The sequence below is a fragment of the Neovison vison genome, chromosome 1 (genome assembly GCF_020171115.1).
Source record: "Neovison vison isolate M4711 chromosome 1, ASM_NN_V1, whole genome shotgun sequence".
Lineage (NCBI taxonomy): Eukaryota > Metazoa > Chordata > Mammalia > Carnivora > Mustelidae > Neogale > Neogale vison.
Window position 1 is genome coordinate 15,719,729 of NC_058091.1, and position 144,179 is coordinate 15,863,907.

Here is a 144,179-nt window from a genome sequence, read left to right on the forward strand (position 1 = left end):
GATCTAACTTAGTCACCTAGCAAGAAAACACATACTATCCCAGACACTAAATTCAGTGTTTTAAAAGTAATCCAAAGACACAGAAAATATGCTGTCTCTGAAACATTGTGTATCGTCATTAACGCTGAACCATTATCTGCCTGGCTCATAAGACAAGACAGAGTTACAACACAATGTAGTCTGGAGAAATCTTGACATTCCTAGAACAAACACACTAATTCACACTGTAATTGACTTTGTACTTTACAAACTTTATTAAATAATGAGCATTACTAATTTTCATTATCTTATATACAATATTTAAACTATCTTTTCCTAGATGCATTTTTTTTTGCACAAAGAGTAGGTGAAAAGTGAACTTAAAAAAAAAAATTGAACCTTCAGTACAGAGCCCTAATAAGAACTTGTCATACTTTTAAGTACATATAACTCCCCCCCCCAATTATATACAATCTTACCCCACCTCCAAATGAAACTATCTGAAACAGAAGCATTTAACTGGTAACTCTGAGGAAAAACACAAACATGATTATACATATACACACAGCTCTCAAAATCTGCATCCTGGTTGACAGAAGTGGTCTATGAAGCTAAAGACTTGTCCTAGAACATAAAGACAACCACCCAGACATTTTATAAAGCAAGATATCCACCTTCCTGCAGCAGAGAATACTCCTGTAGGTAACATCGAAGCCGTGTAATGAGATACTGGTATGATGAATTAATAATGTCTGAGAGTAAGACACCACCGTAATATATGGATAATATAGAATTGGGGCTCATACAAACTAAAAGGCAAAAATAGGAAACTCCACTCTTAGGACAAGAAAAATCAGGTAACTTTGTTTTGCAAACCCACCTGTGACGACCTCTTGCAAGTCTGAGAACATACTTTCCCTATGGGGCTTGTCTTTTCTGATACTCTTATTCTTGGAAACTTGTATTGAGTTTAAAGAAAGGCAGGGAAAGCAGGAATGTTTCTAGAACCATGCCATTCAACACAGACTTGGTTTTATAAGCTGCTAGAAGAAGGAAGTGTATAAAGAAGCAAGAAACTGGGGTTATTTTTGTTATTTAAAAGGAAAAAAACGAGTGCCAGAAGTACCTGTTTATAAAATAAGGATGGTCACATCTGACGTTTCATGGTTAAGAAACAGAGGTGCAGGACTTTAAGAAGAGGAAAAGAATTATGGTTAGAGGGCATCGATTGAAATCAGTATCAGAGATTCCCTTTAAATAGAAAGCCCAGATCCCCTTGATATCAATGAAAATTGAACCCACTGGGGAAGAGGTTCTAGAATGTAGAATTGCTTGAAAGGAGAATATAACATTCTTGTTTGAGAAAACATCCTTGTTGGATTGACTGGAGTCTTCCATAAAACAGAACATTTTTATGAAATAGCAACAGATCGGCCTTCACTTTTCCTTTTTGCTTCTTTGATTTTTGCTTTTTACTCCTAAGGCCTTGCTTTTAATTTTCTGTTCCCTCCCATAGATCCTTAGATTGGTCCCTGATTATCACAAGGGACTGTTGTTTGAAGACCGTAATGACAACATCAAAGAATATTAGTCAGAGCTTAGTAGCCAAAGATCCAATTCTTTTATGTGCCTCAAAACAATGAGAAAAGGCCCCCATGTTATGTTGAGTTTAGCAAATAAATTTCATCGCAGCCAACGAAATCCTCAAGACTGGGGATCAGGTCATTGGTCTGAGGTACCGAACTCAGGAAAGCACACATGAAAAACTGCTCTACAAAGGGTGGCCCTAAAGCGTTTTAGTTTAGCTCACAGTTTACTTTGTGTTGATTAGAGATACACACAAAAATATTGCACGGAGAGCTCCTACTTCCACCCCTGCCTTCCGCATTCACAGGAGGACATGAGCAAGCTGTCCCCATGCTTTCTAACAGTTAAGTCCATTTGCATTTTCTTGGTCCTAGTTTCCTTTGAGCACTGGAGGAGATCGTTCCTTTGACTCCAGCCATCAAAACTAAACCCAACAAGCAGTACATTCTCTGGAATGTGTCCAGGAGTACAGGTAAGGATCTTTGGTTCTAGAGAATCGGTCTTGCTCCCCCTAACGTCCCATAGCTATACCCGATTTCTACGATCCAGTGAACAGATGTAGGAGCAACCCACGCAGAGTGAGACGGGCAAGGTGCACGCACGCTCCCACGAGAGATCTCTAGCTTACGTGATTCTAGGGTCTTGTCCCGAATGGAACCAAAATGGCAGGTGTGCTGGGCATCATCCGTTGAGCAGCTTTAGTTTGTTTCCCTTCCTCTTTCAAACAATGTGGAAAGGCCTCCTGGCTGCCTTTGGGTCTTAGAATCCAACTACTCGTGGCTTCTGGAGAGGAGAGGACTGCTGCCTTTCTTAGACTCGGGGCACTCTTGCCAGGACACAGGAGAAACTATCATGGCCACCAGGTTTAAAAAAAAAAAAAAAAAGAAAAACCTAAAACATTTTCAAGTAAGATTGACTTACATGAAACATGAAGACAGTCAGCGTCAGGAAGACACCCCGGGAGAGGCTGACACTGGTCGGACAGTACAACCCCGGCTGCCCTGGCAGCCGTTTCTAAAAGTTGTGCCATGGAAGAAAGCATGGTTGACACTCCTGGGATATTACAAAATTGTTTTAATCTGGGACATAGAAAACACCTCCCGGGATCTGTCCTTCATGAGCCCACCCCCCTCCCCCGCCGTGACATGGACTTGGGTGACTTCTCCAAAGAGCCTCAGGCAAAGCTGCTTGAACTGAGACACTGAAATTTTTCCCTCAGCGACTGGACGATGTTTTGCTGGTTGGGAGACGGCCCCCTCCAGAGATAGTCACTCAGTTTGTCCGGGTCGCTATAGGATGCCAGATAGGGGGACATCCCCAGCTTGTCGCTTACTGGCTTTTTTGGAGAGCATGGACTGTTCAAGGAGTAAGAGGTGTCGTTGCTGCAGGCGCCCTCCGAAAAGCCAGCCTCCGCAACCCGTGGGTCCGACGTCTTCCTCCGGCCCTGGGCGAGCTCTGCCTCCGACTCGTCTTCTTCTGACTTGATTTCCACGTAGTCGTCTTCGTCTCCTCCAGTCTCTTTGAAATTGGAGAAATAGTTCTGTGTCGCTCTTTGGGCATTTAAGGGTAAACTTTTATTTACTACCAGAACCTTCTGGGAGTCTCGGAGCGTGAGATCAGAGCGTTTTTCAGTGCCCTGCTGGCAGGAGTCGGCCAGGCCGGGCCGCACGTCCTGGTGGCTCTCACACCTCGGACTTTTGTGCAAAGACAGCAGCTGTTTCCTTGCCCCCTCCCCGGGGTAGTTGATGGAGTCCACTGACTTGTTTATCAGGATAGAGGAAGAGGACTGGGACCGGCTGTAAGGCTGACATCTACCACTGAGGCCTGTCCGACCCAAGGAGCTGTACAGGTAGGCCTGGAGAGAGAGCTCCTGGCTGGGCTGACGGACTATCACGCTGTGTCTCTGCACGGAGCCCAGCAGAGGGTCGGAGGACGGAAGGGAAGGCACAGAGCAAGCCGTGGACAGCTGTCTCGGGATGCTTTTTGTACTAGTCTCCGGAGTGGGATGTGTCGACTTCAAGTCGGGCTCCGGCCGGGGACAGAAATCCGCTAATTCTCCATTACTGTAGGTGGAATGCAAAAGCCAGTCCTCGCTGCTCTGTTGGGCCTGGGAAGGTGATGGGGACCTGGGGCTGCGAGTTTCTGGAGGGCTGGCCCAGACGTCCTTCTGAGGCTTGGAGGGAGTCTCTCTGAATACGATCTGGTCGTACAGTTGGGAATACTCAGCAATCCTGGCCCCTGGAAGGCAAATACGGAAACAATAAACATACAGAGGAATAGTTCCACATGCAAAGATTAAAAAAAAAAAATCGAACATTCTAATGGACCGATTTTAAAAATATAAATAGACAGGACCTTTACGTTTGAGGATGAGTCATCACTGACTACTACATCACTGACTAGTAAGCAATGCGAACTCAATAAAATAATCCATAGTTTAATAAAACATAAAAATGTAAAAAAAAAAAAGGTCCCCTACAAATTCATTTAATCTGATTGAATTCTGGATTATTTTTATTTTAGGTCTGTAAATGTTCGCTGTTTGTAATGAAAATTCCTAGTGTTCTTTATAAGCATGAAACTGTGTCAATGCTAAAAAAAAAAAAAAACAAGCATCATAAAAACAAGAAGGTCAGTACTTAAACCCTGGCCAATGACAAATAACTCAAGTACTCAGAAAAAGAAAGATGACACAATCCACCAAGCAGTAGCTGCCCCTGACTTCTCACTAGTCTTGAATGCTCTCAGACAAGGACTCCCAGAAGAGTCTGCTCCTGGTGGCTTTTCCTGTATTTTCATCCAATGCCACTGTCTGGGAAACCAGCGTCTACAGGAGGCCCTCCCTTCCAGGAGTTCAGAACCATGTCTGTTGACTGGGCCACGTCTATTTTCCTACCCCCAAGAAGCCAGGCACTGAGATCTAGGCCCCCAAGGTATTGAGAATGAATCATCTGTGCGTATAATTGAGAGTGTAATGCTCTCTAGTATTTGTCCAGAACAGGATTTGACTGTTATGTCCGTGAAAGCTACTGCTACTTCAGATTCAGCTATGAGGTCAGTCTCCCTTCCGCTCTACTTTGGAGGACACAGACAGTGGATTACACAGACATTTTTTTTTTTAAGATTTTTTATTTATTTATTTGACAGAGAGAGATGACAAGCAGGCAGAGAGGCAGGCAGAGAGAGAGGAGGAAGCGGGCTCCCTGCCGAGCAGAGAGCCCGATGCGGGGCTCGATCCCAGGACCCCGGGATCATGACCTGACCCGAAGGCAGCGGCTTAACCCACTGAGCCACCCAGGCGCCCCTACACAGACATTTTTTAAGACATTTACAGAACCATGCTATGGATAGACTATTCTCTTGGGCCTGGAATGATTTAAGAGACAGAGCCCAGAGATGTCTATTTCAAGAGCTGTCCCCTCCCTGCCGCCACCACCGTCACCCCAATCCAGGTATCCACACGACTGCCCTAGAACCTAAGAATTCCATGCATCCTATAAATTGCCCAGACCACGTCTACACAGTCTCCACAAAGGGGATCTCTCCCATATATGATGACCAGCAAGTGATATGCACTTTCTTCTTAAGCTATTTATATTTTTAATGACCTACTGTTAGTAAATTATTCCTTGAATTTAAAAAAAATATTTAGTTGGGTTTCTGCCACTTCTTTCGACTCTTTTCTTCTATGAGGACAGATGACAAGTGCTGTTATTCTGTGTGCATTTAATTGCAAACTTCTCAGACTGTTTGCCTCCCAAATCCCCCAAATCAGGATTAAGTCATCTGTTTAACTTCTCATAGAGCCTACATTCAGATCCTTCAGGCTTTCAAGTCCAAATTCCTTGGAAGCACAGAGAAGATTAGTTTAGAATTTCTAGTAACAAGAACTTGAGCTATTGTTCCTTGACTGGCATAGTAAAAACTGTCAATACCAATTAAGTTTGGCACTTACGAGACTGAAAGTCTACATGAGCACCAAAGTGTCTGTGTTAGCCATTCTGAAGCCTGCACTGTTCCATGAAGTACGAAGCCCAGACAAAGGCAGCTGGACCTTGAGACAGAGTCATGGGTAGCAGTTGCACCTGAACATCAGCTAGCCCTGCCCAGACCATTCTCATCTATATGATGGCCCCATGCGCGATCCCACAACTAAGTCAGGAAGGCCCTGAATTTTCATAAGGTTCCAATAAGATGGTAATTTGTGGGAAAGCCATGAGAGCTGATTGAAACATTTGGTTCAACTCTTTCAGTACCAAAGTTTAACCACAGAGTCATGTATGAACAATCAGCTTTTGACTTCAGACGATAGCCCAGATGATCTAAAACCATGCATGACTCAAAATAGCCACAATATTTGCCATGCCTCTTTCTTCCTAATCACATTCTTCTTCTTCTTCCTTTGCTTCATCAAATCCTATTAGCCGCTCAAGACCCTCTCTAAGCCCTTCCCTTTCCATGAATCATTTTCTAATCCAGTTCTCTGAAGTCTTCTGTACTTAGTGTGGACACCAACATTGAGCTCTTGGCTGCACATGCGATCACAGACACGCACGCGAACACGCACACAATCTCGTATTGCTCGTTCGGTGACACGGACTAGTTTATCACTCCTGCTAGTCCACGTTTACTCTTGGGAGACCAATCCATACGGAGCACCAAATAGAATTCTAGATATGAATTGGTCTCGAGAACTACTTATTGAGATAATTTTTGGACTTCCTTCTTTTAAGCATAGTCTTAAAAATGGATGTGCTTTCTGTAAGACTAGACAGCAGAGAGTGACAGGCGGCCTAGAGAATCAGGGGCATAGCAGAAAAGAAGAGGAAGCAGGAAAGCAGCCTTTGATTAAAATGCTTCCCATAGATAATGCATAATGGGCGCAGTTTATCTCTGGATAATAAAAAGTTGGCCACTTATTAATTTGGAATAAAAAGTATCTCGCAGGTAGAGTGTCTATCTAAGTTTTAGAGATTTTTTTGGTCTCAGCTTGGCATAACTTGTTTGATGGCAACGTGAATAAGAGAATGGTTCCAAAGCAACAGCTGTCATTAGCTTTCTTTAACCAGACAGGTGGGAATTAGGCAGCCCAAGAGGACATCTCTGGTCTAAAAACCTTAGTATTAGGTGGATCAAAGTTCCCCATCATCCCAGTTCTGGCATTCATACCCTTTATAGTCTATGTACATTCTCAATTCAGGACAACCTCAGGGCTATCTCTGGTTTACTTCTCTTTTGGAAGTTTAAAAGTGTGGCGTTCTTAGGAGTCCAGATAAAAACTGAAAGTGATCCTTGCTGAGAAAAGTATGAGACAGACTGTTTTCAAGACAGAGGATTAAAATCAAAGTTTCCGATGCTGCTTGAAATGTAGACCATAGCATAAAATGTGATTTTGCCTTTACTACACAAAAAGGAAAATCTCTCAAGCCTGTATGGAGTTTCCCCCCATATAAAACATCACCCAAAAAGGGAACCCAAAGGCCTCGTTGGCCTCAAAGACTATGAGAAGGGAGGTCTGACTGAACAAGAATGTTCTTGTTCTACTACAGCAGGCTCTGGACGGTGAGAGTAACTAGACCTGGACAGGTGGTTTAGAGGCAGAAATCTGGCCCGGGGCCTGTAAACCCCTGCCAGAGAGTTCAATAAAGGTGCTCGAGAGTTTCAGCAGGTGAATAGGGCGTTCCTCCTTCCGGACAACACCGAGAGCAAGCTCCTGGCAAAGTGGCAAGGCCCATACGAAGAAGTCTGGAGAATCGGTCCGTTCGATTACGACGTCCTGTGCCCAGATAAACAAGAGAGAGAAAAGGAGTCATCACGTCAACTGATTGAAAGCCTAATGGGCACAGGAAGCGGTCTCGATCCACCCAGATGGAAGATTCCTCAGGTCCGAGAGATGGCAGGCCCTAGGGACGTGCTTCTGCCAGAGAGCGGGGGAGACCCCACTCTCAGAAGATGACTTTGGAGAGATCTCCTCCTCTTGGTTGGGGAGAACGTCGGTAGTAGCCTACCATGTCAAGAGAGGATACAGACGCAGAGCTGAGAAAAGATCCCATGGGATCCCAAGAAGACATCAGTAGGCAACACCAAAAGGAGAACAAACGAAAGGTAAAAAGAAGCAAAAGAAAACCCCAAAGGGACGCCTATGTATACTTAAAAGGTGGGTAAAAAAGAAGACTATTCAAGGTAGTTATAAGCCCTACTGATTTAGCATGGAGGTTTGAGTTCTGCATTTTAATGGATGGTCCAAATTCAAAACAACCGGGCTTAGGTGATTACCACCCTTGAAACAACAGTCTGCTGGCATAATCCATCATCATCAGAAACCCTGTTCTATTCTCTCTCAGCCCAGGTTCTGTGAGCGGAGGCATGGGTCACATACCACTGCTTCCGATGCCATCTATGCTCCCAAATACTCCTTTACAGGTGGAACTCAGTCACTTTTTCCATGGGTCATAACATGAATTAATTCTGGAAATTTTTGCAAGGAGAAAAATATATGCCATCTGGTCTCTTACATTCATACAAAATTCACTTTTCACCTTTATTTAAAAAGAAGAACTCGAGAGAGAGAGTAAAATCCTTCAGGTAGCCAATTCCGGTGCCTTCCCTATTTGATCGGAAATTTTACTCTACGTGTAGCTCTAGAAAAAGAGTAAAGCTTTATACAATTCTTAAATACTTCCAAACTTAAGAAAATTCCCTCTAGATTCTTGACATGTAACTTTTAATGTGTGGCTTCATTTAGGATTTGGATATCCCCTTCTTATTCTCTGTTTTTTTGCAGAGATCAAGACATCCGTCTCAAAGGAAGGGGGTGAGTGGCATTAATCTGGCCCAATGAGCCATGTCACCGTCCTGCTACGTGTCTCAGTGTGCCTTGATATCGATCATCTGGGTTTTACTTTTAACTGGAGAAAGCTCTCCTCTCATCTGATATCAAGTTGGTCCTCTGTCGGAAAATCTAGGCCAGGGATTCTTAAAATAGGGTCAAAAGGCCACATTGTTTTAAATTGCAGATTCTGGGGCCTAACCCCAGAAATTTCTCTGGGCCTAGAAGTGAAAAGCTCCTGAGGGGAGAGCCAGGGCCCTGGGGTTTCTTCTCCCCATGACAATCCTGTCTTACTTGCACCCATGTTCTTTGACTGAGATTGGGGTCTTGGTGTCAAGTTTTGTCTCTGCACTTCTTTATAACAGAGAAAGAGGTCAAATCTTTAGCCGTCATCATATCAGTATAATACCTGAGAGATCCCAGTTTTCTGCCCCACAAAGGTGGCTTGACCAAAAGAATTACACTTTTTGGAAGCTCCCCGAGAAGACCGAGGCTGTTGGACCAAGCCTGTGCCTGACACCGGCTATTTTAGGACAACTATTAAACAAAAAGTCAACTGGTAAGAGAAATATGTGAGGAAACGCCTAAGGTTAGAGCATGACCAGCTTTTAGAAAGTGGGAAAAGACTCCTTTTCATCTGTTAGGATGGGTTGGGGCATGTTGGCTGGGATTCTGGAGCAACCCTATTCCATGTGCTTCCAAATCTTCAAAGCTGACACAAGCCACGACTCCTCCCAACACAGCAACACACACATGGAAAAGCTCTACCTGCCACGGGTTCAATGGATCGCGATTTTTCACACTTCAGATTAGAGAAAACTCCTTAAACCATCACGTCTGGTAATGACAATGTTACACAAACAACAAAACCCTGCAAGACCGAATCTTGCTCCAACCTGAGTGACTCTGTGGGCTAAGGTAGGAAAAGAATTAGGAACGGCCTCGTCGGTGCTTGTTAGTGAGGCTGTGGTCTCAGTCGGAGAGCGTGAGCGTCTGGGTGGCAACGTTCTCACCATCTCAAGGACTTTTAGAACCTGAAAGCTTTCCTCACATGCTACTTTCAAGAAGGAGGGAGAGCAGTGTGAAGGAACGTACCGATGGCGGGACCCCCTTGCTTCTTTTCTTCCAAGATGGCCGCCAGGTCTTTGTCCGAGGATTTAGGCTGCTGGCTGGCCAGTGGCTGCTCCAGCTCTGGGTTTCTCACTTTTAAAAGCTGATTTGCTTTCTTGATCTTCTGACTATATTGCCTGGCCATCAGAAAAACCCTGCTTCTCGTCTTATCTGTGGCATCCATCCCAGGGGCAGGGTTTTCCAAGTCTGTTTGGGAGAGACTGCTGTTGGCCAAGTCGTAAGGGTTTTCCAGGGTGGGTGTTTCACTGGCCAGAGACAGCCGGTTAAGGCTCATCAAGGAGCCTTCTTTAGCAATCAGGTCCTCTTCAAACGGGCAGTTGGTCCGGCCAGCTCTGCCAGGCTTGTCTCTCAGTGGTGTGAGGAAAGCGTGGCCCTCAGGAAGCGAGAGGGTAGACGCGGAGCACGCGGCCTCTCTCCCCAGCTCGGGGGTGCTCTCAGAGTGCAGCCTGTCCGGCACGTCCTCTTGGCTGACGGGAAAGGCTGCCAGGAGCCGGTCTCTAGCTTTGACTTCGTTTTTCTTGATGTAATTTTCCAGGTCGTTCCAGATTTCGTCCACTTCCTCAGACAGTTTGTCCGAGATAGATTTATCACCGAGAGACAGGTTGCAGCTGAAGGAGTTATAGAGCAAACTCAAGTAGTCGTTATTGGAGGGTCTCTGGGGGTAAGGGGTTTCGTCCTCACTGAACTGGAGGCTGTCCTGGGAAACAAAGGGCCTCAGACTGTCACAGCACGCGAAGTCGGCTTCCAGACCTAGGAAGGTGCTCCTCTTGGGGCGCGTCAGGCTGCTGCATTTGAAGCTCAGGGAGGGCGGATCTGGGAGCCCTATGGTGTCGTAGATGTTCTCCTCGACCATCTGGAGTTCATGTGTGCTTTGGTTCGGGGCCCGGTGACCTGTTAAAGCTCCGTCCCTCTCCGCATGCCGAGAGCTCTTCTCGGAGCCCGGCTGCGTCTTCGAGAAGGCGAGCTCTGGCGTGCTCTTGGGGCGAACGGGGTCCCTGGCTGTTGTCGGGGGCATGGCCTCAGCTTCTTCCCGTTTAGCAACCATTAGTTTTAAGTCCTCGTAACTTATGTTGTCATAGACGTGGTCTATATCATCGAGGGTCAGCTCTATAGATGACCCAAAGGGAGTCATTCCGTCCTGTCCTTCTGTTTTCGGGTCACCCTGCTGCTCCCGTCGGGGGCTGTACTGAGAGCCGCCGCTGTCCCTAATTCTTATTTCAGGAGCGCATGTGTTGCTCTCGCCGGCGCTGCTGGCCCGCCTGACCACCCGGTGGCCAGAGCTGGCGGGCTCTGCGGGCTCCATCTGTCCCATGTGCCAACTGCAGGGGCGACTGGAAGTGCTGTCTTCACACAGTCTGGCGGAGTTCAGGTCTGAGGAGGAGAAGGATGGCACGAACATCTGGTAATCATCTTCGTCATCCTCGTTCTCCTGAGGGGACCGACGACTCGGGAACAGGGCTTGTCTGATCTGGTGGTCCGTCCAGATGTTCCTGATGGCTCCTCCCCCGCGAAGCACGCTGATAACGGCAGAACTGCTTGGCTGGCTGTTCCTCTGGGCAGGAGATGGCCCCGTGGAGGTCCGCTGGGGACACCCTTCCTCTCTGGAAACCTGAGGTGGGTAGAAACATGTTGATTGAACTTTAGTGACGTGGACACACACCATATGACACTCCTCTGGTTTTACACATTATCTCTCTCACTGGACTATAATCGTCTTAAAGCAAATGATCAGTAAATAGTGTTGATTTTAACGGAGTTGAAACATACTTCGGATTTTTTGCAAAAGGGGCAAGGAGGACAGGAACTGATATTTACTTAGAAATAGGCTGTGCAGACATTCTCCACACTTAGCGTTCGTAATCGCTCTGTGATGTAGACATGATTGTATTAATTTCACAGTAAGGAAATCCAGGCTCTCTGCCATGGTTAGAAAGGTTAGGGCACAAACCAAGTCTGACTCCAAATCCCTTACCCCAATGCAGGGAATCAGCAAAATTCAGAAAACTCTTAAATACTTCAAATAATTCAGATGTGCCTTTGGTAAATAACATTTTATAAATGAACATATATAGGTATCAAGGGCCATTGTATCTGGTTTCTATCTGAGGCTTGACTGCAAGGAGTTTTATTGTAGTTTCTGGTATACCAGAAGCCTCTGTCAGTAATCCGACTGCGCACCTTAAGGGTTTCCCTGTGACCCGCGGACCTGCCATGCTCCTGATTGGCATTGCCTTGGTTTAGGGATTCTAGGCCAAGAGGCTTTGTTGCAGACATGTAACTTAACCCACTAATGAGCTAATGAACGTTTTACTTTCTTTCAAAATACATTTAATTAAGTAGTATTTAGATCCCTGTTAGGAAATAAAATATGAGTGATGTTAATTTCTAATCAGAAAACCAAACCACACACACGCGCACACACACACATACACATGCGTGGCCTTGGAATATGTATTCTGGGAGAAATGTGAAGCTGTTATTAAGAGTTTATTCCTGTTATAAACTCTTTGACGATTAGTACATCTCTTCTTCCTGCATTCGGTATTGTTCACTAGCGTGACAAGAGATGGGATTTGACCACTAAGAAACAAGTACATTTCTGTACTTCTTTCTTATCTTCTAATTTTATGAGGTTTAGTTAATCCCCATATGGAGACCTGGCTTGATCACTAGTGTCAAAAGTTTCATCAAGCTCTTGAGATTCCATCTTTAGGGCTAGTGGAGTGATCCCCCAACATGGTACCAAGCAGGGCTTAGCTCTGTGCTCCTGGTTTGGCTGCCTTGAAGAGCCAGGTGCCTCCTGCAGTGTTTGTTAATGGAAACAACATAGATTAAAAAAAAAATCAAAATCTCATGCTCTATTTCAGGACAATAACCAACTAATAAATTTCAAAAGCTTCCAAACAAAAATATGTATTCCTGAAAGAAATTCACATGCTCTAATTTTAAGAAAATTACTTTGAGGTAAGAGTGCTGATTTTTAGACATTTTACTGGATATACTGGAGATACAAAGTTTATTAGCGGGGTTACTTGGGCCCTGTGCTAAGAAGTGGCACAGGAGAATTGTGGGGAGAGAGTTTCATAACCCCGTCCTAACAGATATAGGACATTAAACGAGAAACCATAATCAGTTCTCTAAGAGTTGTTAACATAGATAATTGGTCAGTGGACAGTTGGACATGGTTTACTCTGGTTGGGATATAATATTGACTCTTCAGCGGTAATACATTTGGGTATAACTCTTCAATTGAGTGTACCATTTTTATACCCCCTCTCCTAGCTTTTATTGGACAAAGAAAAGTCCAAACTTCATAGAGTGAAGTTTCATTATAGGACATGGGCTCCTACTTCTCCTACAAGCAGCAGGACCATATTCTTAAAAGGGGATCTCTGTGACCGAAGGCTAATGCTTTGAAAAGGGGGCAACCTTTGGGAGGTAGGAGCATTGGTCTTGTGGCAAAGTGGGGTGCATGTGTTACTTCCTAGATAACCTTACAGCTTTTGAGGTAAGAGCTGGGGGAAAAGGGAGATGAAAATATGGTTGCCTTAGTTCTGAGAAATGAAGCTGGGGCAGGGAGGAGGTTATAAGGCTGAGTCTTTACTTAAGTCCATCTCAAAATGTGAAATAATTGTTTACATGTGGAATATAGGCTGGGGATGGGATATAGAAGGGTACCTAGAAGGGCTGCCTAAGTAAGCATTTCAAAATAAGAAATGTGATTATGCTTACCTTTTGGATGTCTTGTGCTGTTTCTGAAAAATACAAGGGTTTTAAAAGAATTTTTGAGGATTAAAAATAGTTCTCATACATAGGTAAGCACCCCTATTTTATAGGATCTTAACACTTGTTAGTAACTGAAGCCTGAGAGGTTTCTGGGTCTTTTAGACCTAATTCTCAGAAAATACCTCACAGTTCTCCTCGTTATATATCCTGCAGTGTACATTAAAAAACAAAACAAAACAAAATAAAACAAAAAACCCCCCAAACCCCCCAAACCTTATGTACATCTGAGGGTCAAGTTCTTTTCTTAATCCCTGACAGCAACAGATTAATGTATGTTAATAAGTTTCAAAGTTTTCCCCCCAAAGATGTATTACCTGAAATATATGCCCTAAGCCATGAGAATCACTTAAACACAAGACCATGCTTCTGTTAATTTTTAAATAATTTATTGGTCTTCCCTGAATGATACAGACAGCATTTATCACTGGGGGTCGCCCTGGCGCTGTACTAAGGAGCAGTACAGGTGGGTTTCTGGGAGACCTGAATATCGCCACATCCTTGCAGATACCTCGATGATGTGTGGCTCACCTTTAAACAGGGTTCAGTTACGGAAGCATATAAAGTAAACCGTGATCGAATCCTCTCCGTAGATCCTACCCGGTGGAAATTACCATACTTGGCAGTTTGATGGTCCTCTTCCCAGCTCCCATGCCCACGGACCCCAGCCCACCACAATGCACGGTTTTGTTTGTAAAATAAAGGTGCAATACAGCATTACATTTCCTGCTAAGTGTGCATGGACATGCTTGTCAGTAGGGAAGGAGGCACTCCGTTCTTTCTGACAATTCCAGAATGCTCCATGCAGCAATCCAAGATATACTACCATTTATTTAACTCTTTCCCGCTACATGGGCATTTTACGGGCTGTCCTCTTACAAATGCTGCAAGGAACACACACATCCAGCCACACCTGGGCGAGCCCTTCTATACAGGAAGTGTATACTGTGAAATTCACAAAAGTGAAAAAAGTGAAATTGTTGAGTCAAGGGCAGATGTGGATTTTAAATTTAAATGCTCCAAACTTTGCTTCAAAAGGTTGCAGAAATGTAGACAGCATTCGTTTTGGAGGGCCTGTTTTTCTAGATCTTTTGGTGGAGCTTACAGCTTCCTCTGTTTATCTCCTTCAAATGTATAGCTTTTCTGATTACTAACATGGATGGCCGTTTATATATTTTATTGACGGTTTGTGTTTTTTTCTTGGGAACTGCCCAATTATATTATCTGCCTTTTATTTTTATTATGCTTTGTAAAAGATTTTCTTTATTTATTTGAGAGAGAAAGAGAATCTGAAGCAGACCCCGCCCTGAGCATGGGGCCTGATGCACGGCTCAATCCCGTGACCAAGAGACCGTGACCTAAGCAGAAACCATGAGCAGGACGCTAAGGGCCTCAGCCACCAGGCACCTCTCTGCCTTTTAAAAGAGTCCTTTGTCTCTTCTCTTTGACATATGGATTTCTTTACATAATAGGGATATTAATCTTTTTCTGCAGACATTTATTAATCTATACTGCAGACATTTTATATCATTTGGCTTTATATTATATAATGGGGTATTTTTTAAAAAAAGATTTTATTTACTTATTTGACAGAGAGAGAGAGATCACAAGTAGGTAAAGAGGCAGGCAGAGAGAGAGGGGGAAGCAGGCTCCCTGCTGAGCAGAGAGCCCGATGCGGGGCTTGATTATAATGGGTTACTACTATAGATGTTAATAAAATCTGTCAATCTGTAATTTATCTGGTGTTTATGTTTTTGTAGGGTTTGACTTAGTGGAAAGCAGTAACAATGAAAAAAGAAAAGATATGTTAGGACTTACCACTGGTCTTCAAAACTTTATGTGACCTTGAGGAAGGTTCTAGGAGAAAAAAATAAGGCCGCCATCATTTCCAAGACCAAATCAAGGTTTTTTTCTTTATAAATGAATTATTAGTTTACAGGCAAATAATTTGAGCTCTAGAAATTTTTTTTTTAAATCAAATATACCTAAATCCCCATCACTTAGAGACACTTAACAGCAAGACCTCCACTCTGACAAAGCTGTAGGTTAAGATTTAAGCTGCTCCATCAGGGGGTCACAAAACAGAAAACTACCCTCCCCAAAGCTAGTAGAGCCATTTCCTTAGCTTTAACCACCACTTATAAGGTGACAGTGTTCAATTTCATGTCCTTCAGGCACTCCTCTCCCAAGCCTCGGACCTCTAATGCTAGCTGTCCATCTGATGATTCCCCAATGTGCCCACAGACCAAGAAACCCAACATGCTTCAAACTCATCAGTCTCCTCCCATCACTGTTCTTTAACCAACTTCTCAACCCAGTCGTCACTGACATTACCTACTCAAGTAGCTGTCGGAACATCATTCTAAATTTCTCCTGTTTTGATCCATCATAGTTCTGTGGGATCCCAATAATGGCCCGCCTCCCCCCACTGTCTTAATTCAGGCCTTTATCATCTCTCTCCAAACTAGATGGACAGCGTCCCTCAGTTTCCACATCAAGGCAGAATTCCCTTTTTATTTTTTTAAAAGATTTTATATTTATTTGACAGACAGAGATCACAAGTAGGCAGAGAAGCAGGCAGAGAGAGAGGGAGGAAGCAGGCTCCCTGCTGAGCAGACAGCCCAGTGTGGGGCTTGATCCCAGGACCGTGGGATCATGATCTGAACTGAAGGCAGAGGCTTTAACCCACTGAGCCACCCAGGCACCCCAGAATTCCCTTTTTAAAAGGCAAACATTCATTGCTGAAAATTCTTCTGTAGCATTGCAGGGTCAAGCTTCAGCCACTTCTCCTGGTTTGCCTTGCTTGCCTCTACCTCCATCCCGTGTTTCAGCCAGGCTGCACAACTGCCACTGGAGGTCTGATCTAACGTATGCTGGCCCAAGTCTCAGGACCTTTGCACATGCTAGTCCTGTCCCGCTGACTCCTTGGCCCCCAGACTCCATCCCAGGTCTTCTGCTCTGAGAAGCCTTCTCTCTCCTTCCTACACAGTTAGCCCCCCTCTCTCTCCTTTGTCTTTCCACACTTCTGCTCACTTAGCCTCTACCACAGTCTATTATGGGCTGGTACCTATTCACCCTTTTTGATTCTCCCAGCAGACTATAACCTCTTCAGAAGCAGGAATCATGTGTATTATTTCCTCTTGCATCCCTGGTCCTTAGGACAGTGCAAGGGGTTAGGTAGGGACTCACTAAATACTGATTCAAGTCAAAGAAAGATCTGAGGGCTGAGAGAATGCTATAGAGTCTGGTTCAGCAAACACATGTTACAAATTTAGGCTTGAAAAGTCTTTTGTATGTGTCATCGACAGGATGTTGCCCCAGTGGTAGGCAACAAGTTTTAAGTAACTGCATGCTAGTGGTAAGATGCTATGCAAAGCAAAATTAGTTGATTGGTAAGTTTTATATTCTGCAGAAAATAGAGAGTTTAGAATGAAACTTTTCGTTCTAAACTTTTTATTTAGAATGAAAGCCTGACAGTCAGACTGAAAGGACCTTTCATTAGTTGTCCCCCTAGATTATTAAATTTTGATCACAACCCCCTATTTACCTGACTTTCTTCTCAGCCGATATGGAGCAGAACCGTTTTTAGAACCACACAATGCTTTTGTCTCCCCGTCAGGACTGTAACAGAACCCAGGATAATCTGAAAAGATAACCACACACACCGGTAAGAAGGAGGGGTTCCGTGACTTCCCAGATGGGTACAACTTGTTTCGGCTCTCTCTGGATTTCTTCTTTTTCATCAGACATGGTACAGTCTCTCCTTCCCATAACTGGTGTTGAGTAGGTATCACGGGACTTTTGGGTTACATTGGGACTTCCAGGAATCTGTCAGCAAGGTAAGCTGCCTTTCTTGCACGTGCGTGTGCTCTATGGCTCTCTCTTACCCCCCCACACACGCACACACGCATGCTCTTTCTGTGTACTCTTTTTTTGCCCTCACTAGCTTCTAGAAAGAGCCATAGCCATCGTCTTTACCCTTTGTAGGACGTTAGTTAAAACGTGTCGGGTGTCATTAACCTCCGACTGCCACCCAGGATCATTTGCCACTTGATGAGCCACAGAGGTCAGAAAATTCTATTAAAATAAATGTCACTGGAGCCGAACTTGTCACAAGACACTGGACAGGCTGTGGTGACCGGCCACAGCAAAGGCTCTCAGGGAGGGCAGAGCCATCTGGAGAATTCCATGCCAGTCCAGTTTCGCCAGGCATCTGTGCCCCACCTGCTGGCGCGGGATGTCGAGCTATTCTTCCCTGATGGAAGCTGTCCTCCAGCACGGTGACTCTTACTATTTTTCTAGACATTGTTCTTTTGAACATTTGATGAATGCTTTAAGTTCTCTGACCAGGAAAGGGATTTTCTTTTCTTTTCTTGAGATAGAAAGCAAGAGTGAGTGAGTGAGAGAGAGAGAGAGAAAGGGAGAGAGACAGAGGAAGAGGGAGAAACAGGCTCCCCACTGAGCAAGGAGCACAATGCGGGTCTAGATCCCAGGACCCTGGGATCATGACCTGAGCCTAACACAGATGCTTAACCAACTGAGCCACCCAGGCACCCAGGATTTTCATTTAATTTCACAGATTATGTCTTTCTATCTATCTAAGGGGTACACAAAGTTCAGATTAAGAAAATTGGGTCTAGGGTGCTTGGTTGTCTCAGCTGGTTAAGCATCAGACTCTTGATCTCAGCTCAGGTCTTGATCTCAGGGTTGTGGCCTCAAGACACTTGTTGAGCTCCATGTCGGGCATGAAGCCTACTTTAAAAAAAAAAAAAAAAAAGAAAGAAAGAAAGAAAAGAAAGGAAAGAAAAAGAAAAAAATTGGGTCTAATCCTAAAGTTCTCTAGCCCTTTCCCTGATCATATGAAGTCTGAGGGTAAACAATTTTGGGATGTGGCTGTAATAGGGTTAAGGTTTTAAGAGTGTCCAAAATTCTAGAGAGTTCTGAGGATTGTAAAGACTACACATGTTGGTCCAATGTCGGTGGCAAAGTTACCTAAATGAGGTCATTTGGCCCAGTGGACTGGCCTGCTTTGCTCATACCCAGCCAAGTCCAAAGTCAAGGTAGGGCAAAGGAGGCAAAGGAGGGGATTTTCCCAGGCTGGGTTGCTCTGGCCTAGTCTTGGGCCTGGGAGAAAGGGACATTGTACCAATTAGTGGCTCAAAATTGTCCTATGAACTCACAGAACCTTACTGGTGTCCACGAACCCACCCCAGGCTGGGAACGAGGACTTGGTGCAGATGGCTTCAGACCGCCGTCTTCCTCCGTCTTTTCTCCTAAATCGAACATGGTCATCCATGACCTTGCCTTCTCTTTAGAATATTTTTATTAAAAAAAAAACAAAAAACAAAAAAAACTTAAGGTGCTTTCCCCGAATAAAATGGGAGCTTTTCAAGAAGTCAGGGCAGCGGGTTCCAGCCTAGCCCTCTTTTAGGGGTCACCTCTCAGGAGCTGTGGGGCATGACATGGGGGCGGGGTGCTCAGCCACGGGGTGGGGGTGTTCATCTTTCGACCTCACGAACACTTCTTGTTTCCCCTGCAGAACTAACCGCCAGCTGCGTGGAGGGGACACGAATCAGTGTTCGTACCTGGGGCAAGAGTCCTCAAAAATTACTTCAAACACCGTAGGTGAGAGTTTTTGTCAGACCCAGTTGTAAGTCTAAAGCCATCGATTCTCTTCTTACTCTGTTTCGTGTGGGAGAGAACAAGGATGTGATAAATGCTGTTGAATGAGGTTTTGATTTTGTAGGACAGACCTCACCTCTATTTATTTCCTGCGTGTTTTCTAAGCCTAGAAATACAATCACACTTGTGCAGCTGCTGTAATTTCGAAACCTGCATCAGGGAAACCGTTAACGATCTTGTTGGCGTGATTTGTGCAGGTAAACAACATAGATTTCCCTCCGAGGGGCTGTGGCGGGAAGTGTGTGGAACCCTGATTTCTGGTGGCGGTGGAAGGGAGGGTGAGCCTTGACCCTGGCAGCAGGTCTCACATTCTTAGTTGATACAGAGATCTGGACACGTGGCCAGCCTCACGGCTGACTCACAGATAAACCAGGTTAAATCAACATACAAGCAAGCCAACGTGTGAGGAGGGATCACGCCGTCTGCCGGCTCTGTTCTTTACCACAGTGAACAGAGAGCTGCTCCTTTCTTACAACTGACAATTTTTATAAATTCTAAGCTAGAAAATATGATACATGCAAGGAGACAAAATTTCAAATTGTATTAAGAGAATGAAACTTACGAATGGCATCCATTTCAAGTATTGCTTGCTTGGCCTGAAAGAAAGAAAGAATCGCTTTAATTGCAATTACTTTTGGCTTATTCTTTAAATTACCTGTCGTCATACAGAAGACCTATATGACCTCTACATCCTACCTGAAGAAGGGATTCATGAAAAGCTTTAAACTCATTATTTCTTTGAGGCACTAACGCATAGTTCAAGGGCTTCAAGCAGACGAGCGCCCTCCGGTGGACAGTGGACGCTATGCATTGGAGACACCAGTACTAAGCTCACAGCCCGCATCTGGGAAGAAGGCCTAAAGGGCAAGATAGGACCCAACTTTCAGGGGTGCTGGTAGACGCACATGATAGACACTCAACCCAATGGAATTACCACCTGCCCACCAAGGGACTGGGCCAGATAATCCTCTACTCTGGCTTTCTTCTTCCCCCCACCCCAAAATTCGCAGCTTTAAAGCTTGAAGACTTCTTTTCATTGTTATTGCTGCCAACAATATTAATGTTTAGGGAATTATAAAAAGATAGTTAACTATCCTAACATGAATCCTGTGGCCTGAGGATGCAGAGAGGGGGAAAAAAATTACTTTAAGTAGCCTATCTTGCCCCCTGTGTCATTTTCATAGTTCAAGGGTCCTGTAACTTAATCTATAAACATTGGGTGAAAAATCACCTTAAAAATAATTTGGTTGTATTTTGCCACACTGCACTGATAGTGCAATAAAAAGGTTTAGGGTAACTGGTAATATTTCATTAAAAAAAAAAAAAAAGGACAGGAGGGAACTTAAAAAAGCAAAAACAAAAAACAAAAAACCCGGGATGCAACCACCATAAGTTTGAGAAAACAAATGGTTAGATTTTTTTTTTCAATTTATTTATTTTCAGAAAAAATGGTTAGATTTTGATGACATTGATGTTTTTATCATAGAGTCAGTTTGAGGTTACTAGTTGGAACTAATTTCAAACACAGATAGGAGCTCAATTTCTGTGAAGTGCATTTCTAGAACCAGGTGGATATATAAAATGCAGAAGGTGGGGTGCTTGGGTGGCTCAGTGGGTTAAAGCCTCTGCCTTCGACTCAGGTCATGATCCCAGGGTCCTGGGATCGAGCCCCACATCGGGCTCTCTGCTCAGCAGGGAGCCTGCTTCCCCCTCTCTCTCTCTGCCTGACTCTCTGCCTACTTGTGATCTCTCTCTGTCAAATAAATAAGTAAAATCTTAAAAAAATAAAATGCAGAAGGCTCTACTTTTATCTTTATTCTCAATCTAGAGCAGAGTGAGTGTGAATATCATGTATTTGAATAAAGAAAATGCTTATTTCCAAGAAGTTTCCTGGTATCTATAGACTTAGACTTTAAGGACTTAGTATTTCCCCCACACCCCATCTTGACATTTAATTTCAGAAAAGTACTATTCCCACATTTTCCTCTAGGGGTCAGCCAGAGACCATCACTGAATCATAACACCGGAAGGAGGTTGGAAGTCACAGGAACGAATTTCCAACAGCTCACCGTAACCTTGTTAGGCGGTAAGGCTTTTTTGATGTTTACAAAAATTGCCCATTAGGCATTTCTTTTGTTTACTAGGAATAAACAGATTTTGAAAGCTTTGGAGGAAAAGATCTAAGAAGAAGTCTTGAAGAAAGAAGTGAAAAGTTCAACTTAGTAATATACCTGCTTAAATAAAATAGAAAATTATTATTACATCACCGTGGATCAAGTATATTAAATAAATGCATTTTCATTGCCCCTGGGAGCACTGTGGAATGTGGTTCACGCTTGCGCTGTGCACTCAGACAGACCTGGGTCTGACTCAGGTTCAGTCACGTATGAGCTCTATAAATGTGGGCAGAGAACTCACACGCCGCTGAGTTTCTGTTCTGACGTTTCTAGAATGGGGAGAGTAAGACCTTCCTCAGAAGGTGTTTTGCTGAGGGCGAAATACAAAGTGGTCAGCCCACTCCAGGTGTGTTCAAGACGTCGTCGCGGAAAACATGACGTTTACATTCTAAAAGTCAGAAATTTGGGTAAAGGAGTGCAGTTGTGTTGTGAGTGTTCGAAGCACGTTAGCGTGTCAAGGGAGAACGGCCTGGAACACACAGGTCGTGTGTGGGAGAAAGAGGACAGGGACGCAAGCCGGTCTGGTTTCGTAATGGCCTTTGGGAGTCCTTTGGCAGCTCTGATTTTCCCAGGAGACAGGTGAACCGTGGGCGGGGCCTATCAAAGCCACTCTGTCATTGCTCAGGGCGGTCCGGGGCACAGGGCCAGCAGCCGGGTAACTAACCAGGAGGAAAACACAGTCACTTCTCTGCCTGACTTACCTCACCCCTCACAACGCCCTGATGAGATGCAACTCACGCTTCGCCCCAGCACACACCTATGCACACTCATTTCCTGGGCGCCAAATCAAGGCAGACAGCCCCGGAGAACGAGCTTCAGACACACAGAGCAAAACAGACGCTTGTTGCTCAGGAATGTCCCTGGCCCTAATCCTGCAACCCCGCCACCCCTATTCCGATTCTCGTGACCACCAGCCCACCTTCTGCTCCACTTCCCTCCTCCCCCAGCTCAGCAAGGGCCGCTTCACCATCCACAGGATGATCCATTCTCGACCCGCACCTTAGCTCCTAGCTGCTTTATCTCTGATCGCCCCTTCCTTCCACTCCAGAACAGCAACACACAATCAGAGCGGCCCCCAGGACCCTAGCAGCACCCAGAGCTCTCCAAGTCCACTTTTCGACCACAGACGTCTGTATTTCCATCTCCCCACCTTTCAACTCCTGCTGAGCCAGTGTTTGGAATGTGCCGGCCAACGATCCTTCAAGCCCTGCCTGTTCTCTCTGTCGGCTTCATGCTCCACTCAGCTTGGAGCTCGTGCCCAATGCCTGTGCCGATTGGCACCCACACTTCCCTTCTGCTAAGCTTCCCCTTTCATGGCTCTGCTGGGCCTCACCCCCTGTATCCTGGTTCCTTGACACTAGTTTCCAAGCCACTGAGCGGATTTCCCAATGACCTCAGCACACCGATCCGTGGTGACCCCCTCTGTCGGGTCTTGGATGAACAAATTATTGTAGTCATCCTCACAGACTGGTCCATTTCCTTTAGCAAGTGTTCTGAGGCTCGTTACTTTCCCTCAGGCGCCCACACCTACCTGGGATCCCCCCACCCGGGCTCCCCCAACCCGACACACGACATCATCACTAACTCCAGGGAAATCAGATTCTTTTCTTCACGCGAGTCCATCTCAAAGGTGCTCAGCCCTGAATCATCTTTCTTCTCCCCCGGCTCTGGGAGGGAGGTTCCCACCTTCCCAGACGACTCTCTCAGCCAGCGCTCCGGATCCCACCCTCCCCGCTTCCCGGGGTGCGTTCCAAAGAGCACCCCTCGGCTTATCGATTCACTCTCCTTCCCGCCGCCCACTGTCACGTCCACGGTGTTCGCCTTCGCCAATGCCTCGCTCTCATCTTGCCCCTCCTCAAGCCACCACCTTGCATCTTTCCTGCATTTGTTCAAGTCTGCATTCAGTCTGCTGCTTCTTCTTTCTGCATTTCTCTCTAACGCCCTGCAAGCTCTCCCTGATCTCTTCGTTGCCAAACCAAATCTCGACGCTCCTGTTGGAATCGGCTGTGCCGACCCGTCTGTGGCATTTGAGACTCTAGCGACCCTCTTCTTCTTTGAGATCCTTTCCTTCCTTTGTCCCCACGCCTTTCTCCTTCGGTTTTCTTACTCCCTCCCTGCTCATTCTCCCCACCGGCTTGCGGATCACTGAGATGTGATTCCCAGGGGATCTTTCCTTTGCACACTTTCCCGGGCCGTCCTATCGAAGCTCAGGGCTTCAGTGACTGTCTGTGTCAAGAGAGCCTCCAGATCCGCAGCTTCCAAGACCTGAATTTCCACCTGGGCTGACTCGCCTCCACACACGCTACCGTGAGAGCTCCTTGCTTCCACCCAACCGGTTCCTTCCCTTGGCAGCTTGTCTCAGAACTCAGCACTGTCTCCTGGGCCCAACCCCTGACTCATCCTTGACTCCTATTTCTCTCTCTGTCCTCATGCACCTCATGGGCAACTTACGTTCCCGCTGCCTCTGTGAGAGCTTTTGCATCTGCTCCCCCTCTGTTGCTGGGGCTCCCCGAAGTACCCCTCGCCTGTTTTCTAGACCACCGCGGTGGCTGGCTGATGCTTCTCCTCCCGCCAGCGTCACTCCTTCGGCTCATTTATGACCCTGTCCCTGCAGGGGCTCAAAACACAGGGGAGATCATGCCAACCCCCTCCTCCACAGCCTTCAGTACTTTCCTACCGCCCATACAGTCAGACTCCATGGTGTGTGCCTTTAGACACCTTTGCAGCCCAGCGGACTGCCTTCCACTTCTCCAGCCTCACTGCCTGCTCCGTCTCCTGAGGGCCCAGCCCTTCCACCGAGGCACCATCTGTGGGCTGGGAACAGGGGGCACCCATTCATATCTCCTTGTTTTTGTTTATGCTGTTCCCTCAGCTTGGGTTTCCTCTTCCTCCACTTGATTAAAACATTCCTCATCCTTCAAGACTGAGGTAGGTAAGAGGCATTTCCTTCCTTTCCCCATTCAACTGTAATTGAACACTTTGTCCTTCCAGAATACTTCGCTTATACCTCTATTAATTCATCCTCTATAGCAAACAGTTTCTTATTTATATGGCTGGCTCTCTCATCGACAAATTCCTTCATAACTGAGTCTCTATCTTCTTTCCCTAACATTCCCACAGAACCTAAGCTTGCTCTGATCACGATGGGTGCTTAGTGGAGCTTTGAACACTTCTCACAAATGTATTCTACTAGTTCTCCCAAGATTTTCTTGTAGTCTTTTCCTTAATTTTAATTTGCTCAAGCCCCCAAACAAAATATAACAACAACAACAACAACAACAACAAAAACCTTTGGGGCAACTGGGTGGCTCAGTCGGCTCAGCGTCTGGTTCTTGGTTTTGGCTCAAGTCATGATCTCAGGGTCCTGGAATCAAGCCCCGTGTCAGGCTCCAAGCTCAGCAGGGAGTCCCCTGGAGGACTCTCTCCCTCTCCCCCTGCCCCTACTTGTGCTCTCTCTCTCTAAAGTAAGTTAACAAATATTAAAAAAATAAAAAAACAACCTTTGGCAATTTCCCTCCATGTGAATCTTCTTAATGTACTTGACGGGTTGAGTAGATCCCATCTGTATCCTCTCTATTTTCCTTATCTGGAAGGTGAACATGTATTCCTGGCAGGCTGCCTTCTGGGACTTGAATTCCTTCACATTTCCCTGTTTGTTGACCTCATCGTCTTACCTTTGCCGGAATCTTGGCTGCGTGGTTCTCCAGGATCAGCCTCTTCAGGTGCAGAACCCACAGGCGCTTGTCCTGCTGGGACTTCGCCTACCAGAAGGCAACGTGGACAGTCAGACGACTCGTGCCTCCCCAACACACAAGATTAGACCCTTTGATCACCCTCTGACAAAGTGGGAAACACGCCGTGCGGCCAGAAGGCTCTGGAAAGGCCGGCCAACACACGGTGCTCCTCCTTTCCAAGAGCGAGCCCCGCGGGGCCGGGAGGGCCCGGCTGTTACCTGAACTGTGTGCTGCAGCTTCGGGTTCTTATAGTGGAAGACGCTGAAGCTGAGCGGCTCCTTCGGAATCACTTCCACGAGCATGAGGTTGCTGCACTGTGCAGGACAGCAGAGGGAGGATGAGGCACGCTCGGAAGAGAACGGAGCACCACCCACCCCCCACCCCCTGCCCCAGTGCTCAGACCTACCAGGATGTGGGCTTTGTATGTGAACGTGTCGTCTCTTTTCTTTGTGATGAGCAGCAGCTTGTCAAAGAGGAAGAGCGTCCGCTCGTTCTTGGCGCGCTGGATGCGAAAGGTGCCTTCCAACACCAGCTCCCCATAGCTGGTCAGGTCTGGCCCCTTCCAGTTAGTGAGCAGACTCTGTATCTCCTGAAAAAGTGACCATTCCGGGTGACTAAGCAAGGAGGTGGGAAGACATGGCTGCAAGGACATGGTGGCCCATATGCAGACTCTCAAGAATGGGGCCTGACCATCTCTGATGGGCTCTAATGGTGTCGAATGATCCATGACCTAAACCCACATATACAGGTGCTGCCACTTAAGGGTTAACAGAAATGAATCAAGTTGTTAATTGCTGAGTTGCCAATTACTTATTTCCATTCCTTGATAATCCTTTCCTAGGGCTGCTGACAATGCTTAGGACTTTCAAAAGCTGGGTAAAGAGGACACAGGTATGTGACCTTCTCCGAAAGGCGTCTTTCTCTTGACATTCTCACCCATATTCTCTGCACAAAAACCTTCAGAGCTACTGACATGCAAACCTTCTTCCAGAAACTGAAATCCATACTACATATAAGTAACTCAGAACTAAGGGCGGTGAGAAGACACGGAAGATGCTTCTTAGAAATTTCCTGGTATTAATTCCATTTGTTAGGGGAAAGGAAATGAAGTTCGTCACTACCACATTTTTAATGGCACTTGATAAACATCAACTGAGAACAGGACTTTGAAATGTCTTTGGGATGTGCTGTACATCCACGCCAAGTGTTTTTTAAGGAAGCAGATATTTTACTGTTTTGAAAAATGAAAATATTCACAAACAGCATTTAATTAAGCAGCCCAGAGGACAGCCCCAAGTTTCACTGGTTGAAAGTAGAAATGGATAGGAATGGAGATAAAAGTCTGGGCCAGAGCCTGGTTTAGCAGTGTCTTCAGAATGCCAAACAGATTTCTAAGACGTGAAAAACCAGTCATTTAGCCATTTCTGAATATGCGATGGATGTTAATGTCTGCAGAACATGCGGCTGATGACACAAGAAAGCTTTTCTGACTATTCTAAAAACCAGACATGGCCTGGAAGACTAGAATGTTACCTTTGCTCGATTTCTGAGCATCAATTACTTCATACCACACTCTGGCTGCCTATAGATGAATCCTAGAGTTTTGTTTTGATTTTTGAGCTCAATAATGTATCTTTTTTCTTGAGTTGGGCATAGGGGCTCCGCACAGCATGGAATCACTCTGGGCTTTCATGTCTCACTGCAGGGACACAGAGGAGCATGTGACCAGCTTCTAGGCCCACATGACCTTTTGTTTTTAATTTTTTAGCTTAAAAAATATATTTATTTAAATGAAAATTTAAAATTTTTGCACAATCAGGGGTGGGGGAGGGGCAGAGGGAGAAGCAGATTCCCAGATAAGCAGGAGCCTGACACGGGGCTTGGTCTCAGGACCCTGAGATCATGACCTTAGTTGAAGGTAGATGCTTCACTGACCGAACCACCCAGGTGCCCCAACCTTTTGTTTTTATTTTTATTTATTTAAGATTTTATTTATTTATTTGACACAGAGAGAGAGAGAGCATGCACAGCAGAGGGAGCGAGAGAAGCAGACTCCTAGCTGAGCAGGGAGCCAGATGTGGGACTTGATCCTAGGACCCTGGGATCATGACCTGAACCAAAGGCAGATGCTCAGCAGACTACACCACCCAGGTGCTCCGACCTTTTGTTTTTAAATAGTGAACCTGGGACATGATCATTGGGTTAGTATTTATCAAATGTCTCTGAGGATTTAGGGTCTAAAACACTGGTGCTAGAAAGAGGCTTAGCAAATCTCTCGTCTGTCTTATTTTAGAAATGAGGACTCTAACATGTACTGGTGAGCCTCATCCCAAATGGAGGGGGAGAGAACCTGCTTCCAGACTTAGCTCTCCTTTCTCTGAGTCCCTGTCCCACACCACACATGTACCAACCCACAGTTCTGCATTCACTAGGGAGACAGGAAGTAAGACTCAAAAACCCTTCCAACAGCTTAGAGAAAGTTGCTTCCAAGAAGAAGGATGTATTTGTAATTAACACAAGCTAAGGGTTCTGGAGACTCCAACTTCTAACCTGGGTAACTGAAGGGGCTATCAACAAACTATTTGTTTAAAGTTATAATGTAATTTCTCTTAAATACCACTTTAAACAGTGATCAAATGAGCCACGTTCTCATCTTCCTTAAAGGAGACCGCCAATGAAGATGGTGGAGGAAATGGAATACTTGAGCAGCCTTAGAATCTGATTTGGAAAATGGTAGGGGCACCCGGGGGGCTCAGTGGGTTGAGTGTCTGTCTTCGGCTCGGGTCATGATCCCAGGGTCCTGCCCTCCCAGGCCGCTCTCCCCTGCCCCTGCTCATGCTCTCTTTCTCAAATAAATGAATAAAATCTTTTTTAAAAAAAGAAAGAAAATGGTAACGAGTCCATGCCCTGCAGCACCGCCAGACGCCGCCGTCTCAAGTTCACCTGCAACCGGACCGCGTGCTCATGCTTCCTCTTCATGTCGTTGATGTGCCAGGCCACTCGCTGCATCGTGTCGATCGCATCAAGCACCACGTCGTAGCCTTCGGTGTCCTTGTCAAGGTGATTTTCTATTTCCTTTAAAAAAAAAAAAAAAAAAAGACAACTATTTTCCCTTTTTTCTCATATAGCCTGTGACACACACGAGGGGTTCCCCGTATTTCACGTTTGCCTGTACTTACACGCTACCATCATGCCTTAAGGATCCGAGATAGTTTACCAGAACAGGCTTGCAACAAAATGGTAAGATGGGAATGAAAACGGGGGGAGGAAAAATAGGACTGGATTAGAATTTCATGACAAGGAAGAGAAAAGAAAACACTATATGTCCATTAAGTCTCGTAAGGATGCAACAGTTACAAGAGATACAAGAGTTGCTATGACGTTTAAAGACTTTGGAGTTTCCTGGTGGCCAATGGTAATAGAGTTCTCACCCTTACAGGATAGAAAACATACTTTCCTTTTCCTCCCAGAGGAAATATAATATGTAACACAGGACTATGTAACAGACTGAACCACAGAGTGGATGCTATCTTTATTTTTTATTTTATTTTTTTAAAGATTTTATTTACTTATTTGACAGACAGACAGAGATCACAAGGAGGCAGAGAGGCAGATAGAGAGAGAGGGGGAAGCAGGCTCCCTGTTGAGCAGACAGCCTGACGTGGGACTCGATCCCAGGACCCTGAGATCATGACCTGAGCCAAAGGCAGAGGCTTAACCCACTGACCACCCAGGTGCCCTGGACACTTCTTTAAAAGTATGTCTATAGCAAGTAACTTGCTATACTCAAGGCTTTAAAGCCCCAAATGAAGTTCATGAAATACAAGCCTTCAGAGTATTGAGAATGATCTCAGGGTTCACGTATTCTCCGGCGATCAGCGCTCAGGTCAGCTCTGGAGTTCCACAACCCCAGGGACATGACAGGGACATGAGCTCTGCTCTAATCCTTTCTAGCACAGAAGACACATGTCCCTAGACCCCTCAAGAACCTATGGAGAGGGACTGTTGTATCATTTATTTTTATTTCATTCTTTATCTACTCAATAGTAACGACCAGAGAGCTGGGGGTCAATAAGTGCTTATTAAGTTGGCGCTCTATCTTCTTAAAACAGTAACAGTAACCTATACAAATATGTAAAACAATAAGAAGATATTATAGTCAATTAGATCATTTCTGGGACATCAATGAGGTACATAATCATTAAGCCAAAGGATGGACGTTGAATCTTATGGTAACTTATGAAGGTTAGTTCCATTATTTTATAATCCTACTTCGTAAATCTCTGTTTGCTTTTACTACATACTCAAGTTTTCCATCTAGCTAGAAACTGGGAAGGAATTCGCATTTTCTTCCCACACTCAGACCCAGCTGTTAGAAAGGCTCTATGAAACTATACCACTAAAACGACAGCTCCCAGGTAAGCTCCAAATCTATAGCAGATTAGAAAAAATACTAATTTCTTCTTCTGGTCTGAGATGCAGTCCTGTCCAACAACAAACAGACTCCCGAGTACAGAGTGTTTTCCTATGCAAACCTTCATGGATGGCTACACAGCTTTGAAGTGATGTAAACGACACAGAAGGAACCCTCTAAATCACCCTTCAAAGCAAAAATACTTCAAAGGCAACCAGAAGTTAGTTTTTGATTAATCTAACCACCGTTCTTCACTTCCAGTCGTTATGCACGGAATGCCGGTGTCCCCCCCACCCTGCCAAAGCCACATGTTGAAATCCTAACCCCCCATTGTGCTCGTCTTAGGACGTGGGGCCTTTGGGAGGTAGTCAGGTCATGAGGATGGAGCCCTCCCGGAGGGGATTAGTGCTCTCATAGATCCCTCTTGCCTCTTTCCACCTCATAAGGAAGTGAGAAGGCAACCGAGGCAGCAAAATCATCAGAACTTGACCAGACTGGTGCCTTGATCTTGGCCTTCCTATGTCTAAACTGTGAGAGATAACTGTTTGCTGTTGAAGCCACCCAGGCTATGGGATTTTCTTATCGCAGCCTAAACCAGGACACCAGCTCTTAATTTAGAGGGTAAGAGCTATGCTTCCTTATCAGTTGTCTTTTTGTAAGAATCTTGACTTGCTATGTCTCCCGTGCTTAAGTGACTGTCATCTTAGACTTTGCTTTTGATTGACGGCTGCCTAACTATCTAGAAGGCTATGTTTAGAGATCACTGAGACACACTAGTCTTAAACACCATATTAGTACTGTCCAGGAGAGCTCTTTCCCGGGTCAGGTATGATGTCAGCATTACCTGGACACTGGCTTAGCAAATTAATTCCACTAATCTAAGAGGTCATGGGTATTAATTTAACAATTAAAATGATATCCCTGGTGTGGCTTCACAGGACACAAGATTCTCCAAACATGAGCCACCTGGCCATACAGCCAAAGCTGAGAAATTTCTAGCAAAGTTGGACCATGAGCATTGTTAAAATTGTTGATGTGTGTGAACAGAGCAAAACTGGAATGATTATCCAAGTTGGAAACCTGGAATCATTTAAAAAGAGATACATACAAATTACAGGCTTGGTGATACCGATAAGCGCTCTGGATTAAAGTCATAAGATTTTAATGAAGTATAATCCAATAATAAAACAAAGCAATAGCTCACTTTTATGGACGGCCTGTGAGCTACAGTGAACACGGACAATTTACAGGATTTGAACCCAGAGCCTGGCCCCTAGCCACCATGCTGGGTCCTCCTTGTGTTATAAGGGCAGTCCAGTCCTATTAACCCAACAGGAACGACTTGCGGGAAAACTTTTCACCAATTTTATCAACTTCCTTAGAGGGAAGACAAGAGAATGTGAGAGCTACGCCTACCCTTGTTTCTAAAGCCTCCTTGCATTGTATACAAATCACAGAAATGCAATCAATACGATGGCGGTGCTAAGCCCGCTTAAAGATCATTCCTCACGCCACTCCTCGGTCTTCTCTTTTGGCTCCTTCTCTTTGCTTGTACAAAAGCCAGTCTATGACAGATGGTGCCCCTGCCCAACTGCCTACGGAGTCTAGGCTCGTGGAGATAAAACACACAGAAATCTGCTTCTCATTAAGGTGAGACTCTCTGCCTGAAACCATCCGCTGCCCGGAATGAGTCACTCCTAAGCCCTATCAGAATCAGAGCTAAAATGAATCTTTTCACTTGGCTGGTGTCAATGAGGCTGCAGGCCCAGAATATAAATATCTCTAATTCCTCAAAGCAGATCAGTCCGTTGTCAAGTACGAGTGTGGAAAACGTTTCCATATGTCCAGAAAAAGCCTTTTCTGAGCGTTTTTCCCCCTCAGTGTAATAGATCTGTGCACCGGATCGCCATCCCCTGGAACGCAGTCAAGGGCAGGCAGAAACTTACGTGCAAGAGGAGATGATATTTGAGAATCCGCTGAACCGGCTTCAAGAGATAGGACCCCAGAGGCAGCGAGTGTTTCAGAGTTTCCTGACGCTCCCGGAAGAACTTGGCCACCATCTTGTTGCGCATGCACTCCGTCAGCACGGCCACGGACCTGTGAGAACGATCCACGTTTTTATCTGAACTGTAGTCATAAGATGGCTATGCAAGTTTTACATGCCCTCAAGCACGTAAGGGAGAAACAGAGCTATATTTTGACTAAAATGCCCCTGGACAAATTAGGAAAAGGTGTCTCTTTGGGTGGATGGATTAGAAGAGAGCACTGGACAGAGCTGGTTGCACGTGGACATATGGCTTCTAAGCAGCAAGCTCCTCCTCCCTTCTAGGGAAGCAATTCCCAGCCACGACACATGCTTGGCCAAAAGGGGATCTGAGTCGGGTGATAGCCCCTGGTTGCATCCCATGTGGGTAATGGTGCAGTGCTCGAACCGCACATCTGTATTCGGTCTCCACAGGTCAGACTGCAAGGAGGGGGCACCTTTGTACCAGGAAAAAGGAGCTCCTTCTTGAGGAGAGCGAGTCCCCTGCTGGACCTCTGTCACCACTTTTGCTGGTTGCCTTTGTAGAAATCGCAAACTGCCGGACACTCTGTGCAGATCTTTGGAGAATGTGGCTCATAGGTTAACTCCCCTTGGAGAATCTTTGAACAGATCCCTCTAAAGACAGTTTCTGAAACAGCGAGAGAAGCTTACTTCTTAGGGAGTGTGCCTCAGTGGACTAGGAAAGTGAGTCAGAGCTCTTTCTGCATCCCAGCTCCCCCGAAGGTGGTAAGTATAGCCCCAAGAGCCCAGGGGAATAATCGAGACGGTGTTCGTATCTTGTACATGAAAGCCAGTGAGCTCGTGGAGTCTCATACACACATGTAAATTAAAATCATATGGTCTCATAACTTAGAAGAAAGCAGGTGGAAGTGATTTCGGCCCCTTTCTCCCCAAGTCAGTTATATGTTTTCAGGATTAATTTAGAAAATTAGAGCCAAACAACAAAATAAGAGTGCTTGGAAGGAAGTGAGATGGAGGTCTCCTAATGAACCTATTAGAATTGCTTTTGTGCCCATGTGCTTTGAGAATTATCTGTCCAAACGGGTTTAGTTCCTCTAGAAGCTGATATTTCAGAACGACTCCTTATCAGGTAGCCGAGGGTCTTTTTGAAGGTTCTTCCAGAGCCAGAACTGGCTGCCCAGTTGTCCTTTGGCCAGCTGATGGCTTCAGCTCCTGCCCAAGGACAGGACACCTGCAACAGATTGGGAGGCGCTCACTGAACTCTGGGCTCAGGGCCCAGGGAGACAGCTGAGGACAATGACCTGACAGGGCCTGGGCCCCTCCTTGGGGAAAGGAGGAAGGGCTTGTGTCTCTTCCCAGGGAAACTGCTGGGGTGTGCCTGGTATGAAGAAGGTGGACATCTGTCAAGGTGTGCCGGCGACATTCAGTATCTCTAGCCTGGATCCAAGGGGAGAAGAAATGTTGTCAGATGGGCTGTGATGGCCGGCACTCTTAGCTTGGTAAGACTGTGGGGGGGAGGGTAGCAGACCGGGGCTTCAGAAAGCAAACTGGAGACAGGGCCCAAGAGCAAAATATTTTCCTGTGAATATGAAAATCACAACACCAGGCAAGAACCAGGCACAGCTGCTTCCCTGAGTGTGATTTGCAAGCATCTCTCGGCTAACCTGTTTCTTTCCTTCCTCAAAGTTGAAGATCCACAATAAAAAAGAAAAGAAAACATGAAAATACTGTAAAACCCAAAATAGAAAGCACTTCCTCTCCAGGAGACTGGTCTTAACTCTCCTCCCTGGGACTTCCTACTCTCTTCTTTTTCTTTTCTTTCTTTCTTTCTTCTTCTTCTTCTTCTTTTTTAAAAGATTTTATTTATTTATTTGAGAGAGTGAGAGAGAGCACAAGAGGGGGGAAGGTCAGTGGGAGAAGCAAACTTGCCGCTGAGCAGGGAGCCTGAGGTGGGACCCGATCCCAGGACTCCAGGATCATGACCTGAGCCTAAGGCAGTCGCTTAACAAACTGGGCCACCCAGACGCTCCTTCCTACCCCTTTCTCTCATGTATCTTTAGTTTCTAGGACACACAATTAAGTCCATACTACATTAATTTGTCTTTGTTGATTTGGTCTTTCCTAATACCCTATCCACAACTGCATTTAGTTGAGTCTGATGCTCAAAAAACCCCTAAAAGTTGCTAGAAGGCTAGGATATTAGTTCCCATTTCCTGCCAACGCAAAGTGGGCTTGGGACCAGACTCCATGGTGCTCTCGCATGAACCATTCTGCCTGTCCTTTGACCCTGCAACAGCCTCATAGAGAAAAATCTACCTTTGTTTTGGACCCTCCTTTCTTATAAGTCCGAAAACTCTTCATATAAAACTTCCCAAATTGTAAATTCAGAAGTCGTTTCTTCAGATGATTTGTGTATCATGAAACTTCTGCTGACAATCTCCCCCAGACAAGCCCTTCCAGTGTCTCCCACACTGATAATGGGGTCCAGAAATGGGTTGATTCTTCAGAGTTTGAATGTTTCTGTTTTTGTTCTGTTTTTCTTTCCCTTTGGAGAGGAGTGGAGATGTTGAGGGCCGAGTCTGTGGTTTCTCGGGATCAGGACGTGGTGCCATGTTGGATTTTAGCTTCCAGTTCACAGGATTTGGTTGGGGGCATCTGACAGTTTTTTTGCTGCCTTCAGCACCACTACTGTAGGAGAGATCATTGCTTAAGTGAAGCTGTGTAAACTCTGGGTGTGTCTACTGATAAGGATATGCTGATAGCTGTACCAATTGGCATGTGAGTTTTTATGGTTTTTCTTTGGGAAACCTGGGAAAAGCACTGTTGGCCACTAACCAAATACATCCCCACAGCACAACATCCTGACCAGTGTTTAGAGAGGAAGACTACAGTCTTCAGTGGAAAGTATTTGTACATAAGTCTCGGCCTCTGGCTTCATGCCTTTGGGTCCAAATTGGCTTTCTGGGGCCACTTCGAGCAGGCATTCCATTTGTTGTTCCCTGCTGTGGTAGTTGTGGGGGTGGGGAGGGCAGCCTGCGGGTGGATCCTGCCACCCCCTTTAGTCTTACAGACATGTTTCCACCAAGACAGACAACAGAGTAGGTCCCTCTTGTCTTCCTGGCTGGTCCCCTAAGAGAATGAGTCAAGTTCTGCTGAGAAACTTAACAAGGATGTATGAGGTCCAAGGTTGGAGAAATCTCCATTCAAATCCCAGTTGGGCCACTCATGACCTGCGTGGCCCTTATAAAATCAGCACACTGTGGGAGTCTCAGTTCCTTCGTGCATACGCTGGGTTGGGACAGGGTGATGATGAGGAAGCAATCGTTGAGAACCTATCCTCGCGTGCCCCCACTGGGACGCATGCTTCGGTTTTCTGGAATCCCTTGACATCTCTGGACTATTGTGCAAGTTATATTCAACAACATTTTTCACTGGTAGCATTTAACACAGTGATTAGGACTCAAGAAACGCTCAATAAAAGTGTTCTGCTGAAAAAAAGAAACGACGACATTGACCTTCGGCCCGGCTCCGTTACTGAAATGGTCCTGATATTGTCCATATGACATTCCCTCAACTGCCCTCCTGTGTGGCTCCCCAGATCAGCAAAACTGAAGCCACAATCCAGGGGAGATGAGAAGTCCTTTTTACATAGTTCTCAGAGCTTCTATAGTAAAAATATTAGATAATTTATCCCCAGCTAGATTATATAAACTCATTCTATGTGCCTCTCAAATTCTTCAAAGCGTGCCATGCGACAAGGGGGGGAACAGACAAGAATTCGAACTGAACACAACCGGTTCGCTTAGTTTTCCCCTGAAGGATGCCTCCTGATCTTTTTATTCTCTTGCACAACATCCTTCCCACTGGCTCTGCTGGGAGTCCCTCAGCTGAATGGATCCCCACCTGTGTACCCCGTCACCCATAATCAGCATGCCATGTGATCTCCCCATGGCATTCAGTACCATGCCGGGTGCAGACCACCTGCCACCAGCACTGGTGCTGGACCCCTCGACCTGACTCTGGATGCAAATGCCTGGAGGCACTACTGCTTATGGCCAATGTGTACCTTGGGTAGTTGGTGCAGTACTGCGTGTAGATGTGGAACTCTTCACTCTGCAAGGACACAAAAGAGACTTTCAGAGGCAAAAAAGCACAGGCATCAATAGGCATTTAAAAATAATAAAAAAGAAATATTGTTCCTAACCATAAACTGGGCTCTCTCATCACACAGGCCCATCTGAGCCCCTGTGGCAATTACCTATGCCTTTTTGTCTACCTTGGTTCGTACTAGAATCCCCCTACACTTGAACTCACTGGAGTTCAACAGACACTTCCTGAGTACTTGCTGCGTTAGGTGAATCTGAAGGTGAAAAGGAAGAGGAGGAAAGTAAGGTTTCTGCCCCAGGTATGTATAGTCCTCCAGTGGATTTACAAAGGGAAACAGAAATAGAGGCAGATAATTTAATTATGGTGGTAGGAGCATGGCGGAAGTATGTGCAGGGCATAACACAAGAAAATCGCTGTATACTTTCAAACCTTCGTAGATACAATTACCTCTGCCCACTGTCTTTCCTACCTTTTGCACTGGATAGCTGCTGTGCGTCCTTTGACATTGAACTGAGACTTTGTTTCCTCCAAGGAGCCTCCCTAGAGCTTGGGCAGAGCCAACTGCTCCTACTCTAGGCTTCCACAACACCCAGATCCCTGGCAGCATTTACCAAAGGACAGTGACCTTTTCTCTGCACCTGTGTCTCCCGCTCTAGGTGGTGAGTTCCTGCAAGGTAGGGGCCGTGCTGTGTTCATCTGGCACATACTGCTTGCTGAACCGTGGAATACCCCTCTTTTCTACCAAACTGAAAATTATTTGAGAGCAGGATTCATTGCTCTTGTAAACTTGAACATGGAATTACAGTATGAAAAAGAGACATTAGGTTGATTGGTGATATTTCATATTCTGCTTTTTACTTCTTTTTTAAATTTTTAAAAAAGATTTTATTTGACACAGAGAGAGAGATACCAAGTAGGCAGAGAGGCAGGCAGAGAGAGAGGGGGAGGCAGGCTCCCTGCTGAGCAGAGAGCCCGACAAGGGGCTCGATCCCAGGACCCTGAGATCATGACCTAAGCTGAAGGCAGAGGCTTAACCCACTGAGCCACCAAGTGCCCCTCTTCTTTGTTTTTTAAGATACTTCATGCTAGGTTCACACGTGACTCCAAGAGATTGATTTTTTTTTAATTTTAATGCTTTAATTTTTTTCTTATTTAAAAGGAATGTCTACTTAGAATTTTTTCTGTTCACTTAACTAGGATTGGATTTAAAATACTGTATTATAGAGTCTCCAGCATACATATAAAAGTAGAGAAGGTGTATAAGGAATCACCAAGTATCCATCACTTGACCTCAACAGTAACTCATGATCTCCACCCACATACTCCCGTTTCCCCATCCCTCTGATGCAAATTCTAGACATCGGAGCATTGCCCTTATCTCCAGTATATATCTCCAGTATAAGGACTTTTACAAAGAAGCATCACCACAATGCCATTATCACATTTAAATAATTCTACAATATGAATATTCAACAGTCACTATGCAAATGTCCTATCTTCTTAATTTTCCTTTTTTTAAATAGTTGGCCTATTTGGTGTGGAGTCTAAATAACTCCACAAAGCAACTGCTTGGTATCGCTTAAGACTCTTCTAATCTATAAATTCCTCCCTTTATGCTCTTTCCCCTTGCAATTTAATTGAAGAAACTAGAAGGTTTGTCCTACAGAGTTTCTTGTGGTCTGTTTTGCCGGTTCTATCTGTATAGTTTCCTTTCATATGTTCCCCTGTACTGGTGTGGTTCAGGGGAGGTGTGACTAGATCAGATTCCATAGTTTGGCCAGAATATACACCACAATTGTACTGTGCTTCCATCAGGAGGCCCAGAACATCTGGCTGTTTCTCTTTCTGTGATGTTGACCACCACTGGTCATTGCCTGACCCATTAATCCATTGGGAGCTGCCAGATGGTGACTATCTCTGACTCCACTATTCCTTCCTCATTCACTAGCCAGAATCCTTCCCAAAAAAGGAACTTCCTTCTATTAACTGTGACCTTACAGTGTATAGTTGGTATGGGAAAGGCAGGATGAAGGCTCGATTCTTTTCCTTCATTTTCTTTTCTTCTCTCTCTCTTTTTAAAAGATTTTATTTATTTATTTGACAAAAAGAGAGATCACAAGTGGGCAAAGAGGCAGGCAGAGAGAGAGGGGTAGGCAGGTTCCCTGCTGAGCAGGGAGCCCAATGTGGGGCTCGATCCCAGGACTCGGGGATCATGAGCCGAGCCGAAGGCAGAAGGTTTAACCCACTGAGCCACCCAGGCGCCCCTTCCTTCATTTTCAAGATAACACATTGGTTCTCTAGCAACCACTTTGGGTTTTTTAAGCACCGTGATTCATGAATATAAACATATTTAGCGGGGTTCCGTTATTTTTCATTAATTATCTTTACTGATGCTGAAATGATCCCGTTTGGGCCAGCAGGAGCCTCTTCTATTTATGACCTGATGTACAGATGCCAGGATGTCCTTGTTTTCTGGAATGACAAGATGTTCCAGATCACCTTGTACATTTCCCGCCCCACACTCTTTCTTCACGGGGCCCTGATTCCTTTTGGGTGCAAGCAGTGTCTGGAGACCACAGTCAGGGTATTAGAGATGGTCTCGCCACTGGGTTAATCATTATTTCTAGGCCCTTTCAGTGGACAGAGTTAGGAAGATGGTGTTTTTTAAACATGAAGTACATTCTTGGTTCAAACGTGCAATTGGATTCGGGATTACAGTGTTTTTAATTAGCGTCATGCTTTACCCATGTTTTCTGTCTCCTACCAAATCCAGATCAATGACGTGAACATAAACACTCCCTTGCTTCATCCCACAATTCCCTCGATTTCAGCATAATAAGACCAACACCACCAAATCTGATATCATTACTGACAACGGTTAAAAATGCATTTGCTGTGTTTTCTCCATTGTCTATTTTAAAATCAACGGGGATTTCTTCTGGGGGATTATGCCACCAAGCGGCTGTATCAGGACACTCATCATTTCGCTTTCAATTTTTGGAGACTGCCTTTTAAACTTTAGTTTATAATGATGAAAAATAATAATTATACGGTTTCAGGGTCAACTCTATAAAAAAATGCATATTCAAAGAAGCATAGCTTTTATTCCTCTCCATTCTGGTCTATCCCTCCATTCTTCGTCAGTGATCGATTTTTAATTTTATAGCTGATTTTTTCTTTTAAGATTTTATTTGTTTATTTGACAGACAGAGATCACAAGCAGGCAGAGAGGCCCGCAGAGAGAGAGAGCAAGGGAAGCAGGCTCCCTGCTGAGGAGAGAGCCCGATGTGGGGCTGGATCCCAGGACCCTGAGATCATGACCTGAGCCGAAGGCAGAGGCTTTAACCCACTGAGCCACCCAGGCGCCCCTGGTTGATTTTTCCTAACGATTTTATTTATTTATTTATTTGTCAGAGAGAGAGAGAGAGCACAAGCAGGGGGAGTGGCAGGCAGAGGGAGAAGCAGACTCACAGGGAGCCCGATACGGGACTCGATCCCAGGACCCCAGAATCATGACCTGAGCTGAGGGCAGATGCTTAACTGATTGAGCCACCCAGGCACCCCTACCTACACTTGCATTTTTGTCACTGTCCCTGTACACATTGCATTTCTGGAAAGAGGACTGCTGGATTACAGGATGAATTCAAATGTAGTATCTCTAGATATACTTAAATTCTCCTCTGCGGGGCCTGCGCCATTCTGTTCTTCCACAATTACAGGAAAGCCTGTTTCCCCATGGCCTCGCCAACCGTGTATACTGCCAGATTGTCAAACATAGTATTTCATGAAAATTTAAATTAGTTGCCGCCAGTTTCCAAAAGCTGGAAGATGGAAATATCTTGACTTCTGGTTTCTCCTGGAAAAGTATTAGGTCCCTGGGGCCTGGCACCCAGTTTCTTGTGACTCTCTCCATATGGGGTCTTGGGTTGTTCTTGGTCCCCCTGGGCCCACACATGTGTCACACTCACACACTCCACAGAGCTGTGGAGCTCTGAAGGCCCTGGAGCGGCCGGCCCTGGCTCTGTGGACAAGACCCACAAAGTGATTTGCCCAAGGTCCTTAGTAAATTAAAGTCAGATGGAGCCTTTCTTGAGGTTTGCTCACACACTCTGAGTTTCTTGCTTCTTCCCTGCCTGTCTCCCGCTGGACTAAACATGGGGTTGACTCATTTCAGGTTGACTTTCCTTAAGTTTAGGGGCCTTTAGGATCACCTGAAATGCCAAACTTAAAAAGAATGGTTTCAGGGACGCCTGGGTGACTCAGTCAGTGAAGCATCCAACTCTTAACTTCAGCTCAGGTCATGATCTTAGGATTGTGGGATCGAGCCCCATGCTGGGCTCCACTCCGGGGCAAGGAGACTGCTTAGAATTCTCCCTTTCCCTTTGCCCTTCCTCCCTCGTCTCCCGCTTGCACACTCTCTCTCTAAAGAAATAAAATCTTAAAAAAAAAAAAAAAGGTTTCAATGAAAATATATCTAAATTACATCATATACCTGACTTCCATACACCTATTCCCAATAAAGCCCCAAGACTTCTGCACAATTGAATTGCTGTGCATTTTGTGATCTCATGGCTTATTCCAATATTAAATTGTTTTGATTTCAATCAGCTCTATGTTCTTAATGTAGAATCAAATGCATTTTTAAGCTTAGATTTGTAAGCTCTGTGGACAATCCAAACACTGGTTTTATACAAAAATCAGTAGCCCCTAGTTAATCCTTAAAAGCCTTTTATTCAATATATATACTATCCCAAATCCTTTTTAGAATAGGGGAAAGAAGACAATGATAAAGAAATTATATAAAAATAGGTATTTCTTTCTGATTCAACTCTGCCAAATTGTAATTAGAGATGCAAAAATATGAAAGAACCAAATAAAAGAGGTAATTAGGGTGGGCCGATTGGGCACATGGGGCGCTCAGCTGTTTATTGGCTGAGTAACTGCTATAAAGAAATCTGTATGGTTTTAGGGTTTCTTCTGCTATGGGGTCTATCTCTTTCTCTGTCTCGCTGTCTCTCTCTCTCTCTCTCACACACACACACACACCCCTCCTACACACACACACACACACACTGATTCCTGAGAAGTTTTCCTTGGACACATGAGAAAGGCTTAGTATGTAAGTAGCACCTGGGGGAGGTAACACGGACATGAATTCACTCCAATGATACAAATGTTCAATGTCGAACTTTCTTGAAGATAATCTCAGTAAGTGGGGAGGGTGTGTGTGTGTGCATGGGTGTGCATGCCTGGGCACTGAAGGGAGAAGGGCACCGATGGGAGGGGGGAGGAGGAGGTTCAGGAGAGGCTGGGTCCCTGAAGATAAACCCTGTCTCCCTCCTAAATGTGGCCTAGGGTCAGCCCAGCTGAGAGCGAGAATAAGAGACAGAAATGACGGTGGAGGCTACTCAGGGAAGCGAGGAAACCTGTTCCAGGTGTTTCTGGACCCCTCCGAGCAGACCAACGGGAGCCGGATCCGCGGCAAGAGAGCTCGGCCTGCCCACAGGTGAACTTTTACTTCTGTCTCTCTCTCGAGTGGCCCCGGCAGCCCCTTGTGCTTTGAGAAGCAGCAGGTAAGAAGGACCGTAGTCTCCTTCTGTCAGGAAGGATTTCTGTAACCTCCACATGCCACAAAAGCAAGGTCAAAGATGAATCCGTGTGTGAGCCCCAGTGATTCAGATTAAAGCAGGAGTCAACCGCCAGCTTTCCCTCTTTCATTAATGGCCTCTCAATTAAAGCAATTTTCCATTCCTCCCCAGAGTGGAGCAGCTGGTTGTGCTACAGAAAACGTAACATCTTCTAAATTTCAGGGTGCTGAGTGAGAGGCAGGTTGGGCCAGCCCCAAACAGCCTCTCGCCGAGCCCGGCCTCCATGTGAAAGTGCGGAGCGCTGAAGTCAGTCTTCTAATTAAACTTGGCACTATTACAATGAAAAAATAAGATCTGGGAGTTGGCAACGTGGCACATAAACAGACTTTTATGTGAATAATTAAGCCGGAGCTAAGCCTACGCTGGACCGTCTTTAATCAACTTGTGATTACAGTTACCAGTAAAAGCCGGAGCGTTTCCGATCGCTCCCATGTTGTTTACGTGCTGTGGCTCTGCTAACGTGTCTTCTTTGATATACACAGCCCATCTTTTTACCCATTCCTCCCTCTTCCCTCTTCCTTCTCTTTTTCAAATTCCTGCCCTTTATGAGTATGCATTATGACCCAGGCAACATAGGACGAGAATTGTGTGTGGAAGCACGCGTGTACGTTTCACATGTTAACACGGGGACCTCCGCACCCCTGCCCACAGTCATGAGGGTTTAATGCTCAAGCTTGTCATCTGCCCCTAAGGAATTACGCTTCAATAAAACCCGGAGCCTTATGTTTGGATTTGAAACCACTGGATGGCTCTGTGGTTATAGGAAACGACCCCGAAACAAGTCCTGGGCCACATCCGGCATCTCCAAGTTCACAGTGCACTCTGCAGCTCTAAATGAGTGTTAGGACCTTGTTCACACTTCTGTGCCCTTGAAGCACCGCTGCGGAAATCACATGACGTTTTGCTGCAAAATAATTTCCACGGGACCGTTTCCAAACAAAAGCTAGTGCAGGTTTAAGAGAAACTTGGGAAGATTCTGCATAGAGAAGGTAGCATGTGGGAAAACAATGTAAAGGATTATCTTGTATGTTTCAGAATCCCTGTGCAGGGTCGGAGCTGGCGATTTCATGAGCTTCAAAATCAGATCCTGCTACTTTTCTAAGCCATCAAATCAGCTTAAGAAACATGGAGGAAAATGAGAATGCATTTTTAAGATAGAAGAGCTTAAAAATGAAGATGGAAGATCTGCCTCTCTCTAGCTTCCGCCTCCATGATAATTATACAGCCTAGACTAGTGCCATATATATTGTAGATAAAATACCTAGATTCTAACAAATTTTTGTAGTTTGTCTTGAGGCATTCTGTGTATATTTATTTTTCATACATTATTCTATTCTGGATTTTCCTCCCCACCATGCTCAAATTTCTTTCCTAGGAAAGATGCATAAACACCATTTAGTAATGATACACGTTCTTAGACAACCACTAAGTTAGCATTTCCTAACTTACTGGGGACAGTAACACTATTTTTTTTTTTTTCCTTGCTAGTGGAAAAAAAGAAAAAAGAGTGAGAGAGATTAGTGGCTAACTTCATCCAGTATGGAACAAACCAGTCATTTTAACTTGAAAATGAAAACAATTTGCAGTCTGCATCTGTCTTGGTTGGCCCAGAGTAATGAACCCTGCTTACCTTGGACACAAAACATTCTGCTATGGCCACAGGATCATTTTCACAGTTTTCCAAATCTTGTAGAAGTTCACTAAAATAAATAAATAAATAAATAAATAAGCCAGAAGGTATTAGATTATAGTCTGATGATTGAGAACATTTTATGTGACTCAGAGGTCTACAGGTTCGTATGACATTTACAAGGAATCTTTTTTTTTTTTTTTTTTTTAAAGTAAGGGTTTAACGATGGTCAAAGCCAAAGTACACTCTTGAGGTGGGAGAGCAGGCAGGTCCAGAGGAGGCAACTGCTACAGGAATCATATTTAATTGGATAACTGAGGACCTATTGTTATTATAGCCCAGGCTTGGATTAGGGACTTGCCCAAGATCATGGTACCCCAGGGATTTAAACACAGGTCTGACCTTTAACATTCCCACCTACAGATAAGCCCTGCCTGCCATTTAAGTCTTCTAGATGGTTGGCATTGTCTGTATGCCTGTTCATATACACTTACTTATTCATTCATCAAATAGCTGGCTAGGTACCAAATGCTGGGCAAGGCATAAGAACAAACACATCGGTGAGCCAAAGGAGATACAGTCCCTGAGTGCCTGGAGCTTGGAATCCACTAGAATTCCATGAAAGATCACATTAACAAATGTAAAATTATAAACAGAGGGAGTCCCTGCCTGGCTCAGTTCGTAGAGCATGGGACTCTTGATCTCAGAGTCATGAGGTCAAGCCCCATGTTGGACATACAGCTTACTTTAAAAAAATAAAAAAATAAAGAAAATAAAATTATAATGGAGATAGTGCTCTAAAGGAAAGATACGCTGGGAGGAAAGATCTTTCCTCAGATGAAAACCTATCTTATTTTTTAATGGCAATAACATTATTTTACGGAACTGCATACTATTTCATTGTGTGGATATAGGATAATTAATGTAACCCACTTCCTGTTAGGTAAAATTCTATGAATGGAATTCCTGGGTCAAAGAGCATTACAGAGTTATAAGGTAACGCATTTCCAAATTGCACTTTCTATAAGTTGTATTAATACATATTTTATTATGTTAAATGTTTATTTTAATTAGAGGTATATTACATATTTAAGAAAAAGTAAAATAGGGGTGCCTGGCTGGCTTAGTCAGTAGAGCATGCAATTCCTGATCTCAGGGTCATGAGTTCAGGCCCCCCCGCCCAAAAAAAGTCAAATAGTAAAGCTAAATAATAAAAACAAGCAGTCTCTTATTTTCTGTTTCCCGTTCTCTACTGCCACTCTCAAGAAGCATTCTCAACATCTTGCTCTTTCTATCCATGGCTCGAAACATGCTAATATAGCATTTTTTGGCATTTTTCAATTTGAGATATTATTTATTTCTTAATTTCCCAGATTTCCTCTTGTCTGATCTCAATGGTTTCTAGTATGAAATTTGATTAGATTAAAAGTCAGAGCTTACATTCTGAAGACTGTAAAGCTATATCCTCAGCTGAGCTTGGGAGTACACCATAATTACATTTCCTTTCTTGTACAACCATGTTTTCCCTGGAGTTAAAATCAACGCCTCCACCTTTTTTTTTTGTGCTTCGTTTTCTAAGTACACACCACTCATTCATCCTCAGACTTTGCGCTGGGAGTGTAACTTTTGCCTCCCTGTGTTCAAACATCCAATCACCCATTGGCTGTATTTTCTTGGTCATCACCCGCTGGAGCCCTTGTCCTCCTGCCCTCTCCTGAACAGGTTAACCTGCTCTCCACACTTGCTGGGTTCTCCCAACACCACCCAGATGAAGTACTTCTCCTGGCTCCTGTGTTAGATGCCCCGTTTCTTAGTTATCATTTCAGATGTATCCTTCTCTGGGTGATGACATCTAGTAGTTGTCTGAGTCAAGGTTAAAGGTGATACATTTTCCGAGACTCTTCTTCCTGTTTTAGAACGTTCTCCCTTCCGACTTGGCTGGTCATATCACTGGATATAGAATTCTTGGTTGGAAATAATTTTCTTTGAGTCTTCAGTCTTATTTTCTGTCCCCTCTTTTAAATGTTTTCCTTTCTACTATCTGATTTTTTTTTTTAAATTTCTTTTCAGTGTAACAGAATTCATTGTTTATGCACCACACCCAGTGCTCCATGCAATATGTGCCCTGCTTAATACCCACCACCTGGCTCCCCCAACCTTGCACCCCACCCCCTTCAAAACCCTCAGGTTGTTTTTCAGAGTCCAGAGTCTCTCATGGTTCATCTCCCCCTCCAATTTCCCTCAATTCCCTTCTCCTCTCCATCTCCCCATGTCCTCCATGTTATTTGTTATGTTCCACAAATAAGTGAAACCATATGATAATTGACTCTCTCTGCTTGACTGATTTCACTCAGCATAATCTCTTCCAGTCCTGTCCATGTTGCTACAAAAGTTGGGTATTCATCCTTTCTGATGGAGGCATAATACTCCATAGCGTATATGGACCACATCTTCCTTATCCATTCATCCGTTGAAGGGCATCTTGGTTCTTTCCACAGTTTGGCAACCATGGCCATTGCTGCTATGAACATTGGGGTACAGATGGCCCTTCTTTTCACTACATCTGTATCTTTGGGGTAAATACCCAGTAGTGCAATGGCAGGGTCATAGGTAAGCTCTATTTTTAATTTCTTTCTTTCTTTCTTTTTTTTTTTTAAAGATTTTATTGATTTATTTGACAGACCGAGATCACAAGCAGGCAGAGAGGGAAGCAGGCTCCCTGCTGAGCAGAAAGCCTGATGTGGGGCTTGATCCCAGGACCCTGGGATTATGACCTGAGCTGAAGGCAGATGCTTTAACTCTCTGAGCCACCCAGGTGCCCCTCTATTTTTAATTTCTTAAGGAATCTCCACACTATTCTCCAAAGTGGCTGCACCAACTTGCATTCCCACCAACAGTGTAAGAGGGTTCCCCTTTCTCCACATTCTCTCCAATACACGTTGTTTCCTGTCTTGTTAATTTTGGCCATTCTAACTGGTGTAAGGTGGTATCTCGATGTGGTTTTAATTTGAATTTCCCTGATAGCTAGTGATGATGAACATTTTTTTTTTCATGTGTCTGATAGCCATTTGTCTGTCTTCATTGGAGAAGTGTCTGTTCATGTCTTCTGCCCATTTTTTGATGTGATCATCTGATTTTTAATTTGAGTGTTTTTTTAAAATATGCTCTTTAGATGGTTCTTAAGTTTCTGTTCTTATGAGTTCAACATTTCTTCTCTTTAAAAATGATGATATTACTACTATTATTATTAATTATTTGGGGCTTTTCTTTCCTGCCTTTTGTTTTCTGCTGAGCTCTCTTTACTCTGTTTGATCCTTCTGGCTTCTGTTGTTCTTGTTAGAGGCTCTCTGTAAATATCTGGGATCTTCCATTTTCCTTTCCTGTCTGAAGGTGAGCGATGACAATACCCACTATAAACTGTGTGAGAAGTGGAGCTCTCCATGGGGTCCTGTTCATTCAAGGCAGCTGTTCTCCAACTTAATGCTATTATGACCTGTATATACTATAAACAATTTTGTATGTAGATTACATCTACTCATATTTATTAGAAATTAGAATTAAATATTTTTAAAATAGATCAGTTCATTTATTAAATCTAATACATGTTAATATAAATAACTTTTGTGAAAAACAGATTTTGCATAACAAAAGTTAGTGAGAGGAGTAGTGTTGTTCTACATTTTTGTAAATCTCTAATGTTGACCTTAATGGAACACAGATGGATTCTCATATCTGTTTCTACATTCAATCTGTTGCAATCTGTTATTTTTTAAAAGATTTTATTTATTTGAAAGAGAGAGAGAAAGGGAGAATGAGTGGAGGAGGAGGAGGGGCAGAAGGACAAGCAGACTCCCTGCTGAACAGGGAGCCCAACGTGGGGCTCCGACCCTGAGATCATGACCTGAGCGGAAGGCAGATGCTTAATTGACTGAGCCAGTCAGGCACCCCTGTTAGTTTAATGAAGCACACAGAAAACAATCTAGCCTCCCAGAGATATGTCACTGGAAAAGAGAGGAGTCTTTGAATACCTATTCAGAAAAGTGTGGGTATTCTTTGACATTACACTGAAACTGAACGTATGATAATTTCTTAGAGATCTGTTGGAGTCTGAAACCAAAGCAACGCACTATACCCCACCTGTTACTTTAAAATCCATTGGTCTATCTTGTACATAGAACGGATCTTTTACTAATGCATGATTTCGGGCTAGTCCCAATTTCAAACATTCATCCTTAATATTCCTATAAAAACATTCCTTTTGTAAGATTATTTTTCCTTTGGAAAATACAACCTGATATTCATACCAATCTCTCTTACAGATGGATGGGTATGAATAAATTAAAGATAGTTGAAATCTAATCACTGGGACCTAAACACTGGTTTAAGAAAAACGGCTGAAGAAAAGTAATAGTCAAAGAAGCAACATTTCTGAGCCAGTAATTTCCATTACTGGTGAATGGAGTGTTCAAGATCTAGGTTTTGTGTCCTGGTCTTTTAATACAAATCCTCCTTCTGATCAGAGAAAAATTTTTAGCAGCATTCAGCATGGCTTAACAGAATCCTCCTTGACGATAGTCAACTCCCTGTGTCCTATATGTTATGCTAATCAAGCCCTCTCTGAGCTTTAACTTCCTCTCCAGATCTCCAGAGTGGACTACCTGGTAGGAGGAAGTGTCTCTAGGGACTCACCCAGGCTCTAGGTATAGCTCACCTGTAAATGAATGTCTGGCATTCATTGTTCAAATCAATGGCAATGGGCGGGATGGGGCTCAGACACCTTGCAGTCCAACCCTTAATTTTAAGGTGAGGAAATCATGGCTCATACAAGAGAAGGAGCTTACCTTAGTTCACATGGCTAATAATTAAGGGCTACAGCTGGGGTTAGTATCAGAACTGTTGAATCCCAGTCATGCACTCTCTTATAAACACATCTATTGAAAGATATATTTCCTGACGGACTCAAGAAAGCCAAGGGCTGAACTCTGCATTATGGTGTTTTTGGTGGGAGACCTTGTCTACCTGCGAGCCCTAGCTTGAGTCACCTGGCTAGCTTTCCTTTATAATCATTTTCTAAAATAGGACAAACACCAAGGATGGCAACAGTGAGGAGGAAGTAATGGGATTCCTTTTGTTCTCTTGTCATAGGGCCACTGTCCTGCTGTATTTGGCCCACCATCTTGTTTGTTCTCCATTCAACAGTAATTATTGCAAGACTCCATGTCAGGCATTGCTATAGGTATGGAGGTATGGGATAAAGAACGTGGGGGTTCACCATGCTATGGTGCTTATGCTCTGATCAGGGGTGGTAAATGTTAAAAACAATCCATAAAGAACATAGTATCCAACAAAAAATAAGCAGACAAGGATGGGAAGAACTAGAACCCCTGTACACTTTTGGTGGGAATACAAAATGCTGCAGCCTCTATGGAAAGCAGTGCTTCAAAAAATTAAAAAATAGAACTACTGTATGATCCAGGAATCCAGTTTCTGGGTATGTATCCAAAAGAACTGAAATTAGGATCTTGAAGAGATATTAACACACTCATAGTCATGGCAACACTAGTCACAACACTAGTCACAACACTTCCACAAGATGTGGAAACAACTTAATCCATGGATGGATGAAGGAAATGTGTTATATTCATGCAATGAAATATTATTTAGCCTTAAAAAAGGGAGGAAGTTCTGTACTCTGCGATAACATGGGTAAACCTTAAAGAGAGCATGCTAAGTGAAATAAGCCAGTCACAAAAGACACAAACAGCATGAAGAGTCCATGAGACTCTAAAGTAGTCAAATTCATTGAATCAGAGAGTAGAATGGTAGTCACCAGGGGTTTGATGGGGGATGGCGGGAAATGAATTTTTTGCTCATTATCAATGAGCAAAAGGTTCCAGTTAAACAAATCGTAGATATCTGCCATACAACATAGTACCCAAGTTAACAATGATGTATTGTATGCTTTAAGTTTTGTTAAGAGGGTAGATTTCATGTTAAGCTTTCTCACATAACACAATACAATTTGAAAGCACCATTATGCTCAAAACAGAAAAACCTAAATGAAATTACAATAGAACCTCGCATGCCATAACACATTATCACCTAATGAGAAACGTTTATGTGAAAAATAATAAAATATTAGTTTTACTGAAAAATGAAACAAAGCAACACGATATGACAGTATGCTATGTGACACAACGCAAAGGCTGGGTGGGGCTAGAAGAGCACTGGAACAGTCATGGAAGGCTCTGGAAGAAGGTGATATTGGAGTGGGGAGGGCTGAAGGAAAAACTCGTTTAAGAGATCAGTTGAGCATATCAAGTTCATTCTGGGCTCACTTGTGTGAGGGTACAGAAAGGAAGCCACTGTGGCTGGAGTCTGGTGAAAATGGGAGATACAGGAAGAAGACTAACTACAAAATAATATGCCCTGTACGAGGAGAGCACAGATGTGGCCACGGAATGGGATATATCAGCCCCTGAAGATACTCCAGAAAGACCAGGACCATCCTTCTAGAGTTACAGCCTAAGGGTGGGGACCAGGTTTCTCATGGCTTCTGTGTGTCTAATGAACAACCATTCCTGTACACTGCAGGAGGGAGTGATTCCTAGATTGTGTTTTGTACTACAGCTGAGATTAGAATCGCCCCACCTTCGGGTTTTGGGTATTCTCCCTTTTCCCTGAGTTCCAAATATTTCTTCCTTTTTGAGTAGGACTATGAAAAAGAAGGAAACGTTTCTTACTTACTCACATTTCTTACTTGTTTGGGTGTGCAATTAGAGGAAACACTGTTCTCTTTTACAGAACATATTACATGTAAAATTTTCTCTGACCAGTGATGTGAACTTGAAGGCAGAAACCGTAGTTTGACCTTGAAGATTCTACTGCCTCACATGGGTTAAGAGTCAAGAATGGGGCTTCTCCCCTTCTGGTCTACAACAGACTCTGAGCACCACTTTCTTTCCCCACCTACCTAAGTAGGTCAGCTGTCATTTTAACCTGTTGCAACAACACAGACACATGTGCGCGTGGGAACAGAAAATGGAATGAGGTTAACAGCACCAAATGTTCCGTGAATTTCACGGATACATTAACACTGGCCTTGAAAGTTCACTTGAAAAGAGCCTGTGGGTAAAAACATTTCTACCACTGTGCAGAAGTTAAAGAGATTTTGGTGGTGGCAAAATGCACTAAAAGAAAAGATAACTTCCCCCACCTTTCACTGTCTTCATGTTCTATGTACCCCATGATTCGCTTTCTAAATTACATTTCAGGGAATGAAGAAAGGATGGCCCAAATCATTTTTCTTTTTAGACGAAGACTAGACTTAGCGGAGTGTTTTATAAGCAGTGACTTGACATATACAGAATAAAGGGAAAGAGTTAAAGAGAAAGGGGAGATTTTACTCTCATCTTCTGAAGAAGGAAGAGAGCTTAGATGATTTTAATTTTCTAATAATTTTAAAATAGAAATTCAATATAAGGAGTGGTCTCATGGGACGCATGGGTGGCTCAGTGGGTTAAGCCTCTGTCCTCGGCTTGGGTCATGGTCTCAGGGTCTTGGGATCGAGCCCTGAATCGGGCTCTCTGCTCAGCAGGAAGCCTGCTTCTCCTCTCCCTCTCTGCCTGCCTCTCTGCCTACTTGTGATCTCTGTCAAATAAATAAAATCTTAAAAAAAAAGAAAAAAGAGTGGTCTCTCTTTCCTCTCTATTCAAAGAAAGATTCAAATTACAGTTTAGGTAACTCTTCTCTACTCCAAGAGGAGGAGTATATAAAACAGTTGGTATTTTCTTCTTTAATTGGAAATGAAACAAACAAAAGTTTTGGGATTTTAGGGGCCCATTCAAAAGGGAAAGTGGTTTCTTTTCACTGACCTAGTTTCCTGACCATTTAGAGATTTCTTCCAAGACACCAATCCCGAGACTTAAATTTCTAGGCTATCGCAGGGATGACCAGAGGAAAGGGAGATTTGGCTACAAAAAGGAAAACAAAAATGAAGCATCAACTGCATTCCAAAATGTTTTATGTTGGAAGATTTTGAGAAATAATAATATAAATCTAGTCATATACTAAAGTTAAACAAAGATAGTATGAGGAAAGAAGTTATTGATTATAGTCATTTATGAACACGCATGAAAAATTTCTTAAAAAATTATGAACAAATCAATCTTATCAGGGTACAACTATATAAAACATCATGACCAGGTAGGGTTTATTTCAGTAATGAATGTATGATTCAAATAGGATACCTATTAATATAATTTAACATACTATGAATAGAAAGAGAAAAATCATACACTAATTTTCTTGAAGGCAGATTAAGCATTCAATGAAATTTAATACTCATTCACAATATACTAGGAAAATAGGAAAAAGTGTTATGTAAATCCCAGAACAAACATCTTAGTTATTGTTAAGAGAGTTAAAGCATTCCTGCTAATATCAGAAAGACAATAAGGATACCAACATTGAATCAACACTGTATGAGAAGACTTATGCAAAGAATAAGATATGAAAAAACAATGGGTAGAAGAATTATAAAGGAAGACACAAAAATTTCTTCATTTTCAGATACTAGTGTTTACACAGAAAATTCAAAAGCATCTATAAACTACCTTTAGACCTCATGGAAAAACTCAGAAAGTTGGAAACTTTATCAACATATAACAATCAACAACATTCCTAGAGGACAATAATAGCCAGTTTCAAAATAGAACAAATATTCTAGTCAACATCATAAGGAATAAGTTCTTAAAAGTTGTCTGTGTGACTGTGATGGAGAAATTCTAAAACACTATTATAGGACATTTTAAAAAGGTGTGATTGAAGAGAAATATTTTTATGGATGGGATGACTCAATACTGTAAAGATGTCAATTCTGCCCAAATTAATCTATATTAAATGTAGTTCCAATAAATATCCTAAAAGAGTTCTTCAGGGAACTTGACCAAAAAAAAAAAAAAAAAAAAAAAATCACTTGACCATGCAAAGAGTCAAGAAAAGAAAGCTAAGCCAAAGTCGAAGAGTAATGTGGGCTGTTATTAACAGTAAAGACAATGTGGTATGGGCAAAGAAGGGCAAACAGAGTAATGAAACAGAATGTGGAGCGACAAATCCGCACAGAAAGGATGTACTTTCTAATCCACGGTGATGGGGCTATTGGCTAGACATAAGAAAATTGGATTTACTACCATATACCATCCCTCCAACAACTGTAGTAAGGTTAAAGACAAGGCAAAATTTTAAGATTTTAGAAAAATAATACAGCATATTTATGAACAGAGAGTACAAGATAATTTTTTTAAACATTATATTTATTTAAGAGAGAGCATGAGAGAGATCATAAACAAGGCAAGTGGCAGAGGGAGAGGGAGAAGCAGACTCCCTGCTGAGCAGGGAGCCTGACCCCAGGATCCTGGGATCATGACCTGAGCTGAAGGCAGATAGGTTCACTGACTGAGCCACCGAGGTGCCCCATAAGATAATTTTTGAGACGAAACACAAAATCCACAGATTATAAAATTTACATTTATTTAGTGTGGTCAAGCTTATAAATTATATGACTACTTTTCAAAGAAACATTTTCACATTGAAAGTGAAAAGACAATCCTCATATAGTAGGAGATGATTTGCAAGTCAAATAATCCACAAAGATCACTAGCCAAAATTCCTCAAGAATGCCTACACAGCAATAAGAAAATGAAACATCCTGACAGAAAAACGGGCGGGGAATAGAAGGCAAAAATTCACAATTCACACATACAAAAATCTAAGTGGCCAACAAACAAGAAAAGATTCTCAGTCTTAATTGTCACTGGCAAAATGTGAAATAATGTATGCCCCAATGGAATATTACATCACAGTTAAACAAGGGAGAAGTATAAATCTCAAAAACAATGTTGAGAGAAAAAAGTTTTGTGAAAGTTTGTCACACTTAATGTCATATGTGAAATAAAGTGAAAGCACATTATATATTTTAAATAAATGCCTACATATATAGTCACGGCAACAGAATCATACTTGGGAGTGAAACACCAGGTCTTAGATAGTAGTAGTTCCAGTCCTAGTGGTATACTGAACCAGATTATACCGGCATGCCTGAGCCAATTCTGTGTACCTCTTCCTAATTCCATGTTCAGTGATGTGTTGCTAATAGCTTGAAATCTGCTGTGATGGGATGTTTACACCACAGAAATCAGCAAACAATATAAATCCCAGATTCCCCCTTTCTTGTCCTAATGCCGGAGAACTGGTTGACCAGCACATTGCTGTGCCACTTTCCACAGAATGAGACACAACTGGGAGGGATACATAAGGGGCTTCAACAGTATTTGTAATGTCTTTAGGCTTTAAAGAATTTCTAAAGTAAATATGACACAAGAAAAGGCTTTGATAGAGTGGGGATAGGGTTCACGGGTATTTATCACGCTACTTTTCTGTATTTTGGAAATATAAAATATACCCTGAAAATAAAATCCAGTCAGCAGAGGTTTTTGGGCTAGCATAAAACCATTTTCTTTTGCCCCTCTTTAATTTTAGAGATTTAAATCTTGCTTAGTTGGTCACAATAATATTATATTATGTTGAAAAACCTGGATCTGAACTAATAACAGAAACTTGAAAATTAGTTCAAGCCCCAACCATAGATTGGTCAGAGTCAGACCCCTGAAATCAACTGATGTAGGGTATATAATAAAAGATTCATAAGAGGCATTAACATAAAAAGTCGCATCAATACTTCTTACTTAACTAAGTATAACAGCAAAGATATTTGAGCTCTAAATGCAGACTCCAGATCTAAAGGAAAGGAAATAAAAACAAATAGGAACACAATAGTATAGACAACTCAGCTGTAAAAGTTAAACAAGCAGATGCTATTTTTTAATAGAACTATTCTGCCTTTTTTAAAAGGTTTTATTTATTTATTTGAGAGAGAGTGAATGAGAGAGAGTGTGAGAAGGATGAGGGGCAGAGGGAGAAGCAGACTCTCTGCTGAGCAGGGAAGCTTGCCGTGGGGTTCGCTCCCAGGACCCTGGGATCATGACCTGAGCAGAAGACAGACACCTAACTGATTGAACTACCCAGTGTCCCTCATTATTATTTTCAAGAGTATCTGCTTGTTAGGACCTGGGTGGCTCAATTAAGTGTCTGCCAATTAAGGTCATGATCCCAGGGTCCTGGGGACTGAGCCCCATTTCGGGCTTCCCTGCTCAGCAGGGAGTCTACATCCCCCTCTCCCTCGCCCCATCCTCCCTGCTTATGCTCTCCCTCTCTCTCTCTCTCAAATAAATGAATAAAATTTAAAAAAGGAAAGTAATAATGAAATAAAATAAGTGAATACCAATAGAAATGTGACAAAACCATGTATTCAAAATAGGTTAAATTGGATATCTAGTTCTACGACCTTGACTGAAGGACTTTCCATACCGCACTCCTGATTCATCTAAAAGATGTGCATACAATATGCATTCTATCTGCCTCCCAAAGCTGTTAAGAGGGTTACAGGAGCTCATGCATGTACCAGGGATAGACAAATATGACCACCAAAAGGGACAAGCATGGGTATGTGGTGTTCACTGCATGCCCATGGTGTTACCACACGGATCACTAACACATTGTCATCCGGGTACTCGTTCACTCTGACTCAGGCTGACAGGTCTGACTTCCTTGTTCAGAGAACACCAAAGAGAAAAGAACAGAGAACCAATTCAGGAATACAAAGTCTTCTCAATCTTCCGACTTTAGCAGAATGGGTTCTACCACCAAGTTCCCCTCCTGTTGACCTAGGGGGCTATGTCATTCTTACCTATCTTTAAATTAGGAGACACAGGAAGATTTAAACTCCAGGGAGTAAAAAAATACAAACAACAACAACAACAAACCTCCAAAACCCTTCTGGACTGTGCTACCACTTCCCAAACATGGCCTGAAAGCAGGGCTCCACTCTGACAAGAGGGTATGTGGCTGAATGCCTGGAGTTTGGGGTCAGAAAAGTCCAGATGAGGGATATAAAGTGATAATGCAAATAAAGCTCTATGGCCTCTGCCATGAACTAGGCAGAAGACAAACAGTCATTACCATCAACCTACAGCCAAACCACCAGAGGCTTAGGCTAGGGGCCGCCCAGCATATATGCCTCAACCCCAGTGCCTTTGGTAGCCTCTGGAAGGAGAAGCCCCTTGGGAGGTTCATGGAATTTTACTAACAGAGACTGCTAAAGAGCCTGTTTTAATACCAATGAACATGTAGAGTCTAAATTCCCTAATTCAAATTTTTTTTTTTAAGAAAGTAAGCACACATGAATGGTGGGGAGGGGGAGGGATGAGGGAAGGAGAAACTCTTAAGCAGACTCCATGCCCATCAAGAAGCCAGAGGCAGGGCTCGATCTCAAGACCCTGTGATCATGACCTGAGTTGAAATCAAGAGTCCAATGCCTAACTGACTGAGATGCCCAGGCCCCTCAGTCTAATTCAGTTTCTTGGTGACCTTTCTCTATATTCTTATTATTGTGTCCATTTTATATAGATGGTGTTTCCCAGCCACAGCTGTTCATTACAAACATCTGAGGGGCTTTTAAAAACTGATGCCCTACCCCCATCCCAAACCAATTCATTAGAAGTTCTGGGTGTGGGATCCATCATATTAAAAAAAAAAAAAAAAATCTTCCCAGATGATTCTAGTAGTGTAGTTCAGGGTGAGAATCAGTCTTGGAACAAGAAGTTTCCAAAGTCTCTTGAGTCAAATCAGGGAGAAGTTGCAACACAGGCAGTTTTTACATCCCAGGCTTTCAAAACGAAAGGAGGCACTGATGCAATTCTACACACAGATCTCCCAGAGGCCAGGCTTGTGCTCCGTGTTAGGGATTCAAAGGTAGCAAAGCAGATATGGATCGTGCCCCCAAGGTGTCACTTATACCAATTTCATTAAGCAAAGAGGGATAAGACGTATAATGTGCATTATGGTTGAGTCATGCAATGACAGGGCACTCCAGAATTTTATAATGGGATTTTACTATAACAAAATCAACACCATCACTGGTTGATATTTTGACGCTTCCTCTGGGCTGGCATTGAGCTAGGTAGGCACTTCCGGTGTCTGAGCGCCCTGAAGCTTCACAATAACCATAGAGATGGATAATCTTATTATTTCCACTCATTCAATCCACAAAAGTTTGCATGCCTCCAATGGGCCACGCTCCGTTTAGGTACCTGGACAATAACAAAACAGACCCCAGGCCTCGGGGAGTGTTCTGTGAGTGGGGGTGGGGAGGAAAGAAACAACTGATGTAAACCAAAAGTCAATTGTAGAGTGTGTCACACAGAATTTGATAAATGCTGGAAAGAAAAGGCAGAGGAGGTGAGGTGTTCTGTGGGTATCTGGCAAGCTTCATTGAGAAAGGGAGACATGAGCACAGACTTGTAGGGAGGGAGTTAATTCTTCCACTCCATTTCAAGACTCACCCAAGGATATCTACTCGGCTAAGCTGGGATGCAAACCCAGACATGTTGGAAATGAGCGTCTGTGCTCTTAACTTGCCTCCTGCCTGGCAGAAGTTTCACAATGTATAATATACTAACCGATCTGCTTGTCCCAGACCCTTCAGCAATTTTCCTAAGCCCAGTGTCTTTTATGTAGTAGGTACTTAACATATGTTGGAGTTAATCATTTAACTTATTAATTAATTTGATTAGTATGCTATGACTTAAAGTATTTGTGTGTTTACTGGGTCCTGTCGACTCCCTAAGTAGAAGAAAATTTCTAGAAAATTCAGTGGAGATGGGGTGCCGCAGACGAAGCATGCATGCATTTTGGGATGCCCTGTTCATGTTTTGTGGGAGAAGAACGATGTCACTGCTCTGTCAGGGAAAATAGGTCTCTACTCTGAGCCAGGAGGATAGACTGGGATAGAATATCAAATAAATGTAAGACTCCCCTAGAACAAGGGTGCTTCTAGGTAGAAGACTTCATGGCATGATAGCACACAGAAATGGATGAAGTTGAGTCAAGGATTAGTGGTTAAGTTCTCTTAGGTGGCATTCATTTGAGAGAAAGTCATAATATTCCTAAGTGACGGGGATCTTTTGAGTAGGAACTTACCTATTGAAGTGGTAGATATCTTGTATGTTTCCAAAGAGGGCTGATCTTTCTTCTGTCCCCAGGGGAAGTTTTGTTTGGTCCCTGATGCAGTCTAGGTAATCCTGAGAAATCAATGAGAAGGATATCTTGAACACTCCTATCGTTCTCCAAGTCATCGTTCGCTATGCAAGATGAATCTCTCATAACAGTTTCAAGTAATTATGATACTAATGTGCTCATTAATTGTACTATGGAATACAGAATGTTACTTTTATTAATGCTGACAATGCCCACCTATCTATAGATTGGAGCAAGTTTGAGCAAGAAGTATGGTGTTCCATTAGGCTATATACCCCCCAAATGTATTAGAGTTTCCCTAAATGGGTAACATAATGACCATAGTTTCTCATAATGTCAAATTTTTTGGCATAACAACATGATCTTCTGTTTCCTTGACTGATTTGTTTGATAAAAAGATACTCAAATTCATTTAGTGGAAAGCCAGAAATACAGACCTTAAAATTTCTCATCACAAGAAAAAGAATGTGTAGCTGTGTGTGATAATGGCCATGAACTACACTGTGGTGCTCATTTTACATTTATACACCAGCATCAAGTCATTATATATTGGATACCTTCAACTAATACAATGCTCTATGGGAATTATATCACAATAAACTGGGGAAAGAAAGTGTTTAAACGTAACCTTGAAATCAGGTAGCTATTGGTTGTTAAAATGCAGAATCAAATTCTTCCTCAAACACCACTTTATAGAAAAAAAACTGTTTTATTTTAAAAAGCACATAATTCACTTATGCTCTCTAGTAGGCTATGTTAACGAGCCTTGGAAAACTCTGAAGTAGTTTTCTGTCTTTTAACACAGCAACAGCTCCCAAGAAGAGCTAATGCGGGCTCAGAGCCACAGTGGGTTAAATGTCTGAGGCTTGGAAGCTTCTGAGCTTGGAGCTGCTGAGAGAAAGCTGTTTTCCACCCTGGGTGTGAGAGTTCTTAACTGAGTGCTCCCCCTTCCAGCAATGCTTGAAAAAAGAACTCGGCAGGAGGCAGGAAAACAATAAGAAAAAAGTGAAAACAGCTGAAATAACGTAAAATAAAAAATAAATACAATTCCCTGCTCTGGGCTGTGCAATGTGCTATGGCCTTCGACCAAACGTCACACAGCATTGTGCAGCCTGGGGAGGAACAGATCCTGTGGAAATCCCAGGCTGCAGCCGCATTCCAGGGTGTCCCATCCCAGGCACAAGAGCAGATAGGTGCAACCAGCTGGGGGGAGCCTGAAACTAAAGAATCATCAGATAATTCTTCCTTCTCCCTTTCAATAAGCCCCAGTCGTTCTCTCACACTATGCTGCTCAAAGGAAAAACAGGCTTTACTGTCACCATTCTCAGGAGCACGTTTCACAGACCACATCATATAATTCACGGTCCTGGCTCTTTAACACTAAAATCACTGGCATGCACGGACCAAGGTTTAGAAACCTTTTTTTCCTCTCTCTTTTTTTTTTTAATGATTTTATTTATTTATTTGTCAGAGAGAAAGACAGAGCGAGTGAGCATACGTGCACAAGCAGGGGGAGCGGCAGGCAGAGGGAGAAGCAGGGTCCCTGCTGAGCAAGGAGCCAGAGGCAGGACTTGATCTCAAGACCCCGGGATCATGACCTGAGCCGGAGGCAGACGCTTAACCGACTGAGCCACCCAGGTATCCCCCCTTTTTTCTCCACTAACAAGCTCTGTGGGAACATCTTTTCTTCTTAAGACAGTGGTCATCTCAATAAGAAGTTAAATTCATCAGATTTAAGGGGGACCAGCACCCCAAACCCACAACAGCAAGACAGAGCCTCCTTACTTTTATAAATGAGACAATCAGAAGGAGCTTAAGTTATCTACAGAGGATATAGAGTTAATGCCTAAATAAAAAATGCTTGAGAAAATTAGAAGTGAAATGAATGCCTTTTGAACAACATGTAAACCTAACCCACACTCCTCGAAAACATAACTGTAGTCATTGATATTTACATAAAATTACACATAATACAAAAAGATGGGCTGGTATTTAATTTGCACTGAAGGCTTATATTTGATAGCTGTTTAAACTTTGATCAACGTTTTTTTAAAAGATTTTACTTATTTATTTAACAGAGAGAGATCACAAGGAGGCAGAGAGGCAGGCAGAGAGAAAGAGGGAATCAGGCTCCCGGCTGAGCAGAGAGCCTGATGTGGGGCTCGATCCCAGAACCCTGAGATCATGACCTGAGCTGAAGGCAGAGGCTTAACCCACTGAACCACCCAGGCACCCCCTTTGATCAGCATTTCTTTTTTTTTTAATGTGGGGAGGTTTTTTTGTTTGTTTTTAATACTTTATTTATTTATTTGACAGAGATTACAAGTAGGCAGAGATAAAGGCAGAGAGAGAGAATGGAGGAAGCAGGCTTCCTGCTGAGCAGAGAGCCTGATGCAGGGTCCTGGGATCATGACCTGAGCCGAAGGCAGAGGCTTTAACCCACTGAGCCACCCAGGCACCCCCTTTGACCAACATTTTAAAAGGACATGTCATATGTAAAATTAAGGCAGTGACACAGAAGGATCGAGATGGGTGTGAACCTAAACAGAAGCTATGAATAGGAATGAGCCACACCAGATAGCAGGCTAAAGGGCAGGACAGAGATGACGTAGGCAGGCCACATTCACCTCGGTGGCTGCCATGGGGTTTAAATGAGAAACCGAACCACCCCTTTTCTCGTTTCAAGGGAAGAGCTTGCTCATTTGCAGAAACCTGATACTAAATTCTTCATGTGAGGGAAAGACCGAGTTAAGGGGCTTGAGGAATTTCAGCTGGGGTTAGAGACAAAGAACCGTGGCCCACTTCCAACAAATAATGGCCTCTCTCCAAATGAAAGAGTTTCAAAACCCCCCAGTCCGTGGTAGGGAAACTAGAATTTAAAAGCTGCTCATTTTCTGAAATTGTTGAGAAAACAGATCATGAGGAGTCCAGACTTTTGTAGGCCACGCTAGAAAACAGATCAAAGTCCTACGGCCACAACTTGTTCCCCCAACTGATCATAATTAAGTCTTTTAAATATGATACTTTAACCCTAAACCAGTTACCGAGAACTACTGTAGCATGCACGACATTAGCAGCTGTAATCATCTCCAGCCAAAATGAGAGGTTCGAAGCTCAGTGATAATGACAGTTGAGTCGGTGCTCAAATAACAGAGTAAAGACACCCACGAAATTTATTAGAGCCTGTCACACTGCTTATTAATTTTATTGGCTTGATGTCCGCATCTGTGGCTACCCTACAGTTAACAATGAAGGATCAATTTAAAAGTTTTGCATTGAAAACAATTATTCTCCAAGAAGATCAAAGAATTCACGTGCCTGGGAGAGGGATGAGGCGGGGAAAGACGCACAGGAAAGAGATTTCTACTGGTGGACAAAAATACCTATTATGCCATTTTAAATTCTGCCTATTTATCTTCTAATCTCTTTCTGTCCTTAGGATCTCCTTAAGATTGCAAGATTTGTGCGTGGGTGTCCTCCTCACATTAACTTTTTCCATTGCCTGTAATGTCTGTTATTGAAAACATCCAAGTAAAGACTAACTCGGTGCCATTTCAAGTATGGCAAATGGAAAAGGAGCCAGTATGCAAAGTGTCAAGGAATTCAGTGCAGAAATTGAGAGTAAGCGCGTGGAAGCTTACAGCCTTTTCACAGAATGAGATCCGCTGACTCTACTGATCAATTTGGGCTTGCATTTTGCACGCCTGATTTCTTCTATTTCCTTTTCCTAGCAATTCTCTTTTTATTGTATTTTCCAAATGTGTCCGTGTGTGGCTGGCTGACAGAGAACGCGCGTGCGCACACACACACACACACACACACACACACACATTTCCCTGTCCCTCAGCCAGCTGGGGGTCTCTGGCCACTTCTGGCCACAGAAAGAAGTGCTGGTCTAGGCAGAAATGCTGGAGAAATGGACAGAACTCAAATTCACATTTAAACTCAAATTCAATGTTCCTGATAGTTTGCCTTATTTCTCTGAGATGCCTATAGAATTAAATTAATGTCCCTGCCTCCTTTTCCCTTCTTTCTCTAAAATAACATTTAAGACGTTTTTAAATTATAACCTGTTTGACATAATGAAGATAAACCACAAGAGGGAAAGAAATACTGATTTAGAACTATAAGTCTCTTCATACTTCACATCCCTTCGACTCTTTCCCGCGGCCCACCCCCCCTCTTGTCAAGAGTCCACTATGGAGATAAAAAGATTCCATTCCTAAATATTCTTGCGGACATGTCAAAGTTTGACCCTACTGGTTTTATAGTTTACTCTTTTTGGTTGGTTTTTCTCTTTTTAGCGCTTCCAAATTCCAAGCCCTTGGATATAACTCCTATGTGAGACTTTTTTTTTTTTTTTTTAGGGCGGGGGGGTTTATTTTGAAGGAAGCATTTTTTTTTCTTGTTTCTCCAACCCCTCCACCTTTTCTAGAATGTAGTCATCTGTTTATCCCCAAACCTGCCCTCCAAATGTCATGTATTAGGTTAGAACGCCACGGACACCACAATAACTTAGATTTCTCTATCAATTCACAGTTTAAAAGCTTTCACGTTCATTCATACAAAACCTCTTTCCCCACCCCCCTCTTTTTTGAGGACACAAGAATGTGTGCCAAGTTCTGTTTTACAAGATAGGAGTTAAAAAAAAAATGAATAAAACATGATCCCTCCCCCCTAAGGAGCTTCCAGCGTAGTTGAAAGACAAGTGTAAACAAGTAAGTACAATACAGTGTTTAGGCCACTTGGCTGATAAATATTCAGCACTGGGAGAAAAACGGGGGTGGGGGGGCAGAGAAAGAAGCGGTTGATTCCTGGGCTGGAAGAGACTTTCTAGGTGGGCGTGGAACTGAGCCTTGGAGGGGAAGCAGCAGTTTGATGGAGGGCAAGGGAGGAGACAACATCCAGGAAGTAGAAAAGTGCAGACGGAGGCACAGGGTTGGGGATGTGGGCTGTGGGCAGGACCCTTAATGGTGCAGAGCTGGGCTGGGGGAGTCCGCTCCAGGTGCATGTGCACTTGGACCCTGGAGGTAGGCTGCAGGCACCGTGAGGACAGGGCTGATGGAGGGGGACGGTCCATACTCTGTTGGTGGTGGCAACCACTGAAGGATGGAGGGAGACCACCGACCATCCTAGGATCCGTGTGAAGAAAACAGAACAGAAGCTGTGGAACGGGGGTTTGGGGGGTGTGTGGGGCAGAAAGGTCGGGGGGGGGGCAGTAAGACCAGCACAGCAGGTTGGGTAAACCTAGGTCAAGCTCTTCAGGGTCCTCCAGAGAGGCAGGAAGGAGAGAAAGGAAGAGTCAAGGGTGGGAGACACAGACAGGGTCACAGGGTGAGGGACATTGTTGGCTTTCAGAGGCCAATGGCTGGCTGTCCCAAGATGGGGCACTTTGGCATGAAGGCTATTTTGAGTTAAAAAGCAATCAAAACCTGGGGTGCCTGGGTGGCTCAGTCCGTCAAGCATCTGCCTTTGGCTCAGGTCCTGATCTCAGGATCCTAGGGATTGAGACCCGCGTCTGTGCAGGCTGCCTGCTCAGGGAGGAGTCCGCCTCCCCCCCACCCCACCTCAACCCAGCTCCTGTGCTCTCTCTCACTTTCTCAAATAAATAAAATCTTTTATTTTTTTTTAAAGCAATCAAACCCCAGCAGTTTCAGGAAAAACTCTTTACCCCACTCCCTCAAATGCCTAAAAAGAACTTAGAGAGAGGACCCACTCCAGAAAGAGGGCTATGGCCATAGAGAACTCCATTATGATAGGAACTAGGTATGGTAGACAGGGAGGGCCTTAAGCAAGGCCACTTTGAGCAAAGTCCTCTCCTCATCCCATTGTTTCTTTTCTGAGTGGTCCAGCAAATATTTGTTTACCAAACATTTCCTTTTTTTCTTCTTCCTGTAAACTGGATTCCTTTTCCTCTGAGGCCCCAGACCCTTGCCCCCTTCTCGTTAGTTAGTTCAGGATGACTTATAGACCGCGTTGTGCCTGTCTTTGGAATTTCCGTGTCAGTCTGTACATATGCTAATAAATCTGATTTCCTCCTATTAATCTGTTGCAGGTCAATTTGATTCTTCATCTGGCTGGAAGGACCTTGAAGGGGACAGGAATGCTTGCTCTCCAACGAGGAGAAGGGAGTCCATGCCTTCCTCTCAGCTTCCACGCTGAGCAGGAGCAGCGCTGTTCTCCTCACCCCCAGGAAGACCTTTTCTTATCCTCACTGGCGGTGCGTGAATTAAAAGGCAGTAAGATCAACCCCTCATCTCCCCATCCATTTGGCATCGGCATGGAGAGAGCTGGAATGTTCCCTCTGGGGAGAGGACCCACCAGCTCTCCTCCTTCCTTCTGACTTCCCTTGTCAGGGGGCTCGTGAGGTAAAACTAACCCAGGGCTGCTCCTGGTAGCGGGGCCTGCAGAAGCCTTGGCGGGGCGGTTCCAGGCCTTGTTGGCCGGCTGGTACGCCCAGTACAGAGCTGCCTCACGCCCAGATAAAACACTGGAAAGCACCTGGAAGAATCTGTGGTAAAAAGGAGACAAGGCAAATATATTTTGGCCTCACTCATAGCGACAGGAGGTCTTCATGCGACTCCATCCGGCTCATTTGGTTCCACTTAGGGTCAAAGCTCTGAGAAGAAATATGGGTTTTATTCTCCAACCACTGTGGACACAAATAGTGCCCATGGCCCATCGTGATGGGTATGATGGGTTCCGAATCACCGGCCTGCTCCCGCCCCACTCCTGTACTTCCTCTCCCCCTTCCTGAGACACCTGAGAGGCAGGTGGCAGCGGGGCGCAAAGATGGCCTCGGTTTTCAGGTGTGTGAAGACAGAGGTAACTGTAGGACAGCTCTGAGGAGAGGAGTGTCTTGCACAGAATCTGGGAAGAAAACCGGCAGTCGGCCTGGAAAGCTCTATGGGGAGCTACAGTGTGTGGTGCTGTGGTCAGCCTTCGGTTTTGGAGACAGTGACAGAAAAGGGGAGCCCAGAATGTTCTCCTGTGCTTCTTCGGGGCCCAGGGCCACGCCAGGCAGCTAACCACACAAAAGAGCTTTGACGTAGCTCAGCGTCTGCAAATTGTAAGCTGGGTGAGGGTCAGCAGACCAGGGCACCCCTGGGACGCTCCTCTGGCTTGAGGGCACCACAGGGCCCTTGCAAAGGAAACGAGAAGAGTTAAGTGTTGAGTGCCAGGCCAGGGGCGGCGCGGGGTGCCGGGGCTCACACAGACGAGACCGCAGCCGAGTGGGAGCGGCAGTGAGGGGTTTCGGAGGGGTCCTGAGATCGCGGAGGGCGGAGCCTGGCGAGCCCCCACAGTCTTAGGGAACCTGAGTGAGGATAATTGAGTTCTGAGTGCAGGAACCAGACAGAGCTGCAGACTGAGTTGGAAGTGGGTGAGAGGAATATCCGTTCGGAGACGTTGGGCTAGCCAGGAAGGAGCAGTAACTGGAAGAGATGTAGGGCCAAGGAGGATTGCCTGATGGATCTGTTCCCCCCATGCCGACACCGCCACCCCACGCTTGCACGCGTCCCCCCGTGCGCCCATGCACACGCCCACGCATGCACCCCACACATGCGTCCATGCAGCATAAACAGGACGGTGGTGGGTGGAGAGAAGGAGAAGGTAAAGGGAAGAAGAAGGTAGAAGGTAAGGGGAGGAAGCCTGGAATGACAAGCAAAGGATTTCTGGTAGGGTGAGGACTGGAGCCAGGTCAGGGGACAAGATAAGAGGCGGAGGAGAGGAAGAGAAACCCATCTCCTGGGGGGTCCGGGCTGGGAACACGGTCTCTCTGAGTGGGGGACGGAGTGGCCCAAATGACATGGCTCAGCTTCATTTTTTGCCATAGAAAAACAAAATTCTAAGGAGTCAGAGCATAGGAAGAAAAACGTTCCCTGTCCCGCCTCAAGGACCTTGTCCAGAAATCACTTTCCAGCAGTAACTGCGGTTAATGATGTGGTATGCGGGTTATCGGCTCTGCTCTGGCGCATAATTACATCTGTCAGAAAGGAGATTGAGGGGCGCCTGGGTGGCTCAGTCCTTAAGCATCTGCCTTCGACTTAGGTCATGATCCCAGGGTCCTGGGATGCAGCTGGGCATGGGGCTCCCTGCTCGGCAGGAAGCCTGCTTCTCCCTTTCCTACTTCTGCGTTTGTGTTCTCTCTCTCGCTGTGTTTCTCTCTGTCAGATAAATAAATAAAATCTTAAAAAAAGAAAAAAATGAGATCTATGCTTGATTCACAACTTTGTTTTTTCTACTTAATGTATATAAATGCACATGATTCCTAGATGTCAAAAGAATTCTTTCTCATTCTTTATAGTGGCCGCATTGTGTTCCATCCAGTAGCCTATTATAATGTACTTAATGGAGACTTTGGGGGGCCCATCCTATGTGTGGGTTTCCGTATTAAGCAGGTGCATCTGGAAACAGGTAAGATGTGATCCCTGTGCTTCAGAAGAAAGACATGCGTACGTCATGCAGAGTGTGACAATGTGAGGGTTACAGGAATTATTTACAAGTGCTGCTATAATGAAGGAGATCCTTCATCTTCCTTCCAAAGAAGCCACTAATCAGGGTTTATGGTAAAATCTCCCTCTGTAGCCTGCAGATAAAGTATCAGAAGTCTAATCTTCCAGTTGATCTCTTTTCTCTTATTTCTCTGTCCACATCCACGGGGAGGAAGGTACAGCCAAAGAAATGGGAGCTGGGGGTCTCTGGCCACTTCATCAAGCTGGAAACAAAGCTCTTATTGTGGGAACAGTGTTTTCCCTGAGTCTATACAACGGAGCCCGCACACAGTGGAGAATGGCCCCGAAAACGCAATATATCACCATCAAGGCAAACTTTCTGCCAAGTTTGTTGTGGGTGGGGATGGGGTGGGGGGAGGGGACAGAAATGGGAATGGGGAGGAGCAGAAGTGGGGAAGAAAAGGGGGAAGTGAAAGGGGAGTAGAAAATAAAAGAGGGGAAAGAAGAAGGGGAGAGAAAGGGGGAGAGCAGGAGAGGAAGACCACAGGCAAGAGAGGGGAGGGGAGGGGAGCGGAGGGGGGAGAGTGCAAAGCAGCTTCTGTTCCTGGTGCGATATCGGTTCTCATTCAGTTTTCCTAACTGATGGTATAGAGGCTGATCTTAACTGGCGATATATGAAAGTCAGAATTAATGGCTCTGAGATATTTGAGTAAAAGAATCATAAAAAAAAACAAAAAACAAAAAACTGGAAGCTTTCAGCCTCATTTACCCAGCATAATACTTTCAACACATAAGACATCAGCAAAAAATGTCAGGAATGGCCTTTCTTGCTAAGCTGTGACAAATGATACAGCCTGTTCTGTCCCCTCCATTGTTTCGCATCTCCCTCCTGAGACAGGGGAGCTAGGAGGTTCCTCTCTGGAAGGAGACAGAAGAGCTTGCCCAGGAGAAGAGGGGGAGGGAACTGGGCTGGTCTTCCCAGAACAAGAAACTTATTGGGGGCAGACAGGAATTCTGTTAAAAACAGCAATGTTGAGTAGAAAGAGAAATAGATCTTTGCTTAAAGACAACTGGGTATATTTGTTTGGTTTTTCCCCAAAGACCTTAAGCAGAAAATACACATGAACTGGCAGTCTACGGGAATCGAATGATTGAAGAAACTGGATGAACATTAACGTGTTAGAGTTCTTAAGAAACTGCACGCCCATTTTTTCCTCTGCTTCTGACAACCGTTATGAAAATCAATGGGTCTTTAGTTACTTCATGTTGACATCCAGAGGAAGAATCTGATGTATGTAAGTGTATATAAATCTAAAAATGTCATACAAATTTAAAAAGTTTGGTGCAAATATAATGCTACAATTAATCTCTTATTGTACCAAATTAGAAGAGAAAAGCTCTCACAAGAGTCCCTTCTGTAACAAAAACATGGCGAGAAACTTAATTTTCAATTGGCTTTGTTAAATATTTATTTTTAAAAACCGTGTTTAGAGTTTTCAAATCACATTGACAGCATTCTCCTATGTAAAAGCTCTTCTTAAAAGAGGGGAGGTGGACACGTGCCCGTGAAGGAGTCTTTCTCACACCGAGAGAGCTTCCCATACTTATTTGAAACCCACCATTGCTTTTGGTTTTGCTGTTCTCTTTAATCCCATCATCATTTTTTTAAAAAAAAATTCTTTATTTAACAGAGAGAGAGATTTCAAGTAGGTAGAGAGGCGGGGTGGGGGGGCGGGAAGCAGCCTCCCGGCTGAGCAGAGAGCTCGATGTGGGGCTTGATCCCAGATCATGACCTGAGCCGGAGGCAGAGGCTTTAACTCACTGAGCCACCCAGGTGCCCCTCCCATCATCATTTCTAACAACCAAAAAAGAGTAAAGCATTTCTGGGATAACCCATGTGCTTACTGAGTATGCACTCATGGAATGTACGTTGAGCATCTTCAGAATGGGCAACCAAAGAATTTGCCAGAACCATCTGGAATGAAGCGCACCAGCAACATCCCAGTTGAGACATGCCAGTGAGACAGGAAAGTGAACGAAGTTTATTGCACCCTTCCTTGAGAAGGAGCTCTTCCCCACCCCCATCACCCTACTTTTCTCCAACTCTCTCTTTTTGGGTCTTCCTCCTCACCGGGCTAATTTCATACAGCATCGTTTTTTACTGCTAAATTTTACTCTCTGGGTCCCAAGCCAGGGAAGGAAGCAGACAGAGACAATTAGATGTGTCTATAATCCATAAGAAGGAAAACAGCAAAGAGATGTGATGTCTTGGCAAAGCTTTAAGTACCTGAAAATGAGAACTGATTCATCTCAATTATAATCACGGTACTGCTGGTATAATTTGAAACATGGTAATTAAGGAAAATTAAATAAAGCCCAAAGGATTTTGTATATGGGAAAGAAAATAAAATAAAAGATCAGTAAAATAAATTTACGTTATTAGAGCATCTGAAGTTTAACGCCTCTTCACTGCTAATTACTATTACGAGTTGTATTACCTTTATGTTTATCGCTAGGTACTGAGCTCACCGCCTTATATGTATTATCTCATTTAAACTTCACTACAACCTAGGGGGTAGGTCCCATTATTAGTTCCATTTTACTGGAAGTTTGGAAAATTTCAACTGTTTCCCAAGGTCACAGTGAGAATGAGGGACTCAGTTCCGTTCAAACTGGGACCAGCTGATGAGAGCCTTGGCAGGGACCCCTGCACTATTGCTCCCCAGGCTTTTGTCCTTAATGCAGTATCTTTACACCACAAGAGATGTTTGCTGTTGACTTCATCTGGGGACTCAATGTGATTTTTATTAGGTTTGAAGTAGGAGCCTTCCAAAGACAACCACTCTCCAGGATCCAGACCGCATGTGAATCACTATCCGTCCATTGACACGCCAAGCCTATCTCCTTCGCATGTTCATCAACACGTATCCCTGGGCATGATTCTCCAGCAGCCAAGCACACCAGCTTTCAACCAACTGGCCTCTGACTTCCACCGTTGCCGTACACTATCCTGTCCCATTCAGGTCACAAGGTCTCCTCCTTCCCTCTCCTTCGAAACGTCCCCCTCCCCCCTGCCAGTCATCCCACAGGCCCATCACTGCATTCCTCTTCAGAGGCATGACTCGGGGTAGCTCTCCCCAGAGGAACACATGCCTTTCCAAACCGGTCATGCGCAGACCTCACCAACGGATGCTCCCAGATCTCCCAGTACCATGCTACTTTTTAAGTCTCTTAAACTCTACGTGATGGAGAGCCTGGAATGCGGAGCATTTAAAAGCGATAGATTTTGGCAATCGCTAGAACATGAAGAGCCATCAGAAATGAAGAGAGAACTAGCAGCTCTGCCAGCATGGGCTTTGCCACGGGATGAGGCCAACAGACGGAGTGGAATGTGGGTACATAGGACACGTGCAGGACACATGGAGGAAAGCAAGCTCCCTCACAGGTGCACACAGTGATTGTGGCAGGTGTTCTAGGGCTGCACCTGGGGACGTATCTCAAGGAGGGGGACTTCTGGCATGCTACTCTGCGAGACAGTCAGCCTGGATCATCATCATGGGGTTCTGACTTCCTTCCCCGAGCTCTGCACATCCCCTCAGCACGCTGATGGCTGCAAAGCCTTCACTCAACATCAAAATATGGGTGCTTCGGGCAGCAAAAACATTTCCTGTTCACAAATCAAATCACCACCCACACCTCACTCAGAATTCTAGAGGACCAGAAATTATGAAATAAGGACATTGAATAATGGTCCGTGAAAACAGAGAGCCAGTTTTGCCATGGACACATTACTGGTTACTGCATGTGTAACCTGATCACATATTGGACATAATTAACTATATGATTTATTGATGAATTGGAGCACTTTCTACCCTCTTTTTTTTTTTTTTAAGATTTTATTTATTTATTTGACAGACAGAAATCACAAGTAGGTAGAGAAGCAGGCAGAGTAAGAGAGAGAAGCAGGCTCCCCGCTGAGCAGAGAGCCCGACCTGGGGCTCTATCCTGGGACTCTGAGATCATGACCTGAGCCGAAGGCAGATGCTTAACCCACTGAGCCACCCAGATGCCCCCTTTCTACCCTCTTCTACTGGAATGGGAACTATAATATAGGTAATATTCATAGTAGCGGATCTGTACACTACAGTACGTGCTGAAGGAGGGTGCACTCGAGGGAGAGGAATCAAGAGCAAAGCCCAGTCCCATTGGTGCAACTTTACTTGGCACTCTAACCCTGAAGCCGAGTTTCCACCAGGCCAAAGGCTGGAGGTTACCTGAGCAGTATTAAGTCGTGAGCTCAAAAAGCTGGAAGACATTAGCTCAACTTCCCATCGACTGAGTCACACAGTTTGATAATGACCCTCAAGGTCAAGCTATTCTATCGGGAAACGGCAACGCACGAGCCTGTGTATGCTAAAATAAAGAGCTGTGCAGGGACTGATCTCTCTGTAGGCAGTTCTTCAACGCGGAGGAATGTGATTAGGCTTTGGCGGCATTAGGTAATCCAAGGGCTAAATATGGAAATGCATAGGCTAAACTGTTCCATTCATTGTACCAAAAACAATGAGGAGCCCCAAGGACATATCTCATGGGTTCTCTGGCGACACTGTGGTTGATCTCATCATGGTAGAATCTTAACCAGAAGCTCTGCATCGACACGGAAAGAGCCCGTGCTTGGAGATTTGCAGCAGAACAGAGGGTAGAATGGGGGTGCACATGGCCTGCATGATGGGGCGCTCCCCAGAAAACCGACGTGCGCAGAGTGCCGGGCCCCTGCAATGGGGTAAATCCAGTGGTCTCCTTCTGTCCTCCTAGGGGCCCCATCTCTATTGCTGCCCACAGGGGCAACTGTGGGATTTGGGGAAGACGAATTTTTCTCCTGTCCCAAATCTCAGGCACCATGTCCACGGCCATCTTGATACTTAGAAGTAAGAGGGAGGGAGGGAGACTGACCTCCTAGGATGAAATTTCCTTAAGTGAACGTCAAGACGTGGTGTGGAATGAATTTCTACAGCGGCCCTTTGCAATCTGAACAGAAGTGGACCACGTGCTTTCTCTTGTAATAGATGCAGTTTCCATCAGCTGCAAAGCTGCTCTCCCAAGACAGAAGATTTAGAGGAGGATGGAGCATGACATTAGCAAAAGGGGCAGCTGATTCCTCAAGAAGACCTCTGCTGGGGGGGGAGGGGAGGGGTGTTTGTCCAGATGCTAAGCATGGGGGAAAGTGCCTGGACAACAAGGGCAGGCAGCAGGGGGCCGGGAGCAGCCCCTCCGATGGTTTATTGGCTTTGCTGAGATTCCACTGCCTCAACCTCTGAGTAGGGATAACGCGACATCTGTACCTTGTCTTCATTCTGTGAGCTAAATGCCCAGACCCATCCAAAGAGCTCTGCCAGCCTGGGCTGCCCGGCACAGTGTGCCCGCTTCCTCCTCAGGAGTGCAGGGAAGGAGCCAGATTGGAACCCTTTTGGTTCAAAAGCAAATTAACTCTATCTGTACAGATAGAGTTATAATAATTATTGTATATATTATATATAATACATATTATAATAAATATATACATTATAATGCAATTATAATAAAAGTTTCTACCCCCTTTCATCTGCCATAGGAAGGGCGATGTACTTACTATTGACCATCGCTTTGGGGACAGGGTCTGAAGATAATTAGAGGAGACACATGCCTACACGGTCTCCAGGACACCCAGAAGTTTCCCAGACCCTGGCCCTCTCCCTTGCTCTGTCCACCCAGACAATAAATCCTGCCTTTCCTACCTGACTTGAAGCGCCCCCACCCCCACCAATCCCTGCTTTGGTCTTGGTTTTCTCCCACCATGTGCCCACTATGTGTGCATCCTCACTAATCTCTCTGTGGGGCTTTGATCCCTCCACCTTTCTGGAATGAAGCCAAATCTGATGTTCTGTTTCCTGCAAACACTGCTTTAATGACTTCCCAGAGTCTTCAGCACGGAGGGACGTCCTCCAAGGCCTGCACCCCTGTCTACCTTTCCAGACTAAACTTTTGCAACTTTCTGGTTCCCCTCCTGCTCTTACCCCCAACCCCTAGGTACTCACTCCTGGTACTTCCGGAGAATGTCCCCTGTCTTTACACATTCTATTTTTACTGCCAAGACGGCCTCTCCTACTGGCAAATCCAGGCTAAGATTCTTCCCAGGAATCCTTCTGGATCCTTCCCACCCCTTGAGGGTCAGGTGCAACTGGGAGCGTTTGCATTTATAATTCCAGGAGAAGGGAGGCCCGAGTCAGCAACACACACAGCTCTGCAGGAATGGCTTTGTAGCTCCAGCTCACCCTCAAAACTGACGTCCACAATCTGCAGGTGTTACCTTAGCTTTCCCAGCTCCGACTGTCTGCAGAACAATGGGCAGTCCATTCCTGACTCGGAGTCTGTCTGCTAACTTCCAAAAGCCCAGCCAGGAAGGAAAGGGTTAAGGAGTCAAGGCTGCTCTTAAACTCCCTAAGGCTGAAGTTGTATTGAATTGTAACCCAAGCCCGCATTCCTCTCCAGCTCCCTCCGCTCCCTTTGTTGTCCCCCAGACTGCGATTTTTACCACCAACCTCTTGAAGATGCATTTCATTTTCAACTGGCTTCCCACCCACTTAGCACAAGAAAAGAAAACGCTCCCCTAATCCAAAGTAGATTAACTCACACCCTTTGCTCTACCTACATTTGCATTTGGAACGCCACTTCTGAGGTCACAAAGGGACCCCTGGGTTGCATGATTTATCCCCGGCTTTCTGGAAAACTGGAGGAAAGCTGTGTCTTCAGCAGATTTGTGTTTGCAGGCTGCGTGGCTGGCCCCAGTGCCGAGGCCCCTCCAGGCTCATCTCCCACTTGAAGCTTCTGAAAGGTTAACAGCATAACTTGAAGCCCCATTATGAAACTGAAGGAACTCTTGTGACATTTCTCTTTGAGCCAAGGAGAAAAAAAGGTTTATTTCAGAAGAAAATATTTTAAAGTGCGGTTTCAAGGAATAGTTTGTTCTGCCTCCTCCCAAGACACACACACACACACACACACACACACACACACAGACACACACACACACACACACCACACACCATAATGTCCTTTAGGCAGCTTGCAGAGAAAATTGAGCAGTAATTTTGCCTCAATATGATTTTGATTTTGCCATTTGCCATTTGCAACCACAGATGTAGGCTGCAGCCTCTCTCCTTCCGGGGCCTGCGTTAGGGAAGAAGGGTGTCAGCGATTCCAACACGAGATGCATTATGGCTTCTTTCCTATTAGTTTAACAAAATGAGAGAATCTTTTTTTTTTTTTTTTTTTAAATGAGAGAATCTTAACATTTAGAGCAAGCGTTCCATTTCCCTTGGGGTGGGACAGATGCTTACAACTTCTCATCACGCCTTTATTATTTGCTTAATACTTCCCCTTGCAGAGCAAGGCTGATTCTCACTTTTCAGGAAGCGTCATCTCACTTTTGTTAATGGATCGGTTGTTGTAGGAGAATCTTTTCTAGGTGTGAAAAGTTCATTGTAGTTAATGAAATTCGGATTCCCGCTACAGCATGGCGAACGTCAGTAACATTAGGCTGAGTGAAATAAGTGAGACAGAGAAGGACACAAATTGTTGGATTTGGGCAAATTCATAGTCAGAAACAGACCGGAGGTTGCCAACGACTGGGGGAAGTGGAACACTGGAAGTCATCATTTAATGGGTACGGAATTCTGTTTGGAATGCTAGGAGAGTTCTAGAAAGGAGTGGTGGTGATGACTGCCAACATTGTGAATGTGCTTAGTTCCATGGAGCTAAGCACTTAAAAATGGTTAAAATGGTACATTTGATGCAATGTGTATTTTTACTAGAGCAGAAGAGGCTGAAAAAGTCAATTACTGTAATTAGAAAATCACTTTGTTTATGAAGGCCGGGCAGCTGATGGTAGATTTTAGATACTCTCCCAAACACAAGGAAAGTTTCCTCTTGCTTTTCTGGAACATTGGTAAGGACTTTGATTATGCTCTAAGCCCTAATTCCCAAGTGAAATTCACCACGGGGACCAAGGTGAGTTCTAGATAGCCTTACATTAGTTGATCTACTAAGGAGTTCCTTCCTCTGGCTCCTTCGTGCTGTCAGCCCCTCCGCCCCTTGCCATGGGTGAGGAAACCAAAGAATTAAGCTTATTTTAAACATGTAGGGTAAGCAGGCTCTTAGTGAGAGCTGGGGGCCTCTCCTGGGGTAAAGACATAGGAGTTACTGTTTGGTGTTTGAAATAATCTATTTGGGCTGCTCAAAGGACTTGCTTATTTCCTGGTTACATTCTTGAGGGCTGAGGCCGGAGGAGATGAGATCTCCCAGTCATCTTCAGATTTCAGCTTTTTGAATTCAACTCATTTATAGAGGATGAAGCTGAGGTCAGAGTGATGGGTGGCCCATAGGCACATAGCTCTGGGACCAGGGCCCAGGCCAACCCTCTGTCCCTTAAATCAATCTCGGCTTGACCTAGCTCAAATCAAGATTCTGAAAATAATTTCCTTCCATCCTTGCGACCCTTTCTACTGGAGATGAATTCCAACCACATGTAGGTGCTCCAGGTAAACTCCAAACTACGATGAGACAGAACCTATCCTTTCTTGAATAGCACAGTTAAAACAATTTTCAGAAATAATAACATACATTAACAAACACAACTGATGATACTTTAAAACCTACCAGAAATTCCTGGCCTTTGCAAATAATGCCAATTATATTTCTAATCCTATAATAGCAACTCTCATTTGAGGGCTTACTGTGTGCCTAGCATCGTGCTAAGCACTTTGTGGGGCGGGGGAAGCCTTATATATTTTCATAATGATCCTATTATTTCCATTTTACAGGTGAAAATGTAGAGACGTAGGTAAGTCCAGTAACTCGTCCAAGATGACACAGGAAAATGGCAGAGTTAGGATGTGGGTTCAAGTCTCACAGATTTTAGCTTTCCCTCATTTGTTGTATTTTGCAGGGGGTGGGGGCGGTAATTTATGGTGTCTTTAAATGTCGGTTGTTTGCTTTATAACAATGGGAAAGAATTCCCTTTAGGACTGTAGACTGCAACATCAATTCCTTTTTGGAATCTGGAGAGCTTCAGAAAGACCGACGTCGCCCCCAGAGAAGTGGATTCACTAGCCCACGGGGTGGCTTGGGACAAGACAGGTAACTGCCCTCCAGGGGGTACTCAGGGCAGCCTCTGCTTTAGAAAAACCCCGATATTTTAGCCACTCTTCCTAACCAGATTGCTGAAGTGATAGCTTTTAATTGCTCAAATAATAGCCCCTTTGAACCTGTTTATGAGGTTTCCTATCCTTGGTACAAATCTAGCCGATGACCTCTTAATTGCGTGCTTCTCATAAAGACTCTTCATTCCATTTTACTTTTTCCTATTTTTGAAGTAGGAGTTTTCTTCTAATGGCTCTTCTTAATAAAACTGGCTTTTGAGGATTCTCACTAAGTTTGAATAATAAGTAAATTTGTACATTGAATCAGTAGTCTTCTTTACCTTATACTTAAAAAAAAATTAGGATGCAAACTTCAAACCTGATTTTACTTCAGAACAGGAGTTGGCCAAAAAGGATCCCAGAGTACCAGCCGGACGATTAGCACCAGGGGACCAGCCCAGACACGCTCTTGGGGCTGCAGGAGACCTTCCAAAGCTCCCCGCCACCTGCTCGGGGGAAAAAGGGCCGTTTCACCCCTTGCATTAGACTTGTCCCAAGAAGTTGCTAAGGAGGGGACTCTAACTGTTGCCACTTGTGCCTCAGCTCTGTGGTGGCTAGACATGGAAGTGGCTGGCTCCTTTCTTCACACGTGCCCATGTTGATTTTATGCCCATCAGTGGCCAAGATATAGAAAACTGAGGAATTTCCTATCCTAAAGCAACAGGTCTCTAGAAAATGTCATTAACAAGCACGTGTGAGAACTCTCCTTTGCTGGTCTGTAAGGGGACACTCGCTAAATCTTATGTTTTCCAGTTGTTTCTAACTGAAATGGCCAGGAGACAGGACCTGGGTTCGGTTGTGGCGCTGCCCATACTTAGCCTCAGGGTCTCGGTTTGAGTAGCTATCAGCTGTGGGGCGCTTGGGCATTTTATGGGCTTTACCTCATTTAATCCTCACTCATCCTAAGAAGTATCCAATATCTCTTTCTTTTCAAGATGCAGAAACTGTGGGCTTACAGAAGTTTAGTAAGTGCTTAAGATCAAAGGTAGCGACAGCTAGGATTTGCATCTCACTGGGGAAATCACTTGGTTCTCCAAATCTCTATTTCCTCACCCATAAAAATGACTAGGTAGAATGAGATCATTCCTTCAGCAGCTAGTTAGGTAGGGTCCATGGAGGGTCAGATACAGTGCTGAGAGGAGAGGAAAGGAAAGGGAGCAAAACATCCCAACACACCCCACCTCTTGCAGAATCGGCGGTCAGTTAGACTGCCAGTTTCCTGGTTCTGTGATTTGCTGTAATTGCACTTAATATAAATCCTACACAACCAAAAACAGTCTAAGTGTCCATCAGCAGATGAATGGATAAAGAAAATGTGGTCTAGACAGACACCAGAATATTATGTAACCTTAGGTCCTTTATTCCTAACTAGGAATAAAATTCTGCTGCAGACTGTATAATATGGATAGACCAAGAAGACATGAGCTAAATGAGATAAGGCAATCACAAAGGGACAGATGCTATATGACTCCACTTACATGGGGCACCTAGAATAGTCTAATTCAGAGGTAGAAATGGAATGGCGTTTGTGGAGGCTGAGGGAGGATGGAATAAGGAGTTACTGTTCAATGGGTACACAGTCTGGGTTGACAGAGAAGTTCTAGAGAATCATTGTACATTGGGGATGCTTGCACAGCCATGTAAAGGTACCCAGTGCCACTGAACTGTCCACTTGAAATGGTAAATTTAAGGTATATCTTATGATAAATTTTGATAAATGATAAATTTTATGTATATCTTACCACAATTTAAAAAAGAGATAAAAAAAAATTCTAAGCAAGCTACTATACAGAGCAACCCTACACCCCTTAAGCGGCACAGTAATCTTGGTAGACAAAGGAGAAACCAAAGACGTGAATGATGGGAAAACAGTGAACTACTACGCTGTGCTGGGCTGACAAGTCGTGCATCGGCCCGAGCTACCTTTTCCTCTTCTAGGTGTTAAAGAGCAGGGTTGTACTTGGCTTTATGCTTATCATATAATCTGGGTAAATCCATCTATGTGATGAGTCTCACAAGGTGCAAACATCTCTGGGAGATATTTCTGGCCATGGGAAACTTCTTCCAACTGAAGGTTGGTTTGTTTAGAGCATAATTTCCTGAATTCTGTAATTTTCTACCCACTCAGTTTAATTGAATATTCAAGATGGCACACATCCAAAAGGCAGCATGATTCTAACCCAACTGAACAGGACCTGTTTTAGCAAATCTTCAATAAAATTTTGCCCACGGGCGGTCTTTGAAATATACGAGTAGTTCTTTTAGGAGACCAGTAATAATGGCTACTCAATCACCTGAGTTAATTCAAGTTTCTGAAATGCCCTTTTATTAAAAATCAAGATGTTGCCTCAAAAGAAAAGCCTAATAGAACGGGAAGGACCTTTTTGATTGCTGGTATTTCTAGAAGTGCTTGATCATGTGAAAAAAATGAATGTACTCAGGTCTGTGAAAAGGATAATTTCTGTTTTCTTCCCCCCACCCCCAACTGCATGATGAGGCTATACTTTCCTTTAATACGTTGTCTAACTGAATGGGCAAGCGTAGGTAGAAAATCGCATTCCAATTTTAACATCAGAAACACACTAACATTTACCCCTTAGATTTAAGGTGTATGAAGAGTTTCATAGACCAAGAAAATGTTATTGTCTGTGTAAGAACATTCGGCCAAATTGTGCACATCCTTTCAGTAAAAGTTCCTACAACTATTTGTGTTTATAAGTAATCATATTTGTTGGTTTGAGATTAGGGTAAACAAGAAATCCACTGGTTAGTTTCCAGAAATATGAATGCACTGTCCAACTGCTAAGTGAATTTTAAATTCTTCCAAACCATTTTTTCTTAGAAGGTGGAAATGAAAAGGTCCTTAAGGATATTTGTCATAGTCTTTATTAGTCTCATTAAAGACAAATGGAAGGCCATGGTTTTTGACAGTGGGAGTACTGTTCTTCAATCTTACACTCTGAGCAAAGATCAGGGGGAGGTCGGTGGGGAGACTTACTTGACCTAGTAAATCAGAGTAAGGTCATACTACTTCAAAGAATAAGTATAGTCAGTTCTGCTATAACGTTTGTTTTGAAAATATGAATTTGTTCCCAACGTGATTAATACAAAGGAAAAAAATATATGTATATATTTTAGATTTTCTTTGTTGGAGAGAGAGAGTCCTGAAGCAGGGGGAGCAGCAGGCAGAGGGAGAAGCAGGCTCCCCTGCTGAGCAAAGAGCCTGACGTAGGACTCCATCCCAGGACCCTGGGATCATGAGCTGAGGGCAGATGCTTAACGGACTGAACCACCCAGGCATCCAGCAAAGGAACAATTTGCACTTAATTCAAATTTCCCAACTTTGCCTTTGCTTATGCAGGATTTCATCCAAGAGAAACACTAGGTGAATGCAAAAAATGCCCCCAGTTCCGGGGCACAGCACAGGAATACAGAAACGCTCACACTCAACCCAAACCAGCCTCCAAGTGAACTCAGTTCACCTGTGCTGGCTTTGTGTGCCACACCCCACCACGTCAGGTCACCTCACTTCAAAGTAACTCCTAAATGGCAACCCTCTGGATGGTTTCCTCTCTCCTTATTTCTCTTTGCTCTTAGTCTACCTTGTATTTTCCCTAGTCTCTGTTTTTTTCCCTCTACTGCTCTTTTTTCTCACTCTTTCCCTCTCATTCCCTCTCGTATTTGTCCTCTCTTACAGAGGGGGGTGGTTGGGGCAACCAGGGGGCTTCCACTAGCAACTTCAAGGTCAACTGTCATGTCTACATACAAGGTACATATCTCTTAACCATTTCACAGGTCTAAAACAGTCTCCCTCTTCCCCTCAGAGTCCTATCTTTTTTAATGTATCACAGATGATATTTTTGAATGTTGTTCTCGAAACTCATTTTTCCTACCTTGTTTCCCCCCCACACACATGATTTTGCACAGGGAGGGATTTTTAGGAACACACATGTCACATGTCACCTTATAGCGGAAGCAACTGTAGGCACTTTCACATGTATATTGCTCTTCCCTCTCTCATCTGTATGTTCTCTCTCTCGGGTCTTCGGTATTTGATATAGGCATTAAAACAATCCCCATCTATAATCTGTTCTCAAATTATAAACTCTGGTAACCCAGTAAAAATACACTACAAAACCTGACTCAAGGAACTCAAGGGTGACCTTTCCATTATCTGAGGTTCAGCATTTCTCAGGGAGACAAGGAGGACCATGGCTGCACCCATAATTATAATAACAATTGGGGATCATTACGCAATTGCTACAGAGTAATTTGAAAACCGTAGCCCAGGTGAAGGTTAACAATATAAACAGACCACGGGTTGTCAATGCTAAATTTATTTTCTCTAAGGGCACCTCCAGAAAGATGCAAATTGACTTCAACTTCTTACAGAAAAGCATCCACAATAACGTCAGTTGGTTTGGGGTGTACGAAGCTAAGGATGTATAAAAAACAATTCTCACGGTTTGGTCTTTCAGGGCTTGTTTTTTGGTCAAATACCTATAATTCTCATTTTGGCTTCTCAGAATGACTAAGAAATGCGTTTTAAAGAAGGACAGGGCCAGGGTGCCTGGGTGGCTCAGTGGGTTAAAGCCTCTGCCTTTGGCTCAGGGTCCTGGGATCAAGCCCCACATTGGGCTCTCTGCTTGGCAGGGAGCCTGCTTTCTCCTCTCTCTCTCTGCCTGCCTCTCTGCCTACTTGTGATCTCTGTCAAATGAATAAATACAATCTTTAAAAAAAAAAAAAAAGAAAGACAGGGCCATAAAAAGGAGAGCATTCAGTTTTCGTATAAACTTGATCAGTCTGGCTATAAACTTGCAGATAGACCCCAAACATCCTTCTGTTACGGTTAATGGCTTCAGTCCATCATCCTCATTGATTGCCTTCTGCTAGCAGGATAAGCATAAACCCTGCTTTGGAACCATCGCTAGAGCCAGCAGCCCTGTTTTTAAACTGGAATCCTACTTACGGTGTTCAATAATTCCACAGAGTCCCATGGGCTGATTATGTGGATGGGAATGAGTAGAATGATGGGAGAAAGGGTAAAGGAAAAGGGGGTGACGAAGATACGTGAGAAGGGAGAGAGGAGCAAAGAAGACATATTGGTCTGAGTCTGTTCCAAGACCGAAATGGAGGAGTCATTGAAAACGTTCTGTAACATCACTCGGCAGAGGGAGTTGTCATCATCTCAGCAGTAAGCATCACCAACTTCGTTCTTGCTTTCTTCCTTGTTCATTTTTATTTTTAGTGATGGTCCGCGGGGTGTGGGGGGTAGAGTGTAGTTTCACAACGAGAATGTTTTCGTTCTATACAATGTGTTGTTGAGATTGCCAGTTGTTCCCCAAATGCTTCCCACCCTCTTTGGGCGCACAGCTAGACTCCATCTGTAGCTCGTCATGGCCAGCCGAGAAGAGTCTCACTTGGGGAATGAGGCCAGGGGAGTGAGCCTGTCCTGTGCCCGTCTTAGAAACCTCCACCATGCATGTCTCCCTGTCTCCTTGTGCTTCTAGCTAAACAAGATGGGGTAGGCTACAGCAATCCTGAAGATGACAGAGCCTTGTCAGCTGGGGTCCTTGAATGAGTGCATGTAGGAACGCCACTCCCGCCAAGCTGCACACCCACGCATGACCGTTCCAGAAGAAAGAAATATACTTCTGTTCTATTAAGCCACTACATTGGGGAGTTTCTCTTTGTGACTGTGGCTTAGCCTATCCTTACAGACATGGAAGATATGTTCCAAATCTGTAGAGGAGAGGTTCTCAGCCAGAGGGCATTCTGTCCCTCAGAGGATGTTTGGCAACGTCTCGAGACAATTTTGGTTGCTAGAAAAGGAGACACCCTTAGTGGGTAGAGGCCAGGTTTGGTGGGAAGCACCCTACAGTGCTCATGACTGTCGCCCACACCAAGAATCATCCAATCCAAAATATCTGTGGTACTCCTGTTGCAAAACTCCGCTCCAGAGAGTGAGTTGAGGGCAAAAACTTTGAACCTTTTGCTAGATTCTAAGAGAAGGTTTACAATAACAGTGTAGACTACTGGTAAAAGGAAAGGGCTCTGGAAAGAGACCCAAGTTTCAGTTCCAGTTCTACCACTATGTGGCCTTGGACAGGTTACTTAACTTTTTGTACACTCAATATTCTTGTGCTAAAATAGGAAACTTATAATAATCCATATGAGGGGACCGTGAGTGAGGATGGGGCTCAAGCCGGCGCCTGATATATGTATGGTAAGCCCGCAAATATTAATTGCTGTTCATGTTTATTTCTTAATATTTTTGTTGTTATCAAGGTGCATATTTAGGAAATTTAGATGTGTCTGGTACATAGTGTGTTCACAGCTGTTGGGAACCAGTGAGACAGTAGAAATGGTCACAAAGTCCAAGGCTGTCACATCGATGTCGTCACTGTCTACATACGCTCAGAAGAATCTGAACAATATAGGTATATTAAATAATGTTCCTAAGTTTTCACTGAAGATCTAACCATAATGATTTGGAGAGAATCTTAAACCAGCAGTGTCATTATGCATACACAAGCTCTTGTGAAGAGCCAACACCTACTTTTCTAGGCTACTTTTATGTATCAATTCTGCCAACTTCTACTCACTTTGCTGTCACTAAATGCTGTCCTCCGCCTTGAACATATGCATTGTTAATACCTTCTGATGGATTGCAAATAAATGGAACATTCCCAGGACTGGAAAAAAAGTGAAAACCCAGATCTCTGCCCTCCCTCCCACGTTACATTATAATGGGTAGAAAAGATGAACACTCAGAACCACTGTGTTGAAACTGAGGAAGATATAAATAAATGGAAAAATCGTCTGTGCTCCTGGGTTGCAAGAATTAATATTGTTAAAATGTCCGTACTATCCAACACAATCTATAGATTCACCGAAATCCCTATCAAAATTCCAATGGCATTTTTCATAGGACTAGAACAAATAATTCTAAAATTTGTATGGAACCACAAAGGACCTAAATAACCAAAGCAGTCTTGAAAAAGGAAAGAAAAATAATAATTATAAGTAGAAGCCAGAGGTATCATAGTGCCTGATTTCAAACTATAATACAAAAGCTATACTAATCAAAACACTAGAGTACTGGCATCAAAACAATCACATAGATCCATGAAACAGAATGGAAAGCCCAGAAATAAACCCATGTATATATTGTTCATTAATTTACAAAAGAAGAAGGAAGACTATATAATGGGGAAAAGATAGTCTCTCCAATAAACAATGTCAGAAACACTGGACAGCCATATGCAAAAGAATGCAAATGGACCACTTTCCTATACCATAGACAAAATCTAATTCAAAGTGAATTAAAGATTTGAATGTAAGACCTGAAACCACAAAACTGCTAGAAGAAAATGTAAGTGGTAAGCTCCTCAACATCAGTTTAGTGATTTTTGTTTTTGGATCTGTCTCCTCAGATAAGGGTGACACAAGCAAAAATTAACAAATGGGACTACATCAAACTAAAAAGTGTCTGCAAAGCAAAGAAAACCACTAACAACATGAAAAAGGCAATGTACTGAATGGGAGAAATATTTACACATCATATATCCAATAAGGGGTTAATATCTAAGCTATATAAAGAACACATATAACTCGGTAACACAAAACCAAACAATCTGATTAAACATGGGCAGATGATCTGAATAGATACTTTTCAAAAAAGGCACACCCAGTCGGCCAATAGGCACATGAAAAGATACTCAGCATCACTCATTATCAGGGACATGTAAATCAAAACCACAAGGAGATATTATCTCCCATTATCAAAAGACAAGAAACAACAAGTCTTGGCAAAGACGTGGATAAAAGGGAACCCCACACACAGTGGGAGGGCAGCTTGGTGAAGCCACTGCAGAATACAGTATGGAGTTGCCTCAAAAAATTGAAAATCGAGCTACCATATGATCCCCCAATTCTACTTCTTGGTATTTGTCCAAAGAAAATGAAAACACTAATTTGAAAAGCTATCTGCACCGTTTTCATTGCAGGATTGTTTATAATAGATATGGATATGAAGATATGGAAACGACCTAACAGCTATGGATAAATGGGCAGATAAAGACGGGGTGTATGCATACAATGGAATACTACTCAGCCACAGAAAAGAACGAGATCGTGCCATTTGTGGACCTGGAGGACATGACGCTAAGTGAAATAAGTCAGTCAGAGAAAGGCAAATACCGTAGGATTTGACTTTTATAAGTGGACACTAAGAAACAAAACAGACAAAACCAAATGGAACCATGATGTACACGTACGGAGAACAGAGTGGTGATTGCCAGAGGGAATGGGGGTTGGGGGTGGGGCATGACATAGGTGAAGGGGCTTAAGAGGTACAAACTTCTAGTTATAAAATAAATAAGTTATGAGGATGTAATGTACAGCACAAGAATTACAGTCAGTAATGTTGTATTAACTTTGTATGATGACAGATGGTAAATGGGCTTATTGTGATCACTTCGCAATGTCTATAAATGTCAAATCACCACATTGCACACATGAAACTAACAGGATATTGTATGTCAGTTATGCTTCAGTAAAAACAAACAAAAAGAGAAGTGGAAAGAAATCATCATGTTTCTACCTTCTTTTGTCATGGAGGTGGAGGGAGAAGAGAATGACGTAGGACAGGGAAGAAGGGAACTCGATGACAACACCAATAATCAAGAGGTCTGGACATGCATAGCCAAAGTGAGATTGGGGGGATTAAGTACAGCGATTAGATGTGCTATTTAAGGAATAGCTCCAACACAAGCAGAAAACTATTTAACAGGTTTGCTTCTAAATTATCATAGATCTTAAATGGTTTTAAGAAAGATTTCATTCACCCATTATGATAAAAGCCCTTAGAGGGAAAAAACAAATAGAGACATTCAAACAAAAGTACTCAAATGCCACGTAAAAGAAAAAGTACATTAAATTGTGCCAAATCCCACAGTGTAAGTTCTTTATGAAATCCACCCACATAACAAGCCTTCATTAAAAACAATTCCTGCCAAGTCCTACACTCCAGCATTGAACACATATTTCCCCCAGTATTCAAAAAACTCTGCATGACCTCATAAAAAGTGTCAGTAAATAAACGTTATTTAACCTGGAGGGAAAGTATTGAGTGAGGACATCTGCAAATAAGAAGGTAGTAAAAGCCATGACAGTTCACCTCTTCTCAACAGCCTTCTCCCTTGGTTCAAGACCTTTCTCCTCTTCTCCAGGGTCCTAAGCAGTTAGTTACGGCTGGTCCAGGGAGTTCCCATAGAGAATCCTATTTTCACGGATAAAGGAAGAGAGTAGCAGAGACATGAACTGCTCCCTTTCCACAGCAAACAGTCTTGTTTCTCCAAGGGGTCCAAAGAAAGCCAGACTTCTCAGAAAACCACATCCAAATCCACAGCGGTGTCCTAGAGGGCGGGGTGGCCCTGGACAAAAGCCTACTCAGATTCCATTCTATCTGAGTCTCAGTCTCTAGCTAAGTCTCTAGACAGAGAAAATGGTGGACAGGCCCTCCAGACTACTCAGGCCTGGTCACGAGGTTTCTATCCTCCCCCCGGCAGATTTGAGAGAAGGCTTTTGCTTCCCAAGTGTAAAAAGGTTATTCTTCTAACTTAGACGGGGTGCTTCCAGTACCAAGAGCGACCTCTTCTCGAAGCCACGGCAATGGGGCAGAACAGCTTTCAGTGCGTTCCCCATCACCAAGCGTGTGAAAAGCATCCTTCTTTTCCTCCACCTGCCCTGACACTGTGTACACTATCACACACTAAACAAAGAGTCCCTGTAGACTGGTAAACACAAGAGCTGGGGGGGTCGGAGATCAACATTCTAATCCTTGTTCAGCTATGGCTTCTGGACAATGCTGAATGCTCTCGACAAAGCTATGCTTAAGGTTTTGGCTCTTTAAGTTTTAAACATTAGGACTGGGATACTCACTTCTCAGCTTTTTTTTTTTTTTTTCCAATTTATTTATTTTCAGAAAAACAGTATTCATTATTTTTTCACCACACCCAGTGCTCCATGCAAGCCGTGCCCTCTATAATACCACCACCTGGTACCCCAACCTCCCACCCCTCCGCCACTTCAAACCCCTCAGATTGTTTTTCAGAGTCCATAGTCTCTCATGGTTCACCACCCCTTCCAATTTCACTTCTCAGCTTTTTAATACAGTGTGTGGACGAAGGTGCTTGAAAAGAATTTTAGCTCTCTAGATGATGATAGGAAAAAACAAACTCATGTTACACTGAGTGTTTTACCTACTTTTTTCTACCATATACGTATGTCCTCAGTGTTCCAAGAGATGATTTAATGAGCATTTCTTACAGTTCAAAGATGCTATTTTGTAGTAGGGAATTAACTTCTAATTGTACAGCATTATATAACATTATGGACTATTTAAAAACTTTCCTAAAAGGCTAAAACAGGCCATAAAGGATATCTGGGGCCAAATCTTATGAGGCTTTCAAAGGCTCTTTTTATAGATCATTTAGGAAGATTAAAGAAACCCCCTCTACCCATGAGAGTCCCCACTCAGTCATTGTAAGGTTCCATTAAACATGAAAGAGATCTTATTTTCTACTTTCCAACCACGGATTTCTGTCTCTTCACAAACTGTCTCATTGGCTATTTTACTTTTAACTTTTAAAACTTGCTTTCTTATTTATTACCTCATTTTATCTGTGAATGCTATTAGAAGCCACACATAGAAATGGAAATAACAGGTCCATAGTTCCTTTGAGAAGGGGTGGGGGATAGTCAAGATCTTACCGCTCTTTCTTTCCCTCTTCCTCTCTCTCTCTCAAATGTCAAGACTACAACATTAGATGACTAGCAGTTCGGGCAAAGAAGCAGAGGATGGAGTAGCCATAGCGGGGAGGGAGGAGCAGAGGGTTCACAACAAAGGCTCTGGGGAGGAGAAATAAAGAACTATAGGGATGAGAATAATATTTTTTTAATGTTCAGGAAATAGGAAAGGAAAAAGACCTATATATTTGGGATTAATACAATCTGTCTACATATGGGATAAAAGGCAGATAACCTTTGTAGGTGTAACCAACATCTGGGGATTCTTTTGCCTAAATAAGGTTGGAAGGATCTCTTCTCCAAAATCAGTTATTTTGGGACCAAGTTGAACAGGTCAAAGCACATGGTATTAATGCCTCTCTCTCTCTTTTTTAATAAAAGATTTTATTTTTATTTTTAAACTTTTTAAAGATTTTATTTTTAAGCAATTTCTACACCCAATGTGGGGCTCGAACTCACAACCCCGAGATCAAGGGTTGCATGCTCTATGGACCGAGCCAGCTAGACGCTCCTGTGTAAATGTCTCTTAAATTCTATGTATGTATCAGTGATCTTCCACAAAAGTGTTTCCATTTATAAATCCTACAAACAATTCTAAACCCGACCTGTGGAGATGATGTATGAACATGGTCCAAGGATAAAATGCGCTACTTACAGGGGAAATCGATTAAGTTGAAGATGGCTGTCAAGGTGCATTGGTTAGATGCGATTCAGTTAGGCAGTGAGCAGAAAATCAGAAATGTGCTCCTGCTTGGATGAAATGGGACTTACCAGTATCTCCATAAATGCCTAGATTTTTTTTTTTCCCCCTTCAGAAATAATTCTTGCTGACAAGGAGCCGACTAACAAGTTCCACCCCTTAGGTGTGGTGAGAACCTGTATTAGCAGGTTTGCTACCGGGCAGCTCTCTTCCCATGTTAAAATTCTGCATTTGAAAAAACTGAGGATCAGAGAGAAGTCAACTACAGAACTCTAAAAATAAGAAAGGGATCGAGGAAAATACATTTGAATGGCATGGAGACTTCGTATTTTAAAAGAATACTGATTTTCACAGTCTTCATCGGGTAGAGTTGTTGCATGTGGAAAAATAATTGGTTGTTCTTCATCAAGGGAAGAACTAGATAAAAGGAGTCTAAGTGTTCTGTGAAAACTGTGCTCTGGAGGAACAGGGGTGGCCCCATATCAAAAGTATGTGTGGAAAATCCTGTGACAACTAATCCCTCACCTGAAGAGTCTGGCATTTTTGAGGTGGAGAGGGTAAAAAAGCCAAAGCATTCTGGTGAATTCTGGAACCCAGCGGCATTTACTTCGACCTACATGGGTGCCTGCCAGGACGTTTGGGACTTCTGTCCCCTGAGTCCCCTGAGCACTCTTCCTTCTAACACCTTCAACTTTCCTCTCCCTAATGATGTGTCACCTCAGATTTTCAGTGGATTCATTGGAAATAATCCAGCTACGCTCAAAACAGTAATGCTGGGATCCCCGGGTTAAATCTGTTTCCTAAAGAAATCGCTTGCCGTAGTGCGCCGACTAACCTGCTTATTTCTGTGAAAGACTTCGGGTAAAACACGGCGTAGCTGAAGGGCGGCCCCTCTCAACCCGCCAGCTCGGAGGAGGCTGGTGATGGGGCTATGAACATCTGGTAGTAACAGGCACTAACTGCTTACTCTGGGCCACATCCTGTTCTAAGAGCTTTTCATGGATTTTTTACTTCTCACACGAATCCTATGAGGTGGCTATTTATTAGTCTCATTTTAGAGTTAATGAAACACAGGCACCAATTCATAGCCTCAAACTCTGGCCCCTGGGTCAAACCTAGCCCTAAAGTTTTACTGGAAAACTCGTACCCATTCATTGACGTACTGTCTGGGGCTGCTTAGAGCTCTAACAGCAGAACTGAGCAGTTATAAGGGAGACCTTAGGGCCCAGAAACCCTAACATTTACTTTTGTGCCCTTTCTAGAAAAAGTCCACCAACCCCCAGTGTGAAGTACGGTTAATTCACCGATCATGGGGAAAAAAAAAAAAAGCAAGAACATCTGGGCAGCTTAGAATAGAACTTCACTCAAACTTTCTTAGCAAAAAAATATCCTGTCTTTATCGGTCCCCTTTTGTTCAGATCTTACCCGTTTCCTCTCACCAAAGTTTATCACCCAGCCCCAGAAAACAACAGGGTTCAGGGAGTATGAATTCAGTAATTTAGTTTCTCTCTCAGAATGGTGAACTTTGGTAGGTGGAGAGATTTCCAAGAAAGAAAAGAGAAAGAACAGCCCAAAGAGAGCTTTGACAGGCATGAATTTCGTGAGAGGCTGCAACATTTTTGGCAGTTTCACAGGTATTTCTTCGCAAGTACAAATGACATCATTGTTGAAATTAAAAAGAAAATTGGCCTTCTGTATTCTACATTTGGAATCACATATTGTTTTGGTTGAGCATCAATTGATTTTTCTATTTTTACCGGGAAGTTATGTCATAACTAAGTATTTTTAGTAGACAGGGTCTGGTTCTGTCATTTATGGAACTCAACACACAATTATGCCTCAGAATCTTTTTTCTAAAGCTCTAAGAATGCATGTATTTGGTGCAGAATGTGCTCATCAGCAAATATTCCACTCTACTCTGAAGCATTTTAGATTAAAAGTCTGACCCAGGAAGTGGGCACTAACAACTCAAAGAACTTGGTATAGTCCCAGGCGGTAACATGGGTCCAGCTTTATAATATGTAAATCTGCCTTTGAAATATTCATATTTTTCAACATTCCTTGAGAACGTGTTAACATCTGAGGTGCGCTAGTAATTTTTATTTCATCCTTAAAAACCTATCGATAACTCAAAGTCCATTCATAACTCAATTTCCAGAGTACGTAATCAGGCCCATCAGCCGAACCTGATTCATATAATATACGCGAACTTGTGCATTATCAACGTGAACAGAAAGTAAATGCCAGAGGCAAGACAAAGTCCATGGTTTGTTCCCTAACTTTCCCCACCGTCCCCCAAACACCAGCCAACAGAGAAAAGCATAGAACGGTGGCTCCGAAGTTCATGTGAATCCCTTGGGGACCTTCTACCATCCCTCTGCCGGGGTCATACCCCAGGACCTCGAAGTTGCAGTCTCCGGAGGTGCAGCACAGGTATCATCAGTACCTGTCTGGAAAGCTCCCAGACACCAGCAGACCATTGGGATTAAGATGAAGATAGCCGGAGGGACTCGTCTGGATGGATACACCTGACCTCAGCCAGTCAGGTTGCTTCAAGTCCGGCTCTAGCGTGGGGCTCTGGGGGGGTGTGTGTGCGGGGGGAGTTATTAATACTGACTGGTGGTCGCATGGGCACCCCATTCTTGCTTCGAACACAAAATTAGTTTATTGTTGCAAATACGAAAAGGATTTTTAACGCAACGAATATGGCCCTCGGGTTCCTCTTACGTGATGATCTGTTTCAACATTCACCCCATTTCTGCGGCTTAGGAGACAAAACATCCCAGACACCTGGCTTTGTTCATTATTTTGCAAGCCTATTTCTCCTGCACGACAAGCTTTACAAGAACCCAACAAAAAAGTCTGCCTTACCTCTACGATGCTTTTCAAGTCCTGCACGTAAGTCTTTTCGGTCTCTAGAATCTCCTGAACGACTCTATCCACATAGAGGAGCTTGGGGCTCGTGGCCGACGACGGGCCACCTGTCCTGCTTGCCCCGTGGGCTTCCATCCTCCGTGGGGCCCGGGGGGGAGTTGCTGTGCCCTCGTCCGTGCTCCGGGGCCCCGCGGGGAGGTCCCGCGGCAGCTCGCTGCTGGAAAACGGCCGGGCTGGAATCAGCTCCAGGTTTATGGCCCCGGCTTCCTTATCTTGGTGAAACAAGCCCAAGTGGCTGTTGGAGACTAAGGTCATTCTGCTGCCGAAGGAACCGTGGCTGTCCCGGGAAGAAGCGGAGGACGACGTGGAGCCGAAGCTGACGGGTCGGTCGCTGTCGGACAGCTCCATGGCCTTGGGTTCCTGGGCGCCGGGACGCCTGGAGGAGGTCTTGCGGTCGGGAGTTCCTGTTACAGCTGATGGCACTTCAGGACGCAACAGGTGCACATCTGTAGTCATTTAAAAAAAAAAAAAAAAAAAAAAAAGAACAGCAACAACAAAAAGGACAAGGTAAGTAGTTTGAAATGACATCAGACCGGGCTTAGAGGAGCTGAAAACCTTGCCCAATTGTACACACAGTCCAAAGCCAAAAGGTAGTGAGTTCGTGACACAAAGAAATGCAAAGGCACCCACGACCGGTCAAGTTGCAAAGTCAGAGTTCCTCAAGCATCACCTGGGAGCACAAGAGAAATGCAAAGTCTCAGGTGCCGCCCCAGACCTCCTGAACTTCACTCTGCATTTTTACAAGATGCCGGCGCCGTGTGGGTGCCGAGTGAACAAGAAGCCGCATAGCCGCGGCCTCACAGCGGGATCAGCTGGAAAGACGGCGGCCTGCGGGTCGGTCCAGATCCACCCAATCAAAGGCTCAGCCATCAGGGCATGAGGGCTCTGTATGTAGCTTTAACAAGCACAAGGGAGTCTTCTGTACTTAAAACACATCCTCGGGCGCCTGGGTGGCTCAGTGGGTTAAGCCGCTGCCTTCGGCTCAGGTCATGATCTCGGGGTCCTGGGATCGAGTCCCGCATCGGGCTCTCTGCTCAGCAGGGAGCCTGCTTCCTCCTCTCTCTCTGCCTGCCTCTCTGCCTACTTGTGATCTCTCTCTGTCAAATAAATAAATAAAATCTTAAAAAAAAAAAAAACAAACCACATCCTTCGTGATTCCCATGGAACCTCCCGAGCACTGATGGACATTAGAAGTATTCCACTCTTATTCCGCAGAAATGGAAGCCACCCTCCTGAATCCCCCACTACTTACTGGACGCTGACAAGTTCACGTTTTACTTGGATACGACGGGAAAGAGAAAGTGTTGTATGGACAATAACTTTCTGATACTGGGCAACAGAAGCCAGACTATTAAGACCCATACCTTCTTTCAAATTTTCCCTCTCAACACAACATTACTCTCAGTCTCTACCTGCAAGTCGACATCCCACTTGTGGTGCATATGAATTTATACTATTACAGAGGACACCTGATGAACTACAACAGTCCCCACGCGAAGTTAGTCAGCGTAGCAGGGTGACTATACAATTAAATAATGTAGAAACTCAGTTATGAGAAAAACGACATATTCTTAAAGAGATAAGGCCGTTAGCGTTTAGAAGTGGGCATAAGAAGAGACTAAGGGCAAAGTCAAAAGGTCATTTCATGTATGTAGCAGTTAAATCTTGAAGCCCTGCGTGAAATTGAAACTCACAGAAGCCATTTTGGCAAAACACACAAAGTTCTGGTCTTCATTTGCGAGGCAGGACCAAGGTTGTTTTCCCCTAATGAGATCCCACGTTTATGGAACAATATCCCTTGCAATGAAGGGTGTGATGAATGAAGACAATGACTTTGTCTTAGCTGGTTATCTTACCACCAGGGTCCAAGTTTATGGGTTTTCTTAGAAAAATACAAGAGTGCAACTTACGTTTGGGAGATTATAACAAAACACACAATAAGAAGAATCTAGATGAATGATTATTTTTCAAAAGGAACATGAATTTGGTTTGGCTCTATAACAGAGATTGTCAAGCAGCTGGGAGAGATGTTTCTAGAATCTAAAGAATCTGTACATCGGGTCTGTATTGTTCCACATCCTGACTTTCTCTAGATAGTTTGTATTCATGGCCAATATTATTGCCAATTTATAATGCAAATATGACAATTATAAATACAAAATAAAAGAACTAAATTGGGTCAATAAGCAGGAATGGTAAGAAATGCGTAGGAAATGAGTAATTTATCAGCATAACCACTACCACATGGTATAAACTTGCCGCAAATTTTTAGAGCTTTTGCAATATTCTTTCTGCTCGCCCTATAACAACTTTATGGCCTATTAAATATGGATTGGTTATAGTAGTTAAAATGCACTTGCCCTAAAAAGCCTGATCTAACTTGACAATGGCAAAAATGCAAGGACCAGCCAGGCACGTAGGGTGTGCTTACAGCAGAAGACACTTGCCCACACTTGGGACTGGTGTTAAGAAAGTCCTAGGCAGTTGAAAGTAGAAGCAGACCCAGCAAGGTTTTTTCCCCACCTCATGATGGCATCCATCATAACCATAACTATGAGGTTGATCTCACTTTCAGAAATGGGCACTAGGGGTGCCTGGGTGGCTCAGTGGGTTAAAGCCTCTGCCTTCAGCTCAGGTCATAATCCCAGGGTCCTGGGATTGAGTCCTGAATCGGGCTCTGCTCGGCGGGGAGCCTGCTTCCTCCTCTCTCTCTGCCTGCCTCTCTGCCTACTTGTGATCTGTCTGTCAAATAAATAAATAAAATATTAAAAAAAAAAAGAAATGGGCACTACATTGAGAATTATATGATTATTCTTTTTTTTAAATTTTTTAAAATTTGATAGACAGAGAGAGATCACAAGTAGGCAGAGAGGCAGGCAAAGAGAGAGGGGGAAGCAGGCTCCCCACTGAGCAGAGAGCCTGATGTGGGGCTCGATCCCAGGACCCTGAGACCATGACCCGAGCCGAAGGCAGAGGCTTAAACCACTGAGCCACCCAGGGGCCCCAAGAATTATATGATTATTCTTAAGCTCTCCAAGGTCCAACGAGGCAATGACTTAGTACGGAAAATAAACTGCGTATACTATCCATGAAAGCCGGTGTCTGGAAAGGTTCAGATCAAGCTACTTCCCATCCATCTGGACACAACTTCTCTCCAGTACAGAAAACTGAATTTTACAGTTATACAGCTCTTGGCACATATCCATTGTCATGACTGGTGCAAATGAACACAATAGAGACTCGTTTCTTTACTTTTATGCCAAGTTAGCCACCCAATACTGGGACTGAGGGATGAAAGGGGAACAAAAGTGGCCAGGTGTACCAGAGGAGTCTGTGCTGGGCCGCGAGGGACGATAGTGCTTTTTACACTTTCAGAGATAGGAAGAAGTAGGATATGAACTCGGATCAATAGGGGTCCCTTCAAGGATAAATCTTTTTTTTTTTTTTCAAAGATTTTATTTATTTATTTGACAGACAGAGATCACAAGTAGGCAGAGAGGCAGGCAGAGAGAGACAGAGAAGCAGGCTCCCTGCTGAGCAGAGAGCCCGATGCGAGGCTCAATCCCAGGACCCTGGGATCATGACCTGAGCCAAAGGCAGAGGCTTAACCCACTGAGCCACCCAGGCGTCCCCATGCATAAATCTTAAATGGCAGCATGAATTTGGGCCCTGTTGCAGGTAAGGCTTCCTATATTCTAATACCGGGCCACGTATTCTAGACCACTGGGCCAGGCTCTTCTTCAGACTGCCAACCAGGCTCTTTTAAAATAGATTATTTATTTGGCATCTGTAATATTTAACCAAGCTAACTGCCCCAAATTAAGCACCTTCCAAAATTACCAAGGACAGAAGTGAAACATGTAATGCTAGGTCACATAATAGTATCTTAATATGAGACTACATTTGCTAATGGATCACATTTTTAATGTTGATTCATTGCTTAGAAGATAATTATAGTTTTCTCGCACGAGGAAATGGACCTCATAAAAACTGCCTAGTCTTGTTCTCACCTCCCTTGAAATAATTTAAAATTTCCACCCTGTCTGGCTTATTCTTCTGAATATGGCACACCGGTTACTGATCTTTCTTTCCAGAGCACCCCTGGTCAACGCAGGAGCCAGTGGCCGCATGTGACCATCGAGCACTTGAAATGCCGCCCGTCCAAACTGAGATGTGTCATAAGCGTAAAACATATACCAGATTTCAAAGACTTAGTACGAAACAAAAAAAGTACAAAACACCTCCTTAATAATTTTTACATTAGTTACACGGTAAAATAATCGGTGGGCATAATGGGTTGGATAAAATATCTTCTTAAAATTATTTTCACTGGTTTCATTTTGCTTTTTTTAATGTTGCTACCGGAAAATTACAAATTTTATATGTGGCCTGCACTGCATTTTAGTTGTACAAGGAAGCCCTCTAGATCATTATATTGTTCTGTAAGATCTAAATCTACTTCCTCATCATGCAAATAACAGCAAATGGAGGGGTGCACACAATTCCCTGGTTGTCTTTTCTTCCCCTCCTCTCATTAATACACCATATTGTTGAGTAATAAAAACAGAGCTGCAAGGCAGTCTCTATATAGATCCTGGGGTAGTCATTCCCCTGGTAAATGGAAACACCCAGATGGAAGCTGCAGAGCAAAAAAGCCCCTTGCTCTACCTGAGTGAAGGATGCTGACAGGTTGTATTAACATTTGGCTAATGTGATGCTTTGTTTTTCTTCTTATAACCTCTCTTCCTTCTTACCAAAACCCAAACCCTGGGCGATCTCTCAGCACCCTCTGAGAACTTGCCCACCATTACTGATGGCCCCATCAGTGGGTCTTCTGACCATGAATATTCTAAAATAAACAGGTTCAGCTGCCTGGAAGGCCTTGCTTGATCCATTTGATCCTTGGTAAACCCAGAGGTGGTGCTGCCGGAAGCCCACATTGAGGGTCTTCATGGACTTCAAGGTCTTGGAGTCTTCATGATTCTTGGAGCCAGTTAAGTACTATCAGTCTCAAAGCCATTAGCAGACAGTATTCTTTCTTGTGTCATCCTCAGGAAAAAGAAAACAATGCCTACAGAGCTCCACATAGGTATGCCTTCCCACATTTTACTTCGTGACAGATCTCTCTCTAATTGTTTCTAGGTGAGAGAGCTTTAATTCTTTGGCTCTTCTTTGTTTGCTCTTCAAACTTCCATCATTTTAATTGCTCTCCTTTGGCATGTCACTGTCAGAATCAAAAGCAGGACTTCTTGGCTCTAACTTGTCCAGGATGATTTAGAGCGGAGGCGGAACTCTCCATGGCAAGTAAAGCCCAGGCTTCCGGTGACCGTGTTTACATGTTGAAGGGGGGACAGAGGGGTCCCCAGCCGACCACTCCCTATCGCAACCCCCAAGGGGAGTTTCACAAGGCAAAGCAGAACACTATGCACAGTGGGGGCTGATGCGTGATCAGGATTTCCAAGTTCTGCTCATTGCTATTCTAGATTTCAAATACCTACTCTGAGTTCCTTGGCTGGGCAGTCACGGAAATCAAGAGAACGTGTTGTGCTCAAGACCAATGAATATCTAAAATTATGTAGTTCCTTATTATACTGCCTGTGAATTTCTCAAAAAGGGGAAACTGACAGAAACACTAACGTATAAGCAAAAAGTTCTTCTCTCATTTAATCCAGAGCCAGTCTTAGGTAAAGCCTCAGAGTTATAGACAAATAAAGCAAATGGAAAAAAAAAAACTTTTTAGAGTTGAAGTTATAAGAAATATCCATTTCTTTATGTCAAAGACAATACTTGGTATTGGAGGAGAGTCCACCTCTGCTCTATACCTCGGAGATAATGGAGAGCTCAGTAAATAAAAGCCCTCAGAAAGCAACATGTATTTCTACCTCTTGGTTTTCTAAAATACCAACATGTTTCTTGCATTAATGGCAAGGCTAGGGCTGCAATTCCACCTGTTCCTTAATGCTCAGAGTATTTACTCCTGGTAACATGATTTGTGTACTTATCTGTAATTCTTACTTTTTTTTTTTAATTTTTATTATTTTTATTTTTTTATTATTTTTTTTAACTTATCTGTAATTCTTTGGTAATAAAGAAGTTAAAAAAAATCATACTACCATGTTAGTGTCTTAGTTTTGACAGCAGAACTACGGCAATGCAAGATGCTAACATTAGGGGAAGCTGGACAATCTCAGAAACTTTTTTGTAAATTCAAAAATTTCCCAAAGAAAATAGTTTAAAAAACCATGTTCCCATAGAAGAGTCAGTTAAGTCAGTACTTGTACAAGAAGATCAAGTACGGGAAAAGATGTTTTGCAAAAATGCTCGTGTTCAGATAAGAGGCGAGATGTTGAATGAGAAAAAAAAAGAGATTCTTTCAAGCTCTCTAAGGTCTTTTACCAAACATTCAGGGTATTTACGAATGGATTCCCAGGCCGCTGGATGGAAACTAAGGGATACAGTGGCTACTGTAGTTGATAGTTAATGCGGCTGATTTGCAAAGTGCCTCCGCTAAGTGGTGACTCTAGAATTTCTCCATTCGAGGGCACAGGCATGCCAGTTGGGTTAAAAGGGAATTCCCTTAAGTCTTTGGATACAAATGCAGCTATTTTTGCCTTTATGGTCGGCTTCAACGAGTGGAGTTTCAGCTGAGTACACTTCCCAGCCTTCCCACCATATACAACAGCATGGCGGTCAAGTTCTCCTCGCCAGTAGAAGAGGTAAGTGCCCCTCTGGCGGTCTGTCTCTCAAGCATTCATCATCATTCCTCCACATTCCTTCCCTTTCCACGGGAACCCAGTTGGGGCAAGGACCTTGCCTGAACCATGAACATGGCACAATACGGCAGAGCTCACATGCTGGAGAAACCATGTGGTAGGACCACACTGACAGGGAAAGAGATGTTGGAGCAGCCCTAACTGTTCCGGGGGCCTTCTGTTTGAGTGTGTCCGGCCGAGGTCCCAGCTGCGTGGCGGAGAAGCCTCCGAGGCGACCTCGGGACTGTCATGTCGGCCTGCATTTCACGAGTCCCGGATTCAGAACCCAGAGCAGAGCCTCTTCTGAACTCCTGACTCACAAAACCTGGAGAGATTATGAATGATTGTCGTTGCTCCAAACCACTAGGCTTGGGAATGAATTGTTGCAGAGCAAGAGATAACTTGAACTACCTCTCTCTCTCTCTTTTTTTTAAGATTTTATTTATTTATTTGACAGACGGAGATCACAAGTAGGCAGAGAGGCAGGCAGAGAGAAAGGAGGAAGCAGGATCCCCACGGAGCAGAGAGCCCAATGCGGGGCTCGATCCCAGGACCCCAGGATCATGACCTGAGCGGAAGGCAGAGGCTTTAACCCACTGATGCACCCAGGAGCCCCCTGAACTCACTCTATTATGACAGATTAGCTTGGCCATAATATGCCGTAGCTTTAACTTGGCATCAAAATTATCCTAAAAACAAAAACAAACAAACCCCAAATCAAAACAAAAATAAAGCCTCAAAGTTAATTCACATGTGTCATTACTTCTTAAAATTCTTAAAATTTTATAGGGAGAAAAAGAAACAGAGAGGACTCAAAGTTGGACTGTGAATCAGAGACTATGGTTTCTGATTTCTAGTCCACTATCCTCTGTGCTTGGATATAGATGCCTAAAACAGTAGCGCAGAAAAGGTGCTTAGAGGTCAGAAAATACACTTAAACATAAGCTCCCCACATAAAGCACAAGGTACCAACGTGCCGAAAGCCAAAAAGGCTTACACAGTGTGTGTGTGTGTGTGTGTGTGTGTGTGTGTTAAAAAATGAGTATGTACCCAACCGTGTGTATAGAAAAAGCTCAGAGGACCAGCCAGAAATTAGTTTATGACATAACACTCTCTCTTTTCGTTGGAGGGTTTGCATTTGTGCCCTGGCTCTGTACCATCAAGGTTTGTACTACAGTCTTTGGGTTTCAGGTTTCCTCACGTGTAAGTTACGTGGCCAGGCTACATGATTTCCCAGGTCCCAGCCAACCTTCGGGGTGTGAATCCATCCCTAAAATAAACAGCAAGTCCTTTCCTAGCTGGAATCACAGCCTACACAGTCAATGCAAAATAGCAATTTTCTTCTACATCCTACTAACGCTGGGTCTTGGATACTAACCTGTAATTCACTGACTGCCAAGGCTATTAAGAAAAATCTCTATTTTTAATGTGGATTAAAAAAATCTATGCTTCAGCTTCACTTTGAATAGCACCGGCCTGTTAGTGTGGAAATACTAGTTTCAGGACAATAACTAAAAGAGGATAGCTATATTAAGGCTCTATCTGTATTGAACACACTCAGTTCCCAGAACATTTCTGCACAGTTGAAAAGGAGGCATTAAGCTAAATAACGTTTTCCGGGGGTGGGGGTGGGGGGTAGGCAGAAGGAGGAAGAAGAAGAGGAGAAATTCAAGTGACTAACAATAGCACTCTGAATAAAGAAATCCATCCATATAGTACACTAAACATTTTCTTAGAGGAAAAGAGAAAGAGAATTCCAAGTGTTAACAATAGAGATCTGAGTAAATACATCCATCTAGAAGGAACAATATAAAACTATTAAATGTCATGTCCTTTCAAATGCTGAAGGGTGTAGAAAATGGTCAAAATATGCAGTTTGGTAAAATGCATGGCTTATATGTACAATGTGATCCCGATTTTGAATTTAAAATGCTGCATTAGAAAAAAGATTGAAAGGTGTAATAAAATATTAGAACTGCTTTTACCCAGTAGGAGCACAGGTGATTTTTTCCCTTTCATATTTATCTATAAATATCACTTTCTTCCACATGTGTATTGTTTTTATACTCTGAAAGATGTTATTTAAAAAAATCAAAGCCACAACCTCAGTTTGTAACAAATACTTAAATATTTTATATTAAAATAATTGATTTTTTATGTTCAATGTGATTAATGGAAATGAATGCCATATATCTTCTTTTAGCTTTATAACTATCACCATTAAAACACTATTAAATTACTATAACTATTTAAACAATAAAAATAAAATCAGATTCCAACATGCAACAGTGCTGAATACAACTCATGCCTCCTTTACCCTGACTAGTCCTAACAAAAATATTTCTTACCGATAAATACTCAAAATGGAAATTACATTTACTTTGTCCACTTTGGTTCCCACTAGACTTAGACTTCATTTCACCACTACAGTTGCTAAGCCCCAAATTTGCAAACATTTATTCCAGCAACCCCGCCCCCCCCCCCCACCGCACCCCTTGCTCAGCCTGCAATAAACCTCAGAAAGAAAAGCATATTAAAATACTGGGCATTCGATGCACAATGACCTGGGATTTTCCTTTTCCCTCCAGAATCACAAACATCAGCTCTCTAGATATTTCAAACTAACTTTAAGTAAAGATCAGAAACCCAAACCCAAACAAGGCAAAAACCGTTTCAGACCCCAGCTCAGAAGGAGGAAAGGGAAAAAAAAAAAATCACCTTCTGGACTAATTCCATTGTTGGATAACTTGTTTCCATAGATCGCATTCAGAGCAGAACTGTTGTAACATATCCCAGCAAGCTGAGGTCCCTGTGCGGAGGAGAAGAGGCCCTGGGACCGGTTCTCCCCTGGGCGGACCATCTCCAGAGGCTCCAAGAGGGAAGGCACAGAGTTTGTCCCCGCAAGAACATCGATCCTTTGGGGACATTCACGTGGGCACCTACCTGTGCTCTCCCCAGGCTAAGCCACATCGTCTGCCTTCAGATGATGTAGTGACCTCACCGGCAGCTCAGTCAGGTAAAACAAGAAGCCTTTACTAGTCCGTGCAGCTCCTTCCGTAGAAATATTGCATGAGTCAGCTTTTATCTCTCAAAACCCAACACACAAAGGCTTTACAAAAACCTGATTTGCAACTTTCTCACTGCCTTTTCCCCCCTGGTGTGCAGACCACAGACTTCAGCATCACCGAGAGCCTTAAATGAAACATGACATCATTCAATTGAGAAACGGGACAATAGACGCCACTGTGGGTAACTCGAAAATGCACACTTCGCTGAGCACCGCCCTGGGCCTGCCATTCTTTTGTGAACATCAAATACAACCCACGCTCGCCTAAAGCTGCTTGGGCTTTACCTTCCTGGCGCTGGCCACCATTCTCATTAAATTCCACAAAAGCAGCAAGATCTGGGGAGCACTGATATTTTCAAGTTCCCTTCCTGAATTATAAGTATGTTTCAAAGTAAACGGACACATCTCTAACTTAGTTTTAAAGTGAAGTTGGTGGCAGCGGATTACACAGTTGGAGGAAGCCTGGCACTTTGTTTCCTTTAACGAGATATTTAATACAGTTTTAAGTAGACAAAGTTAAACATGAATATAAAAATACCTAAAATGTAAACTCATAGGCATTTCTTAGAAAAACAGTCAAATTCTGTGATCTTATAATTCATAAATACGCAGTAGGAAAGACAGAATGTATGAACTCCCAACACTTCAGTACAAGAGACTTCCAAATTATTTTGGATTTCGATCTCCTTAAGGCCTCCTGTCCTTGAAACGCTATATGTATTTTTACAGAAAGACTCAAAATGTTCATATTTTAAAAAGATAGTTCTTGGGCGCCTGGGTGGCTCAGTGGGTTAAGCCGCTGCCTTCGGCTCAGGTCACGATCTCAGGGTCCTGGGATCGAGTCCCGCATCCGGCTCTCTGCTCAGCAGGGAGCCTGCTTCCTCCTTTCTCTCTCTGCCTGCCTCTCTGCCTACTTGTAATCTCTCTCTGTCAAATAAATAAATAAATAAATCTTTAAAAAAATAAAAAAATAAAAATAAAAAGATAGTTCTTTAGATGAAGGGTCTTCAAAAGTACAAAATGTTACTGAAAACGGAAATGACGGCACCATGGAGTTAAAACCCCAATTATGGATTATGCCCACGTATAGACACGGAAATCTAAACTCTTTCAAAGGATCAAAGTCCTTTAAATGGACGTTTCACCTTAAAGCATTCGTTTGTGGTTATGGAAAATAACATTAGCTGATCATCTTTAATATAGCTATTCCTCTCATACCTATTAAGTGATTTCAAACTAACAACATAATAGGATAATTTGCTTGAATGCCTATTTCCTCTCAAATAAGGCTGAACATATGCAAGGCCACTTAAGTAAGCCATTTTGATGGAAACTGATCAGTCTGTTTAGAAGACAACTCTTGGGATGGTTTCTCTCCTACAAAATTTGCCGGTTTGATGGAAATTACTGTATATAGATGCTGGCAGGGAGTTTGTGGGGCAGGGTCCTTCCCTGGGCTGAGGGGACTCTCTTAAGCCTCCAAACTAACCTCTAGGGCATTCTCTCTTGCTCCCCAAATGACCTCCCCTAGACTCACGCCCAAGACCTCTGTTTTTGCTTAGCTAAGAGTCAGCTCAAATCTTTTTTTTTTTTTTTTTAAAGATTTTATTTATTTATTTGACAGAGAGAAATCACAAGTAGACAGAGAGGCAGGCAGAGAGAGAGAGAGAGGGAAGCAGGCTCCCTGCTGAGCAGAGAGCCCGATGCGGGACTCGATCCCAGGACCCTGAGATCATGACCTGAGCCGAAGGCAGCGGCTTAACCCACTGAGCCACCCAGGCGCCAAATCTTAACAAGCTTCACCGAGTCTTCCACAGCAACTCCAGCCCCCTGTGCCTTCCACTTGTTAACTGGCGGTGTGGTACACATAGAGTCTCACGTGGTCTCCTATTTAATTATTGTTTAATCGCCTTGCTTCTCCCAGGATTGTCAGCCTGGGGAGCAGGGAACCTTCCTCTCCTGTAGATTTGATCTTCGCGTGGAAGAAACCAAGAGCTAAATTCTCAGACATCGTAGATACACAGAGGCTCCTGGCGGAAACTCCTTGGAGCCTGGTGAGGCTCCTTGACTCATTTCTTTTGGGTCCACATTTTCACATCCCAAGTTATCATTTTTAGTTTCCATTTTCCACTAAAGTATTATTGTACTTGGATATTTTTTTTTTTTTTTGGCCAAGAAACATTTTTTTTAAAGTTTTTTTTTTAATGTATTTTTACGAGAGAGAGAGAGAGAGATAATAAGAATGGGGGAGGACCAGAGGGAGACAGAGAAGACGACTCCCGCTGCGCAGAGAGCCCGATGCAGGGCTTGACCCCAGGACCCTGAGATCATGACCTGAGCCGAAGGCAGACATTTAACCCACTGAGCCACTCAGGTACCTGGCCAAGAAACATTTCTTGGAAGCCGCTTCTGAAAGATGCTATGTATATAATAAGCAAACAAAATATCCACTGGGGAATACCTGGTGGTCTGTAAATGTCTCTGTGACCCGACTTGAAAGACAGCTGTGTGGGGACAGCACAGGGTGAATTTGGTTCCGTGGGTCAGTCATTTGTCACTTCACCTGTGTTTTCTGTTTTAGCAAAATCATCAACGTAAGAAGGAAACACCATTCCTATCATTCACAAGTAACTGGAAGCAGTCTCCATCACACCTGCATAGTGTGGTTCATAGGAATTTAAGAATCTAGTCTTTTAAAATCTAGCTTTTTCAGAGCAGGGGTGCACGCGCGTGTGTGCACACACACACACACACACACACAATTTTTGCCTTTCTATTTATCCCAGTACCACGTGTTTGCTAAATGAATTAACATAGGAACAGAGCACAAGGTCCCGGGAAGGACAACGCAGAGACCCAACAGCGAAGGGGAAGAGAAAAGGAAATGGAAGGGAAGATTTCTTGAGTGACATTCAAGGTTCTTTCACACTTGCGAGCAGAGGAGCCTTCTGGGCCTCTGTGTTTTCTTAAGGCCTCTCTCTGCCCCACCTTCCTCTGCAAGGGTTTCACTTTCCAGTCGGTCCCATCTCTGAGCCCACGCATCGCTCAAACCGGCTGGTACCGGTTCTTACAGGTTCCCCGCTGGACTTCTGTGCATGGAGCGAGATACATCCCAGGGCAGGCACATGGCACCAACACAAGCATCCTTGCTGCTTCTTCCTGTGTCATTGATCTGCCAGTATTAACAGCACGGAAAAAGGCTGCTCAGCAAATTCTCCTTGTAAATGCTCGTCAGATGGGCCGCAGATGCACTGCACACTGATGACTTGTTGGGCGAAAAGGATACTCTTACTGGAAAGCAGCTTTTGTTGGTTCACTGGCAGCACTAGTTACACAATCAGGAAGAGCAGGAATGATTCCTAGTATCCCCGCCAGGGGTGGGGGCCCAGGAGTGAAAGAACAGCCCCCACAGAAGCCACGTCTACGGCCAGCGGGCACCGACCGGCCAGCCAGCCAGCCCAGTGCAGTCCGCCCTTGTGGCCTAATTGGAAAAGGACCAGAAAGCCCCGCTATTTAAAAACATCCTTTCCCAGAAATCTGCCACAGGACCTGCACGTCCACTCTGAGAAACCAGCTCCTTTTGGTTTAAGGTAAAAGTTGTCAGTTAACTATTCTCGTCTCACCTGGGAACGGTTAGGGAGTCATTGCCACAGTAGTGAGAGTTAGCCAGGGCCACCGCATCCTCCCAAGGAACTGTATGGGCCTTTTAGAAGGAGCCAGAATGGGACGGTCAGAGGGAGGGCTGGAGAGGCTGATTGGGAAGCAGAGAGAGCACGCAGTTCTAGGGGCATAACAAGGTCTGACCTAGTTACAACAACTCCAAGACGCTGGGCGACAAAGGGTGACAGAATGTCCTGGAGAAAGGAAGAAAGACAAAGGCGCACACACTGCTTTTGTTTTTGTTTTTCTGTCTTTTTAAATTCAGGGAAAGATTTTGCTTTATATAATCAATACCGGATAAGGCAGGTTTAGAAAATAATCTCGCATTTTCAGATACAAAGTTGCTAGAAGTTCCAAGAGGCTTTGTTTCAAAACACAATTAATATTTTATACACAGAACCTAACAACTGAAATCCTGGAGCGGGGGCCTGGTTATCTTCCGATCTGAGATACTGCTATTGTAACATATTTCCCCAAACAGATGGTAAAAGCAACCGTTTTCTGAAACACAGGTCATTGGCAAAACATTCTTAGTATTTTTCATCTTTTGGAACTCTTTTCTTTGAAAGAACACGCACAAGATTACTTTTTCCTAAGTGTATGCGACAGAATAAATATGACAAACATTAAAGTCAGCCCCACTGATGTCCCTTAAGAGGACACACTGACTTTCCTCCTGAAAGTTTGTTGTAATGTACTAATAGCCTTCTGTATCACGGATGTTTATTAAAAATCTATATACACTCTTCCAGACAGCCTACTCTAAACCCAGAAAATGTCACTAACCATAAATTCTTACTTTGTTACACAAACTAAGCTATATACTTTGTTAAACAAACAAAAAGCTAATCTTTTTTTTTTCTTTCTCAAAGACTCTTCTCAAAGTGAAATAATTTTAATGGTAAGTGAGTTTGTCTTTGCAGATTTAAAAAGTGTTTGCGCTCGACAAAAGACTCAGATCTAAGGCAGACAAAAGCACTGGCGTGTAGGAGAAATTACAGTATTTTTGTTGTTGTTGTTAGCCCTGAAGTATTGAATCTAATCATAGAAACCAAACTATAAATAATAAATGGTTTCCAGGACTCAAATCATCCAACTGAAAACATAATTCGTCACCCCTCACTGCACTTAAACGTCAGTATCGAGTCATGGTCATAAGAATTTTAGGAAACAAACACACAAAGCCCATTATTCACATCACTTTCTGACAGTCAACCCTTACCTCGCCATCAGGTTAAAGCATTTAACTTTAACTTCTCCATCATATGTCAGTCGGCCGGGAAAGCCAGCTGAGATCGCCTGGAAGGAAGGGTACATACTGCAGGACTTTTAAAATTCTGCTCTGTCAGGAGTTCCTGCATGGGCTCATTCCTCTGACTCTGTGACAGCCACTAGCTCTGTTTCTCACTCTGTTCTTTTATAAGGATATTGTGGTCTTTATTGTCCAGAGACGATGAAATCAAGTCTTAGTTATTTCTGAACAATTTTCAGATATCGAGCAAGCACTATGTTACAAATCGTCTCTTGCTTTCAGTCCTAGATCAGTCCCATCTTTAAGGACACCATAGGAGGACTCGCTGGGCTGAGCACAATGAACTAATTATCCCTCTAAGAATGCAGTATGTTTCCAGACACATTTTTCTCCAGGAGATAACACACATCTAATCCATTCAAAATGAAAGGCGTTCAACATGCTCTATCCTTCTGAAAACACGCTTTTAAAAAATGCACTGGAACTTGTAGAAAGGGCTTGGATACTTGATTGATATCCTGCAGCACCAGACTCACAATAATAATTAGAACAAGGATTGATTCTCGTTTCAGAGTAACAACCATGGAGGTTCATAACCTTTACGTGAGCTTGCAAAACCATTTCACCTGTTGGCAGAGGGCAGAGACAAACGTCCTTGGCCAGCTTTCCCCCGCGGCTCCAAGGCGATGGAGTGAGAGGGAAGGACGCGGCCAGGTAGACATCACTGGCGGCACCCTTAGCCTGTAGACTCAGTGATGCAATGGTGGGTTCACAGAGACGATTTACAACAACAGCGGAGGTGGGTACTGGGCTTGTGGGGGAGACACGGCCAGCTGCATGGGGCAGTCAGAAGGCAAAGGGGGCTGCCGGGTGACACGTATATACTATTACAACGATCATAAACACCCATCTGTTACCGTGTGTACCGATCTTTGCCTTTTAGAGCTTTGGCACACACCCAGCAACAACCTGCTGACCCTTCTTCTCCCTTTACATCTTTTCTCTGCTTTAACAGCACCGGCCACTCCCCCTCCCTAACTGGGGAACCCACGCAACGCCAGGTTCTGTGCTAGGCTCAGTGAATGAATGAGTGGACACTGGCCGTGCCTTCTGGACGTTCCTGCCTAGTGGGACTGGACAAGCGTCAGAGAGTGACAAGTGGGACGAGTGTTATGAATCAGATGTCACAGAAATATCTATCTGTGTATCTGCTCGATTTTCCTAAACTGTCTTGCCTCCTATCCCAGCGGGCCTTCAAGTGGTATTAAAAGTGCATAGTAACTTTATGGTGACAGTAAAATCAAGCTACGCGAGGCTTCCATTCCCCTTTCCGTCTTGGCGAGTGAGCTCCATTGGACTCCTCTTTCATCTCATATTTAATTACAAGGTAACGAAGCTGAGAGCCAAATTTGCTGGAAGTTTTTGTGAGTCTGAACACTTGCCTACTTCCCAGTTCCCACAGAGATACATGAAGTAACTTGTTTATGTTAAGAGAACAAAGGAAGGGCAACAGAGCTCTCTGTCAGGCTAGAGGTTTAGTCCTAATTAGGCCGAGAAACAAGTGTAACCCAATTTACTTTGGTTGATTCTGAGTAGAAAATTTCGAATCCTATACAAGGACATGAGAGAAAAAGAAGGAGAAACAGCCCCAATATGCTAGCAGTTGAGGGGTAGGACGAGGGAGGAGACCCCCCGGTGACCCACTGCGATCTTGTCTCTACATTTTCTTTAATGAATATGTATTCTTTGTGTCCTCAAAGTAGGACCACGGGTGCCTGGGTGACTCAGTCGGTTGAGTGTCTGCCTTCGGCTCAGGTCATGATCCCGGCGTCCTGGGATGGGGTCCCGACTGCTCAGTGGGGAGTCTGCTTCTCCCTCTCCCTCTGCCTCATCCCCCAACTTGTGGACTCTCTCTCTCTCAAATACATAAATAAAATTAAAAAAAGAAAGAGATGAATTTAATTTATGTGATAGTTACTCCCCTGGAGCTGACAGCCATCCCCCATCCCTGCATCCCTTTAAGCTCCACTCTGCCCAGGTCCACTTGCCCAGCTTTCTGCTGGGTTTGGCTCTTGGGAAGCCCCAGTGTTATGAGGTAGGAGGAGATGGCAAAAGGGGCATTTCCACCCACTCGCAGACTGACAAGAAATCTGGTGTTCAGCATGGCTGCATCAGACACAGCCCCATCTCCACTGTTCCAGTTCTCATTGGGCCTCCTTGTCCCTTTGGGGTCCCTATGGGTTGTCTCCCAGAGTACTGGTTAAGGCTGTCTGCTTTTGCTTCTGTCCCTGGGTGCGTCACACTCCTTGCTGGCTTTCTTAGCCACACCGCCTTTCACGAAGTAACTCCTTCATTAAATTCCCCCTTTGAGCCCACTGAACTAGTTCCGTCTCTTATCAGGTCCCTGACTGAGACAATTTCATACTCACTCCAGAATCCCCAGTCTGAAAAACTGATCGTTTGATTTCACATGCTTAGTCAGAATGTAGACCACATCTTTTTACTGGGAGGCATACTGTCAAATTTTAGCTTGTTTTGTTTTGTTTAGGGTCTGCTTGACGCTTGTCAATGAAATAGATACTTAATTAGAACCTCTTCTATGCCAGAAACATATTTTTGAATTTGAGATCTACTGATATAATTCATTCCCACAACTATCTTTATTGAGTAGCTACTATGTGCCAGGCAGTCTCAAGCACAAAAGATATACCAGTGAACAGCTACTCATTCCTGCCTTTATGAAATTTATTTTTGAGTGGGGGATATATGGGTTTTAATCTGAGGACATCAGGTTATTAGGACTGGAAAGCTACTTTGGGTTTTTCTAATCTAATTCCTTACTTGGTGTTCAAATTACTACTTCGTGGTAGCTCACCAGATACGCTGAGTCTCTGCTTGGGTCCTGCCCTTTGATCCCTGCTCATGTGGTCCATCCCACATCCGGCAGCCCGAATCTTAGAGTATTTTCTCACATTTATCAGAGGACCACTTCAGGAAAACATAAGACAAATCGAACCTCACCTCCATTTGGAATTTCATTAAATATTTGAGATGCTATCAGGTCGCCCATACATATTTGCCTCTTCATCCCCATTAGTTATCGAGGAACTACTGTAGAAGATTCCTGGGGTGTAGTGCTCAGTGGTGTGGAAAGTGGGAGTTTGCCCCTGGTGCTGTGGGGAGTTTGCTTAAAAATGGCGCCATCCTGTGACCACCTTCTTGACGTGTCTCAAGATCTTCGTTTCCTGGGGCTTCCACCAAAGTCTTTTCAGAATTTTCACCTTTATACCAACTTACTACTGGAAAAAATGTTGAAAAGACACCATTCCTCTGGAAAGTAAATGGTCTCCCTGCTCCTCTTAAGTCACCCTGTCCCCAAATGGCACACTGTGGCCAGGAAGAGACACAAGACCATCATGTGAAGAAGTGCTAAATCCTATGTGAGATGTATACAATGCGAGGAAGGCATGGGGTGCTATAGAAACATATAAAGGGGGGACCAGGCCTGGTTTGGGGTGCTCAGGGAGAGTTTCCTTGCAGGAGGGATGTGTGAACTGACATCTGAAGGCTGAGAAGAAGATAACTTGGGGAAACCCGGCAGAGAGCAGAGACCGTCCAGGTGGTTATAAGTCCTGTGAATGCAGATTGCTGTTTTATCTTGCATTTCCCCCATAGTCACCACTGAGCCTAGAATTTTCCCAGGACAATCTTGTTTGCAAATATACTGTTGCATTAGATAACGATTTTAAGTGTAACAATGCCTCCTTATTAAAGTATCTTCTAGTTTCCTTCTCTACTCTGGGGTGACTCCATCCTCCAGTCCTAATGTGTCCGCCTCTCTCTTCTTTGTTTTTCTTCTGCCCCTCCAAACACTGTGCAGAGGGGCTTAGGCAGGAACCATGATTCTCTTCTTGCGCAATCACCGTGATGGGGCCCCTTATAAGAGATGGATACAGTGCATCACCATGTAAATCTCCCTGCCCAGCATTTTCACCAAAGTATAATCAGATTAAAGCGAACATCAGAGGAGCCCTAAAATGGGAAAGGTCACAAAAGGACAGATTGGAGGAGGGGGGTCACCTCACTCAATTTGTCTTACTACTTCCAGGGGACTTTAGGATTGACTGTGTGCATTTGAGCCTTGAGAACTTCCCAGGGCCATGTGGTCACCTTCCCTAGGAGATCCAAAGCCAGGGACCACTTCCCAGTGCCTGTAGGACTCCAGACAGGACATCTGTGTAAATTAGGACATAACAAAATGGCAGACCCAATGGATGAAGTTGCTCTGAGAGTACAGGGAAACAGATTTTTACAGTGATCGCTGATTATCATCTTAGTGATGGAATGATAAACGCCATCCCCCCACCAGAACTTACTTTGTTCAATCCCAACCACCATTTACTGTTCATGAAGTGACATATGGAAAGGACGCACTACCTGGAGTTGACATGTGTGGAATCTTAGCTCTATGGAAAATTGTGTCATCTCAGGCAAGTCACTAACCTCTCTACGTTCTGAATTCCTTCTGGATTAGTAAAATGAGAACTCAGGAGTCGATGGCATTTAAGAAGACTTTTTAAAATCTAAAAGCCTAAGGGTCCATGGTTTGGGGGGATATGTTGGCATGATGACCCCCTTCTTGACCCCTTTGACAGTCTCTCTTGAGGCTCCTATATAGTTATGTAAGAGTTATATAACTTGAGGATCTTAAATATGGTCCCACTGTTATAGTCAGATAACCATGAGTTGATGCAAAAACCAGGAGCAGATGACATTTGTATAAGGAAACTACCTTAAATTACCTAGAATCCCATATGTGGTAGAACTATGTGGACACCTTAACTCAACAATTATCAACAGAAAATTCCCCACAAAAAATTTTAATGGCATCATCTGACAGCAGATCAATGTCTAGCCTCAAGCTCATGATTTCTACTTATTCACTGACATCATCTCTACTTTCTGCAAAACTGCATCTGGAAACCAGGTTAGTATGTAGCTTATGAAAGAGCTCATTTCACCATAGAGGGATATAATTTGGGGTTGCATCCCAACCAAGTACCAGCCCAAATATACCCCCGGAATAGTGGTAACATAAAAGTCAATATAACTGTACCACTGCAAAAATTACGCTCTTATAAGACACAGATAATGAAAAGTTATGGCTAGTTCTAAATTATCCTAGGAGCTCATATAGTTTATACACATGTAATTATGGTGATTAGAACAAATTCACTGTAATGGGTGTCCTGGTTGAGCCTCCATGGAAATTAGGTGGAGAGAGGGGGAGAGAGAAGAGAGAGAAAGAGAGTGGGAGGGAAGGAGAGGTCAGCTGTAACATCTCAGGTAACTTAGCTATGGGGTTCTACTGAAGGGAAGAAAACAGAAGAGGAAGGGAGCCCTTTCCCCATAAAGAGAGAGAGAGAGGTGAGCACCAGCAGCCTGGGGATGGGGGGTAGGTGGCCAACCAGGTGGACCCCCCATGGGGAGCTTGGGGACTTCAACTATCTCAGGGCAGGGGTTCCGGGGAGGGTAGGCATCCTGGACAAAGGAGATAGGGAGGCACAGCCTGGGAGTAGAAGGAATGGGAGTGAGGTCTTGTCCCTGTGCCAGTGGGAAGGGACATTGAACTGGCAAAGTTTAGTCTTTTAATGGGACTGAACTCATACCCCTAGGGCTGGTGTGAATTGAAGACACCCCCAGAAGTTAGGATCTGAACCTGAGCAGGCAGAGTGTGACCTGAAGACTTTCTTTAAATTTCTTTGAATTGATGAATCAAATTTTGAACATCAGGATATTTCCCATTAAAATCCAGACTATTTTTTTTTTTTTTTTGCTTAGTGAGGAACAGTATCAAATAAAGGGACAATAACCATTAGTTACCACTGGCTGGACCTTTCTTCTTAGCAACAACAGGAGAGCCCAGCTTGCTTCATTTACTCTGGGTTGCACTCTCCCTGTTTGCCCCAGTCCCCACCACCCCCTTCAGTACTACACCCATCCCTTCACTCCTTTCCATGGCCTGCCTGGCCCCGGAGCTGGGAGCCATTTGACTCTGGACATGTTTGGATGCTACACTGTACACTAGGTGAGTAGTCCTAGAATGGCCTCATGACTTGAAATAATCTGGTGAGAACAATGTATTTCTCTACAGTTTGTGAGTATAGAAAAATGAAACATAGAGAATCTAAACTATCACTTGTGTGTTCTAGAAAAGCTTGGGGGGTGGGGATGGTGTGAGAGAAAGGTGCACTATAAGACCAAAAAGTACCATGGAAAGATTTAGGGAAGGGAGTGAAGGAAAACTTTTCCAGTGGAGGGTGGGAAATATGTTCAATGCAGGTCTTTACCACTTAACCTTCTCAGCTCTTGTTTCTGTTTTTCCATGCTTCCTAGTAATCAAAATCTTTATCCTTCTAGGTCTTTCACAAGCCTACAACAGATCAATAAATCTTAGAATTTGTTCAGGATCTTTATGAAGGAATCACAACAGAAGAAACAATTCAATGGGTAATTCTACCAAACCAAACACCCAAGTAACTGGTATGGGAGCTTCTGGCATTTAAAAACCCTGGAACAGTAAGACAAAAGCCACAGTCCCAGAAGAATGACACGCTGAGTTGTCTGGCAACACGTGGGGGTCCTAGCCCTCCACAGACCCCCAAGGGTGGAAGTAGAGATTTGTTGGTTGATACTCTTCTGAACAAGCCAAGATCAGCTATAAATGTCCAGATTAACATATCATAGACTCATCTCATAAAACGTTAGTTTGGTTGTAACTTAAAAAAAAAATAAGAGGGGAGAAGTTAAGGCTTAGAAGTGGAGATCCGGGCCCCATCAAAATAAACGAAAGCTGTACGATTAGGTTTACGGACAAGAAGAACCAAGGAATAAACAGTCCCCTTCACTTGGAATAGCATTTGTGCATTCTGACACCGAGCATTTAGGAAGACACCCAGAGGCATTAATCATCAGCATTTTTCCTAGAAAGGGGAAGAAACCCCATCCCATACCCCATCCCAGTGTTTATTTCTTTCTGAACCCTGGAGATAAAAATTTTAATACACAGAGGTCTCAGTGAGGATTGGCGTGCCTACCCCGAGTCTTTCTGAAGAAGAAATGTCTCTGATATGTGATATCTTCCCTTAGGAGTACCAGGAGGAGGGGACCAGTGAGGGGGATAGGAAAACAAAACCAGCTCCTTTCCCCTAATCCTGATGTGGCTGAAAAGCAGAAAGCTAAAAGCTGCCCTGAGGGAAAAAGCTACTCCAGACAAGAGACCGATCAAGCAAGTGTGACAGACTTCAGACTACTTAACTTGCTGAAGTTTCTCTGCACAATTCTGAAGTGTGTTTATGAGGCCATGCATTTTCAGCACATCTCCTTGCTTAGCCCCCCGCCCACCACCCTGGGGTTCAGGCTCGGGTGGGCCTAGACACACACGGTGAGGGCCAGAGCCAAGCAAGGCCTGAAAATCCCCAATCCAGGCCTAGTAAGGACAGGTTGGTACTTGTGTCTTTTTTTCTGGGATGCTTCTCTGGAAACTCTGTGATGAGAAAGTGTTAGGGAGCACAGGATTCTCTCTTCTGCGTCAATAAATCCCATTCCATGGTTTTATTAAAAAAAAAATCTTCTTCTGAAGATGAGCTAACCCATATATAATTCATGAAAATGACTGCTCTAATGGCTTACCTTTCAGATATACTTTGCATTTCATTCTTTTGTAGACATTTAGATATTTTAGTCTATTTTGATGTTTTAATACATCAGTTACCATAATGGTGTTGTAAACCAAATACTTGATGGATGGAGTAGGTGACTGTGAGCACAAACCCTAACCCAGCATTTTTTCAGGAGTTGCACTGCCCCTCCTAAGGCACTGATAAGGACTGAATTGTGTGTGCCTCACCCCCAAATTCATAAGAAGCCCAAGGTGACTGTAATTGGAGATAGGGCCTTAAAGGAGGTAATTAAGGTTAATGAGGTCATAAGGTAGGGCCCAGATCTGATAGGAATTGGAGTCTTTTATTCTTTTTTAAAAAGATTTTTAAAAAATGTATTTGATAGAGAGTACACAGGAACAAGGGGAGGTGTGGAGGGGGAGGGAGAAGCAGACTCCCCACTGAGCAGGGAGCCCCATGCAGGCTCTATCCCATGACCCTGGGATCATGATCTGAGCCAAAGACAGATGCTCAACCACCTGAGCCACCCAGGACTGGAGTCTTCTTAAGATGGAGAAGAGACACCAGAGATCTTTTTCTCTCTTCATTCTCACCCAAAGCAAAGTCCATGTGAGGACACAGAGAGAAGGCAGCCCTCTATAAGCCTCACCAGAAACCACCCTACCGACACCCTGACCTTGGACTTCTAGCCAGCTGAACTGGGAGAAAATAAATGCCTATTATTTAAGGCACCCAGTCTGGGGTATTCAGTTTGGGACATCCTGTCCACAGCCTGAGCAGATTAATACAATCACCATCAGCTTGGATTTTCAACAAGCAACCGGAGTGCTGGGCCCCTGATGCTAAAGGGGAATCTTTAGGGATGGGAACTGGAATCAGGATTGATCATTAACTCCCTGGGTGTGAGTTGTCATTGTAAAGGCTGAGAATCACTATTTTGTTGGGGGGCAGGGAGGGAGCTCATGGCTGCCACCAGGCCCCAAGCCCCTTCCTCAGCCTCCTCTATTCCACCATCCCAAAAAGGAAAAGCTTACGGGGTCAATGATAGACAATAGACATCTCAAGCACTTAAAATTAGGCTCCCACAAGGGGGACAGAATATTATGAATAGAACTCATCATAAATCAGGCTGGAGTCAGAGGTGAAGTACTTTGTGGGAAAATCCACATCCATTTCAAACTTGAGTTAGTTCGAGAAGCACAAGAGGGGCCCTTGAGACCCACATGAGATCAGTCCAATTCCACTGTAGGAGACCACATAAGGATTTGGTGGGAAGCAAAGTTAAGAGTAACTGTGCAGTGGTCACCAGCCTGCAGGCATCAGACTGGAGGTGACTGGTTGGATACTAGGGGTTAAGGCTTGGGACCCTGGTGGTCTCTTCTCTTTCCTCAAAGAATCAACTAAGACTGCATTTCAACATCCTAAAAGGTAAAAAAATGGAGTCAAACCAACAAGTACCGAGGATACTTTTGACTCTGAAACTCAGGGGCCTAGAGAAAACAAATAGTGGTTATTGTTATACTCTCATAAAATTCACTCATGAAAAATCACGAGTGAAGATTCTACTGAGTCAGTCAAACTGAAAAGACTTGAAATCGAGTTGTCGTGTTAGCAATAATAATACATAAGCAAATTGAAAGGGAGCAAGTACATCTGACTATGTGGAAATGCTACACAAAATCCTGCAAATCTTCAAAAATCATGACATTAAACAACCATCAAACACTATTTTAAAAACAGCCTCGTGTCTGGAGGGTGAGCCCAGGGCACTAAGATTTATTTTTTCTTCAAGTGATTTTTATTTATTGCCAAGACGGAGGTCATGGCTGTACGGCTGTCCTGTAAGAACGTTACCATACCTCCAAATTAAGGCAACATTTAACTGAAGAGCAGAACATTTTCTAGATTTTGAAAAAATGCTATAAGGAGTACATTTTAAGTGGCATAAGTCTTTTCTCATGGACAGGATAAAATTATACTTTAGGTACTGAGTCACAATCTAAATGCCCTGTTGGGGCACCTGGGTGGCTCAATCAGTTGAGCACCTGACCCTTGATTTCAGCTCAGGTCATGATCTCAGGGTCGTGGGATCAAGCCCTGTGTTGGGCTCTGCGCTGAGCGTGGAGCCTGCTTGGGGATCTTGCTCTGAGCTCTTGCCACCCCATGTGTGTGCTCTTTCTCAAAAAAAAAGAAAAAAAGAAAAAAAGAAAAAAAAGAAAACTCTAACAGGCATTAGTAGATAATCTGTGTATCCTAACTTGCTTTGGTCTTAAAATCATGGGAATGGAGTCCATAAGGAGAGACTTCGTGTGATTTTCTCCCCTGTAAGCCTGAAAGCCTACGTGTGGCTTTCCCACCAGGCAGCGTGGCATCTCTCCGAGAACACCAGTCATTTTCTCATCTGAAGGCCACACAGACAGAGGGAGAAGGACGAAGAGCCAAACATAGGTCTAGGTGCGGTTCTGTGATTTTTGTAGGCACAAATGAGAGAAGCGTGGTTGACGGTCACAAGTCCCAATGGCCTTCAGCAGGTTCTCCACACACTGGGGCTCTCCAGAACCCTGTGTGGTCCAGGTTTGTTTGTGAAGTAGCAAAAGATGCCTGGGTCTCATGTGTTGAACATTTAGTTTATATTTTAGAAATATAATGGCTACACTAGGGATGCTGAAGGGTGAAATATGGAGTGAAATACACCTGGTTTCAAATCTTGGACCTATAACTTACTGTAGGATTATGGACCTGAATTTCAACCCTGGTCCCTTTAAAGTCAGGGGCCATCTAGGGGCACGTGGGTGGCTCAGTTGGTTGAGGGTCTGGCTTGGGCTCAGGTCATGATCTCAGGGTCCTGAGATCGAGTCCCGCATCAGGTTCCCTGCTCAGTAGGCACTCTGCTTCTCCCTCTCCATCTGCCGCTCCCCTGACTCATATTCTCTCTCTGTCAAATAAATAAAATCTTAAAAAATAAAATCAGGGGCCATTTTATTTCACAGGGTTATGATTTGATTTCAGTGATAGGACGCTTAAATCCACCACAGTACATGGCACCGACAGGCATCACTCCTATTAGCTTCCTTCCCATTATGGAGAGACAACTGTCAAATGGCGTAAAAAGACAAAACACAGGTAAGCGAAACCCACTGTATTTGTTTTCTTTAGTCAGAACGTGGATGCCGTCATAGTTGTTACATGCTTCTGTGACCACCACCAATGTCTTCCTGAAGAAGTCTTGCTTCTTTAAAAATTCAGTTTCGGTGCCACCCTTAGTTAGCTCAGCCCTAATGGAGAAACTTCCTAGGAATAAACACTTTTGATGGGTTTAATTTATTATCTTATTTCTTTAGCAAGTGTTTAATGTATAGTTCATATATAGGGAATAAAGCTCTGCAAGCTATGATTTCCATCCTCGGAGTCCCAAAATTTTCTAGAGGGAGAGGGATGCGTCTGCTACTACCCAACATGTGAGCAAGTTCCCCTGTGCAATGTGTGGTTCTACATGCTTTGGGTCAGTTCCTCACAACCCCGTTAGGACAAAGGCGCTATTATCTTAATTTTATGAACAAAGAATTCAATGAACAGGAACTTTCAGTAGGTTGCTTGCATGTACAACGCTACCAAGTGAGGGTACCGGAATGTGAAGCCAGGCTGTCAGATTTCCAAGTCTGTCTTCTTACTTGGTATGCAATTCTGCCAGATGTGTACATTTATGCCACCGATTTGCAGTTTGAGAGCTTGGGGTGTGTGCCTTGGGTGTTCAGAGAGGGGTCTTAGAAATAATTATTTTAAGGGGCACATGTGTGGCTCAGTCATTAAGCATCTGCCTTTAGCTCAGGTCATGATCCCAGGGTGCTGGGATCGAGCCCATGTCGGGCTCCCTGTTCGGTGGGAGGCCTCCTTCTCCCTCTCCCACTCCCCCTGCTTGTGTTCCCTCTCTCGTTCTCTCTCTCTTTAAATAAAATCTTAAAAAAAAAAAAAAAAAGAAATAGCTACTTTAAATCTTTCATTTTATAGAGGAAGGAATTCCAGAGACTGGAAAGAACATCACCCACGGTCAGCTAGGGCAGTGGCTCCCCAGCAGTGGCTGCCATCAGAACCACCCTGGGAGGCTTGCTAAACACAGATGGCTGGGACCCGCCTCTGGAGTCTGAATCTCCGGGGCTGGATGGTGCCTGAGAATCTCTAACAGGTCCCCACATGCGGTTGATGTCGCTGGTCTTGGGAATAGTGTTTAAGAACCAGTGTGCTATTTCGTTCCCTGTCTGGGCCAGAACGAAGCTTCTACTCCCCTCACTTTGATTCTTCCCCATAAACAGTGGTTATCAGCTGCTCTGGAACAATGAGAATTCCGAGGGAGACTGGGCAGCCTGCTGGACCCAGGCATGGAATGCTCTCCTCCTCCTAGTTTGGTTGAGACATCTGGAAACTTCTTCACCGCAGACAGCCTCATGACATCATGATTTTCTGTAACGCTGGTATTTCACTACGACCTTCTCCACTCTGCACATACCCAGTCTGAAACAACACAGACCTGCTTACCGCCCACTGTAAGTATTATTCTTACTTTGAGCTATTTACCAACACTTATCCTCTAAAATGTGGCTCTTTGAAGGCCAAACACAGCAGGAGTTTTAGCAAAAGGACAGGGGTCATGAACTATCTGCCAGCATTTATCCTCGGAAGAAGAGGATGACGAGGTCATTTCAAAGTTTCCTTTAGTTTATGTTATAATTCAAAAGGAAATTTTTTGCTTATTTGTTTAGCTAAGAGGATCCCTTGCCTTTCATTAGGGTCCCTGATAGAGTGAACTATTTTGGAAGTAGGGACACTATTACTGTTCGAACTTGCCGCAGTGAACATTGCTTAGTGTCCGTGCTGTCATGGGGTGATCCGTAGCTCAGCTGCTTTAAGAGCATCGGGGATGAGCGAGCCTGGCATGTAGGAAGTGTGTCCAGAGTGCCAGCCAGCTCCAAAGATCATCGCTCCTGTTATTTAAGAGAGCCCAGGGGTCTGCCCATTTGCTTGGGCAAGCAGGTGGGCTGAAAATGGCGTGACCTGAGCACGTCGACAGACCTCATAATCAGAACTCTCTCTCCCCCATGAACAGGGGATTTAAAGAGCATGACACCCAAGAAGCACTTATGGGGTGTCTCCATCTGTCCCTCACGAAACCTTACAGGACTTAATGCTGGGTTGTCCATCACTGAATGAAAGCATCTTTTCAGAACACCTGCTAGACTCCAGACATTCTAGGTAAGGGTGCTCAAGAACACTCCCATTAACTTTTTTTCTTTTGCAATAAGTATAAATCCATAAGAAGCTGCAAAAAGCCAAGAAGCTGGACCAGGAGATCTCCTGTCTCCTCACCTAGTTTCCCCCAATGGTAACCTTGGTGTGACTATAGACACAAAACCAGGGACACTGATATCAGTCCAGACCGTGAAGTACATTCGAACCTCATCAGTTTTCAAGGACAGGGGGCATTTGGTTGTGAAAGACACAAAAACAAAAAGAAGAAACAGAAAGGAGATGTAAAGACCATGAACACAGCGGGCAGTGTCAAATCATCCCATGTTACTTTGGAAATTTGCCTTTTCACTTGTGAGAAGGAGATAAATGCTAAGTGCATGAGCTAGATAAAATAAGACTCTCCCTAAAAAAAAGACCTTAAAATTTTTTCCCCCAGAGATTAAGCATAACAGTTATAATGAAATTAACTTGTTTTTCAAATTCTCTGTAGATGGCAACACTTATTAGTGACGTGAGATTTGATACTCAGCAGTTCCCCCTTATCGGTGCTTCCAGTTTCCCCGTGGACCCCAGTGGCTCAAAGCAGGTGACCCTCCTGAGTCAGAAGGTCAAGTCTAGCGCGAAGTCATGATGCCTATGTCGCTCCCCTCACTTCATCTCATCACACAGGCATTTCATCATCTCGCGTCATCACAAGAAGAAAGGTGAGTACAGTATAATAAGATTTTGTGAGAGAGAGATCACCTTCCAAGAACTTTTATTAGAGTCTATTGTTGTGATTGTTCAATTTTATTTTTAGTTATTGATATTTAATGTGTTACTGGGCCTAATTTTTAAATTAAACTTTATCATAGGTTCATATGTCTAGGATCGTAGGTACAGGGTTCAGGAATACCTATGGTTTCAGGCACCCACTTGTGGTCTTAGAATGTATCTCCATGGATAAGGGGGGTTACTCAACACAGATGTTAGTCCCCCCCAAACTCACAATCTTTGCAATCTGTATAATTCATAAAATGATGACATGAAGAGTTTAGAACTTAGTATATATCGCCAGCCCTGGAATGGCATGTAGAAGGCACTTGGATTTTGTTACTTTCCCTAAGTAATCTTTGGAAGCCCCTATTGTTGTACCCATTATAAATTAGTCTTATCAAGTCATTAAAGGTTTCAAAAATATTCTTTCCTGAGCATTCTTGTTTTCATGTATGTATGAAACATATATATATATACACACACACATACATGTACATACATATATTTGGAAATACTAAAATGGAATATTTTATTATTATTAAATATTAAGGTTTTCCTCTGTATCTCATTTTCATAATATACAGTCAGATTGGGATGTTAGGACATCGATCCATTAATACTCCAGTATCTTCCTTAACTAACAACTTCTTTCAAAACTGATGTAATGTGAGGTAATCGACAAGGGACCTCCTACTGTGATGCATTTGACAATATTTGGTCTTTAGCCGAAATACTTTTAAAAAAAAACAGCAGCAGCCCACCAAAAGAACATGATGTCTCCAGAAGCTTCTAAAAAGCAGAATGTCCAGGTCTATCAAAAAAGACCAGCAGTATTACCTAAGCAGGTAATGACGTGGTAACCTTTTTGATTATTCACCCTAAGAAAGCTGCTCTGGTATTAGGAAACAAAACACATCATTTTCCTTTTGCGTGGTGGGGAGTTGTCTGTGTGGATCTCCCACCAGCCAGGCCAGCCAGAATAAACAGATGTTTCATTACGTGGAGGAGCCAAATTCCCCTCCACTGTACACACAGAGCTGATGACCCCCACTGGGGTCATCTGAATTCTAAACGACCAAGCAGAACTTTTGCAGACCCCCACCTCTACCCCTTCTAGGGCCAGCCCTAGGCAAGGCTCTGAAATAGGAGAAGCTTGCTCTGGACCACACTGGTGGAGTCTCCCCTCCCCCAGGTATCATCTCAGTTGAGTGTCCCAAGGTCTCCCCTCCCCCCACCCCTGCCCACCTGGAACTCTCTCCTTCCAGGGTTGCTTCCCTAGGCTTGGCCACCTCACAAAGATTCCAAGGACATGGGGAGTGCCCTCAAATAAACTGCCCAAGACACAGAGCTAGAGAGCTGCAGGCCTGACTCCAAGTTCTGTGCTCTGTCCATTGCCCACAGTGTGTTGAATGGCTCTGTAGGCCTACGTAGTTGGAAACTGACTCTTTAAATCATTTTTCTTAAGCTCAAGAATTTACAAATTGTTTGTGGTGGTCCTTATTTCTTCAGAATCAAATCATCAGGTATGTTCTATTTCAGCTCCCGGAAATAATTTAAAATGCTTAAAAGTATTTAAAAATTTTTAAAAGTACTTCAGGTAGTAACATTTTTGAAAAATGTTTATTTAGAGAGACAGAGTGTGGAGTGGGGGGCAGAGGGAGAGAGAGAATCTTAAGCAGGCTCCACACTTAGTGCAGAGCCCAACCTGGGGCTTGATCCCAGGACCCTGCGATCATGACTTGAGCTGAAATCAAGAGTCAGACACCTAAATGACTGAGCCACCAGGCGCCCCTATGGTTTATAACCTGTCTTTAGCAAAATGTGGCACCCTTTGTGTGTGTGTGTATACATGCATGTGTGCATATATACATACAAATGTATACATATAAAAAATTAAAAACCATCAAAATAATCAAAACCAATGAAAAGGAACTTTTCATTGACCATAGCATATTTCTTTGTAGTTAAGTAGAATAAAAAATAACTTTATTCTTTGCAATACAACAAAGTCCTCTATTTAATAGGTAGCACAAAAGAGAAAACCACCTCTGAAAAAGCTTTCAAATTGATTTCTAAAATCACCATTACACTATCAGTGGACTCAGCTTCATGCCTGTGAAGAAGTCCCTGAAACCATTTACCTGGAGACCTTTCTCTGCTGCACAGGTTTTTAGATCCCTGTACTTAAAAAGTGCTTATAAAGCTATGCTTATGAATCAGTGATTCAGATTCTGAACCCTGGTTGGCTTCAGATTCCTTTTGTGCAGTTTGCACAGAGGTGCTGTTGTTCAGAAACACAGCCACAAAGCGAGCTCAATGGGGCTGAAGAAAAACAGACCACGGACTCGTGCATGAATGCGTCCCCAAAGACAGGGCAGTGTACGCGCATTTGTGTGTGTGTGCGTGTAACTAGTTATTCAGATTGCTTTACTGCAAGATGAACTTGTCCAAGTGTCATCCTCTAATTTCAAATTAGAATCTGTAGATTTTCTTCCCAAGCTGGCAGCCTGCCATCCCTGCAGGCCTCAAGTGGCTCATGGCTTTGGGAAGAAAGGGGGTCTCAGTTATGGGACACTCTGCTGCTCCCGCCCACCACCCTACTGTGGGTCTCAGTGTTAGGATGGATTCCATGGCCAGAATTCCTAGACTTTCAACTTAAACTATCAAAGGAATCATGGATTCCTTTAGGATGCATAGATTTAAAAAAAGGTGTTTATAGAGGGAAGGTGTTCTACCATATTCTCTGTGATCTGAATTCTCTCTCATCACAGCCTGGAGAAATAGCCAGGGCTTTGGACACCATTTTAGACAGATAGCCACTTTTCCATACTCTCTGCATAACTGACATAAAGAGGACGCCAAGTTCACCTGATTGGTTGTGAAAGTGGCCAGGAAAACCATACATTCACATTTTTAAGGTGAAAATTCTAAATTTGAATTATTACTTCAATGGTTTTTCTCCCTTCTTTCTTCCTAAATACTGTGACTACAATAAGTACACTCGGTCACCATACAGACATTTTCATACAAAATATCCCTCCATTCATGGAGGGCACATTTTGTTTCAAGAAACCTTCAACAGCCAGATATAATTAATCAGTGAAACCTGAGGGTCAGATCTATGCAAACAATGAATATTTGAGTTCTTGTGTTTCTTAGGCACAGTTGTGAGTACTGGAAATGCACTGTTTCATTCAGTTCGTTTAAGAATTTGATGATACCCATTTCAAAGATGGGCAATTTGAGGCTCACGCAAGCCAGGTAACAATCCCAAGTCACACAACTGCTAAGCACAAAGCCAGTTCCCTCCAGATCTGCTTATTCTAGTGTTAGGTTCTCAACCACTGCCCTATGCTTGAAAATTTCAAGGGAAGGGGAATTAGCAGGTTTCTCTGTAAAGAAGAAATACTTTCAGCAGTCTAGGATCCTAGTCTGTAGAACAGAGACATATTTCTAGTAAATTCCTAATACTTTCTATACCCTTACCTCAAACAAAGACCAACTAAAGGCATCACAGCATCTAAAAACCAAAGGACAAAGAAAAAAAAAAAAAGGAAAAAGAAATAAGAAAAAAAAAAAGGACAATGAGCTAGATTTACAGCTTTTGAGAAGTTTCTCCAAATGGTCAAATATGAAAAGTTACATAAGCAAAAACATCAAGCTAAATTCAAGTTCTAGAAGCATAAAGCATTGAGCAACTTCTTTGTAATGAAAATGGAAACCAGGGTCAATTTTCAAGTAGGACAAATATTGTTCTTTGGAACGGAAACTTGTTGCTGCATCTCACCATGGAGCAAAAGGCTTATAAACTCCTGAAAAAATAAGGTTCACATGGAAACAAAAACACAACAGGAACTCCAATATGGATACTGACAAATGCTGCCTATCTTCTCAATTCCTTTAAAAGCCATCGTTGGCTATTGTAGAAATCATAAGATACCAATAATTCTAGTATTCCAGAGGAAATGTTTAATGCTGAAGATTTCAAACTTTGGTTTTATAAAAATTTACTAACAAGGAAGATTGATGGAAAATGATGACGTCTAAGGACAGGCAGGTCCGGTTACTAGGAAGTCACAAGACTGTATCCTGAAGTCATGAGGACCACACAGTAATGGCGAATAAGGACAGCTAACACCTTTGATTTCTCATGATGTGCCAGGTGCCATTTTGAAGATTTAAAAAAAAAAAAAAAAAGTAAATTAACTCACGTCATTCTCACATCTCTAAAAGGTAAGTATTACTTTCAGCCCTATTTTGCACTTGAGAAAAGGGAGGTACTGAGAGATTAAGTAACACACCCAGTCATACAACTGGGAAGTAGTAAAACTGGAACCATTGGAACCAGCTGGTCGGGGACTGACAATTTTACTCCCTCGTCTCTGACAACTCACCGGGCAAAGCCCTGCCCACGAGGACAGAGACTGTCCCCACAGAACTGAACTAATTGTGGAGAGAAAACAGGAATTTCTTCCATGTTCCTCCAGTAGATCCTCTTAGGGCTGGACTTGTGGTGCCTCTCCCTGATGGTTCACAGCTCTGTGGGAGTGCCAGAGCTCCCGGGCAAACTCTCAGAAGCAGGGAGAAAGATGAAGATGGCTTCTAACCCTCCATTTTCTTCACATGTTCTTTGCATCTTCTTCCATCTTATCCCCACCTCTCAAACTAGTCATGAGCTCTCTGAACTCCGGCCCTGGACTGCTCATGCTCTGTATCCCCCACCCCTATCCCCACCCCAGTTTGCACCAAGCAGTTGCTTCATAGAGGCTGTTGCATGATTTACATGTGTTGTGGACATCTTCCCATGGAGGCTGAGCCCTGAGCTGAGTCCTCAGGGAAGTGATGTGTGAAGAGACATGGAAAGAAGGGGTGAGAAGGCAGCCACAGTGGTTGTGAAGAGACAGAACTCCTGGGGAGTGCCTGGCATGAACCAAGGAACTGGGCTGGACTGTGACCAAACAGGGCAGTTACTGATGCGGGACCTCAGAGCCTATCCCAGGGAATTCGGAGATCGCTCCATAGGCAATTAGGATCATTGGCCGATGACACCCGGGAGGAAGCAATCTGCCAAGGGCTTTGTTTGCTGACATGAGAGCTTCCAAGTCCCAGAGTTAGAATGATCAGAGAGAGAGAGAGAAGCCAAAAGTCAAGAAGCAATTTCTAGGAAGGGAGAAGACAGTGATTAAGTCACCCATTTTATTTATTTAATTTTAACATGCTGAATGCTAGGCTGCCAGTATCCAACGCAGGCCATCTTCACACTATTCTGACAAAGCAAGTGGAAACGGAAAGACTTGCGGAGAGGCGGTGGACCAAGTGAACTTACTTCTGTCCCTCGGGCCAGTGAGCTTCTGTGAGTTGCCAGAGCTCTGTTTTTAGGAGGGCTCATCTCACGTCCTGAGCCCAGAGGGAGGAAGAATAATCAGGTGGAGAAGGCCATGGGCACTAGAACACAGTGGATGGTAGCGGGGGTTGGAGTTGGCAAAGCTTAGGATTGAATCCAGCTGGGAAAATCATTACTACTCATGGGAACTTGGGTAAATTCACCTAAGCCTGCCTTAGGTCTCAGTTGCTTCGTGTGTAAAATGGGGATGGTTTAGTACTTACTGCAGATTGTTGAAGGGATTAAATGAGATAAAGGAGCATAAAGCATTTAATAAAGAGTCCCGGTACATAGATTTTCTAACTCGCATTTTCTTAGCTTCCGTGTTTATTTGATATCCGTTCATTATGAGGTCAAACTAATAGCCAAAGTTGTTTACATCTCCCCTGTGGTCCAGAGCCCATAGCTGGAACCACCTCTTCCCAACTCATATGCATCAAACCAATACTTCCCTGCCCTTCTCATCCCAGGGTCAGGGACCAGACAACTGGGCACAGCCCGTATGCCCTAGGGCCTGCTGCTATTATTCAGCCCAGCCAAACCTAATCTGCCTTGCATGGGCAACCCCATGGAAACCCCAATAAAGGCTCAACCTAGGCCTTCCTCTTGCTCTTTTCTGCCTCCCGACTGACTCTGGTGCTTCGGCCTGTGGTCCTGGGTGGCAGGCCACGCAGCTCCTCTTGGGAAATGTAAGTAATAAAAAATCTCCTTTGAGTGCCATGATTCTGTCTCTTCTGTCACTCAGTCACTTCAATAAATTAAAACCACATACAACCATTGAGACAACAGAGCCCAGTAAACAACAGCCATGATAACTTTCCTACAGGTCATAAAATAAATCAGTTCTGTTCATGTCTCTTCTCTCCATCCCTTCTCTCCTGTTACTCTCGCGGTTTTGACCTGAATCATTGCAACAACCTCCTGAGTACGTCTTACTAAATCCAATCTCTTGCTTCCTCAAACCATCTCTTCAGATGCCTCTCTTCTAAAACTCAAGATGTAGGTCCCCCTCTGCCAGGAAAGCTTGATACTGTTCCCTTTGGTCTAAAGATCCAATCCAACTCCTTATCTTGGCAGTTAGACCTTCCAGGGTCTGGCCCAGAACAGCAGCCATATTGGACAACTTGACATTGCCCACTAAGGTCACAGCTTTTCACACCTGTCTGTCTTTGCTCAGGCGTACCCATTAGTTTTACACATAGCAACTGCTCCGTGAATATTTATTGAATCATAAGCCCTGTGATTATTCTAATTAAAATAAAGAACTCTTATCAAGTGGTTAATTACATAGTTAATAATGGAGAACTATGGGAAAAGGCTTATACAAGCTCATTTACATGAAGAATAATTAGTACAGGTCAGAGTATAAGAGTCTGTTAAATTCTATCAGAAAACAGTGATGATATAAAAATCATTTTAAAGTGTTACTGCCATATTTAGTCATAACTATTAATTATATGATGGGGTTAATGCTAATTTAGGCTTGCAAAGACAAAATATTTTTTTGTTTGTAAACCAACCGTACACCTGTGAGGTGAAATTTCCCTGTGTGCATTTTACTCAGGCCTGATGTTGCTAGGCCAATTACGGGGTAAGGTTGACACTTCCACATGGAATTTATAGAAGTCTAACCAGGCTTCTTCAAACTCTTTCTGGTCCTAAAGAAAGAAATGGGCCATGACCTGGATGGAAGGAACCCAGATGCAGCCCGGTCTCTGTTCCTTCAAGCCTACGCTAGACCTGAATGAGGAAATCAGGTTGGGGTAGAACTCACTCATATCCTCTCTAATGGCTACCTAAAACTCCTCCTAGGTCTTCAAGAAATATTTGGTGGGTTATCTGACTTTATCATCTGACTTTCCATCCAGCATAATTGTTGAAAAAGAAAGTTGGCTGAGTTTACAGCTACCTCTTCTTACTAGGTGGGTGGTTGGGCTTGGGAAGGAATGAAAATCATTTCATTGATACAAGGAGAAGCTGTTCCCAGCCGACATAAGGAAATGGTGGTTAGGAAAGAATCTTAAAAATTACTCAAAGATGATTACAGGCTGTCACTGAGCAATGAGGAAGGAAGAGCTTTCTTTTCGACTACAGGGTGCATAGCTCTACAGACAGAAATTATTATTTTATATTTAGGCCAATGGTAGTCTATATGCCTTTGAAATGTAAAAAGCAATAATAACTTAAGTACCTGGTATGAATTTCAAAAACATCAAGATAGATCCCACTGGCCATACAGGAAAGCCAGGCCCCTTGCTTTGTAATATCTTGCGTTTCATGGTTCTGAAGTCACTGGTGAGCATGTAGTCACTGAGTGCCTGCTCAACGCAGGATATCGGGCATGGGGGGCTCAGAGGGTAGCAAGCCATGGAGCTCTCCCTGGGCTCACCATCTGGATAAGGAGGCAGGACCAATGGAAAGTGAATGAATGATATATGCTACCTCACAGCCAAGTCTTTTCAGTGTTCCCAGCAGCTTCGACAAAGCGTGGAAATTCTGAAAGAACCCATGCGCTAAAATGAACATGACTTCACTCAACAAAGCAAATAACTTAGTTGTAATTTAAAATTTGCAAGTGTTCATCCTTGATTTGGTTTTGAGAAAGTGTGGGGAGGAAATTGCTTGTAGCAGAGATGCCCTTTGACGGTTTTCAAGCCCCGATCAAGGGCATCACATTGCGTGCCTCGACCTTCCGCCCCTGTCTTTGCCGACTTCTGAAGCAGTTAAAGCACAATTACAGCAGGTTTTAGGATGCCGAGTTGGGGGCTCCCCTTATGTAAAATACACATCCTTACGACATTTGGGCAGAACTGGCAGCGACATAGTTACAATTTTAAGTCTGAAGCTGTAAAGTCACCCAAATCTGCCTTCCCTTTTAGTTTCCTCACCCCTGTGAGGGGTAAGAGGGCTCCTTGAGCTGTATCGGCTTCTGCTTCAATTTCCTGTCCATTTCCGAGCTGGGTATTGAGAAAGAACATCCACGTAGGCAAGGCCAAGAGCGGTTATGAGTTGAAAAGACGTGTCTCAGGTCATACTGCCTAGCAGCTGGGACGCTCTGGTCACTTTCATTAAAAAAAAAGCCACTAAACATTCACGAAAGGCACGAACTAGGGGTTGTCACATTCCCCGAGTTAACTTTCACCACGTACCAGTGATATATTTGTATCACATAACAGATCTACTCTTTATACTTAGTGATTCTATGGTGTGCGACACAATTGCAACTATTAAATTTTACACCAAAAGAAAACATCAAAAAAAATCAAAAAAAAAAAAAAGAAAAAAGAAAACATCATTGCTCTAGAGAACTACGAACTAAAGCATCAAAATCATATTCTTTCTTATTTAAAGTCTCTTTCTCGGTACCTAAAAGTAAAACCTTAAAAACCATTCATCAATCCCTCTCGAGAGAAATTTGTTGAATAATTACTCTGCACCAGGAACTGGATGGGGCATTAGGATAAAAAGATTTTTGAAAAGATTAATCTATGGCCCTTCCTTGCCTTTAAAGAAAAAGATTTCTTCTTGAGTAGGTTAGAAGTTAAGGCACATTTAAGGGAGGGAGAATAAAATGTGAGGGAATTAAAACACAGTATCGCATCAGCCATAAAAAGGACCAAAGTTCTGATGCACGTTATGGATGAATCTTAAAAGCATTATTATGCTAAATGAAATAAACCAGACATGAAAGGGCAAGTATTATATGATTGTACTTATATGAAATACCTAGGAAAGGCAAATTTATAGACAGAAAGTAGAAGAGAGGTTACCAAGGATAGAGGGGCAGGGGAGAGTTGCTGCTGCTTAATGGTTATGGGACTTCTGTTTGGGGTGATGAAAAAGCTTGGGCAGTAGATGATGTGGTGATGGTGGCATAAAATTGTGACTGTAATTCACAGCTGCTACTGAATTGCACCCTTAAAAATGGACAAAATGGCAAATTTTATGATATATATATATATATATATATAATTACCACTTAAAAAATGAATAATGTCACATACCAGAAACTATTGAATTGTACCCTTTAACTGAGCGAATTTACATTGTAAGATTATAAATTATATCTCAAGAAACCTGTTAAAGAAACCACACCATCCCTTTATTACTTTGTCATCTCGTAAAGCTCTGAGTATTGTTAAAGAAATTTACCAGGAGCAGAACCAGGTGATCAATGTTTGAAATACTATGACTCATCCTTCTTGCTGAATACCTAGGTTCTACAAATAATCACTAATCCTTTTGGCAGTTCAGAACACAGAAGAGCCTTCTCTTTTTTGCATACCTGGGTTAAATAACTGATTTTTTTATCTGGCAACGAATACTTATCAGACTCTTTTCAAAATAATCTCTTGGCCTGATACTTGAATACAGTCAGCCTGAAAAGTAGGGCTGGAAACCACCATCAGAACAAAACAAATTACAACATTGAGTTTTTGTACCACTCATTCGTAGGTTAGCTACAGATCAGAGAATGCCGGTATCCAGAAAAATGCCTTTCTGGCATTTCCTTTATTGACTTTCAACACATATTTGTTGAAATGAAAGAACAGTTGCGTTTACTGCTCAGACAGCTCTCAGGACCATGGGTCAGATAAAAGCATTTTGAGGGGCTGCAGGCCAGATCAGAAAGCCCCTGGGAGTTTATGACTTCTGGGCTCAATGCTCGCTTCCTCTCCTGGCTCGGAGCTTCTCTCCTAGGTCAATCATCAGCAAGACCAAAGAGTTCCTTTCTAAATAAGTATTGTTAAAAAATTTAAGGTCTAGACAGAACAGAACGAGGTCAGGAGTTTCAATAGTATTTCATTCCAGTGATAAAATTTGTTTCAGAAAAGGACACAGTTACATTCTGAACTCAGTTCACAGGAGAGCTAGGATTTGGTTAATAGTTCCATTGTCGCCTCAAAACAATTGTAACAGAAAAGAAAAATAATTAATGGGGAAACCCAGCAGCTAACTCTGTTTTGCCATGTTACATCCCAGAGTTAATAAAGTGATGTGCTTTAGACTAGAATTTGCCAAAAGCCAGTACACCTTTTGTCCTACTGGTCAAATACAAGTATCACAGAACAAGGATGACATCTGAAAAGAAAAGCTGTGGGAGGAAAACAACATGGAAATAATGCCCTTTTCCTGGGTGACCACTGAGGGCACCAATGCCTTTGACTAGGAAAATAGAAAATGAACTGTCCACAAGCAAGCTAGCCATAATTTATAATAACCTGAGAAGAAAAACAGTCTCTGGATTGTCAGCTCTGTCTGAAGTGGGGGTAAGCTTGGGCACTCATCATCACCTTCCTGAACCCTTAAAAAAAAAATCACAGGGTCATAGCCGAGTGTCAGACATACCCTGGGTCTGAGGTCCATCTTGGCTCCGTGGAGTAAGGAGTTTGGATTCAGGCCTTCGAGGGGCGCTTCGATTCCTCCACCCGCGGAGGAGGGTCCCCACCATGGTTGTGGACAGCATGCTCCCCCGGCAGCCGTGGCCCTGCTGGGCGACGGGGAGGGGTGGACAGTCCTGTCAGGCTGCCGCCGTCAGGAGAACCATGTCCAGCTGGGGCAGGACAAGGTGCTACGCCCAAGGCAGACAGGTCCGGGCAGTTCGGCTGCCTGTGTCCTCCACCCACATTCTCCCTGGCTGGCGTTGTCTGCCTTCCCTCAGGAGGCTCTTGGAGAGCTTTGGAGATGGGATGAGAAAAGCAGACAGTGCCCAAATGAAGAGGAGGCGGACAAATAGAGCCAATCGATAGGAGGGGATGGTCCGGTCTTCTTTCCGGGAGGGAACATGTTTTTAAATCTTCCCTTTTCACTTCAACAAGCCTCATTTTTTACAATTTAAAAATGATGATGGGTGTGTGGAGGGGAGGTGGGAGGCACGGACCGGTGCATCTTGTTTCTCGTTTCCCATCCCATTTCTCTTCTGAACTGCGACAGCTTTGGGGCCATTGCTTTTCTGGAAGAGAACCATTCTTCTAGATCAACAGAATTCATTATCTATGAAGAATACTTTTAGTGTCCTGAGTGTTCAAGTCACAGAACTCTATCAGCTTTTGTGGTTGAGGAAAGTTGATTAAGGCAATTTAATAAGAACTCAAAATCATGTAAACTCTCAAAGGCTTTTTAAAAATGAATTGATTCCAGTGGCCTAGTTCTATTCTCTCTCCCGGTGAGCTGGCCAGAGCTGCCTCCTACCCAGGAGGAGGTGGGACCTGAGCTCAACTCATTTAGTCTGCTGCTCACTCATGCCCCCTACTGGTCAAGATGTCAGGTGCACATTGGTTGGAGACCAATGATTGCATTAAAGTTATAGGAGGAGCAAGTGGTAGAAAGTTCTAGAATCCCTTGAATGTCTCTGGATGCTCTGTTCATTCACCCTTAGTGGTACTGAAATTGAATTAATTGCAGCTAGTCTCAGATGCTTTGATGTTATTCATTGTCTTATGACTTCTGTGGCTTATGCCAACGATCCATATCCAACAGGACCTCACTTTTCCCTCTCTTTCCACTTTCTCCTTATTTAACAAGCTGTAGGCTGTTTTTTTGGCAAGAGGCAAATTCCCCCAATTTAATTTCTCTATATTTTTCACAATAAAAAAATTGCCTACAGTTTACTAAAAAGCAGCAGGGTTTTAAGGACACACCCTTTACATAGTCATTTAGTTGAAATTTCCCTCATTTGCTCATTATTTTGACATTTCCCAAATTTAGACAAATTTTAGTATCACGGCAGATGGGGGAGGGAGGTGTGAAATGGTATGAGAGTAGGAGGCTGTGGGCACTCGTCCCTCCTTATCCCAGCCTCAAGGTGGGGTTCAGCCACGAGGCCGGGGCACCATGTGGGATCATGGGGGGCGGGCAGCATTCGATGAGAGGTATGGGTCCTGTTTCTCTTTGTGGTACAGCCCAGAGTGGGGACGCCCTTTGCCTTGGAGCAGGCCTTCTGCCATAGGGGACTGAGCTGGGCTCTGACAGGGTCAGCAGAGAGCTGCTCAGGGTGTGACACGATCTGCCCTTTAGGGAAAAGGCCAAAGAGGCCTTCAATGGTCTCTCAGTTCCCATGACCCCCAGTGTCACAAGGACGGGCTGAAAATGCCTTTGCTGAGGATACTGCCTGTGGGCGTGGAGTGGTGTCCAAGATGGAGAGAAGCGGAACCAGGTGCTCAAGCCTGGGGTCTGATTCTGGCTTGGAGGTGGGGGATGAAGCAGGAAACTTCGGGATGGTCCGGGGTCACTCATCAGGGGACAGGACCAGGAGGTGAGAACACAGCACGTGCATCTGGTTACCTTGGATCATTTTATTTCAGAACTCTGTGTCGGGCTGCAGGAGACCGAGTGGGCTGGGGATGAGGCCTAGTGGGACTTCCAGGAGAGGCTCTCCCAAGACAAGCAGAGGCCACCTTCGCCCCGTCCTTGGGCTGGGGTGGCGGAGAGAACACAACGATGCAGAAAAAGCAGAAGATTTACTGTGAAGACGACAGAGAACTAAAACTCTCTCAGCGGAGCTCTCCTTGATCGTTACTGCTGCCCCGTGTCTGAGATCCCCATAAACCACACACATCAGTCTCCACTGGGCAGACCAGAAGTCCAAGCAAGATGAGAGCCATGGGAACGGTGGCCAGAGCCTGAAGCCAGTGAGAAGCCCAAGTCCTGAGAACTTTCTTTTTACAGCTGCTGTTATCAACCACCAGGGTGACAGCAAGGCAAAAAAGGAGGTAAACGGAACCAACTGTTCATCCAATAAAATTCGCTGAGCCCCACACCGGAACTTTTCCCGTCGGTCTGCCTCGTTAGGCTCTCATGGTTCCCAGGGCCCACGAGCCCAGCACCTGCCACATTCCATTTACTCTGTCCACGCAGCCAGCTCCCTGCAAACCTCACTGTGTGTCAAGAGCTCTGCATAAAATGCAGATTCCCAGGGCTTGCCCCACTTGGTCTAAGAACAGGGTGGGAGCTGTGTTTCCTTCAGCACCCCCTCATCTCCCCCACTTTCTTCCCTTACCACCCTGGAGCCAGCTGAGGAGGTCATGAAATCAACTGACCAGACTGTGGGCTTCTGGAAGCCAGGGGTCACGACCTTTCTTACCAGCATAGTTTTGCAGCTGGTACACAGTTTGTTGGAGGAAAGGCATCAGCCCTGTGGTCGGGGCCCAGCAGTGTTCCCCAAGGCCCGATGGCCCCATGACCCCGTCCTCCAGCCCACTCTTGCTTGTCACCATGGCCAACGCTTCTCCGGCTGCAGGGGCTACCTTAGGACGACCCCTCATTTTCTCCACCTCCCCCGGCCCCTCCAAATTCCCCCATTTCGTGCGCCCGTCATGTTTTACTCCAAGCAGTGACGAGCTGTCAGGGCTGTAGCTTCCAGTCCCTTCCGCCCCACGCAGAAAGGCTCCGTCTTTGCTTCAGATACTACGGAAAAGGCGTCTGTAGGCAAAAGCTCAAAACTCAGGTTTCCCAGCAGCAGCCAACTCTTGGCTGTCCTTAGTTTGTCCGCTGGAGCAGGTGGACACTCAGCGGCCAAGGTTTTCCCCAACAGGAAGTTGAGCAATGGCCATGACTGCTGTGGGAAACGTGGTCAGGAAGAGGAAGAAGAGTAATGTCCTGCCTGTGTAGGTCAACCCCACCCTTCCTAATTCATACACTTATACTTCCTCAACCAGGCCTGCCGGAGCCCATGGAGTTCTTCCACCAGGATGCAAAGGGAAACAGCCTAATTGCGAGTCCATGAGGTCATTTTCCTCCAAATTAGTTCTTATGACCTACCCTCCCCCTCTTCACGAAAAAGGACACACCGAGGAAGGAAACACACTTCTTCAGAACGCAGAGCTCTAGAAAACCAGAATCCCGCTAAAGGCTCTTTTAAGGCCAATACAGCTCACAACGAACTTTAGTTCATAAATGTTTGCCTCTGATTTCCTCTCGTGACTCTGAGTCACCACGTAGTCCAGAAATTTCCCTAACCTAAATACTGTCCCCACCCACCATCTATAGAGGATGGGGGCTGACTCTGGCCATTTGCTTCTTTGTCATCTCCTAGGACCTGCCACAGTGCAGGGCCCACAGAGGGCTCTTCACAGATGCAGACTCTGTCAAAGCAGGTCAGGCTGTGATGTGGCTGTCAACTGTTAAAAGGTGCATGAAGCCATCAGGATTAAGTCCGACTTCCGCCTCGGCAGCAAATGTCTGGTCTGCTCCCCCATTATGGTGTCAGGAGGGAGCTACTGGGGCAGAGGGCAGGGCTGTGTGCGGGGAATTTCTTGTGAGCTCCTCATGGTTTTTGTCCATCTGGGTGGGGTTCTAGAAGCTTCTGGTCTCTCTGACTCCCCACACGGACTTCTCTTTGGGGCGGAAATCAGGAATTTGATCGGCAACTGTAGAAGGGAAGACTGGGCAGGTGTAATCGAGCCCCGTTCTGGCTCTTTTGGCTGAGGACTGCCTGTAAGTCACTCACGTTGTGCTGTACTTCTTGATGTCGTGAGTGTGACATGTGCCAGCTCCGCTCCTGTGAGGGGAAGGCTGCCCTGCTCACCCTGCTGCCTGGGAAAGCTTGTGATCCTGAGACTGGGATGCGGATGACACCTGTCCTCCGACGGAAGGCACAGACTCCAAAGTCAGCTTTACCAGGAGTCGAGGCGAGGGTGCAGCCCCTCTGTGCCCACCCCTTTGTTCTATGTTTTCAAATGGATTCGGAACCTGGGTGGGAGGTCAGCATCTTTATTGCCCTGTCCCCCTGCATCCTAAGTGCAGGCCATGGTGTTGATTTGGAGATTTCTAGTGAATTGTTTCATGCCACCATTAGCTTTTAGGGTCCTGCAGTTGACTTTTTGCTGTAACTTGGTGGGGAGCTTTAAGCCTTACACCATGAGTGGTGCTTACTTTGGCCCCGGAGTCAGCTTAAGTTGACTTTCCCCACAGATGAGGGGCTCTTCCTAGAGTATCAGGGCTGTTCATCGACGGAGGAATGGAGAAAGGAGACGTGGCGTAGATGTACAATGGGATATGATTCAGCCACGAAAAAGAATGAGATCTTGCCATTTGTGGCAATGCGGATGGACCCAGAGGGTATTATGTTAAGTGACATAAGTCAGAGAAAGACAAATAGCATGTGATTTCCCCTATATGTGCAATTAAAAAAAAAATCGAAACCCAAATGAATAAACACACAAAAGAAGCAGAAACAGGCCCTAAATACAGAGAATATGCTCTCGGTTGCCAGAATGAGGGGGGGGTAGGAGGTGAGGGGATGAGCGCAATGGCTGGAGGGGGGCAAGAGATACAGGCCTCCGGTTACGAGATGAGTTAAGTCATGGGGATGAAAATCACAGCACAGGGACTTAGTTGATGGTATTGTAAGAGCATTGTCTGGTGACAGTGGGGAGTCATACTTGTGGTGAGCACAGCATGAAGTCTAAAGTGGTCAAATCGCTACGTTGTACACCTGAAACTAATGTAACATTGTGTGTCAACCACTCATCAATGAAATAAATAGACAGGCCTGCAGGCATCAGACCCCCACAAGCAGGGCTCAGGCCCCACTCCCCCAAGCAAATGGTCAGGTGGTCCCAGCAAGTGCCAGCTTAGCTTTGGGAGGTGGGCTACTGCTATTTGCCCTTGACCTACACAGGTGCAGGGTTTCTGAAGCAGGTGTATTGAGGCAAAGAGTCAGCAACAGGAAAAGGAGAGTCCTTGTGTTTACAGGCTTTTTCACCATCTAGGGTGGAAAGGTATTACAAGGCAGCCGGTTGTGTGTGCACTGCCGACTAGACTAGGGTGTAGCCTCAAATGCTTACTGCCAGGACTGTCCAGGCAGTGCTAAATTCGCTGCTCTAAATTCCATCCTGTATTCAAGGCCAAGAGGAAGTGGGGGTGGGGATAGGCAAAATTTGGGTTTGGGTGGCTCATGCACAGGTTTGAGAGCCTCCCCGCACTATGGGACCTTAAGTTGCTTCCAGATCAACTGATCATCTCACTCACATACCACGGAGACTCCGCTCTGGAGTTGGCAACAGTCTTTGGGCCGCAGTACTGCGTGTTGGGAAGATCACTAACTGCTCCAGGGGATGGGAAATAAAACAATTTTCTAAATGTAGAGGGTCTGGCGTCATTGGTGTTTGTTTAGTTCTCAACATGGAGAACAGGGAAGAAATCGTAAAGTTTAAAAAAAAAAAAAGAAATAAAAAATGAGAAGAAAAAGACGATACTCTTGGGTCATTTCTTCTCTTGAAGTAATAAGCACAAACCAGGCTGAATTGCTCGTCCTGGATCTTGTACAAGATTCAGCCCACACTACCCTAACTCCCAGATGCCGTATCTATGGACCTCGGTGTTATAGTGCTCACAGACGGGGAAAACAGCAACATGGGTGGTGTCTGTTGATAGAAGTCCATCCCTGAGGAACTTTGCCGTAAATTCATATACAGTTGGATTCTCACATCCACAAGCATGTCTTGCAGTTTAGGAACATTTATTAGCTGCCAAGACATCTCTCCTCTATCCGCCCTTGGGATAAGAAAATGTGGTCAAACTTGCCCATCTAAGAGGCCTTGCCCTGACTCTCATGGGGTCCAGCTGCTCAGGGGGCAGCTCTTTTCTCTTCAAGGGTAAAGGTCACTCACCTCCCCATCTCTTTCCCAACTCATGCCTTTCTAGCTTCCAACCATCGGAATGGCTCTGTTGCTTAACCCAGCTGGCTCCATCAGTTGCCTTCTCATGGAATTTCTGGCTGTGCCTGACACTCTTGGCCCCTCCCTTCTTCTTGAAGCACTGTCTTCCTTTGGGGACCATGGTCCTTATTATCCTGCTTTTTCTCCTCCCTGTATTGACATTCCTTTTCAGTCTCCTTTGTTGGATCACCAAGGACTCATCTTTGTCTGTGGCCCAAGATCTGAGCACCAGACCAGCACCTGCAAGGGACTGTTTGATATCTGAGAATTCATGAGTAGCTGAAATTTGGACACTCAAAACAAAATGCCACCTTCCTCCTGAATCTGGTCCTCTTCCAGGGAATGCCATCCCACTTGCGTGGATACCACAGCCAGAAATTGAATTCTTTCCACCATTTTGCGGCAGATATTCAAATCAGGACACCCCCACCCCTGTTTCTGTTTGTTTTTAACTTCTTAACTCACTCGCCAATGTCATTCCCTTTTCTCTATCACTGCCCTGGTCGCCTTTCGCCTCTACTGGTATAATATTCTCTGAAACCTTCTCCTGGAGCGCCCAGGCTCATCATACCACAAGCTTTGCAAACTGTGGATTGATGTTGCCTGTCCTTACTTCCTGCACTGAAAACAGGACAAGGATCAAACCTTTCACTTCATTGAGGACAAGGATCAAACCTTTCACACAGTTCCCAACACCTGGCATGTCCCAGTCCCCGCCTCCTTGCTAACTTACTGGATTCTCTCCTGGACAGCTCCAGATTCATCATCACACTTCCTTGAGTTCTCTAGGGAGTCAGGGTCCGGACACATTGCTTTCCTGCCACGGATGACCTTACGCTGCCGCTATGCTTGGTCTCGGTCCAGTGGCCACCTCCTCAAGGCAGTGCCTGTGTGTGTTTCCTTTCTAGCATTTATAATTTGCAATGAATGCTTGGTTTACAGTCATCTCCCCTACCAGCCCACTCCGTGATATTGATGTGTGTGTTGGGCGTGGGAGTCATGTGAGTTTGCTCACATCCAAAACCCCAGAATAGTGCCTGATGCATAGTACATACTCAATGAGCACTTCTTGAATGAATGAATGAACAACTCTTGTGCACTGAGGCGTTGGTATAATTAGTGTGCATGATATCTCTATCTCAGCTGTTGTAATTAAAAAAAACAGGCTATTGTTATAATTAGAAACTAACTTCTGTTCAAGAAAGCAGCCCATAATTATAAAACCATTCCCGTGGGAAAGCGTGATCTACTTCATGATACCTACCTTATTTTATGAGTTCCTCTAAGAGCACTGTGGTGCAAAGTGGACTGTCTCTACTTAGATTGTCTATTTAAGATTCATATCGTCTGTGCCCCTAGGAATCCTATCTGTATTGCTGTCCATAGCTGTAAAGCTCCAGAAACTTAACCAAGGACTAAACATCCCTTTGCAGCTTAATATTCATTCTAAGATTAAAACTGAGATTAAATCACATTTTTTTTAAAAAGTGTGAAACTTGCAGTCTATTCAGAAGCTAACAACTAAGAAAATGAAGGCTGCAGAGCCTTCTCATGCCTATCTCTTAATAAACCACAAAAATGACTTTTGCATTTACAGCTGACCCTTGAATGATCGAGAGGTTAGGAGCACCTCCTCTTCCTCCCACAGGAAAAAATCTATGCATAACTTCCAACTCCCCAAAACTCTACTGCTAGCTGCCTGCTGATGGGAAGCTTTATTGATAACATAGAGAGTCAGATGAACACATACCCTGTATGTCACATGCATTATATGCTCTATTCTTACAATAAAGCTGGAGAAAAGAAAATGGTATGAAGAAAATCGTAAGGAGGGGGAAATACATTTACCAGACTGTGCTGTATTTATTAAAAAAAAACAACAACAAACAAAAAGCAGCGGACCTGTGCATTTCCAGCCCATGCTGCTGTGGGGTCTACACTGAAGGAAGGAAGGCTATACCCTCTAGTACCGTGGCACCCTCACTTACAACTACAATTTACTAAGAATTTGTTTAACACATTGATTTTGCAGAAAAGTCATCTCTTAATATTTTTTCCCTTCTAAATTTTCAGGGACTTATCTATAGTCTCAGACATGAAAAACAACAGGTTTAAAGATTTATTGATTTATTTGGAGGGGAGGGGCAGAGCAAGAAGGAGAGAGAGAATCTCAAGCAGACTCTGAGCTGAGCGTGGGCCTCGATCCCAGGATCCAGAGATCATGACCTGAGCTGAAATCAAGAGTTGGATGCCTAACTCACTGAGCCACCCAGGCGCCCCTTATTATTATTATTATTATTATTATTATTATTATAGATTTATTTATTTTAGAGAGATAGAAAGGGAGAGAGAGTGAGCATGCGGGCCGGTGGAGGGGGAAAAGCAATAGGGTTAGACTGAACTCCAGTTTATAATTACTTAGTATCTGGAGATTTCAGGCTTTAAAAACTACAATATCAATGCTAGCCCAGATGATAAAACCTGGGCTTTCTAACCCTATTTAAAAGGCACCCAGATGGGGCACCTGGGTGGCTCATTCATTGGGCGGTGGCCCGGGGTCCTGGGATCGAGCCCCGCATTGGGCTCCCTGTTTGGTGGGAAACCTGCTACTCCCTCTCCTAGTCCCCCTGCTTGTGTTCCCTCACTTGCTGTGTCTCTCTCTGTCAAAATAAATAAATAAAATCTTAAAAAAAGAAAAAGGGACCCAGAAATGTTTTGTCTTTTATTCATATCCTCATTCATTCAGTCATGCATAGTTAGAACAGAGTTCCGAGAAGACCTCAACATTTGGCAGTTGAAAATAACCATCTGCTCTAGCAAAACCTGTTGTCTTTTTTTTTTTTTTTTGTGATTCCACCCTGAAACCTGAACCCCATAAAATTTTAGACCTCTATAAGGTGCAGAACCTTAAACCAGAGCCTGTGCCAACATTTCTCTCTCTCTTATAAAAAGAGTATGTGGATTAATTGTAAGGTGCTGATTGACCGGGATTAGTCTTGATCCCTGTCTGCACAAAATTAATTCCTACCACTTACATCAATTAGATTGGGTTGAGATGGATAACTCGGGTGGAACCTCATATAAAAACTTCTGTTTACTGAGGCATCTGAAGTTAACATGGATGATTTCTGTTAAGAAATAATTTTTGTTTCTACACGGGGCATTATTGATGGCACTAGGAGTTAAATTTCTCCATGCTCACTTTATAGAAATATTAAAGCTTATTCAGGCATTTCTGAATTTAGGTGTTCATTTGGAACAGTTTAAAAACATATGACTAGAAAAAGTGAAAAAAATATATTTATCTTTTTGTCCACATTTTGACATTACCCATACCAACATTTAAGGAGTCATAAATACCATTTACATTTTTACATTAAAGACAAGAGAACACACTAACAAGACCTTATCTGGCTCTTCTTTTACTCTTGTTGAAAACATTTGACATTAGGCATTTTTAACATTCAGCTAACTGGATGGTCTAGCAAATGGAATTTGAGCAATCCTAGATCAGAGCACCTTCACCCTGGTTAGCTCCTGGTAGTAAGCTCTCTTTTACTTCCCCATAGTCTAACCCTCTTCCTCGATGCCATTGGAGGTATATCCCTCCTCTCCTTCCTCTTCTGCTGAAGGCTCCCAAGTCAGCAGTCCCAGAAATCTGTTCTTGCTTCTGCAGACAGCAAGGAAGTGAGCCTAGGAATAGAGTTCTTATACATAATTTTAAGTGGTTGGAACAACTATTATCGATAACCAAGAGAAGACAGGGGCACCTGGGTGGCTCAGTTGGTTAAGTGTCTGCCTTTGGCTCAGGTCATGATCTCAGGGTCCTGGGATCCAGCCCTGCATCAGGGTCCCTGCTCAGCGGGGAATCTGCTTCTCCCTCTTCCTCTGCCTGCCTCTCCCCCTGCTTGTGCTCTCTTTCTTTCTCTGTCTCTCAGATAAATAAATAAAATCTTAAAAAAGAATAACAAAAAGTAAAAGACAGTGTTACATCATATTAGGGATTAAGCTAGCTGATATATTTTGCCCCACTATAATTAAATAAAACACAGACTATTCAGACAATAGAATTTAGAATTTCTTTCCCAATTAAGAATATTTTACATGAAGGTGTACCTGGGTGGCTCAGTAGGTTGAGCCTCTACCTTTGGCTCAGGTCATGATCCCAGGGTTCTGGGATTGAGCCCCACATTGGGCCCTCTGCTCAGCGGTGAGCCTGCTTCCCCACCCCCACCCCTGCCTGCCTCTCTGCCTACTTGTGATCTCTGTCAAATAAATAAATGAAATCTTTTAAAAAAAGAAAGAATATTTTACATGAGGGGCATGTTTTAGGTGTTGGGATGAACATAGGTGGGTCCCTCCCTAAGCTGGTCTTATGTCTGTGTGTGTCATGAAGATGTCCCCAGATGGGATGCTATCTCAATTGAGCCCAGAAGAACAAACAGGAATGAATAGGAGTCAACCTGCCGGGAGCCGTAACATGAGCTGATGAGTAGGTACTGGGAATGCCAAGTTTAAAGACCCAGGTTCCTCTTTGGAAGAAGGGCAAACAACACAGGAAGCAGAAACCATGGGTGGGTGCGTAGGTACATGGGTGTAGGAGCTGTAAGGGCGAAGAGTAAGTAACAAGAGAAGGACAACAGAGGTAAGCAGGAACCAGGCCATGAAGGGCCTTATAGAGCTTTTCTTTCTTTCTTTTTTTTTTTTAAGATTTTATTTATTTATTTGTCAGAGAGAGAGCACAGGCAGGCAGAGTGGCAGCAGAGGCAGAGGGAGAAGCAGGCTCCCTAACGAGCAAGGAGCCTGATGTGGGACTTGATCCCAGGACACTGGGATCATGACCTAAGTGAAGGCAGCGGCTTAACCAGCTGAGCCACCCAGGCATCCCAGGGCCTTATATATCTTAACAAAGAGTCTGACTTCATCCTAAAGCAACAAGAAGGTTTTGAAAGGTTTTTGGTTGAGGAATACCGTGATCAGATCCGTGTTTTGCAAAGAAGATTCTTGATGAAGTTGGAGAACAGATGAGGAAATAAAGGCAGAGGCCAGAGGGGAAAGAGAGGATGGCAGCCCAGAGTATGGACACCTATGGATTGGGGATGATTAGACCGGGGTCGGGGGGAAGGAGAGGGAGGGGTCAGGGTGAGGGCTGAGGCCTGTGGTGTAGACACTCTGGGATTGGCACCACCACTGGCTCACAGGGGTCTGCGCACAAGAGCAGAGGGTTTGGATTAGGGATGGGGTGGGGGCTCAGGTAAACGGTGAGTTCTCCGTTTTTAGACATCTGGGCTACTCTAGTATTTTCTCCTCCATTACAGCTAATCCTTTGAAAGCATTTTTGAACATGTGCTTTTGTAGAGCCTTTGAATTACATTAGTTCCTCCCACAGATCAAAATCTATCTCCTTCATCCCATTTCTCACACTTTCTAAAACTGCAGTTGCTCAAGAAGTGCTTATTGCATGATACTCTTAGGATAAATTCCCAGAAAGAGTACTGCAGGCTTAGAGAGGTAAGGCTTTAATAATTCTTTTATATGTGCCAGGTTTTCTCCAGAAAGACTGAATCGATTTACAATGTCAACAACGACACACGAGGATACCCGTTTTCCCTAAAACCTTCCTAGCACGGGCTTCTGACATCCCTTCACTTGGTTGGTGTAAAATGTTTTTGTTTTAAAATTGAAGTTGGATAAATCTTCAGATATGGTTTCCTATTTGTTGTCTTTTGGGTGAAATGTCTATTTGTATCCTCGGACCACTCACCCAGCTACAGTTTGATAGTGTGTGTTATCAAGTCTTTAATTTTTGCCACGTGTAACTCCCCATTTTGTTGCTTTTATTCTGTCTCCACTTTAGAAGGGTTTAAAATTTTATATAAATACATTTGTGTACCTTTCCCTTTTCAGTTTTATTCCCTTCAACTAAATTCCCTTCTTTGTAGCTGGAACTGCGAACCTAGTCTACGATTCCTTAATTATTGGGAGTTGGTTGAGTTATATATTTTTTGGCATGTGGTCTGAATCTTGAATATTTTTTCTTTTATATTATATTTTGTGGTTTGTAACTTTATCTTTACTAGCTTTTTTACTTGATTCATCTATAGTTTATAAATATTTTATCATGATATCTGTAAGAAATATTTATGTAGATCCATTTTTGTTATTTAATCCTTTTTTTAAAAAAATATTTTATTTATTTATTTGACAGAGATCACAAGTAGGCTCCCTGCCAAGCAGAGAGCCCGATGTGGAGCTCGATCCTAGGACCCTGAGATCATGACCTGAGCCAAAGCCAGAAGCTTAACCCAATGAGCCACCCAGGTGCCCTTGTTATTTAATCTTATCTTAGATTTAAATAATCCTCATTCTTATTTTTCCACTAAGAAAAATAAGTTTTACCATTAAAGACAAGAGGCCAATATAAAACTATCTTAGGAAGGGGGTGAAAGACTCAAGATCCCCAAATATCTTGGAAATCTGAAAACCTGACAGGCAAGGTTGTAGGGGTAGGACCTCCCTTCCCCCAACCCCTTACCCAACCTGGAAAGCATTAGAGAAGAACCTGGAAAAAGACCTATTTGGTCTCCAACAGATCTGAGTTCGAGTCCAGCCTCTGCCGCCCGGCAGCAGTGGGACCTTAGGCAAGTCCCCACATCTCGTCGTGGAGAGTGCACTGACGGGGACAGGAATGAGCACAGGAAGACCAGGCAGGAGCTGCTTTCACGGGGCGGTAGAGATGAAATGAAATGACAGCATGCTCCTGAAGCCCTTATCCCCTACCACCTGGCCATACCCAGTCAGCTCCCAAAATGGCGCTCGTGATTGCCGAACAGTAATCAGCAAGGCCAAATTGTCAGTTGTTATGAAAGCTTTTTGAGTTTAGCACTCCACTTTGCAAAGAGGAAATAGCTCTACTTTGTGCTCACCTCTTCTAGAAAATGTGCGAGGTATAACCTGGGATTATGCGATTGGAAATCAAAGTGAAACCCGGGTGTCATAAATGTAGGTCTACAAAAGTGTGTAACAACAGCTCAACTTTGGCTGGCTCTCTGCTCCTCACCTTGGGTATCATTCTTGAGCTTATCAACCCCCGACCCCCACCCCCAGGCCCCAGCAAGCTGCCTCTGGGAAAGGAAGGGGGGTAAGAGAGCCTGACCTCTCAGGTCGTTGTTCTGTCACGATTATTAGAGTAAAACAGCAATTACCCAAATTCCTCAAGAGATGAGAAGTTCTACCTAGCTGAACTTTTTGGTCCCTTCAGGGTTAACAATAAAACCCTCTTTCAACTCCTGTGAAATTTCTTTTTCTCTAAAGTGGGTCACACAAGTTCCCACCACTGTAAGTAAGTCTGGGGTCCAAACTATCATTTAACCTTCCTCCGATGATTCGGTCTCTTGCTCTGCCTCGGGGTCAGCTCTGCCCAAGGACCAACACCACAGTCTCCGGGAAGAGGAAGATGAGTGAAATGGGTTGAACGGAAACCTACGACAACAGGCTAACACGTTTCTGGATGATTATCTTATTTCCTGAAACAAACTCCTCACGTCTAAGTACTTTTTTTGTGCACTGTAGAGGGGGAGGGTTAGATTTTCTCCTAGAAACTGAGTTTAGAAGAAATAGCCCATTAAGGGCTTTGGCTTACCTACATTTTGCTGGACTACAGGTGTCTATCATGCCCTGAGAGGCTAAAGCCCCCAGGAGTGTTCTTGAATATATTTAAGCGCCTGATAGCAGCAGCTGGTTACCAAGAGGCAGAGGAGTCTGTGCTTTGTCTCCCAGGCTCTCCATCTAAATGCTGACTAGAAGCAGGGACTGACTTAGCTCAGCTCTGCGGAGGTCACGGATTACACAGAACGTTTTAAAAACAATGCAGCCCCAGACAGATGTGCATATGCTTAAAGATAAAAGGATCTTTTAATAGAATGGAGTTCACCTTAAAAGTGTTTTTGGAACTTGAACGTATGATGATCTGCCCTTTTAAAGAGGATGCTAAAGGTTAATTTTCTAAGGCATAAGGGCTGCAGAAAAATGCCAAAATTCTATTCCCAGACCTAAATTATATAATCAGAAATAGAGCATTCGAACTGCACATCAAATGGTCTCGCTTTCTGGCAGACTATGAAAAAAATCAGTTTCAATGTTTGAAGTAGGCATTTGTTTATATAATGCAACCAACCATGACTGCCAAACACAATAATTAAATGCTTTTGCAAGGGAGAAATCTTGCCAGAATATGTAATTTGAGGGGGGAAAATAAGCAGAGGGTTGATGTGTAGCAGAAAATGCTGAATTATTTATTTCATGCTACTCAGAGGCAGACACTCAAACTACCTGCAGAAAGACTGAAAGAGAAAGGAGAGCCTCGGAGGGCCAGTTCCATTATTAAATCTTATCCAACTTTTATCTCTAAGTGGTGCTTTTTCTTCCCACCCAAACTTGGAAAATGAAGAGTTCTTATCTTCCTTTCATTATAAAATTACTGGTGTGGAAATGAAATTAACAGCTACCAAATAAAAATCTACAAGGACAAAAAAATTCAGATCATATTTTTCCCTTTTCATTAGTTATCAACTGAAATTTTACTCAATTTGGATCATCAGACTATGCTTGTATTTCTCTTCTGGGAAGGGGAACAGCGTGATAAGGAAATGCCCAGGATAAAGAAGTGCTTACATGTCATTTACTTCTGGAAAAGAAAGAAAGAAACAAACAAAAAACCCCAAACTCAGAGGTTATACCTACTCATCTTTAAAAATTCCTTCCTTCTAAACCAAAAGCCTTTGGTATGATTTTCTGTTCTAACATTCAGAAGAAAAATCATAGCACACTAGCAAAGAGCTGAAGGTACTAAGCACCAAAGCTTTAATATTACTTAAAATAATAATGGGAAACATTCCCCAAATAAGCCTCGTATCTTAGAAATAATTTAATGTATACATATCATATGTAAATATATTATAAGAAGCACAAATACATTAGTGATTATATCTTATATATGTAATATAATTTAATATGTATATTTATATATTAGTTTATATTAATTATATCACACATGTCAAAGCGATGATGACTTAAAGTTTTTTGTGTTCTCTTAGTTTGCTTAAATGCTGCTCTTGGTAAAGTAGAGCATCTATTTAACACAGGCTTCTAGTTAAAATGAACAACTAATTAGTCTTTTTAAAAGGGTTCAACTTCTAAGACAACTGAAGATCCTTTATGTTGCCGTGCACATCTCTAAGATCAAACAATATAAATGCCCTCTGGCTTCTCCCAGGAACTTGAAGGAACAGAGGGGACAGCAGAGGAGGCAATGGCAATTTCTAGAATTTGCATAGTACCCCAAAGCACCTGGTAACATTAATTTATTCACATGGCCACCCATGGCATCAGGCTCTTGTTTTTCTCCACAGCATAGAGAGAACCCAGACCCTGGGAGCCCCCACATCCCTTCCCTGGTGAGTTAGGTAAGAGAAATATTGGGATGAAGAATTCTGATATCACTCTCCCTTTCCATTATCCAGACAGCGGTTCCTTGATAGCATCTGCACATCTTCTGTGTGGCCTAGAGGGTAATTTCTTTAGCATGAGGGGACCCCCCCAACCCCAGCCCAAGGCATCATTAGCTCCTGACTAGTCTCCTGCAAAAGGTTCCTAACTTCTTACCATTTTTTTTTCACTCTTATCTGCCATTAATCTCTACCCAAGAGCTCAATCTCCACCCAAAAGCT

General features: G+C 43.9%; 1 protein-coding gene across 1 annotated transcript; it reads right to left on the reverse strand.

The window, feature by feature from the left end:
- Positions 1-230: 230 nt before the first annotated feature.
- On the reverse strand, positions 231-98,544 carry PLEKHG1 (pleckstrin homology and RhoGEF domain containing G1). The gene is made up of 16 exons (XM_044244071.1): positions 98,466-98,544; positions 88,933-89,441; positions 56,804-56,904; positions 42,707-42,776; positions 35,388-35,434; positions 31,263-31,413; positions 27,846-27,977; positions 25,309-25,491; positions 25,121-25,216; positions 24,843-24,929; positions 19,554-19,587; positions 16,857-16,952; positions 15,128-15,166; positions 13,259-13,281; positions 9,491-11,135; positions 231-3,804 (listed from the first exon to the last, which is right to left on the reverse strand). The coding sequence occupies exons 2-16, from the start codon at positions 89,341-89,343 to the stop codon at positions 2,741-2,743; spliced, it is 4,179 nt and encodes a 1,392-aa protein (XP_044100006.1). The 5' UTR covers positions 89,344-89,441; positions 98,466-98,544; the 3' UTR covers positions 231-2,740.
- Positions 98,545-144,179: the final 45,635 nt, after the last annotated feature.

What these genes read in the sequence shown, in the direction of transcription:
- PLEKHG1 (XM_044244071.1), bottom strand. Translation starts at nt 89,343, where the DNA reads ATGGAGCTGTCCGACAGCGACCGACCCGTCAGCTTCGGCTCCACGTCG. An exon ending in GATATCTACCACTTCAATAG is followed by an intron (nt 42,777 to 56,803) that starts GTAAGTTCCTAC and finishes TATTTATTTTAG; the next exon opens with TGAACTTCTACAAGATTTGG. An exon ending in AGCTGCAGCACACAGTTCAG is followed by an intron (nt 24,930 to 25,120) that starts GTAACAGCCGGG and finishes GCCTTCTGGTAG; the next exon opens with GCGAAGTCCCAGCAGGACAA.